Source organism: Peromyscus eremicus, chromosome 6, assembly GCF_949786415.1.
Source record: "Peromyscus eremicus chromosome 6, PerEre_H2_v1, whole genome shotgun sequence".
Taxonomy (NCBI): Eukaryota; Metazoa; Chordata; class Mammalia; order Rodentia; family Cricetidae; genus Peromyscus; species Peromyscus eremicus.
In genome coordinates this window covers 2,733,170-2,877,029 of record NC_081421.1, presented here as the reverse complement: position 1 = coordinate 2,877,029, position 143,860 = coordinate 2,733,170, and the positions used below count along the sequence as shown (strand labels likewise).

Sequence of the window (143,860 nt, the reverse complement as noted above, 5' to 3'; positions counted from 1 at the left end):
CAGAAATAAAAGGTGCCAGGCACTCAAGAGGCTGAGGCGCTATGGTGAGTTGAAGGACAGCCTGTGCACCATGGTGAGAGACCTTATCAAAAGAAAAGGTGCTGTGGGGTGCTGGAGCACTGAAAACAAGTCAAGGCAGGTATAACTTACCTCCCGTCAATCAGCACTCACTTGACTAGTTAGCGGTGCAGGCTCAATGGAATTCAGAACACCCTTGAATTCCCTGCGCTCTCTTGTTCACCAACGTGCAACTGAAGCTATAGATTGCTTTCAATGAGGTCTGGCCCCACAAAACTTACCCGGTCTCCTTCCTGCGGTGGTAAATGACAACCCTATCTAAACCCTTCCTCCGAGGTCTGTGATGGCTTAGCTTCCCCTAGAACATAAAATCCTACCAAATAAAATGTGCTACGGTGGACATACGTCTGCCTTTGGTTGTCTTAAGAAATCATAGCAGCTCTGTGAGCTTCCTCATAAACCGCCCCTCTTGGGTGAAGGAGAGGTTACAGGTCACAGTAACCATGGAAGGGGGGGGCGGGGGCTGCTGTGGCAAAGGATGCAGCTTTCTTTATACAGCCCTGGTGCTCAGGTGTCCAGCTGCCCAAGGACCGACTTGTACCACGACTCTACCAATCCTCCATAAGGTTTTGCTGGAACAACCCCTCTTCACTCGGGACATTTTTTCTTGCCTTTAATTATATTAAAAAATAATTTTGAAAAAAAAAGAGAGAATTTCCTACATAAGTAGTATATGAACATCGTTTGCATCTGCCATGCGACAGAACTTTTCCTGGGACGACGCAAAGCGCATGTCTACTCACCCCAGACAGGGAACCCACAACAGACTAAAGGTCCAGATACCACCAAAGTCCACCCTGGTGAACCAATGAATCTTATTGGGATTATTTATAGGCATATGGGTCAAGGGTTACTTATAGGAGCAGAAATACTCAGGACAGCTGCATCACCGAAGCCCACCCCAGCAGAGGGGACAGCTCACAAAGCTGGGAACCTGGAGCTCACTGCACAGCCCACAGGCAGCTCGGCAGGTCGGACCTCAGTTATCTAAACCTCTTCCAGGCAGCTCAGATGGATTCGGCTTCCTCCAGGCAGCTGGTCTGGTATCAGAGTCTTCCTTGCAGCTCAGCTTCCTTCCATCTGAGGAGGACTCTCGGCTCTTATTGCTTACTCTGGCAAGGAGGGGGCTAGTGAATCTGGTCAGTTTCGGGACCTTCCTGAAGCTAGTTGAGTAGTTTATCTTCCTAGGGACTTCATGCAGAATGGAATGTTTTAAAACTTTTAAACAACAGCATCCACTTTCTCAAGATTGATTGTTTTGAAATTCCAGAGTTTGATAAGTCAGGACGATATATCCTCCAAAAGACAAGTACTTCTTCAGCTTTGCTCTGGAGTAATGTATCCATATCCTCTGGGGTGAGCAAAGTGCTAAGACACTCGCGGTTTTTCCACGGAAAAAAATTATGTCTGTTATCACAGACTAACTGTTGCCCTTTCTCACACCTCTGCAAAAGTTTTACTTCCAGTGAGTTTTTTCCCTAGGAATTCCTTATCTGAGGAAGCCATCTGAGTTCCATTTGTGAGGCCAAACCCAAGAAACCCTGATGTCAGCCAGTTGCTATGAAGGAAGGGATCCAGAAATCACAAGAAACATCCAAATACTTTAAGTTGGGTATCACAAAACAGTTTTCCATGAAACATACATAGTTCAGCACCTGCTCTTTTACATTTAAATATGTACACACATAAATATACATGCATACAGTTATATATATATGTATATGGTGTATATATAAGATAATATTATCTCAGGATTACAGATTCACTGAACAAATAGATGCCTGGAAAAATATAGTTTCCATTTCTGATGTTTGTAGATTTGTAAAGAAAGATTGGTTATCCCTAGCTGACTTTTCAACTTGTATAGCATTTATCTGTCAGATGGTCTGAACATTTATTACTCAAGTTTAGAGAGCTTTCTGCATGGGGTGTGTCTTACACAGTGTTCTATTGCTTTGAAGAGACACCATGACCAAGGCGACTCATAAAAAAGAAAGCATTTAATCAGGGCTTGCGTACAGTTTCAGAGGTTTAGTCCATTATCCTCAAGGAGTTGGGGGGAGCATGGCAGCAGGCAGGCAGACAGAGTAGCTGAGAGTTCTACATCCAGATCCAAAGGCAGCAGGAAGAGAGAGACTCTGGGCTTGGCATGGGCTTTTTGAAACCTCAAAACCCACTCCCAGCGACACACCTAATCCAACAAGGCCATATCTGCTAAACCTTTCAAACAGTGCCACTCCCTGGTGACCAAGTATTCAAATCTAAGAGCCTACGGGAACCATTCTCATTCAAACCACCACAGGGGAGTATAATCAGCGACCTTGTTCCTTGGTGCTCTATATTGCTATCCCCATTACCCCCTATTATGAAACAGAATTTATTGGCACACAGCCATGCCTGTCCATTGACATGTTTCCTATGGCTGATATCAAAGAGTTAAACAGCCACAGCATGGATGCTGTGGTCCACAGAGCCTTAAACACTTGCTTTCTGCCACTTGAACAAAGAGTTTCCCTAACCTTGATCTACCCCTACCTGTCCATCATTCCTCTCCCAATTTACCTCACCTCATTTTTCCTTCTAAAATACAGGTCTCTAGCACCTTGCGTATTACAGATTTGAATCACCATTCAGTGCTCAGTGTCGGTCTTGGAGAGAACCGTTTCGATGTTTATGCGCCACCACAGAAGTACCAGTCATTGTTAGCGCTCATACACAAGCCTTGTTCTTCAGCTTCTGTTGTTTCACATTCCGTCACATTACCCTCACTAAGTGCCAGCACACATGTACCTACACGGGCATTTTGTTGTTGTGGTGGTGGTTGTTCATTTTGTTTTGGTGCACAAAGGACTCTCTGCAAAGAGGTTAAGCTGAGGTTGAATCACATCCACAAGCCCAAAATCTTGGGTGTAATGCCACATCCCCTCAAGCATACAGGACACCTTTAGTCCCCTTTCAGCTAGACTGGACAGCCAGCAACACCCTCTTCTAGACTCTTTGGCCACTGCACTCATGTGCATTATACATAAATAAAATAAAACCTAAACATTATTTTTTTAACTTAAGGGCATATATCTAGTAATATTTGCTTATTCCAAAGCAGTGTAGCAGTGGTATAACTTCTTGGGTGTTGTCTTAATTAGGGTTTCTATTGTTGTGAGGAGACACTGTGACCATGGCAACTCTTACAAAGGAAAACATAAGCTGGGGCTGGCTTACGGTTCAGAGGTTCAGTCCATTATCACCATGGTGGGAAGTATGGTGGCATGCAGGCAGGCATAGTGCTGGAGAAGGAGCTGGGAGTTTTATATCTGGATCAGAAGGCAGACAGAAGAAAGAATGAGCCACTAGGCTTGACTTGAGCTTCTAAAACCTCAAAGCCAACCTGCTGTGACACACTTCTTCCAACAAGGCCACACCTACTCCAACAAGGCCACACTCGAATAATGCCACTTCCTATGAGTCTACGGTGGCCATCGTTCAAACCACCACAGGTAAGAATAAGAAAGTGAAAGAGTGATGGTGTTTATCCAATTAGTTGATATTCTTAACTGGACAAAAGACTGACCTCAGAGCAGAAAGGGCAGTCTGGTAGCAAATGGCTTTCCGGCTTGAACTGCAGCCTCCATTCTTCTGTGTCTAGCCTAAAGACCCATCCTGCAGACTTGCCCCTTGCCAGTATATGTAGGCACATATTCCAGGTTCTTATAACCAACCTGCATGTGTGAGTATAGATGGATGTAGGCTCACAATTACATGTAGCCACATACATGCACATCTGATTGATTCTTTTTCTCTGCAGCTCCCTGGCTCAAAGCACATCCTCACTCTCAGAACAGCAACCTGAAACCTATCAAACCTTCTTGCCCTCCCAATAGCCAGATGTGATTGTCCAGCCAGGTTAGGGCCTGTTTTTTGATTTTTTGTTTTTATTGAGACAGTGTCTCACTGTGTATACCTGATTGGCTTGGAACTCACTATGCAGACTAGCCTGGCCTCAAACTCGTGGAAATCTTCCTGCCTCTGCCTCCTGGATGCTGAGATTAAAGATGTGCCACCACATCTAGTTCGGGGTCACATCTTGCACTAAATCATTCCTTTGTTAATCTAACCTTAATACCATCCTCTTCAAATGCCCCTTCAGACTCACGCAAGAGAACCTATGAGCCACAAATCTGGAATCCATTTTCTCCTGAGTTGCCATTAGTCTGTCAGTGAAAAGCATCTATGTGAGATCTAGAAGGAAAATGAAAGGCTGTTGCTTTCTGGAGACAGGAACATGCTACTGGACATTGGCTGGGAGGAGGATCAAAGTGACCTTTGCTTGGACCTCTGAGGACCCCCTCTAAAGCTCGGTGGCAGGTTGTGGCCCTCAGTGCTGCTCTCCAGACCTATGCTGCTGCTGTCCTAACAGCGGTGCTAACCTGTATTGAAACCTCGAATACTCGGTGCACACAGAGCTGTGTCTTGGTTTCTTTCCTTGTTGCTGTGATAAAATACCCTGACATGACAAAGGCACCCCTCTCAAGGGAGAGTGTATTTCCGTTAATTGTGCAAAATTATAGGCCATCCCCTGGATTGGAAGTTATTGGCTCAGAAACTTGAGGTACCTGATCACGTTGTACCCCCAGTCAGAAAGACAGCAATAAAAGCTTGCTTCTGCTCACTTTCTTTGTTAGATAGGCCAAGATCCAAACCCAGGTGCAGCCACTTTTAGGAATGGTCTTCCAACCTCAATTAATGTAATCAACACCACCCCTCACGGGCATGCCCAAGGGCTAAGTAATCCCAGCAGGCAGAGCTGGAGCGTTGTCAAGTTCAGATAAACACCATCACAGACTGTTTCTTGCTGGTCCAACTCTGAGTGACTATGGCTGTATCTCTGAAAAGGAAGGAAAGGGGACCTTTATTCTTTCCGAGTTCCTGGCCTCAGTGGGGCTAACATACTCTTCAGACATGGCCTATTAATTTTGAACTGCACAAATGAACATAAACTTCTTCCTGCCAAGTTCCAAGTCCTCATCCACTAATCTTCAAGTCTTTAGGGCCTGTGGTTACTATCCAGAGGAGAATGACTCAATCCTTCTCCAAAGTTATCTCCCATTACACTTACTTCCCCCTCAACAGCCAACTCCAACTTTTATCCTGCAGAATGAAATGAAAATGCCTTCACAGAACAAAGGAAAAAAATACTTCTTTGATCTTAGAAACAAAAGTGCTAGCAAGATTAGGGTAGATGTTTATTTCTCATACTCCTCTGTGAATGCTGTTTATGTTCATCTCACAGGCACCCTACAATAGCCAAACTCACCCTGCTGTAATCTGATAAACCTTAAAGGCACACAGAAAATGAGGTCCTGGTCCACCCAGCCTCTGGATGACAGTTCAGACTCACTCTCTGTCTGAGTTCAGGCATCAATTAGCCTTTTTTTGCTTCCCTGACTCAGCCCTAGTTTGCTAGGTCTTAAGGCCTTTCATAGCCATTACGTCTGCTCATAATAGCTCAGGAACTCTGCCCTGACCCTTTGCCCCACTGATCTCCGGTTACTCAAGAGTCTGCCTTAAATGGCCTCTACCATGCACAATTAGCTCTTCCCACCATAACCATGCTATAGTTTTCCTTTGTAGTGCGTTTGTTAATTGAATTAACTTTAGCCCAAAGTTGCCTTTGTACATGTTTGAAATTAAACCTAGAGATTTCTTCATACACATACTCTCTAACTTGATCTATAACCTGACTAGGACCTACTATCGTAAGTAGCTGAGTCTCAGCTAACCACAAGCACTTACTCCTCAAATATGACAGACAGGAGCTGCATCCCATCAGACTGCCCCGGCAACTCACTTCTTTTTCTCTAGTTATCATAATAACCTGCTCACATGGTTGGGAAGAGACACTATGAACCATATTTGGAACACACAGCAGAGAACCCCAGAAAGGCAAATAATAGCCCATCAAGATGTGGAGAACTAAATTTGTTATAATTTTGTCTTTTAATTACATTACAGCTATAAGTCACTAATTAAAAATGTGTGTTTTGTCCCTCGCAAACTGTAGCTTCCTGTTGTTACATTTCCCGTTATATCCTTAGTGTCTGGCATGGTGTTCACCAAACAGACCTTCAGTATGCGCTGAGAAGGAATGGAGAACAGATGGCATGTAATGGAATGATTGAAATTAAAAGCTCTCTATTTCAGTGATAGTCCATTTAAAACTATAGGAAAAGTAATCTGCTGTTGGCTGGAGGGCAGGAAGGGAAGGAAGGGAGAGAGAGGAGGGGAGGAGGAGGAGGGAAGAGTGTGGAAGAGGAGGGAAAGGGAGGAAGCCACCTCTAAAGAAGACAAGAGAACTATTCTGTCTGTCAGGAAATCAACACAGTGGTCAAATTGCTGAAAGAAACTGGTTTTATAGATAGGACTAAAGAGAGAAGAAATTTGAGGTGTTGGAGATGGTGTGGATCCTAAAACTATAGACGTGTTCTATATTACAACTGCCATCTTGAGTTTCTAAGTATGCTTGGCTAACTAACACTGTTAAAAGCCACAGCATCTCCGTTTTACATTTTTGGGAGCATCTGGGCTGCCTTTGTTTCCAACTGAGCTCCTGGGACTCTGTTGGCAAACAAGAGCCCAGCCCCTTGGCTGTTGTTACTCAGGCCCTTAGCAACTGAACAGACTGAATCATACAACTGGAGACAGAGGAAACACACAAATATTTCCACCGTGTTTCCACAAGCCGCCCTTTGTCACATGGAAAGGAAAGAAGTGAGGACATTGAAGGTTCTAGCAGTCCTGAGCATGGCAAACACAGGCCCAAGGGTGGCAAACAGGTCACCAACAGGTTTTGCCTTATACCCTCTGCCTTGCTAACCCGTTAGATTACATTCCTAGAGTTAGCCACCAAGGTCCATTTCCTTATTTGATCACTTCTTCCTCTTGAGGCTGAGCTGACTACCAAGGTCCAGCTATCAAAAGCCCCCTTTTGGCTACCATAATTAAAATGCCTAATCAAAATTAAACACTTCATCCTAACACAAGCTTTCTCGTTTTCCCCTTTATAAACTGCCATTCGCCTACAGGCCACGTCTGTCTCCTCTCTATCCAGAGGCTGTCCTTCATCCCTCTGGGACAAATACCCCTGTCCCCTCTCCCTTGTCCCCTTCCCCTTCTCCCTGGTCCTCTGTCTCCTGTCTTTATCTCTTATCCTTGCCCTCTGCTGTTCTGGGGCAAATAATCTCCTTTGTGTTGAGAACTTGGTCTTTGGGTGTCTTGTGCCGACTTTGAGGTCCTTTCACACATCCTGTCAGCTCCTTTGAAAATAACCAGAGCTCGGGCTGGAGAGATGGCTGAGCAGCTAAGAGCACTGACTGCTCTTCCAGGGGACCCGGGTTCAATTCCCAGCACCCACATGGCAGCTCACCACTGTCTGTAACTCGTTTCAGGGGATCTGACACCCATGGCAAAAACACCAATGCACATTAAATATAAATAAAGTTAATTTTTTTTTAAAAAAGAAAAGAATCAGAGCTCATCCATTGAATGAAGCACTTTGACTTGAAATATCTACCCATTTCCTTACCCCACTCTCCAACTTCCTTATTTGACTTTAGAAGCACCCTTCCAGAAGTCAGTATGGTAACTTCCCCCCAAAGGGGTGTGTGTGTGTGTGTGTGTGTGTGTGTGTGTGTGTGTGTGTGTGTTAGAATGGGAACTGATGTTTAGTGTGGTGCCTTTTCAATAATCCACAAGAAAGGAAGCCTGGTGCTCCTCGGATAAATCATACTAGGTCAAAGGTCATGTGAAGGAGCAAGGCAAGAGACTTCCTAAGGAGATTCCGCCCTGTGGCTGAATACATGGATGGGCCTTTCTAAGCAACAAACACTGATTATTTTATGGAAGACATACAATTATTGACAGCAAGAAACTTGCACAAATAAGAAAGTAAAAGACCTTTGCATGAGGGACTGTTGCTTTCAGAATGGAAAGGAATCGATTTTATGATTTTTAAATTGAAGGAAAGGGGCCTGGGGTACTGCTCAATGGCAGAACACCTGCTTAGCATGTGTGGGTCCCAGGAATCCAACTGACTTCGGAGTCTTGCAAAAGAGGAAACAATGCATCCAGTCTGACACAGAGGAGAAAATGAGCAGGCATCAGCTCGACTGCAAAGTGCATTTATGCTTACCTGCATGCATGATGCCCCAGGTTTGACCTCTGCCCCTCCAATTCCTCTTTCTTTCTTTCTTTCTTTCTTTCTTTCTTTCTTTCTTTCTTTCTTTCTTTCTTTCTTTCTTCTTTCTTTCTTTCTTTCTTTTTAATGTTACCCAGGCATAATGGCAGACCCCCGCAGTGCCCACACTTGGGAGGTAGAAGCAGGAGGATCAGAAGCTAAAGGTCATCCTGGGATATCTAGAATATTTGAGGCCAGCCTGAATTCTATTTTTTCTCAAAAAAAAAGTCTGTCTTAATCACCATTTACTGAAAAAAAAAAAAGAAGCTTCTCTCATGAGTTTATTTTTATTTAGCAGAAGGGTAGTACTAGGTTCTCCTATAATGCCTATGACCTAGCCAGCCACACTTTAGAGTGGCTTAGGCCTAGAATATGGAGAATTTGTGATTTATAAATACTGGAAACTAAATCTGTAGCCAGAAGGTTTCTCCAATCCTGCCTGGCTCCACAGTCCTGGCCGGCCTCATGATCCCAAGGTCCTCAGCCACTTATAAAATATTCACTCAGAGACTTAATATTATTTAATGGCAGGCCTCTTGCTAACTAGCTCTTATAGTTTAACTCAACCCATAACTATTAATCTATATATCTCCACATGCTCTGTGGCTTTACCTGCATCCCATTACATGTTGCTCTTAGGATGGCAATCTGGCATCTCTCCCACTCTGCCTTTCTCTTTCCTGTCTCTCTCCTTGGATTTTCTGCCTGCCTCTAAGATGCCTTGCCATAGGCCAAAGCAGCTTATTTATTAACCAATGGGAGCAACATATATTTACAGCGTACAGAAAGACATCCCCCAGCATAAATCAGTTTTTAAGTAAGTGTAATGGCCAATTTTCTGGCCCAAGCTACTTGAATACACACATCAGAATGGAATTTCAGCATTTGTCCTCTTTCCATAATCACACCCTTACCACAATTACCCTCTAAACACCAGCTTCCAATTGTTCACCTCTATACAGAGTTCTTTGTGACACTCCAGGTGTTGACACACAAACTCATACTCAGCATCTTCAGTTCCGTGGCTTGAATGAGCTTCACACTCAGTGGGTCTAGAACAGAATTCAGTCTCCTCATCCGGTTCTCTCAGAAGAGCAGCCTCCTTTCATTTCCAGTAATGAATGGCATCATTATGGTTACTAAAAGCTACATATTAAATCCAGTTGAGTGTCTGTGTGTGGTGGTTAATCCTGACTGCCCTGAGAATACCCAGGAGACTGCTAAACCATGCCTCTGGGGTGCCTCTGATGGTGTTTCCAGAGAGCTCACGAGGATGTGAACAGACTGGGAAACTGGGGCATGAGTGGAAGAAGTGGACTGGGGAGGAGGTGACATCTAGTAACCCTGGCCCCTTCCAGGGCCTCTGCCACTTCACTTCCTGTCTGCCGTGACTTGGGCTGCTGTATCACAGCAGCCCACCTTAATGGACTGAAACCGCGAAGGGACAAAGTCTTCCCTCTTTTCAGTGGTTTTCTCAGATATTTTGTCACAGTGACTTGAAAAATACCTGCTGCTGTGGACACAGCACCTGAGCGTTGTGTCTGTGATGTGCAGTCATGAGCTGTGGACACACAACCTGAGCATTGTGTTTGTGATATGCAGTCATAGGCTGTGGACACACAACCTGAGCATTGTGTTTGTGATGTACAGTCATAGGCTGTGGACACACAACCTGAGCATTGTGTTTGTGATGTGCAGTCATGAGCTGTGGACACACAACCTGAACATTGTGTCTGTGATGTGCAGTCATAGGCTGTGGACACAGCACCTGAGCATTGTGTTTGTGATGTGCAGTCATAGGCTGTGGACACACAACCTGAGCATTGTGTTTGTGATGTACAGTCATGAGTTGTAGATACAGAACCTGAGCATTGTGTTTGTGGTGTTCAGGAATAAAAATACACATTTTATATGTGACCTACATATGTACACATGTGTAATATTATACCACTCACACTGATACAGTATGGTAAAGAATTATTAGTGGATGTCATGAAGACCTGAATTGGAATTAGGAGAAACAGTGTGTCTCTCCCTTCACTGTGTGGGTCCCAGGGAGCCAACTGAGGTCACTGGGCTTGGTGGCAGCTGTCTCTATTCAATGAGCCATCCCACTGTTCTTATTAGCCCCATTATACAGGAGGAAAACTGAGGTTCAGAACCTTTGGGCTGTGGCCTCCTGCTTCTGCATGAACTCCTCCAGCCCTTTGGACTTCTTCTCACATTCCCTCTACTGCGTTTCCTCTCGATGCATCAACCATGTGAAACCATAATGGTTTCCATAATAATTCTGCATAAGCAAAAATGGTATTAAGGTTTAAAATGAGTTCGCTACTGCCAATATTTTAATATTTTTTAGATCAGTGAGAACGCAGCTGTAGTTCTCCTTGCCAAGTCTGAGGAAATCCATCCAAGAATTTTGATGGGATCTTTGAGACTTACAGGATTCCTTTAGTATTTCATTTAATTCTACTGGAGAGGCTGCCTTTCTGTTCATTTGTACAAAAATGACCTATGATATATATACCTGGCATTACACAGCTCATAGCCTCCAGACTTCTAGGATGAAAGCCAGAGACCCGAGTGAAGTAATGCATGGTAACGAGAACATGACAAAAGCAGATGAGAAATGCTTCACGGAGATTCCTGAAATAAAAAATGATCAGGTAGACTCGATTCTAGCAGACAAAGACCAGCCCATTAGGGTGTCCGAAGCTGAAACTCTGTATAAGGACAAAACCTTAGAATGCCACCTAAGTGCCTCATGAGGGTCACATTCAGTTTTCTGAAAGGTCAGGGCGCTAGACTGTACCCTGAAGACTGAGAAAGACACACACATACAAAAGCATCTGCCCCCATCTCCAGTGTGCCCTTTGACATAGTCATACAATCCAAATTAACTGTGCAGGAACTAAATTGAATCAAGTTTTCCTGGAATCTACCCAGGCTGTATTAGCCTTCCCATCTGCAAAGTCTAAGCCCTCGAACAGTCTGATTTGTTTTAAGATAAAAATTCTCACCCCTAGCTGGGCATGGTAGCGCACGCCTTTGATCCCAGCACTCAGGAGGCAGAGCAGACAGATCTCTGTGAGTTTGAGGCCAGCCTGGGTTTGAGGTCTGCCTAGTGAGTTCCAGGACAGCCAGGACTACATAGAAAGACCTTGTCTCAGAAAGAAAGGAAGGAAGACAGAAAGAAAGAAAGAAAGAAAGAAAGAAAGAAAGAAAGAAAGAAAGAAAGAAAGAAAGAAAGGAAGGAAGGAAGGAAGAAAGGAAGGAAGGGAAAGAGAGAGAAAGAGAGAGAGAGAGAGAGAGAGAGAGAGAGAGAGAGAGAGAGAGAGAGAGAGAGAAGGAAGAGAGGGAGAGGGAGGAAGGGAGGAAGAAAGGAAGAAAACATAATTCTCATTTCTGAATTTAGAGGTGTAGCTTCATACTGAGGTCTGTGGAACTCTTTGGAGACCTCTGAAAAATGGAAAGGGACAAGACTATGTTAAGAGGGTGGTAAAATTGCATTCCCCTTATTTTAACTCCATGCTGTATTCTGTACAACTTTCATTTAAAAACAGCCAAGCACATTTAAAAGAGGAAAGCTTGAAGACACCTCCACCAACAACAAACATGTGATTCTAGCTACAGTGTGAGATAGATATTACTGTCTCCTCCCTGAATGTGTCTCCTGTTTCACAACAAAATACTCGGGGGCTTAAAAAAATCGAAGCTCATCAGGCTCAAGGGCCTGGAGCTGCAAAGGCCAAGAGCAGAGTCAACAGCCGCCGCTTCGTGCTGGGTCCTCACCTGATGGAAAGTGTCACACAGTGAGACCGAACAGGCAGCCAGCTCGGGGCCTTCCTCCTGCTCTCTTTTTTAAAATAATTAAATAAAAGAAGAAAAAAATCACATCTCATAGGAACTGGACCAAATGAGCAAAGAGAAGGAAAAGAGCTCAAGAGAAGGCACAGGAATCGGAGACCCACTCATTTGCACTCAGGATCCCATAAACATACTAAACTGAAAGCTATAATATACACTCAGGACCTGGTGCAGACCTCTGCAGGCCCTGTGCATGCTGCCTCCATCTTTGTGAGTTCATAGGAGCTTTGATCATGTTTATTTAGAGGGCCTTGTTTTCTTGGGGTCTTCTATCCCTTTTGTTGGACATGGGTTTGAGCCAATAGAAAGTTTATATTAGCCAGCCTGTAGCTAGACTGGATGCTCAAGATCCCAGTATAGCCCCACACCTTTCTCAGGGTGGGCTTTTAAACACAAAAATCATGTTCTTTCTGGGTTCACATACTTCAGTTAGCCAGAAACAGAACTATAGAAGCGGAAAAGCAAGGTTAGTGCATTTTGAGACTTTCCCAGAACTAGATGGACTTGGATGGATTAGGTCTTTGTTTTAGCTTTGGCAGGTGGTGCTGTCTACATGCTGAGTTGTACAGCTTGGCATATCCATCACAAAGTCACTTGTGTTAAGGTCTCAAAGCCTACTAAGATCTGGGGCCCTGTTACACTCTTGCTCTTACAATCTTCCTGTCTCTTCCAAAGGGTTCCCTGAGACCCAAGGGAGGGGATTTGATGGAGATATCCCATTCAGAGCTGAGTGTTTCAAGGTTTCCTCTCTCTCTCTCTCTCTCTCTCTCTCTCTCTCTCTCTCTCTCTCTCTCGCTATGAGTCTCTGTATTTGTTCCCATCTGCTGCAGGAGAAAGTTTCTCTGATGCCTGAGCAAGGCACTGATCTATGACTATAACAGAATATCATTAGGAGTCATTTTATTGCTGCTTTTCCCCCCAGAATAGTATTTGGTTTTATCCTAGGTCCCTGGACTACATAGTCTCAGGCTCTTGGTTACCCAAACAGTGCTAGGGATTCCATCTTGTGGAGTGGGCCTTAAGTCAAATAAATTATTGGTTGGTGTGGCGGTTTGAAAGAAAATGGCCCCCAAAGGGAGTGGCACTATTAGGTGTGGCTTTGTTAGAGTAGGCACAGCCTTCTTGGAGGAAGTGTGTCACTGTGGGAATGGACTTTGAGTTCTCCTATGCTTAAGCTACTCCCAGTGGAAGAGACCATTTCCTGTTGCCTGCAAGATGTAGAACTCTCAGCTACTTCTCCAGCAATATGTCTGCCTACACACCTGCACACTTCCCACCAGGATGATAATGGACTGAACCTCTGAAACTATAAGCTAGCCACCACAATGAAATGTTTTCCTTTGTAAGAGTTGATGAGGTCATGATGAAGGCTCTATATAGGTACCAGCTCAGCTTCTCCATGTTCTTCAGCAATGGAACATGGTTGTCAGTTTGTGAAGAACAGCCTGTTGTATATAGTCTTGGCAATAGCCTGGGTTGTTGGGGCTTCCCATGGGACCCCTTTGGCCAAAAACTTAAGTAGATTTATCCCGGTAGTGGAAGCTTCATTTGGTGACAAAAGACAGCCCGAGAACGTGAGCATGAGCATGAGAATGAGAGATTTGGTTCTGCCCTCATCTGCCATATAGCAGCATGGATGGGAAGAGATGCCCTCCCCTTTCCTCCTCTCTCTGCCTGAGATGTGTGGGAGAGCTAGCCCTGAGGTCATGAGAGCCAGAGAGCTGTCCCTGCCCCTTATCAGCTGCAGCACTTAGGAGAGCAGGCCATGCACCTCACCTTAGAAGCACAGTAGAGATGACCCTGTTGACCAAGATGTAGGTGAACCAGCCCTGAGGGTGTGAGAGTGGGATAACTGGCCACATACCCCTTGTCTGCCATGCAGTGAAGAGGGCGAGGGAAAGATGCCCTTCTCCCCCTTACCCCTGCCACCTGTGGTGGCCGAGTCAGCTGACCCTCCCCCTTACCAGCTGCAGCACTCAGGAAAGTGGGCCCTGCACCTCACTTGGGCAGCACAGTAGAGCTGGCCCTGTTGACAAGTACGGATGGAGAACATGAGCATGGGAGATCTGGCCCTGCCCCTCATCTGTCATATGGTGATGTGGGTCGGGGAGAGATTCCACCACCACCCCTTGCTGCCTGTGACAGGTGGAAGAGCTAGCCCTGAGGTCATAAGAACAGGAGAGATGTCTCTGGCCCTCACCAGCTGCAGCGCTCAAGAGAGTGGCCCCTGCACCTCACCTAGGCAATACAGTAGAGCTGGCCCTGATGGTCCAGGTGTGGGAGTGCGGACCCTGAGGATCTGAAAGCAGGAGAACTGGCCCCGCCCCTTGCTCATCGCTGCAAGGGGTGAACTAGAAGGGGGCAATGCAGGAGAGTTCACTCTGGTGGTGAGGATCGGGGAGAGCTGTCAGACTGACCAACCCTGCAACTATCCAGGCCCAGATCCAGGGTTATGAGTTGGCCCACTCCAACATCTACACCATCTATGATCTACAGGAACATGTGAAAGGGCCTGTCCTGCAAACCCAAAGCTGCACAATCTCCAGAACACACGGCAAAAACAGGATATCCAAGAGGAGTCCCAATGAGGACCCAGTACTGATAGTGGAGTAGAAACCAGAGGCCTCCAACCAGACCAATGACTCTTAGCAATGAACACTTGGCAAGTAAAGATACACGGACAAAGGGTTTACTGCATGCATGACTCAATGTGTCACACTACAGTGTCCATGAGATTTTTCCTTTTTTCTCTTAAAATTTATTAGGGGGGTGGGTTGTAAGGGCAGAGAGTGGATATAAAGGGGGACAGGGAAATGAATGGGATCAAGATGCATGATGTGAAAGACACAAAGAACAAATAAAAAGAAAGCTAAAAAAAGATACTTCAACTTCTTCCTTTCCAATTTGTACCCTTTTGATCTCCTTCAGTTGTCTCATTGCTCTAGCTAGAGACCACAAGTACTGTACTGAATAGGTGTGGATGTTTAAGTTGATGTTGCCTATGGGCTTGTTGTAAACTGCCCTTATATTGTTGACGTGTGTCCCTTATATCCCTGCTCTCTCCAGGACTTTTATCATGAAGGGGTGTTGAATTTTTGTTGAAAGCCTTTTCTGCATCTAATGTGATGATCATGTGATTTCTGTCTTTCAGTTTGTTTATATGGTGGATTACACTTATCAATTTATGTATGTTAAACCATCCCTGAATCTCTGGGATGAAGCCTACATGATCATGGTAGATGATCTTTTTGATGTGTTCTGGGATTCAGTTTGCAAGTATTTATTGAGAATTTTGTATTGTTCACAAGGGAAATTGGTCTGTAATTCTCTTTCTTTGTTGGGTCTGTATATGGTTTGGGTATCAGTGTAAATGCAGCCTAATAAAACAAATTGGACCATGTTCTTTATGTTTCTATTTTGTCAGATAATTTGAGGAGTATTAACTCTTCTTTGAAAGTCTGGTAGAATTCTGTGCTAAAACCATCTAGCCCTGGGCTTTTGTTTGTTTGTTTGGTTTTTGTTTTTGTTTTTGTTTTTCTATTTCACTGAGAATTATAGGGTTTTTTTTAATTGCTTATCTGATCTTGATATAACTTTGGAAGGTGGTATATGTCTAGAAAATTATCCTTTTCTTTTTGATCTTCCAATTTGCTGGAGTACAGGCTTTTAAACTCTGTCCTTATGATTCTTTGGATTGCCTCGGTGTCTGTTATTATGTCCCCCATTTTATTTCTAATTTTGATAATTTCAATATTGTCTCATGTTAGTTAATTTGTAGAAGAGTTTGTCAATATTATTAATTTTCTCAAAGAACTAACTCCTTGTTTCATTGATTTTTTTTGTAATTTTTATTTGTTTCTATTTTATTGATTTCAGCCCTGAGTTTAATTATTTCTATGTGATTTCTTCTTTCTGTTCTATAGCTTTTGGGTGTCCTTTTAAGTTACTAGTATGAGATCTCTCCAGGTTTTTTATGCAGGCACTTAATGCTATGAGCTTCCCTCTTAGAACCATTGCTGGTGGCCATGTCAGAGGAGCAGCAGATGGCAGTTGACTTCAGGGGATCAGCCCACCAGGAAACAAAACCTTGATGGGTAAATCTTGGATAGGCAAGGCCCCAAGACCTCAGAGTGTCTTTTGCTTCTGCTGTGCCTTCTTTCTCTAGTATCTGGCATGGTATGAATGGGTGTAGGGAGATCCCCACTGCCTGTAATGTAGTGTGTTTATCTCATGGAAACATCCCATCCTACTGGGCAATTTTACCTGTGGATTATTATGAAGATTATTTCCTCCTAATCTGTACTGTTTAACGGAAACAATTATTTTTATATAATAATACTATTATTTGAAATAGGATTTTGATGATTGAGGGTCTTTAATAAATATAGTAAGGGATTACGATGGAGGTTAGTTTAGTGGAAAAATTAACAAATGTAAAGATAGGATAAAATGTTGCCCCTGCCTCTGATAAAGCAAAGGCTGAAGAGGATAAAAAAATAAAATAAGGAAGTGTCACACAACCAGAACATAAGTTTCTATTGAGGAGCCATATGGAGTGTGGCTTAGGATAATGATTAATAAAAACAGTTGAGTTGCAGTAGCTAAGCTAGCTTAAATTCTTTTAAGCTTAGTGTTGGGAGGTGTGTTCACAGGTTTTAGAGTGCATCATAGCTGAAACAATGATTTGAAAATAACTTAAAGTTAGACTAAGATGTTTTTGTTAAATAGCTTTGAGGTGAAAAAAACCAAGAAGACAATCTAAAGATTTAGAAAGGCACATAGCTGAGTGAGGAACTCTTTAAGGTCAGGGAACAAGAACAAAGCAGCCCAATTATCATTAGCTGACACACCTTTCTTGCTAGGATTGGTTGATGACCACAGGTGATGATTAACTCCTTATACCCATTTCTGCCCTCAGTCTCCTGACATAAAAACTATTGATGAGTGGGTATGTACCCTAAAGGTTTAAAGTAGAGCTGACTGATTGTTTTTCTTGTATAAAAGTTTAGGTCTGTGATTTCTTTAAGATTCCTTATAAGATTACCTTTCAAGATAAGCAATAAAGTGATTGATCCTTTCTTTGTAACCACAAAATGCAGCCTGCCAGTAAAAGAACATCTTGCTTCCTTATACTCTGTTAATCTATAACAAGTTGCTTGGGGATGAATGTATGTGGGTTCTTGGTAATAATTTATTTTTCACCTGTATTACCTAAAATGTTTAATTATGTAAGGGATACAGAGAACATGCTGCTTCTTACTTATATTCATTATAATCACTCACTTGAAAAATAGAATGTAACCACATTGTAATTTTTACATTGCCTGGAAGATTTTGCTGGGGTATACTAGCTGTAAGAAGGAAAATATCAAGAATGAGAGAGTAAGGAAGAATAAAGATAGAATTAAAAGGGAAACCTTGAGAATAAAGATAGTTAAAAGGAAAACATCAAGAATGAGAGAATTGGAAGGAAAACATTAAGGGATTGAGAAGGAAAAAAATCACAAATGAGAGAATTAGGAGGAAAACATCAAGAGAGAAGGGACATTTCTGGAGAAAAGAGAGATTGCAGAATAATAAAGAAGGAAGCCATCGAGAGAGTGTGTCTTTTCCCCTTACCCCCTCAGATAAAAAAAGTCATAGTATGCCAACTCTGGATTCCCTTCAAGCCCTGTGCGGCTGAAGGTTGGTCCCCTAGGCAACAGAAAGCTACTTTCACTGTGCCCCATAAGTCTGGTCATGTTGCATATTCATTTTCATTCAATTCTGGAAAGTCTTCCATTTCTTTCTTTATTTCTGTCTAGACCCATTTTTCATTCAGTTGTTCAGTTTCCCTAAGTTTGTAAGCTTCCTGCTGTTTCTGTTGTTGTTGATATCCAGCTTTAATCCATGGTGACCAGATGGATACAGGTTATTATTTCCATTTTCTTGTATCTGTTAAAACTTGCTTTGTGTTCAAGTGTGTGGTCAGTTTTGGAGAAAGTTCCGGGTTGTGCTTTAAAGAAGGTATATTCTTGTGTGTTTGGGTGAAATGTTTTGTAAATATCTGTTAGATCCATTTGGTTTATAATATATTATCTCCGGCATTTCTTTGTTTAGTTATTGTCTGGATAACTTGTCTATTGGCAAGAGTATGATATTGAAGTCTCCCACTATCAGTGTGTGAGGGTCAATATGTTATTTAAACTGTAGCAGTGTTTCTGATAAGTTTTAGGCCTACTGAAGGCCTCTCCGCAGTTGCAACAAACCAAATCAGACCAAATTGGAAAGCCCAGGTTTAATGGGTAAAGTGCTCCCGGGCAATTCCCCGGCCCTCAGAGAGGAGACAGAGACGTGAGACCAGAAGAACCACCAGTCTATTTTCTGAGATGCCACTTATATATTCCCTGTGGGAGTGGTCTTGAGCCTCTCTGGGGGAGCTATGTTTGGTGGGCTTTGAAGGGGCGGGTTTAGAGAAAGAGATAGGGGAGTTGAGGTGGATCTTCCACCAGACTCCTTCCAAACATTCCAGACTCTTTGGTTATAGGGATGCCAGGGTGCCAAGGGTTGAGGTGGAGCTCTCACCCAAACATTCCAGACTCCTTGGGTATAGGGACACCAGTTCAAGTCAGACTACTTCTTGCGGGCATGGGGCAATGTGGGGAAGAAGAGTCAGGAATTGATGAGATCACATTCAGCAGGAGGTGTGAGTTGAGGAGCATCTGGTTAATTGTCATCCTGGGGACCTCAGGCATCTGTTTCTGAGTTCAATGAAGAGCTTGATGAGCTGTCATTTGATGAGTCCATTGGCTTTCTCAACCTCCTGAGGAGAAAGGTGTCAACCACAGTTGAATGCAGGGAAGTGTCAGGGTCTTAAGTGGGAAGGAAGGGATCCTGTCCACCTTGTGACAGAAACTGGCAAGGGAATTGTAGGACCTGAGTGAGATGTCGAAACAGAATAGGTAGCACCTATGTCCAAAAGAAAGTCAGTGGACTTACCCATTACCTGAAGCATCACCCTAGGCTTGGAGAGGGCAATGGGAGTCAGCAGGTCTAGGCCATGTCAGTTCTCTGTCAGGCTTAGGAGTTCTCAGTTGCCAGAGTTGGTGAGGCTGGACCTCCATGGCATGGCATAGAGGACGAGCCTGCATGGGGGCATTCCGATTTCCAGTGCCCAGGCTGTCAGCAGACAAGGCATGGCCTCCTGGGCGGCTGGGAGTCAGGGCAATACCGTGACCAGTGGCCCTGCTTGCCCCATTTGAAGCAAGGTTTTGGAGGAAGTTGACTTGGGCTGAGCTCTGGCGGGATGGAGCCTCATGGCCAACTTTGCTTGTACCCCTTGTGGGGACCCTGGTGGCCTCAGAGAAGCTGCTAAGGCTTGGGCTTGGAGTGTCAGGGCCCAAGGTGCCTTCTCGATAGTGGGAGAGGGGGCAGAAGCAGCGCCTGGAGAGAGCCCTGAGGGCCAGCATGGAGCAAGACCATACTTTCGCAGCCCACCATGGAGCTGCGCTGTGGGGGATTGCTGTTCAGTTCTCGCTTTGATTCAGGGAACCTAGGCCATGTGGATAGGTGGAGACTGTGCCTAGTGATGGGGAAGGAGCAGGAGGGGTGGCCTCGGCCCCCACTAGTGGCATTGCTTCTTCCCCTGACTAAGAGTTCAACGTGTGGATCCGGCCAGACTGTGCGGAAACAGAATTTGAGAACCGGAACAGATCATTGTTCTAATTCAGTGTCCGGAGAAGAAACCAGGGAAGATTTGGGGGCGTTAGGCCAGTGTGTAGGTTGAGGCATTGGGAGATAGGGGGAAGCAGTGGGGGGGAGTAAGGACAGGAAGGAGGGTAAGGACGAGGAATTTGGTCTTAGATTTGTGGCCCCGAGGAGGGGGTGGGGTAGGTAGAGTTTGGGAGAAGTGGGGGAGGGGTCAGTGTCTCCAGCAGTGAATGACTGGTGCTGTGAGACCTTGACCCCTGTAGGGAGGGCGGGAACGCAGAACCCAAAAACCGTGGATGTAGGGCAGTTCTATAGCCCTAGTTGAATAAATTTTATAAAAGACCCCGCAGGGCGTTTGGGGATCAGGCTTTGAATGGCAAGTGCCATTTCTCAAGTCTATGCCGGGGACCCAAAACCTAGCACAATGTGTCCACTCTGGTAAGTCTTGGGTCAAAAAAACGGGGGTGTGGGAAATTCTCTTCAACAGAACGGTCTTCTGGAGAAGGGGTTCCACAGAACAAAGGCAGTCCTTCACACTGGAACAGGTCGGACAGGGAGAAGGCAGACCTTGGCACCGGAATGGGTTGGGGTGGATGAGAGGCAGTCCTCTGCACCAGCAAGAGTGGAAAGAGTCAGGTGGAGCAGAGGCAGCTCTTCACATCAGTACAGGTCCAGGGCCTGGCGTGGCCGCATCTCCTGCAAGACACCCTGAAAAACGAAGAAGTCCTGGGCCTCCTAGGCAATAACTTGAAAAGGAAACTTACCCAGCGGGGAGTTGATCTCAGTTTGGTGGAGAGCAGGTGTCAGGGAGAGGGGTGTTTTCCCACCAAGCGGCCCTGGGCCAGTGGGGAAAATCAACTCCCTCTCGGTGGAACTTTCAGATGATAAGTTTTAGGCCTCCTGAAGGTCTCTCCACTGTAGCAACAAACCGAATCAGACCAAATTGGAAAGCCCGGGTTTAATGGGTAAAGCACTCCTGGGCAATTCCCCGGCCCTCAGAGAGGAGACAGGACCCAAGACTGGAAGAATCACCAGTCTATTTTCTGGGATGCCATTTATACATCCCTGTGGGAGTGGTCTTGAGCCTCTCTGAGGGAGGAGCTGTGTTTGGCGGGCTTGGAAGGGGCAGGTTTGGGGAAAGGGATAGGGGAGAGAGAAGTTGAGGTGGAACTTTCACCAGACTCCTTCCAAACAGTTTCTTTTATGAACTTGGATGCCTTTGTGTTTGGTGCAAAGATATTAAGAACTGAAATGGCCTCTTGAAGGATATTTCTTTTGACAAGTACATAGTATTCACCTATATCTCTTCAGATTAGTTTTGGCTTGACGTCTATTTTGTCAGATAATAAAATGGCTACACCCCAGATGCTTCTTAGGTCCATTTGCTTGGAATATGTTTTTGCTTCTTTTTATCCTGAGGTAATGTCTATCTTTGGTGTTAAAGTGTTTCTTGAATGCAGCAGACTGTTTTTGTATCCATTCAGTTAGTCTGTCTTCTTATTGTGGTATTGAAACCATTGATGTTGAGAGATATCAATACGCAATTTCTGTTCACTCCTATTTTTTGGGTGTTGTATGGTGTGTGTGTGTGTTTCTCCTTTTTTTGATGTGCTCATCTGGGATTATCTATTCCCTGTGTGTTTTCTTGAGTGTCATTAACCTCTTTAGGTTGGAGTTTTCCTTCTAGTTCATTCTGTGGGGCTGACTTGGAGATATATATTACTTAAATTTGGTTTTATCATGGAATGTCTTATTTTTTCTCCATCTCTTCACTCAGTATAATAGTCTGGGGTGCCATGTGTTTCTCTTAGAGTCTGCAGCACATCTGTCCAGGCTCTTCTGGTTTTTAGAGTCTCCATTGAGAAGTCAGGTGTAATTCTAATATGTCTGCCTTTATATGTTACTTAGTCAAACTTGCAGTTTTTAATATTCTTTGTTCTATACATGTAGTGTTTTGATTATTATGTGTTGAGGGGACTTTCTTTTTGGCCCAGGCTACTTAGTGTTCTGTGTGCTTCTTATACCTTACTTGGCATGTCATTCTTTAGGTTAGAGTCGTTTTCTTCTATGATTTTATTGAAAATATTTACTGTGCCTTTGACTTGGGTGTCTTCTCCTTCCTCTATTCTTATTATTCATCGATTTGGTCTTTTTATGGTGTTCCAGATCTCCTGGATGTTTTGTGACAGGAATTATTTCAGAGTCAGCATTTTCTCTGCCCAAGGAATCCATTTCGTATATTGTGTCTTCAATGCTTGAGATTCCCTTCTTCCATCTCTGCTGGAGAGGCTTGTCTCGTAGGTTCCTATTCGAGTTCCTAAATCTTTCATTTCCAGATTTCCCTCAGTTTGAGTTTTCTCCATTGATTCTATTTCCACTTTCAGGTCTTGAACTGTTTTATTCATTTCCTTCCATTGCTGTTTCTGTTCTCATAAATTTAAGAGATGTATTCATGTCCTCTTCCAGGACCTCTGTCTTCTTCATGAAGGCTGTTTTAAGCTCTCTGTCTTGTGCTTCAGCTAAAAGGTAAGAGAAGGTAAAATTTGTTTCTAGGTATTGGGAGCTGACCCTTAGGAATGGGGATGGGCTAGGACTGGGGGATGAGGGCCCCACAGGAAGGACAGCAGGGTGTTCTACCAGGATCTGCTTGATTCCTGGCAGTTGGGGAAGAGAGTGAGTAGAGGCCACAGCACATTTGCTATAGAGCTGTGTGTGAGACTGGGGCATTGGACTTGGAGCAGGGAGCAGATGGAGAGGTGAAGATCTGAAGTTGGACTTTCCTGCTTCCCTGGCCTGAGTCTTGCCCTGCTCTTAAAATGCCTGAGACCTCGCTTCACCTTCATTACCTCCAAACACTATTAGCATACAAACCTAGGAATTGCGTCTCTGACGTACAGCATGTGGAGGACACACTTGAAGAACAGGTCTTCCTTTATGACAGTAGGCAGTGATGGAGCTGCTCCTGGGGCTCCTAAGCTTGAGGAACAGGAGTATGCTTCAGCTTCTAGGCCAAGTGTCTGCACTCTTGAGAGCTATTCCACACACCTTTCTCAAGCCCTTCAAAATGAAAAGTATTCTACTCGGAAACATCTAAAAGTTCCAGAAAATGTTACAAAGGTATGTGGATTGTGTAAAAATGGAGTAACACCATCATGTTTGACAGCAAGAATTCTAGCTGCACAGAATGTTTGGGAGCCCTGTGTCTCTAGGGCACATGTGACAACCTAGAATGTAGTATAGGAAGAGAACATGAACAAGGCCTCCACCAGCCTCTGGTAGACACAGGAGTCAGATCTTGCTGTTACATGAACAGGCCTCCACCAGACACTGGTAGACACAGGAGTCAGATCTTGCTGTTACGGTCTCCAGTTTTCTTGAAAAGCAACAGAGGATGGGTATTTTAATAAACCAAGTTACTATAACCTAGAAAGTGAGTTATGGGAATAGGCAGGCTGCAGTTTCTAGGATCTAGGCAAACTAGACTCCAGATGCATAGAAGAGAAGCCAGTCAGCCATTAGCCACCAGAACGTCCTAAATTAGCCTAATACAAACAATTTTTTGGTCAAAGTAAACATAATCAGGATGTGCACAGCTTACATCCTCCTGAGGACACCGAGTGGACAAAGCCAGGACGAGGTTCCCAGAAGTGAATCAGAAGTTTGCCTGTGACACTCACAGATGAAACACAGAACAGAAGAATGAGGCAGGCATAAAGACCTAATGGCTCTGCAGGTGCCAGAAGTATTGTAAGGATAGTCAACATAAAGAATATAAGAGCTATTACAGAAACGTGGTGAAATCATCATATCCTAGTTGAGGCACCTATACAAAATAAAGATGTTAAAAGTGCTATGTGGTGCAGACTGCTTCTGTGGGTGACCCTAAAGGACGAAAAGGATCATATGACAATTTCACAAGCCACTGCACATCTGTGGTGCCCTCTCTGACAAGTACAGTCATTGCTGACAAGGTTCAAAGCGAGGGCTCTCAGTTACCCTGGTGAGTCTCCTGGTGGCTAGAAAAACAGGCAAGAAAACATGGACACTTATACCAGAGACTAAGCTGCAAATAGAAGACAATCCCAGATGATTAGGGTAGTAAGACTGCTTGCATGGAACAATATTTCCCAAACCCCAAGATTGGTTTGGTACCTAGCACTTCAGAAAACAAAAGAAAACAAAAACGAGCCCAGGCCCTAATGTGCACAAGCACATTGAGTGATAACAATGTCTCTATATGAACTCATCAACTGTAGCAAAAGTACCACTCTGGCCAGGGATGTTGCTAGCTGGGGAGGCTGTGTATATTTCAGAATGGGGGTGGAGGTGGGGAGTGGGGTGGGGAAGAGTATATGGGAACTCTGTTTTCTGCTCAATATTGATATGGACTGAATCCTTTTCTTAAAAAATAAAGTTTTTTAAAGGGAAGGACTAACTCATGAGTCACTGGATCCAGGCTGACTGATCAAGAGGTCCTGAGACAGCATCTTAAAAGACAGAAAAACCACCCCCCACAGCTCTTCTCTGCCATGTGCTCCCCAGGTGCCCTGCTGGCCACAAGTATTCAAATCCATGGCTCTTGGATACTTGCATTGAGTTTTCTGTTTTAAGAAACACACAATGCTTGTGTCTTTTTTTTGTTTTGTTTTTCAAGACAGAGTTTCTCTGTGTAGCCTTGGGTGTCCTGGAGCTCGCTCTGCAGACTTGGCTGGCCTCCAACTCAGACACTACCTGACTCTGCATCCCCAGAGCTGTCATTGAAGGTGTGGTCCACCACCGTCAGGCTTACATCTTTTAAAGAGAAATATTTACAAGGTAGAGTTGGCACATTAATTATTTAATGTGTTTTTAAGCTGTACATGTCTGTAATCCTAACACTCAAGAGGCTGAGACAAGAATTTGGGTCCAGTTTGGGCCACATAGCAAGACCCTGAAGACCTAGACTCAATTTTCTTAAATTACAAAGTTAACAGCTATTTACTTTATAAAAATTAGTTAATAACTATTCCCCTTTTAATAATTAGCATAACAGGCATTATTTTTGGCCCTTGTAGACAAAGTTCAAAGCTGTTTGACAGAAGTTCAAAACTGTGTGATACACACATGAATGACTTTTATTATTATCACCTTTGTATCTGTTTGAAATCCTCCTTGATAAGGGTTTTTAAAAGTCTCAACTAAAAAGTGAATGAATCTTTGACACCCATAGGCACTTGCAAGATACCTGCTTGCATATACCTAAATTCTAGAGTATTCAAGTCCTGTGTACAAACTGCCGTAGTACTTACATAGAACCTACACAAATCCTCCTGTGTACTTTTAGGTGTGTCTACTCTATGGGTGGCAAGCCATGTGCACCCCAGGATAGCTATGAAGGTGGCCCAACCCCAAACCATAAACTTATTTAATGCGTTATGAGCCTTGGGTTTTTGAGGGTTCTTTTGGGGGGTGGGGTGATTATTTACTGTGTTTTTTTTTTTTTTCTTTTGTAACTTGATTACATGGTTCTCAAGTGTGAAGTCTGCAAAGAACAAGTTTGTTGCAGTATCAACAGTTGGGCATGACTCAATGACTCCTGCAATGCAAATACCATCTGCTATGTCACTTAAGGAATAATGATGATGAATGTTTGCTATGCTGTTGCTGGATCTGCCAGACACATGGAAGGCCGTGTGTGTGTGTGTGTGTGTGTGTGTGTGTGTGTGTGTGTGTGTGTGTGACAGAAAAATAGTCTGTATTCTGTGGTACTGTCTTAATCACTGCCCTATTGCTATGAAGAGACACCATGACCAAGGCAACTCTTATGAAAGAGAGCATTTATTGGGAGCTTGCTTACAGTTTCAGAAGTCAGTCCATTATCATCATGGCAGGGAGCATGGTAGCAGGCAGGCTGACATGGTTCTGGAGCAGTAGCTGAGAGCTACTTCCTGATCTGTAGACTAGGATGTAGCCTAGGCCTGGGATGGGCTTTTTAAACCTCAAAAGCTACCCCCAGTGACATACTTCCTCCAACAAGGCCAAACCTACTCCAATAAGTTGGCATCTCCCAAATCCTTTCAACTAGTGCCACTCCTGGTGACTAAGCATTCAAATCTATGAGCCTATGGGGGCCATTTTCACTCAAAGCACCACAGTGGACCATAACTACAAACTTAGAATAGTACTTAAGAACATGAGTGCAGAGTTCCTTTTGCCTTGTCTTGGTTCTATCAGTTTTCAGCTGTTTTAATTTTGTGAAAGTTTTTTTGTTCTTGTTTTATCCTGGTTAAAAATCAATCTTTCCACTAGAAAGTGGGAATAATACCACAAAAAAGCCATTATGAGAATTAAACAACAGAAATGTGTAAAATCATAGCTCAGAGTTTGGCTCGGTATAAATGCTTAATAAATACTAGCTATTGATAAAACCCCAAAACTCTTTATGATTCCTCTAATATTAAAGAGGCAGGAAAACCAGCAGCGAAGTCTAATCTGCAGACAAGGAAAATTTCTGAAGAGTCACAGTGTGGAAACAAAATCATCTCCCGATTCTACTGTATTTAAATACGAACAGTCTGCGGTAGTTAATATCCACTGTGAACTGGGATTAAGAAGTACCGGGGGATTCGTGAAGAGCCCCTCCATGTTTGCATACAGGCATTTCCAGAGACAACTGTGGGGTGAGGGCTCTGACCTAATGAACAGATCCATTCCTTACTGAATCGTGATAGGACAGCATTGCTGGAGGCTGAGTAAAAGCTGAGGCCTTGGTGAAGGATGGAGGTCCTGGGAGATGCATCACTGGGCTATGTCCTGCCCTGGTTCCTTCCTGTCCCCTCCTGTTTCCCTGATGCCATGGTGTAAAGTTTTCTACCCCACTGTGATGGACTGAACTCACCCAAACAGTGACACAAAACCAAACCTTTCCTCTTGTAAGACACACTGTTGCAGTGGCCATAAGACTAAAGTATAATTTATGAAGAATTTACAAAAATCATGGGAAATTCAAAACTGTAGTATTGTCTTTTAACCCTGATAAAATAATCTAAGGAGGGCCAGCAAGATGGCCCAGCTGGTAAAGGTAGCTGGCACCAAGTCTGAGGATCTGAGTTTAACCCCCAGGACCGCATGGTGGCAGGTGAATACCAACTCTCAAGAGTTAGGCTGGGTTCAATGGCTGGATGCAATATAGAAGTCCCTTTGAGCATAGGCATAAAACAAATAGGTTGACACTCAAAAACACAAAACTCTGCAGGATCCAGAGCAACCCAAATATCAGTGTTCTGTAGAGACACTGTCACTCAGACAGGTATTAAAAGGATCTGCCCCCCCACCTCCAGATGGGGAGCAAGTGCATGTGCAAACTGTGGGTCTGTCAATTGTTTCATTTTCTATGTCATTATGGGCCCTGATCACAATCAAACTTGTCATAGAGTGCCATGAAGATTTAAGATGGAAAGTGGAAACTTAATTTCAGAAAAACAGTTTGTCTGTGAGGGATAGTTCATACCTGGAATCCCAGAGCTGAAAAGCCTGAAGAAAGGAGATTGCCACATCTTCAAGTCCACATACCTGGGTTACATGGTGAATTCCAGGCTAGCCTGGGTTACAGAGTGAGATCATGTCTCCATTTCAAAAAACACAAACTGTTTGCAGATTCAGCAGACAGTTTCCTACAGAACAGATGTGCTCTAAGAACAAGCAAAGACCTTATATGGAGAGGATTCCCAGCAAGGTTCCCACCAGGTTCTGATATGTAAATGAGGTGCTACCAAGTAGGTACCCTCTTTTTGATTGTGGGTTCATTGGTCCGAATGAGAAGACAAAATAGGAATTCCCAGGGGCTCTTTGCCATGTTTGGCTTGAAGCCTGGCTTAGTTACGTTTGTGATTCCTCAAGAAACTAAAGTAACACATGGATTACCCAGTGAAAACTGGCCACACTTTGAATTTAGGCCCGGTTAGCCACTTGAGAGCCTTTTTGGAGATGTGGCTTTTCTTAAATTTCGCAAAATGGGTCCATAGAATAATTAGGGCAGCTTCAATTAGCCAATCAGCTACAGTCAACCCCATTCAGTCTTGAGATACGGACCCTGAAGCTTTTTCTTTGTATATAGTAGATCACTACTTTATAATGTAGACACATTTGCCTGAAGAATGACTGCAGGAGGAAGTAGGTGTGATATTCGTGTTTCCAACTACCTCTCTGTAATCATTCTGATCTCTGAATAAAATAATGTGACTGACAGAAATGTACTGTAATGATCTGCTAGATAATTGCATGGTCTCAATGAGAAACATGACAGTCTGCCAGGAAAAGCAGAACAGGACATACAGTTCCTTTCTGCTGTGGAAGGAAGTAGAAGAAACTGTTAAAATTTCAATTCTTTCACTTAAACTGAGAAAAAAAAAAAAACATTTTAAGGCTGCAATTATACCGTACATTCTCAATATAGTAAAACTGGTGTCTAAAAATGTTTTCTTTTTTCAAACAAACATATGCAAATCTCAGAATGGGTGAACAGATGCCAGGCAATGGAGAGAAAGCATCCTTTCCCGAGGAATTAAAAAAAAAAAAAACTACAGCATTACAAGGATGCCCTCTGCTGTCACCTTTTGGATAATGCATCAAGTAGAATTACAAGGCTAATTTTCAGCAAAGTTTGGAGTTGGAGAAATGACTTAAATCATTCTATACCGTTTAATCATCTCTAAAACGTTTTAGCAGTGAACTGATAGATTCTGGGTAATGTTATTCTAAACACAGTGTTTGAGCCACATAAACTTCAGTAAATCCCTTAGTGACAACATTATTTATTTAAGGTCAGATTTTCACTATTTATACGAAATACTGTTTAAAAATATTTCCAAAAGAAGATTACAGTCATGCCAAATGGTTTCTCCAATGACGACAGTCAACCCAACTATAGCCAAACTCTTTTTACTTTGAAGGAAAGTCTTACACTTTAAAAACAATTCCTAACACAAAGCATCCCCCAAATCATAAGGTACCAAGACATCCAAAAAAGTTAACTAAAAATTCACGACACTGAAGTCGATGTCAGTTAGCCATTGTTTTTAAAGTTCCAAGAGCAGAAGCAGACTTACCAGAAGAGAATAAAGCACAATTTTCAGGGTTCCCCATAAGTGCTGGAGTGGTCAGGGTGGAGGGAGAAAGTATTTCTGTGCAAGCATTTTTTGACCCGTTGCCTCCAGAGAACTTAGGGGGAAGGAATAGGACTTCAGTACTCAAGCAAATCATCTCATTTCTTTCCCCACATTAAACACACGATGGTTGGTTTTTCACATTTTTCTGTTAATGTTATTTTTCTTGAATGGGACCACAAAAAAAATTTTATAAGCTCAGGATTCACAAGATCTGCATCCTTCCCATGTACTGTCATAAACTTAGTCAGAAAATGCTATTTTACTTTTACTGGGGTCATCTTGTGCTAAGAGGAAATAAAACCCTATGATGACAATTTAGAAATAAAGATGGTGACTGGTGAGATCATCCAGTCTGTTTGCTAATAAGCCTGCCAACTTCAGTTAGATCCTGCAGGTTGAAAAGAGAGAAAAATTGGAAAAGAAGAAACAAAGACCGAGTGGGAAGTGGGCCTGATGCCTCATGCCAGCATCCCAGCATCTGGGAGGTGGAAACAGGATTGTCAAGAGTTTGAGGCTGGTCTGGACTTCATAGTGAATTCTATCGGCCAGTCTAGGATTCAGAGTGAGATCCTGCCTCAAACAAACAAGGCTTAAGGTGGTATTAGTAAAATATTTTATGAAGTGCGTTTGTGTGTGTGTGTGTGTGTGTGTGTGTGTGTGTGTGTGTGTGTGGAGAGAGAGAGAGAGAGAGAGAGATCAACCTGCTGAGTAAGAACACTGTCACTGCACTACATCCTTAGCAACATTTAAGGACACGAGAACCAGTATAGGTCCAACAATGGAGCCACCCAAAGTTCAGAGCCTCTTCTTTGTGAGACTTACGAGGGGATTTAGGAGGGGAATCAGCCTCCTGTGGGTGTTAATTCTGTATTCATTGCTCTACCTTGATGACATCTCTTCACATCAACTGTGCCTTGTAATCAGGAAATGTTCAGTGACTACTTGAATGAATGAATGAGTGCAAACACTGTCTTGAAAACTTTAATGAATATAATAGTTTCATTCATTTCAATTAAAAACAACATTGGCTGCCTATCTGCTAGAGGAAAGGTATTAGGCCAAAAGGTTCGGAGGGTGCTGAAGTTTGAGGGAAAGCTTTTCTTGAGTTTAAACCAACAGTTGGTATTTGATTGATGAGATTAGGAAAAGTGCCCTCTGAAACAGAAAACGCTTGATGACAGACCCCTGATGCATTCCTGGGGTTAGAACACGGAGCATGGGGCAGACCCAGTAGTGACAAACTGAGGAGATACGTCCTGAGAGAGTTGGTAGCCCTGACTTGTGGCACAGAGAGCTCACTGGAAGGCTAACTGGAAGCAGTTCAGGTTCCTGTCAGCACATTGCTCACTGATCCCCATCTGGATCAGCAGATGCTCACAGAAGTCCCTGTGAGTGAACATTCGCATGGCCACCATGAGAAATCACATTTGGCTCTCTGCAGGCAACGCCTTTAATTGGCATAGAGAAGAGCAAGGATCCACACAAACTTTTAATGAATTACTACTAAGCTGCTTTGGTGTCAGAGCTGAGAAGTAAATTCACTTTTTGATTCAAGTTTGTCCCCAAGGACACATGATCCGTGACTTTGTTGAATACCGACTTCTTTGATACAAAGGTCATTTGAGTTTCAAGGCCACTTGTTAAAGCTATATGACAAAAGCCACGGGAGGAAGGGTCACAAGGAAAGGGTTGTATGGTCAAGTCATGAGAAGACTGTTCCTGAAGCAGATGCCAACAAAGACAGATGGGAAAATGCACTCATGCTGTGGGTCAAATGGCCTCCTCCACTTAACAGTCACGTGACCTGGGTGGCACCTCTAACTTCCACATGCTCTGGTTTCCTCTTCTATGAAATGAGAAGACTCCCCCCCATGATAATACACCACATTGCTACCTGCCCGTGCAAAGAACTGTCCCCCCAAGTCTTTGGGCCTGACTGCTGTGGAAGTGTTTTGTTAACTGTCTCCTGTTATGAGGACAGCATGCCCTTTGGGAGGCTGATCTGTGAGATTCGACTGCAGGACCAAAAGGACACAAGAAGCAGAGTTAAGGCCGGCCTACAGCTATTGATACTGTGTATTGATACTGTGAGGCTTGGGTGCTTAGGCACCGGTTCCTGCTTCAGTACTAAATACGGCACCATGCAGGCAAGTGGTATCATGATAGGCACATGGTAGCACACTTGGTACATGGTACCACACTAGGCAGGTGGTACCAGCCTGAGTACATGGTACTTTTGTTACATAGGTTGAATAAAACATTTCACATTAGATGTGGTGATACATATCTAGAATCCTATCCCTCCGGAGCCTGTGTCAAGTTCAAGGCTAGCCTAAGCTACCTAATGAGATCATGTCTATGCCGGCCCTTGGTTCAATTTCTAGCACTATCAATACCACCACTACTACTAACTTCAAACTGCTTTACGTTGTTCTGTAGCTATACTTAAACTAGCTCCTTCTCAGTTGGGTGTGGTAACACAAGCCTGTAGTCCCAGCTGCTTGGAAGACTAAAGCAAGAAAACCACAAATTCAAGACTTTGGGTGACAATAGCCCAGAAGCTGCCAACAGTTTTTATAAATTATGCATGTCATATATGTGGAAAAAAAACCTTCTTAATATATACCTACAGCTTCTCATGGCACACATGCAGACATACAGAAATAAAATCAAATAAAAATACAGTTTTCAAATGCACGACATCATCTTCTGTGTTTCTCTGACCTCCAGTTTTAAGTCCCTAGGAACTACCCAAAAGAGAAAGGGTTCTCCACCCATCGAGAAGTCATGCTGAGCGATTCCAAGGAACAGTAGAAACCCAGACTGCATCCAAGTTTTAACTGCCACATTTTAAATCTCAGCTCTCATTCCCAACATGTGACATCATTTAGAAACTTGTTAAGGCAAAGAGAATCATAGGACTTAAAACATCTTGTCCCCAAACATGTAAAATATTAATGGAAAAATCCAGGCATGTCATCAACTATACAGAAATTAAATGAGGAAAAAGAGGAATTTGCAGAGTAGTATCTGTATCCTTTCAACCCTAAAGGGGAAAAGAGGGAATGGGATGTAATGGAGAATGGAGCAGCGAGTTTGGTGCTTTCCCTAGCCAAGATGACAACAGACATTTAGACGTACGATTTCCACAACCTAGCAGTACCAGCAACGGGAGCACATATATGGATTATATGCGTGCGTGCACACCCGCACGCACGCACATGCGTGCATACACACACCCTGAGCTCTCCACTGCATTTTTAAAGTGACAATCTCACTCTATGTAGCCCAGGCTGTCCTCAAATTCACGATCCTTCTGCCTCAGCCTCCTGAGTGCCAGGAGTGCAAGTATACACTTCTTACAAGTAGAGAAGAGTGAGACAACACCCCCCCCCTTTTTTTTAAAGCAAACCATACAAGATGGTTTTCATCTGATTATAGTGACATGGAGACATGTTTTGATAAGCAAAACCCATCTGGGCATGGCTGTCACTCTCCACATGAGAAAAGCAGAGGAAGGGACTCTGCTTCAGGTAGATTTCCTCCACTGATGTTAGTCTACCTGTGGAAACTCCCATCTGAGCAAGCTGCCCGTTCCTCCACTGTGGAGTTACACAACTTACAGCAGTGTAGTTACACCATAGTGCAAGCAGGTTTTACAATTAGTCTCATGTCTAGAAAAGGAAATTTTAGAGTCTGAACTGTCTATTGTAGATTCCCAGAGGAGTGTTATCTTCAGATAGCCTCTCCATTTGTGGTTAATGTATCAAGGTCTTTATTCCCTTCCAAATGAGTGAGAATCACACTTATTGCTTCAGTAGTCCTGGAGCATGAGGTTGTGGCTAAGGGCTCAGTATATCTGTGGTCGCAATTCCATTCCACTCCAGGCCAACTATGCTTCATAGTCCCATGATCCAATTCTGTAAAATTGAGCAGAAATAGGACCAATCAGTGGGCTGCTGTGTGGACCAAATGATATTGGGCATTCTGACTGGTGAATTATAAATGCTGAACATAAACATTTGCAGAGCCTGGAGCAAAAGTACAGATGATAATGTTCACCATTAGTCTTAATATTCGAAAGGGAAAGAGCCAAGTCAATAATCCGGTCATTACAGCATGTTCTGTTTGTATCTATTCTATATTGCCCATTAGATTGTCATTGAGGCCTAGGATCTCCCAGTTCTGAGTCACAACATGGTAGTTAAGAGACAGTCAGTCCTCTTCTCTGGTCCCCCTTGGGTCTGGATGACTCAGGTGACACTGAGGAGAATAGACATGTACAGGAGACCTAACGAGGCCCTGCAGTCAGGCTTAAAGATATTTGGCCCTACATTCCCAGGCTCCTGGTGACTCCCAAGTGTTCTCGTCTCTAAAGAGACCTCACTCATAGGAAAAAGGGGCTTGAGGAGACCTCTAAAGCATGGTCCCCAGAAGAACCTCTTGAGGCAATGTCTAGAAGTTTTAGGTATTATTTTGAGTGAGTAAATTTTGTTTGTTATAGAGTAAGAAAGTCCTTTTAAAGGTTAAAAAAATAATCAGAAAGTAAAAGATTGATTAAAATGTGTCTGATTACCCATTTATATTATGCTGTCCAAAACTGGAAAGCTAATAATCATTATTTTCAAATGATTACATGTGTATGTGGAAGTATATAGACATAAAAATTAAAGTGTGTATTTACATATAGATATATTATGGACTAAAGAATGTCCTCCCTAAATTCATGTGGAATCCCTAAACACCAATGGGGCTTCTATTTAGAGACAAGGTCTCACTTTTAGCCCAAATTGGTCTCAAACTATGTATTTATCTAAACCTGGGCTCAAACTCCTGATCCTCCTGCCATTGCCCTTCCTAAGCTGAGATTGCAGGTAGACACCATAAAGCTGGCTAGAGCCAGGGCTTTTAAGGACTTGATGGAGTTAATCGGTTTAAGTGAGGTCATAAGGGTGGAGGTCTAACACAGTGTCGCTGACATCCTTGCAAGCAGAAGTGGCACCAGGGATATGCACCTTCAGAGAAAACATCACATGAGAACACAGCAGGAAGGTCCATGTATGCCAGCCAAGAAGAGAAACAGAAGCAAAGCCTACATCCCTCTTTATCTGGAGCTTCCAGGATCCAAGACAATGAAAGGTCATCTCAGTTGTTAAGTGACTCACTCAGTGCTGTTTCACTATCACAGTCCTAGCGATCTAGAACGCACACCTACAGAAATCAGAGAAAGAGGGCTGGGTGTGAGAGCATCCCTGTGATCCTAACACTTGGAAAGTGGAGGCGGGAAGATAAGGATCAGCCATCTTTGGCTACACAGGGTGTTTGAGGCCCCTTTGGGCTATGTGAGACCCTGTCAAAGAAGAAGATGAGAAGAAAGAGGAGGAATCAGAGTTCACTAGTTTCGTTTTATAACTAAGGAATCATCATAGTGTTGCTGTCATTACTTCTGTCCTCCCCTAGAGTCTGTCTAACAAAACTATCCTCTTAGATGTGCATCCTTTTGCATAGGGTAATCTAGAATTTACCATCCACACTAGCACAGTTTTGTAAAGGGGGATTATTAACAACCAGACAAGGAGAAAGATAAAAATTGGGGCTGGTCCACAGCCGGAAGAGTTCAGCACTGTTCTTACCTGCTTGCTCACTTTACTTTCAGTTAACATTCATTGAGAGTATACCAATCCCTAAAATGACAACTGAAAATGAAGCCCAACATAGTCCCCATTTGTTAACCCCTGGTCTTCAGGAGGAGTATGTAAGTAGATCCTCCGTTCAAGGTCTGCCTGGAAAATTTAGCAAGATTCTGTCAAAAGAAAGGGAGGGAGGAAGGAAGGGAGGGAGGGAGGGAGGGAGGGAGGGAGAGAGGGAGGGAGGGAGGCACACAGGCCATTTCTTTTAACCAAGGAACTCATTATCTACTAAACAAAAGCAGAACCACTTTTTGCGTGTTTTAACCACATTGCAGTAATTACATAGAGACATGTGTTCTATTATCACTTCCTCTTTCTGCCCAGCTCTATCACTTCCTGTCTATCTGTACAGACCTCCAAACCTCTATGGTTAACTACTGCTGGGAATTAAAGGCGTGTGCCACCATGCCTGGCTCTGTTCCCAGTGTGGCCTTGAACTCACAGAGATCTAAATTAATCTCTGTCTCTCAAATGCTAGGATTAAAGACATATGCTACCATTGCCTGACTTCTATGTTTAATATCATGGCTGGCTTTTTCCTCAGATCCTCAGATAAGCTTTATTGGGGTGCACAAATAAAATATCACCACAAGATGGTGTCTCCATCTATCTTTGCTATACTCCCAACGAAGAGAAAACTCTAGACTAAGAATCCAAGATAATTTCCTATCTAGAGAATTTACAAAGCTTAACTGCAGATAAGGTTGAGTTTAGAGAAAAATCAATGAGGACATGGTCACTGGTTAATTATCACAAAGCTGGTGAGCAAATCCAATTTCCTGTGGCAAATAAAATATATAACTTTAGTGAGCTAAGACAATTTCCTACAACAAACATTTGAATAAGCCTTGAGGTTACAAAGTCTTGCTATAGGTTATAACACTAGAGGATTATAGATAAAGTTACATTTCTTTAATTTCTCTCATCTGGAATGAGATGGTAAATACCATTCTTAACACTTGGAATTCTTAAAGCACTGTGTCGATGTTCATTCTAACTTTGTATTGATTTAATGTTAAACAAGGTTGAAGTTATTATTCTAGTCAAACAAAACGGGTGGCTAATCAATACAGAAGAGGCAGAAAGAGGGTGGTTAGGGAGAGGAGAAAGAAGAGGGACAAGGGAGAGAATATCAAACATCAAAGGCTGAACTATGCACTCAACCTCCCCAAAGGTTAGTGCCAGTTATAGCCGACGAGTTAAGACATGCCGTTCTGGGGGAAGCTGGGTCAGAACTGTGTGTGTTGGTTGTCATTGTCAACTGGAAAGACTCTAGAATTGTCTGGGAGACAGGCCTCTTGGCATGAGTGAGGGATTATTAAAATTATCTTGACTTTGTTAACTGATGGGGAAGGACTAACCCACTGTTGGTGGCGCCATTCCCTACAAGGACTGCAGACTATAAATGAAGACAGAGCTGAGCAGCAGCGTGCGTTCACTGCTGTTTCTTGATTCTGATTGTGATATAACAAACTGTTTCAAGTTCCTATTGCCTTAGCTTCCCCACAACACACTGTAATCTTGAACTGTGACCCATAATAAACCCTTTCTCTCAAACAAAGAAAAAAGTCGTTTTGTCATGGTATTTTTATCACAGCAACATATCTTGGAAAAGAAACCAAGACTGATAAAGAGAGTAAAAGGTTGCTCCCATGTGGATACTTCTGATACTCTGCTAGGGTAGAAGTGTTGGTTTCCAATTGTGAGCAGTGAGTACCTGAGAAACAGGAAGACATGGTTCTCTTGTAGATTGTGTTGTTCATTAAGGTAGAGCTCATAATACATATATTTTTTCTTCTTTCCTGAAATAGAGTCTCATTATGTAGCCCAGGCTGGTCTTGAACTCCTGACCTTTCTATCTTCACCTCTTGAATACTGGGATTATAAGCTATGGCTACCAAGCCCAGCTCAACACACAGTCTTCATTAAGGGATTGCAGAGTCTGTGGTATTGATGATCCAGAGTCCTCCCATTTAATGTCTTTCCAATGGAAATGTACTTGACTCGAAGTTTCTAAGGAGCAACCTGTCTCTTCTACTGTTTTTCTGGCCATCTTTCCTCCTTCTGCTGGCTTTTCTTTCTCCTCTGGTTCCTTTAATTTTTTTGTTTCCCTCTGGATCCCATCATCAGGCTCTTCTCATTCTTTATATTTCATCAAAATATCCACAAGATGGGGTCTCCATCTATCTTTGCTTGTCATGTGTCTTGCTACTCTTTGCTCACACCATCTTGAGTCTGTTCATAGAGTCACACCGTGTGCTCAGCTGCTCTTCACTGTGTGCTCCCTCATAATATGCTAAAATGTGCTGGACTCCACTGTCCTCGGTCCTCTATCTAGAACTGTCCACTTGCTCACCTCATGCTATCATCTGACTGTTGGTGAGCCCTGGTTAGTCCCCTCCACCTAGCCCTCAATTTGGCACTAGTAAGAAGCAAGACTTAGCTGTTATGGTAGTGCCTTTCCTGTAACCCCAGCTCTCAGGAGGATCTGGAGTTCCAGAACAGCTTGGCTGACATAGTGAGACCATGCCTCACAAATAAATGAATTAAATAAAGAAACCACATCATTAGACTGTAATTCCTGTGAGAGATTTTTTATGATAAAGGAGAAGAGAAAGCTATGTGACTCGATATTTTTTCATAAAAATGCTTTCTAGGATTCATTGTTCCAATTTATTAGTTAACACACTAAATGTTTCCATCTGACAGTGACTTCATTTCTGCGAACAAATAAAGTGACCTAAACACATGCCAAGAGAGATTACTCAGCTGAATCTGTGACCGTTGGATAAAAAAGTAATTGAAGTGTATGCAGCGAGAGTAGAAGCCACCAACAGAAAGGTCAGATAGAATGCAGTGAATTTCTAAATCCCCTTTAAAGACTTAAAAATCAGAAAAGCAGCAATAAGTGATGAGCTGATTAACTAAAAGATCCATTCTACAATGGCAAGTGCATCATCCTTCAAGTTCACTGAATAAGTGATTTATGTTGGACAGGGAACCTAGAAAACATTTTCCAGATTCTTGCTCAAAATATCCCTGAAATTATGCATCCTACTATGTTTGATTCAGCCACATGCTAAGAACTAGGATTCTGTCTTTTTGTGATAATTCTATCAACACAGCATCTCTCTATGAAAACTAACTAAACTATGGAGAAGGTTAAATTTTGATGGCAATTTATAAGTCATCACCAATCATTTAGTGTTTCTTGTCTTTATGTGGTTATGTAAGAATAGCATAAAGTGCTAACCTTAGGTATCATGGAAACTAAGAAGTGAGTCAAACTTATCTGAGGGCCAAGTATGGTGGTGAGTGCCTTTTAACTTTAGCACTTTGGAAGCAAAGACAAGCAGATCTCTGTGAGGTTGAGGCCAGCCTGGCCTACATAGTGAGTTCTAGGCTAGCCAGGGCTACACAGAGAGAGCCAGTCAATATCTAGCCCCAAGAACTCTAGATGAAGGATACTCCTTGTGTCAGAGTTTCAGTTGTCTGTAAAACAGGCAGAGAAGGAAGGTCAGTCTTGGGCTCTACCTTTAGATGTTTATTAATTAGTCCAATAGGCATGGAGAATCATGCTTTTAAAATGTACCAAACTTGGTAAATATATGTCTAAGTAAAAGAGTGTCCCACAAGCCTTTAATCTACTTGGGCACTCTGTGAAGGAAAACTGGACCTGTAACCATGGTGAAGTTATACAGAGAACAGGAGAGTGACTTCCAACCTAAGAGGAATGTGTGAACCCAAGATATAGGAATATTAATAGCAATTTCCTAGCATGATGTAGGGAACAATTTAACTAGAACTGAAGAGCCATAAGGTTGATCTGATACTGATTGTCCACTTCTTAAGAAATCCAGAGGCTATCTTAAACAGGCCTGTGTTACAAGTTTCAAAGTTTTACAAGAGCCTTCTGAGAGCCAATTTTAGCATTCAATATAGCCTTATTCACCTCATAAAGATCCTTTTACTTACAGAGCTCACCATGGTATATTTTGTAACTTCCAGTCCATTTCCCATGTTCATATTAATTCTTTCTGTGTGGGGAAATTTAAAGAGGAAATGTACGCTGTTTAAATCCCAACACAGTTGTTTAATCTGAAGCTCTGACATAGAAAACATCTGACTCAGCCTCCATCATTGGCAGCCCATCTCTGTTTGGCTTCCTTGGGTAGCTATGCTAATATGGAGAACATTACTGCTTTGGGAAACAGGATTAACTAAAGTCCAGGTGCTTAAAATATTCCCCAGCCCAAATACAAACATGCCAAAGTGTTTCTTCATCCATCACTCCAAGTGCTCCTGACAGGCTCCTCTGCCCCCCCACTGTAGTTTACTCTTAGCAGTCACACTCTAATACCCTATTAAACGAGAGCAAAGATTTTCTTTTGGATGTTCCCTCACCGCTGGCAAAATATAAACCCTCTTGATCTCCTTCTTTCTTTTTCATTTTTATTTTTATTTTGAGACAGGGTCTTACCGTGTAGATCTGGCTGGTCTGGAATTCACTATGCAGACCAGACTGTCCTCAAACTCACAGAGATCTCACTGCCTCTGCCTCCTGAGTGCTGAAACCTGCCACTCGTCCTCAGCTCTGCAATACGATTTCCAGTGCTGTATGGATGCTTACTGAATAAATTATAGAAGCAAAATTAACAGATTCCTGTCAGAGTGCTTAACACTATGTAAGCACCTAGTGTAGTGCTGTGTGCTTGTTACAGCAGCTCTAAGAGACTGAGGATAGACGATCCTGAGTCTGAGACCATCCTATAATATATAGTAAGGCTGTCTCAAAAGGCAAAATAAACAAAACTCCTAATGTTCTGTAAATTTCATATGTATATATAACACCTCATTGTAGAATTTTGAGCTTTTTCTGAAAGATGATCAAAGTAGAAAATATTAATTTTTATTTTGGAAGACAAGAGAACCTAGCAAAAGAGGGAGGAAATATTTGCTAATTCAACTAACTATTCCGGTAGCTGTTTTCATGTTTAAACAAAATGATTTGCTTAACAAATTGTGATGTTGGATCATTTGTCAGTGATCAAATATGCCAAAGGAGGTAGATGAGTGGGTGTGCATGTCTAATCCTAGCACTTAGGAGGCTGGGACTGAAGGCTTATGAATTCTGGGTTAGCCTGACCACAAAGAGACTCTGTCACAAAAATTAATTACTTAAAAAAAAAGACTATGAATATAGCTCAGTGGTAGATCTGCTTATAGATAGTAGGCCCTAGGTTCAATCTCCAATAGTAGAAAAAATATGTCATATAAGTTTTTTTTTTTAAGTTGGGCAGGATCTCTCGTGCTGTGCAGGCTAGCCTGTAACTTGCTATATAGCCAAGTCTCCCTTGAGCTCCTGATCCTCCTAACTCCAACTCCTAAGTGCTAGGTTTACAAGTGCATGCCACTATACCCTGGCCAAAACTGATAATCTATAAGAGTGCCCCTGGGGCCAGGAAAGATGGCACACACATTGGCAGCCCCAAATGTGGTGATATATTGTGTGTACCCTAATAAAATTTACCTGAAGATCAGAGAACAGAACAGAACAGAAGTCACTAGATTAAGCACAAAGGCCAGACAGTGATGGCACACACCTTTAATCCTAGCACTCGGGAAGCAGAGATCTATCTGGATCTCTGTGAGTTCAAAGCCACCCTGGACTACATGAGATTGACTCAGTCTAGGAGAAAAAAACAGAGCCAGGCAGTGGTGGCACACACCTTTAATCCCAGCACTTGAGATCTCATGCCTTTGCTTGGGAAGTTACACACCTTTAATTCCAGCACTAAGAAGGAAGTGATATGGCGGGCAGAGAACGGTATATAAAGTGTGAGGAGACAGGAACTAAAGCCTTTTCACCTGAGGAAGCTTATTCGGCTAGAAGTCTTTCAGCTGAGGAGAGCTTCTCAGGCTAAGGAGTCCTAGAGGTAAGAGGTGGCTTGTTCCTTTGCCTCTCTGGTCTTTCAGCATTCACCCCAATATCAGGTTCCAGGTTTTTTTTTTTTTTTTTTATAAAAAGACCATTTAGCAGTTCGTGTTACACCAAATATTCTGGAGGTTGAGGAAGCATAACCAGAAGTTCAAGGCCAGTGTGGTGCAGACCTGCAGTCATAGTTATTGGGAGGCTGAAGCAGGAGGAGCAAACTTTGACGGTCTGCCTGCATTACAAAGTAAGTTCAGGGTCATCCTGGTTAACTGGGCAAGACCCCACCTCAAAACAACCTAAACAGGGCTGGGCAAACAATCCATGGCAGGGCACTTGCCCAGCATGTGTGAGGCCTCGCAATCCTCAGAATACAATAGCTATTCTTGGTTGTCAATTTGACTACATCCTGTAGTTGGATTTTTTTTTCCCTCTTTGGGGTCCTGCCACCCAACTCCTAAATAAATACACAGAGATTTATTCTTACTTATGAATGCCCAGCCTTCGGTTGGCTTGTTTCTAGCCAGCTATTCTAACTTAAATTATCCTGTTTCTCTCTAACTATATTTTACCTCTGGGCTTTTTACCTTTCTCCATGCTATATATCTTTCCTTCTTACTCCATGGCTGGCTGTGTGGCTGTATGGCTGTGTGGCTGTGTGGCTGGCACCTAGTGTCCTCTTCTCCTCTTTTTTCTCACTCCTCCCCCTCCCCTAGATTTCTCCTATTTATTCTCCCTGCCTGCTAGCCCCGCCTATTTCTCTCTCCTGCCAAGCTTTTGGCCATTCAGCTCTTTACTACTGAGACCAATCAGGTGTTCTGGGCAGGCAAAGTAACACAGCTTCACGGAGTTAAACAAGTGCAACATAAAAGAATGCAACACATCTTTGCATCATTAAACAAATATTCCACAGCATAAATGAATGTAACTTTTTTTTTTTCTGGTTTTTCGAGACAAGGTTTCTCTGTGTAGCTTTGCGCCTTTCCTGGGACTCACTTGGTAGCCCAGGCTGGCCTCGAACTCACAGAGATCCGCCTGGCTCTGCCTCCTGAGTGCTGGGATTAAAGGTGTGCGCCACCACCACCCAGCAAATGTAACACATCTTAAACTAATATTCCACAACAACATCTGGAATTAACTAAAACCCCCAAATGGAGGACACGCTTGTGAAAGATTTTTGCTTAATCTGAAGGAGTAAGATCCACTTCAAATCTGGATCTTTGAGGTAGGAAGACACACCTTTAATTCGGATCTTTTGACCTGGGAAAGCCCACCTCTAACCTGGGCCACACCTGCTGGAGGCTTTTGCTTTGCCTGATTGCATTTGCCTTGCTAGCCAGTCCATCCCTTAACTGGCATTAGAGCCTACTTCTTCAAGATTCCATTGGATACTGAAGACCAACTGAGACATCTAGCTTCGTGAAAAACTTCTGGATTCTTAGACATTCCATTCATAAGCAGCCATTGTTGGATTAGCTGGACTACAGCCTATAAGTCATTCTAATAAATTTTATATATATATATATAATATATATATAATATCATATATATAGAGAGATTCATTCATTAAGTTATGTTCTAGAGAACTCTGACAAATACATGGAACTATCAAAAAACAATTTTTGTGCCAACTCTTCGTAAGCCAAAAGTTAAATCTGTTATGAAAACTAGTGTAATACTTATTTTTAAGTGAAATTCTGACCTCTAGTGGCTAAACAGAATTAATACCCGAATCTAGTAAATAATTTTAGTGTCACTGTCTTAGGGTTTCTATTGCTGTGAAGAGACACCATGACCATGTCAACTCTTACAAAGGAAACCATTTAATTCAGCTGGCTTACAGTTTCAGAGTTTTAGTCCATTATTTTCATGGCAAGAAGCATAGTGGGCATGCAGGCCGACATAGTGCTGCAGAAAAAGCTGAGAGTTCTTGATCTACAGGCAACAAGAAATAAACTGTTCACCACACTGAGAGCATAGCTTGAGCAAAGGAGACACAGTGACACACTTCCTCCAACAAGGCCATACCTCCTAATAGTGCCACCTTCTTTGGGGGCCATTTTCTTTCAAACCACCACATTGAAAATGACATTGTAACTTTCCTAATGCAAAGCAATCAGTAAACTTTAGTTTTATTTATGAAATACCATGAACTTGTTGATTTAAACAAATATATCAACTCTGAGGCCAGGGGTGATGGCAAATATCTGAAATGACAGCAGCTTGGGAGCTGGAGGCAGGACGATCGGGAATTCAAGGGCATGTTCAGCTACATAGCAAGTTGGAGGACACCCTGGGAGATCCTGTCTAGAAAGTCACAATGAAAAAGTAAGTTTATGACAAGGTAAGGTGACAGCAAACGAAGGGCTGGTGTATGAAAGAAGCAACTGTGGAAGACTGTCAGGAACCACGGGTGGAACAAAGTAGACGAGGCCTCCACGTCCTATTGCAACAGGGCCCCAGACCTCAGCAGGCACCCACCACTTTAGCACAACTGACACAATGGTAGAAGTACCCTTCAGGCCATAAAACTCAGCATGTAGACACCGCCACCTGCAAAAGCCGAGGACAGAGACCTAATCCACTAAAGTCCGTAGCTCTGAGAAAGTCTCTAACTGTACTAACCTTGCTTTTGACTTCTGCGGTTTCACTTCTGGCCAACTGTTCTTGTTAACTGAAGTATATCAACCCAGGATATGGTTTCTGAGCTTAAAAGTTCACCTTGAGAAAAGCTGGGGCTACCCTGGGATCCTGAACACCCAGTGTAGTCCCTGGCCAGCTAATAAAGGCTTTCTATCAGCTTAACCCTGTGTCTGAGAAGTTTTCACTGGTAGATACTCTACGACAATATCAACGACAAAGAGTTTATTTTGCGGACATCAGGGGCTCAGCAAAAGTACTTAACAGAGAGGATCCAAGATGGTCTAGGTCCAGGAAGTGTGGAGGGAAATCTCACAAGGGGGAAACAGGCGGGAAAGAAGGTCTTGTCCCTCTACCCTTTCTGTTACCACATGGTAGCCACACATGATCTAGACCAGCCTTATCAGGAATCCAGACAGGGTCCCAAGAAAAAGATCAAGTATGAAAGAGAAATGAAGAGATAACAAATGGAAAGAATCAAAAGCTGGCATTAGGAGGGCTGCAAGGGGTGATGACCCAGGGCACCAAGTTTATTAACTGCACAGCTCTTTTTACACCTCTCAAATGGAGAAGCGGAAAATCAACCAGTAAAGAGCGACAGATGGTAGAATTGCAGGGTGCTCAGAATATCTCAAGTTCTCCCTCGGCAAGGTACGTTCTGGGACAGCAAACAAAGCACCTCACATCTCAGTGTCTGGAACATTTGAGCACATACATATGGGAGGATGCCAAGTGCCAGTTTCTGGACTACAGCCCCTCAAGCCCTGGTGCCAGTGCATAGGCTTTTCCTGGCATGACCCTGGCTAGGTGAAGGGCAACATGTCCACATCCCATCATCGAGGCATCCAGACAATCTTCAGTTCAGTCTGGGTCCCAACACATCAACGTAATACTGTAACTACCTCTTCCAGCCTTTCTTTCCCATGTGCACTGAGAAGAATGGCTTGAACTCAGTAATAAGGAGGGCAATAGAGAGATAAGACTTAAGGAAGAAAATGAAACTCAAGAAAGCAGCATTTACCCAGGCTAGAGCTGGGAAACCAAGCCTTCAACTCCAAAACTAAGAACCCACTAACATGTGGGCACTCAAGGCAGCAAGGCCCCTGAAGAGGAACTTCCATCACAAGCACCCTCAGGACCAGAGACGTGGGTCTCTGTTAGAACTACTTTCTGATATTGTTAGATACTGCTCTTTAAAAACTCAATGTGTAGTCCACACCTTTAATCCAGCACTCAGGAGGCAGAAGCAGATAGATTTCTGTGGGTTCGAGGCCAGTCTAGTCTCTACAGCAAGTTCCAGGTCAACCAAAGCTACATGTATAATAGTAATGATAATGCTGGAGCCTTGGTGTCTCTCTACTGTCACACTAGCTCAGTCCAGGGGGAGCATAGGTACACTGTGAAACGTGAGCAAAGTGGTACAAGGACACTAAGGGTCGGTCCCCTCACTTTCCAGAAAAAGCGTGACTGAAATCCTCACTCACAGAATAAAATAGGCATGTTTGTTGTGATTACCAGTACAATAGGCTGCCAACGTCTCCATTTCCAGCTACTCTGTCTGTGATGTAGTCGTCTTTTGTGCTGTTCTGCTCCTGCTTCTGCTTCAGAACTAGGCTGTTTGATCTCTGACACAAGGACAATGCTCATCTAGAGTCAGGGACAAAATCCCCTGGAGACACATACCTGTCTTTGGGTGTGGCTTTTTGTTGGTGGTTTGTTTTGGAGGCAGTGTCTTGCTCTGTAATTCAGCCCAGTCAAGACATTACATAACACACAGGCCTTAGGTTTATAGCTGTTCTCCTGCCTCAGCCTCCAGAATGCTGGGATTACAGCCTGAGTCACCATGCCAGCCAAGGGCTAGCTTTGAATAAAAGTCTTCTACCAAGTCTGTCTCCGGAGTTCTAGCTGAGCCAAACGTTTGACTCCAGTAGTGCAGAGACTCAAATATTTGTACATAAGTGTTTCCAGCAGCATTAACACAGTAGCATGAAGGCAGAAGACAACCCAAATGCCCACCAATAGATAGCGGATAAAATCATGCTATCTGTATATACAATGGAATCTTAGCCACAAATCTAAATTAAGTATGGGCACATGTTACTGGTAGTAGAGTCTTAGGGCAGAGGCCCAATACTGGCGGGAGGAGGAGGGGGGAAATCCCCACAAATATAATGGTGAAAAGGTAGGAGATTGAGGCAGCTGCCAAACTTTATCACGACCCACTTAACATATGCAGGTCCAAGTAACTATCACTGCTTTTGGTAAACACCACTTCTGCTGTTTTGAAATTACATTTATTTGTGTTTGTGTGTGAGTAGGTCAGAGGACAACTTGAGAGGGTGGGTTCTCTATTAACACTGTATGCATTCCAGGATCAAATCAGATCACCAAACCACACAGCAAGCACCATTACCCACTGAGCCATCTCGCTAGTCCCCCCAAAGAACTTCTGATTCCTTGTTACACTGCAAGGTGAAGTCAACAAAAATGTTTTGAAATTTGATGTGGTGGCATATTGAAATATTTAAAGTGCCTGTGAATTGAACATCTTAAAACAATTCATTTACTGCCCTGTGTTGTGCCCAGATCGTGACCCTCAGAGAGACCACCAAAGGCGAGCATGCCGGAATGCAAAAGCAAGGTTAAATTCTGGATATCCAATACAAGCCTAGGCAGGGACTTCGTCCAATACATCCAACACAGTGGAGGCTGGAGGAAGTGCCCGCCTGTCCGCAAACTCAGTTTTTAAAGGGAAAAATCACAAGGTTACATCATTTAGGGGTGCTAGTACAGGTACAATTCTGATTGGCTCACTTCTAGGGGCTTTCTAGAAATCATGGCTTAATCTTACTTCTAAGGGAGTGGTTGCCTGCCACCATTTCTCACTGGCTGCCCTCAGTTGGGGACATTTCTGTGGTAAGTTACCCTAGGAACCAGGGAGAGGACATTCCATAGTCCCGCAGGCATTACCTCGTGACTATCTTGTGACTCTGTACTTTTACACTTCAGGGTTTATGGAATCTGAACTGACTGGCTTCAGTAACTAATGGCCTACTCCCAAAAGGAGAAATCTTAGGTCTTAATTTTAGGGTGAAAGCATTTTGGTCTCACACCCTGGGTATGTTACCTCAGTTTAAAAAAAAAAAAAAAAAAAAGAATCCTCAATGAACCAACGTGCTTCAAGGTGTAGAATTACCACTGAGTATTTCAATGTGCCCCAACTGTGCCCTTTCTAGATTTTCAGATCTCAACTCTGGGGTGGTTAAAATAAAACTGGTGTTAGGAGATGATTAGCTGATAAAGGCTGTTGCCACCAACTGGTGGTGAAGAAAACCGACTCCTGCAAGTTGTTCGGTGACCTTCACATGCGCTGCATGCATACACACACACACACACCAAATAGGCGTAAAAAAGAGTAAGGAATTCGCCGGCACCCCGCAAAGGTAACACCCATGCTCTCCCGAGCCTCACAAACATGCCCGAGAACTTGCTCCAGGGTCCCGCCCACACCTGAAGCTCTAAAGCCAGTGAAAGCCCCCGGCTCTCCGCTCTGCTACCAGCCCCTTCCAAAACTTCCGGCCACCGCCCCGCCTCCAACTCCGCCCACCCCGCTCAGTCCACCAATCAGAAGAGCGGCCGCCGGAACTCGCTGTTGGAGGTGTAGGTGAGTGTTGTGCCGAGCCTTGCACCGCCTCAAGCCCCGCCCCATCCACTCTCAACTCGCCAATCGGAAGCGCTGCCGCCGGAAGTGGCGGTTGGAAGTTTGGGTGGGCGTTACAACAGGCCTGAGGCAAAGTCTGAGGCTGGAGGCCGCGGCGGGCGGCTTCGGTGGGCGGGTCGCCCGGGCGGGGGGTGTAGGTCAGGTGTCCGGGAGCGGCCTGGATCAGAGGTGACGGAGCGGAGGTGGATCTGCATCTCCGAGAGTCCCCGGCTTGGGCGGGCACCGCGGCGGCCGTCCTGCGTGAACGCCCCTCAGCACTCCTCGGCCCGGCCCGCCTGCGCTTTAGTAATAGCTTGTCCTTTGGGCTTCCGCCACAGGTATTTCTGGGGACTTCTGCGGGGTTGGCAGAGCGCTTCTTCGGGGCCGGGGTCCTGGGTGGCTATTGAATGAAGGCCGGTTGCTTCTCTGTGGAGTTGGCGTTCTGAGGGCAAAGCCTGGGTTCGGAAAAAAAAAAAAAAATCTGCAGTTGAGACCCAAGTACACCAGGGAAATCAGGGTAGCTGATGGCTACCCTGGAAGCCATCTTTTATCGCCATCAGAGTCCCTAGTTAGGACGCCAAGTGCAAAAACGGTGATGAGTACAGACTTCAGTTAGATTGAGTACGGGGACTGTGATTGGTGTAAACTTAACATAAAATTAGGAAAAGAAATACGTGAGTGTTCTCATCAACTCAATTCGTACGCTTTGCATAAAAACCATGGGTTCTTCTGGGCAGTGGTGGTGCACGCACTTAATCCCAGCAATTGGGAGGCAGAAGCAAGCGGAGATCTGTTAGTTCGAGGCCAGCCTGGCATACTGCGTGAGTTCCAGGATAGCCAGGACTGTTTCACAGAGAAACCCTGTCTAGAAGAAAACAAAAAACAAAAAAACAAAAAAAAAAAAAACCCATAGGTGCAGGTGTGAGTGGCCTGAAGGTTGGAATAGTAGAACCCAAGGTTACACATTGAGAAGGGACAGAATGTCTTCTTCGTAGGTCTGTAATACTTAGTAGAGTCGCTTGCATTGAGTTCTCTGTAAAATAGAGATGTCGATAATGTTTAGAAGAGTTTTCACACGGGTTCTTGTAGATTATATTTACAATCAGAATGTAACGGATAACCCGAAGTATATGTTCGTTCTTCTGTGCAATTAAAGTTTTAAAATACACTTCCCTTCTAATTTAGTAAAAAAGAAACTGTAATTAGAGTTACCAAATTGTACTTGTAAGTACATATTATAGCTGAATATTTAGATTTAGTGATCAGAAAGATTTCATGTAAGTTCAGCTTATACTTCCTCTAGCAATTCAAAGACAGGATTAATGCCATTCTTAAAAAGATTATTCCTGGAATCTATACATTTAGGCTTTTGAAAATTAATATTGCCAGATAATATTTCTTTAGCCTGTACTAGCTTAAGCTTTGGGGTTCTTCTCTCCAAAAAAGAGTTTGGCATAGGAAATCTTGTTTTTTGTCACTGGAATTTGCACTTTATCAGAGTCATGTAGATCTGTGGCAGCAAGTGCAAACTGACAGGTGAAGAACAGTAGTAAAACAGCCTTTGTTATTTTCAGAGCACAGTGTGTCACTTCTGGTATACAGAGTTAGAGTAGTAGGCTTCCCCTGTGGCTTCTTCTCATTTCTGGGCCCTCACCCCATTCCAAACTTTGACCAAAGTCCAGAGACTGGGGCATGGACATCCATCTTAAAGCTGGATGAGAACTCCTGCACTAGAGGAAAGGTTCTTCAGGAATGTGTCTCCTTTTCTTAAGGAAAAGGGTCAGAGCAGCTGGGAAATGCAGCCTGGGCATTTGGGGGAATAAGAGGTGTTTTGGTTTTGGTTTTGCCATCAGGTGTGATTAAAAACTGATTTGTAAAGTGACCTATATAGCAGTCAAAGCCAGTGGGCAGGTCATAGAATCTGCAGGAAAAGAGTTATGCTGGAAAACACATTTTCAAAGACAGTGTTTTCTCAGTGTGCTACATTTGGGTGGTGGGATTAGTGATTTGAACTTCGAGACTGTTTGCCCTACTTAGAGCTGCTTTGCATCAGCGTGTGGGTGGGTTTCATGCATTTTCTTGTTTGTTTTCAAAGCACGTTAGAAATGTGTGTACCTTGAGTAATTTTCCTGAAAATGGTAGTCTTTCTTTTTATGCTAACAGTCTTACATTTTTGTTTTCTGCAGTATGTAAGAAAGATATGACTTCCACCCCACTTCTACAACACATCTGAGTTTTATCTTCTTTTTGGATCTATATCTTATGCAGCTTACACAATGGTAAGCTGTAACATAGCATGTTAAAATTTGTATTTTACAGTATTCTCTTCCTTTAGCTCCGTAAAAATAATAGTGTATAGAAACACTCAAATGACTTGGCAGTCATGTTAAAATTTTCTCTATAAAATATCTGGCTGATGTCTTGTCAATTCAGTGGTAGGATTATCACATCTGAATCACACAGATAATCATGTGTTAAAAGTTAATTCTGCTTTTCCATTTTTCTGAATCTTTGGTAAGGAGGTTGATATAAATGCAAATTATTTGGGAAGGGTTGGGTTTCTTGTGTTTTATATTTCCTCTTACATCTTTTTTGTGTGTGCATGTTCTGCACATGTGGGTATGTATGTTTGGTAAGGAAATGAGAATAACGTCAGTGTTCCTCCTCAAGCTCTGTCCACCTTTTATTTTCAGACAGTCCCTTAGATCTAGAACTGGCTGAGTAGGCCAGGCTGGCCCTTGAGGTCTACTTCCCATCACTGGGATCCCTGCTGGGTGCCAGCCAGTCTAGCTTGCTTCTGCAGATTCTGGACATTGAACTCTGTTCTTCATGAGTGTTGGCAAGCACTTAACTATTTTCCCAAACTCCTTTACTTGCATGCTTTAAAATGAATAAATGTAGGCAGGTTTAGTTTGTCACGCCTGTAATCCCAGTACTTGGAATACTCAGGTCAAAAGATCCCTGTAGCCTGGGCTACAAAGTGAGCTAAGGGTGTAGCCCCATCTCTAACCTACCTCAGTGAATAAAGATGGTGATGTGCATCATCTTCCTGCTCTGGAGGGCTTTCCTGTTTATATCTACCCTGTTAGAAAAAAGTGGAAATTGTCACGTGGGATTCTTACTTTTTATTCATACATATTAATGATATACCTTAGGATTTGCAGGGAGTAATGAATGCATGGTATAAGCATGTCAAGCTCCCGGATACTGCTGATGCCATTTTAGCATTTTTTAGATACTTAATGATCAAGTGCCCAAAACGGTCATAAAAAACAAAACAAAAAAAAAAAGGAATGCATTAGAGGATAGAGAAGAGAAATAAAGAAGAGTAATAAAGCATTGTCCTTGTTTCAGAAAATGAAACAAGCACTTAGTGAAGAGTGTTAAATATTTATTATTTTTTTCTGAAAATAACTAATATTGCCAAATATACTATTTGATTTTTACAGCAGCAAGCTCTAGAACAAGCTTTGGATCGTGCAGAGGTGAGATATGACTAATTTTAAGTGACCATAGAATTTCTAAAGTTGTTTTTCTATCCTGATAAGTTTCTCTAAACTATCTTAAAATATGGGTCATTGCAGTCTGATGTCCAATTTAAAAATAAATTTAGCTATAAAACGTTTAGAATATATTTATCCTGTGGAATTGCAATTTCCTGTACTGAAATACTAGGTTGAGTCCTACTGGGATTTAAATTTTGTTTCTGACCTGTACACAAGGTATAAGTTCATGCATGACAGAGCCTAGGAGACTAAATGGGCTTTTCAGCCTAACCTGTTGCAGATGTACAGTATACTTATAGTTGCTCATATAAAAGCTGAATACACAGTGTTTGACTGATTTCTCTATTTCAGTATATTGTTGAAAGTGCTCGGCAGAGACCTCCTAAAAGGAAATACCTATCTAGTGGAAGGTATGACTGTTTAATTGGTAACGTCTTTGAGTCAGTGAAATGAGATAACTGCCACTTATATGTTCTTACTAGGCATTTCAAGCGCTGTCAGTACTTTGGACAGGTTGGGCATCCCTGACCTGGAAATAAGATACTCTAAAATCTAGAACTTAGGAATCATGATGGAATGTCACAAATGGACGTTTTCACATCTAACTTAGGTGACAGATTATAGTGTGTTGTCATAGTAAAAAGTAGTATATAAAATTGTCTTCCATGTCTTTCTATAAATGTGTATGAGCCTACACTATAGCCTCATATTTTAGAAACTGAAGAAGTCCAAAACAGTGCAGATCTCGAGCATTTTAGATAGTGCTGAGATGCTCAGATTGCATTAGAAATTCTTAAATTGAGCCAAGCAATGTAACATACATGCCTTTACCATATTGAATTGGTGTTGTACAGGAGTTAACAGCCATATTGATGTGGAAACATTGAAATCAATGACTTGTCATATGTATGGGGGGGGTAATGTACTAAATTAAAGTCTTATCTACAAGGTTTTGTTACAGAACTGAAATATTTACATTAATGAAAAGTAAACAAAATCACTTCATGATGATTATTTACCTTGTATATTTTTTTTTCCCTAGAAAGTCTATATTCCAAAAACTTTATGACTTGTATGTTGAAGAATGTGAAAAAGAACCTGAGGTTAAGGTAAATATAAATTCTTTATATTACTGGGCTTTGGAGTTGTGGTAGAAGGGGGAAATTTAGAACATTATGTTTGAAGCAGCTAGTGATTTATATCTAGACTCCACTCAGTTTTTTGGCTGACCCAATTCTATTCTCTGGTTAATCTGCTTGAGTTAGTGGTGGTCTGGGTAGTGGGCAACATAATCAAAGTCACAGTGTGTCTTCTGTTATCTTCCTCTGAGAACTGGTTTTGCAGACTTGAGCTAGTACCTCAATAACCCACTTCTTGAGATTTTGACTGCACATATGGGAAGGATTCAAACGTGTTAGTAAAAAATGAATTTGGTCAAAGATTAAACTCGTGACTGGTTTAATTCAGCATAAAGGTGTCTATAATTATAACCAATAGAAGTTGACATTTTTTAAGCAAAGTTGGAATTTTTTAAGAAGTTTTGTTGTATGTGGTTTGTTTGAGATGCAGGTTTTACTATGCTGGCATGGAACTCACTGAGATCCCCCTTCCTATAGAGTGATGGGATTAATGTGTGTACTACCACACTCAGCTTTACAAAAACATTTTAATGTGGATTTAAAAATAAGCATTGAACAGTTCACAATTTACCCAGAAATGAAGTATAAAATTTGTATATACCTATGAACTCATCATAACACTTTGCATAATTTCTATATCCATCATCTTAGAAGCTAGACCCAAGATAAGAGAGACACATATAAAGACAATAATGAGAATCAGCAAGCCCAGCTTGACGTATATATTGTCTGCCTGTTTTTAATATAACAGAGGCAGAACTGAGTAGTTGCTGTGCCCTGTAGCCTAAGATGCTATCTGTGCATTTAAGAATCCTAGGCGGTGTTTTTTGTTTGTTTGTTTCTGCTGTTTGTTTGTTTTCTGGGTTTTTTGTTTTGTTTTTAAATACATTAGCCTTCTCCCCCTTTATTTTCAGATTGCACAGTGTTTTCATTCTATGTTGATGATAGATCAAAAATTTATGGTTCCTGGGGCCAGTGAGATAGTTCAGCAGGTAAAGGTACTTGTCATGAAACCTGAGGGAGGATTCCCAAGATCTGTATAGTGGAAGGAGAGAACTGACTTTCACAAATTGTTCTCTGACCTCTTCATGAAGCTTGTGACATGTGTATGCCCCACCTTATACACAATTGTAATTATAAAGCTAGACATTTAATATAAGGTACTTAAAACATTTGGTTTTTTTAATTACTAAAAAAAAATATATTAACTCATCTTTTCTAAGATAGAATGAAATGTGTTAATCTTTAAGTTGGTTTCATGTAAAGGCATACATCTATAAAATTGTGGATTTTGTTTCCAGATACATGTTTAAAAAAACAACTCAGATAGTTCTTAAGGAACTGTTGCATTGAATTTATAGAAAACTGTCTAAGTGACTTCTTTTCACCAGTTAGCTCTCTTTTAGGCTCAACAGTTCAGCTAATTAGACTTGCTGAACTTCTTTACGTCTAAGTGGATAAGTTGTTGGAGAATTTTGGCCTTATCACTGTGCAGTTAAAGAGGTTCCCAACTCTTCATTCATATTTGTATTAAGTGTTTTTATTATAGAGGTTTCATTTTTTTTCTCTTATTTTTTCTTTCTTTCTTCTATTTGTTTCTGTCTTTGAAATAGAGTATCACTGTGTAGCCCCAGCTGGCCTTCAAGTGTGATGATGATTCTTTTGCCTCAGCTTGCCATGTGCTGAGCTTATAGACAATAGCTACCATGCCTATTTTGTTGTTTGTTTAAAAGTGTTTCTCAACCTTCTTGATGGTTGATACCCCCTTACGTTGTGATCCCCAACTGTAAAATTATTTCCATTGCTACTTCATACTGTAATTTTGCTGCTCTTAGGAAATGTAAATATCCGTGTTTTCCGATGCTCTTAGGCGACCCCAGTGAAAGGGTCGCTCTGCACCCCCTCTCCCCTAGGGTTGCGACTCACAGGTTGAGAACCACTAGTTTAAAAGATAGTATTGCTATGTATTATATGGTTCAGGCTGGCCTGGGACTCAAATCTTTCTGCCTTGGCCTCTTCTAAATGCTGATAGTACAGGTACAGAGCCATGCATAGCCAGTTTATGTTGTGAGTTAATTTGCATAAAGCATACTAGTGGATAAAAATTTAGTTGACCTTACTGACCTGTGGATTGTGACAGTTCCCAAGTATTTGGGATTGTAGTATGGAAGGAACACCAATAGTGAGTGAAATGTTTATCAAGGCTATAGTATACTGTTTTCACAAAGTTTGCCTCTTTTTAAAGCAGAAATTAAGAAGAAATGTGAACTTGTTAGAGAAGCTTGTTATGCAAGAGACTTTGTCATGTTTGGTGGTCAATCTGTATCCAGGAAACGAAGGATATTCTCTGATGCTCAGGGGGAAGAATGGATCAGGTAAGACCTTCTCAAGTATGCCTGATACAAAATACCTCTGCTTTTAAAGTTAGCTGTTTAACTTTTAGTCACAGATTGTCCTGATTAAAAGACAAATTCTTACTCTGTTTTTTCTCCTCTTGACTTTTGCTAGAATGGTTGACATTGTAGGGTCTAAATTATCCTTCCTGAACTTGGATTTAAAAAGTATTATAATTGATTATATCTTTACATTTTTTAGATTAATTTATTTTTGTTTTAGTGTATGGATGTTTTGCTTTTATGTATGTCTGCACCACATGTGTGCCCGGTACCTTCAGAGGCCAAAAGAAGAGGTTGGATCCCATGAATGAGTTAAAGATGTTTTTGAGTCACCATGTGGGTGCTGGGAATTGAACCCAGATCCCCTAAAAGATCAGCCTGAGCTCTTAACTGCTGAGCCATCTCTCCAGTCCCTGTCGCTTCTTTTATATTTTATTTTAGTTAGGGGGGCGGGGGAGGTGGAGGGAGGATCATGGCACTTTTGTAGTTCCAGGACAACTTAAGGAAGTCAGTTGTCTTCTTCTAGCATGTGGGTCTCAGGGATAGAATTCAGGTTTTCAGGCTTGGCCCCAAGTGCCTTTATCCACTGAGCTATCTTGCCAGCCTGATTATTTCTTTGTAGTTAATAGAACAGGTGATTTTTAACAATTGCTTTTTTTTTATTGCTATCTGTATTTTAAGATAACATAAGGAACTTTGACTGCATTTTATATAGTGAGTATAAAAGCTTGAAAATTAAGCATTCATTGCCTTCTGAATAATTTATTGAGATGTCAAAAAAGAGTAAACATTGAGCCGGGCGGTGGTGGCGCACGCCTTTAATCCCAGCACTCGGGAGGCAGAGCCAGGCGGATCTCTGTGAGTTCGAGGCCAGCCTGGGCTACCAAGTGAGTTCCAGGAAAGGCGCAAAGCTACACAGAGAAACCCTGTCTCGAAAAACAAAACAAAACAAAACAAAAAAAAAAAAAAAAAAGAGTAAACATTGAAAATATTTCTAAAAAGATTTCTAATACTGTGGATGTGAAGAGCATTAAAACATAAATATTCTTAGATTTCATTTAAAGAGGCATCTCAGAATTTAAAAATATGAGCACTACAAGGAACTTAGCTTGTGAAGAATTTTATTTATGGGATAAGAATATAGTTTAGTTGGTGGAATACTTGCCTAGCCATGCACAGAGCTCAGAGTTCAGTCCATAGCACCACATAGATGTGATGTCAAAGGCCTGTAATCTTGGCACTCAGCATGTCGAGGCAGGAGGATTTTCCTCTTGTTTAAAATCTTATATAGTAAACAAGGTTTTCAGTGCTACAGTGGAATTGACTTATAAGACTTAGCCATTGAGCTGCATTTTTAAGATTTATTTTATTATTCTTAATTATGTGTATGTGTATATATGTGTGTGTGATGGGGTATGTACATATGAATGCAGGTGCCCACAGCTGACAGTTCCATTCAGCTGTTAGCTGCCATGTGGGTTCTAGGTACAGAACCCAAGTCCTCTGCAAGAATGGCAAGTGCTCTTAACCACTGAGCCATCTCTCAAGCCCTATGTATTCTATTTTTAAAGTCATTTAAATTACAATCCTAACTTTTTTGTGAGCCTGTTTTCATAAACTTTGTTTTAAAATTAAGATTCTGAGACCATCAGATTGCCTTATGAAGAAGGGGAATTGCTTGAATACTTAGATGCAGAAGAATTACCTCCTATTTTGGTTGATCTCCTTGAAAAATCACAGGTAAAGAGACAAGACAAAATATCTGTTTGAAAAAATAACATGTATATAATAGTGTGCCATCCCAGATACTTAGAAGGCTTAAACATAAACATCTCAAGGAAGTTTGAGGCCTGCCTGGGAACATAGCAAAACTCTATTTCTAAAACATATGTGCGTGTGTGTGTGTGTGTGTGTGTGTGTGTGTGTGTGTGTTTCACATGTACACACACACAAATGAAATGTCTTTTCCCCCTGCTTTTTTGTGGCACTGGGTAGTGAACTCAAAGCCTCATATATGTTTGGCTACCAGCCTACAACTAAACTACTACACCCAATCCCCAGAAAACACGTTGTGTGTCGTGTGTGTGTGTGTCGTGTGTCGTGTGTGTGTGTGTGTGTGTGTGTGTGTGTGTGTGTCTGTGTGTGTGTGTCTGTGTGTGTTACATTTTAGTGTGTACATATCCTTTGTGTTGTGGTTTGGTTTTGTTTCTTTGAGACGTGAGCTTATTTATAGCCCGGCAGGCTTAGTTAGAACTGGTGCTGTCCTTGCCTCAGCTCTTGAGTGCCGCAGTTGTAGACATGAGCTGCTGTTACATAACAAGTGTTAGCAGAGTGTTTACAGCATAGAGTGAGACATTGCAGCAGTGCTGGTTAAAAATGGTTTATTGTGGCTTACTTGGTTGCTGCACTGCCATGTGCTGATTGAGTGCTTCTAAAATTACTGTAATAAATTGTCCTGGAAATGTCCCAAGGTTAAAATTAGGGAATTATGAAAGAATCTATTTTCACTGTTTATTAAGCTTACTTCCAGATCAGAAACAAGGTACTTTAATGAGTACCTGTAAGTGACTCCCTTGCCTTGCTCTTCTTACTGCCTTGCCCTGACTCCCATTCCTTGAGTAGTTTTGGTTGAACCAGTTGACCAGCATTCCTGCATCTTTCTCCACACTTTTTCTTTGCTTTCCTCTTTAAGTGGATGAATCCCATTCCTAAGGCCTGATCCGCATTTCCCTTCTAGATGTTGCCCCTCTGGTAGCTTACAACCATATGCCCCCACTAGATACAGAACACAAACATTCTGTGTTCTCAACTTGAAAACCTCTTCTGACAGCACTGTTTTTTCAGCTGTTGATTTAGAGTTCTCCTTATCACTATAAAACCACTCGAAAACTTGTCTGTAATCTTCTTTATCACACTCTTTCTCCACTCACCTGTCGAGCATTGTAACAAGCATTTCTTAGATGATCTTGTCAAGTCACTGATCTCATGCATGGCATTATTGGTCACTTTCCTATCTGAATCTATTCTATGAAAAGGTCAGTGTAGCCAGGCATAGTGGTACATGCCTTTCATTCCAGCACTGGAGAGAGTCAGAGTTTAAGGTCATCTTCAGCTTCATGTTGATTTGACAGCTAAGTAAATCCAAAAATGATTAGAGAGAGCAGTTACATAGGTTTCATTGTTGGGATATTTATTGGATGGATGAAGATACTACCAATAGCCAAATGTTTTACTGAATTGATTAAATGAGGGTTGCTTTCATTAATCTCAACTAGAAACAGCTAGTTGTTGTCCTTAGGTAGCAAATTGTGTGGTGTATACAAGGGTGGTAGCAGTTAGTATAATAGGAAGGTATAGGTATTGGTATACTGAGCTCCCAATTGTTAACGACAAAGTGATAAAAAGTACAGCTTTGGCCAAATGTAATATTTTAAATATTTATTGTTAAGACTGAGTAATAGCTCCTGAAACATAAAGAAAGCATGCACATAAGGAAGGAAGCTAAGTAGAATTCATAATTCCCAGGCCAGCTGTTAGTATTAGCCTGGTTGACTTAAGATAAAGACTACTATGGTTTTTGTTTATAGATATAGTGATTGTATTTATTAATTTGTATTTGAGCACAAATAACTGTAATGGTATAAAGCACCTGAACATACTGTGAGGGAGTAGGCAAGTCGTAGCAAACTGAGTGCTAAGGTTTCTTAAACTTGCAATACAACATAGTTGTGAATTGAATTCATGGTTAGCTCCTTCTCATTAATACAGTCTAGAAAGTCTAGATATTTTAGGAAAGCAAATATGGAAGTTATATCTAGAAGCTGAAATTCTGGCATAGTTGATTGACGTGTATTGCAGTGACAAACTGTATAACGATTATGATGCTAGCAAAGTGAAATAAGCCAGTGAGCCTCGGAAGAACCTCAGTCTCAAGGAACTGCTGTAACTTCCCTCATATGTGAATGCCAAAGTCATCCTGGATGCCAGTAGATGCAATGTCAAGTCTACTATTAACAGTTTGAAATTGCTTTTTATAATGATAACATATCAGTAAATAATCCTCTTTAGTAGTTTATGTAGTGGTGTCTCCACTGAAGATATCTATTAAAGGTATAGAGATTAAAGATTGAAACATCCAGTATAAGCTTGCTTATTTTGGCATTTGAAAAATGACATTTACCTAAATTTTTTTTTTTTACCTAATACAGGTTAATATTTTTCATTGTGGATGTGTGATAGCAGAAATACGTGACTATCGGCAGTCCAGTAATATGAAATCTCCTGGTTACCAGAGTAGGCACATTCTCTTACGTCCAACAATGCAGGTATGGAATGTTTAGTTAGGAACTACTGTTTTTTGATTTAGTTGGATTTGTATTAAATGTCCATATATTTGTATGAACATACATGTTTTAAATTGTTTTCTTTCTTCTAGACTTTAGTCTGTGATGTTCATTCTATAACAAGTGACAACCATAAATGGACCCAGGTTAGTTTTCTCTCTAATCCCAGGTAGGCCACACACATTGTGAAGCATCAGTGAGAGGCTCCCTTTTACTCATGTTTGATTGGTTTGTTGGGTTGGATATTTGGGCAAAACCAAGATTCCTTTATGACTCTAGGATTTTAAAATCTCTACCTTTAGAAATCCCTCAAGGAACTAGTTATAATCCAGTCCCAAATTGCTTCCAACCTTGTTGATAAACTACAGAGTTAAGTTATGAAGCCTAATGTGAAAATTGGTTTTTTTGTTTTTGTTCTTGTTTTGTTTTGTTTTTGTTTTTGTTTTGATTTTTTGAGACCGAGGGTCTCTATGTAACAATCTTAGCTGTCCTGGAACTCCCTCTGTAGTCCAGGCTGGCCTCAAACTCACAGAGCTCCTCCTGCCTCTGCCTCTCAAGTACTGGGATTAAAGGTGTGCACCACCATCGTCCTGCTCTTCCTATCAAAAAAGATAGATTGTGATTTTTCTTTCATCTAGGATTCTAAAATTTTATAGGAAGCCTATCTTTTCTCTTCCTTCCCTTCCTTTCTTCCTTTTCTTTTTCTTTTTGAGGTAAGATCTCTAACCCAGGCTGGCTTGGAACTAGAGATCCTGTGACCTCAGCCTCCTGAGTTCTGAAAGTAAAGACCTGTATCACCACACCTGATGTAACAGGATTTCTTAGCAATGACAACAGCTAATTGATCCTCTAGTTGTTATGACTCTTGTTTATCTGTTACTGTGGAGAGAAAATGTTATTAATGAAATAACCCTCTATGAAATGTGCTTGTGAACTAAGATTCAGTTTATCTATAATTAGTAAGTGATGAGCTTTAGTCTGGGCTGTTATTTTCCCATCTATAAGAAGGTTGAGAGTTCTTCATGTCAGAGACAAAATTGCAGTCAGTGCTGAAGAGCTGGAGAGCATCAGTTTCTTAAGCTGAGGACTGGTAAACCAAGGAGAGAATATAATTATTTTACCATTCCTGAACAAACTGTATTTTAGGCAGCCAAATAAATATTTACTCTTTGAATTTGACTATTTTATATAAAGTGCAAATAACTGAATTTCCATTGGAAGTATATCTTGTCAGGTTTACACACTAATGTTCAAACTTGAATTACTAGAGTTAACTTTAGTCTTTAGCAAACTTCCCGAGAATATTTCTGGGTTAAATGATGTATGTTTACATTTTCAAAAATGTATCTGAAGCTGACATATACTCCTGTGTATTTCAGGAAGACAAACTTTTGCTTGAGAGCCAACTGATTCTAGCTACAGCAGAACCACTGTGTCTTGACCCGTCTGTGGCTGTAGCTTGTACTGCAAATAGACTGCTCTATAACCGGCAAAAGATGAACACTCGCCCAATGAAACGGTAATGGCCAGCACTTGTGTGACACAGCCTCTGAAGTGTTGTTAGCCACGGTGCCCTTTCCCTCAGCATGGCAGGGCTGGATTTTTAAATTTGGAAATGGGATTTTTAATGGCCTTGTATTGTGATTTTGTGTGGTCGGAATTTTTTTTTTTTTTAAATATTCCCTGCATTATTGTAAAGTAGTATTCTCTGCAGTCTTTTAAAGAAGGAACTTCTGTAAGTTTATGGTCCGCTCACCACAAAGCTTGTGAGGCTGAGAAAAGACCAGATAGTTAACAGGATAGTGGCTTCATTACTTCACAACACTAATTGGAAACAGTTAACAAGGAACCAGTATGTAACTTACAAGTTTTGAGAAAATACAATCCCAGTTTTAGAGATTAATTTATAATGACTGTCTCTCCATTTCAGGATTTGAATCAGCTTGACTACATGGTCAGGAGCATTTTGTCTTGTTCTTTTCGTTTCACCTGTGCTTAAAGCTTACTGGTCTGAGTGTTGGCTAGGTGTTTGTGATTTAGTCCGTAGTTAATACGTGCTGCTTCTTTCCCATATAGATCATGAGTTGTTGCTTTGTTGTATTCCAATATCTGTCAGGTGTTTGAAGAGGTACTCCAGGTCCTCCCTGAACCGGCAGCAGGACCTGTCTCACTGTCCTCCTCCCCCTCAGCTGAGATTACTTGATTTCTTACAAAAACGCAAGGAAAGGAAAGCAGGTCAGCACTATGACCTCAAAATTTCTAAAGCAGGAAATGTAAGTAGGTTTTCAGGAGTTCACTGTTCTGACAGGCTAGCTTTGTTTAAAGGTTTTGGTGTAATTGTACTGCTTTTAACTTTGCAGTGTGTGGACATGTGGAAACGGAGCCCCTGTAACCTGGCTGTGCCTTCTGAAATAGATGTAAGTTCATGAAATGCTGCTCTCTAGCACAAGGCCAGAGTTCATCATTAGGAAGTTAATGCTATGAGAAAACAAAGGGGAAAAAAAAACCAAAAAACTTACTTTTTAAGTTCTCATTTTAAGAAGCTATGTATCCTCCTCTCTCTATCAGTTTCCCAAGTCAAGAGATTCTGAGAGGGGGCCACCAGTCCAGCCTCAGTTACTACATAAGATCATAACATTTGATAGAGTTCTATGTTAGGAGCAGGAGTAATGATAAGGTTTTAAAATGTGGAAAGAGTGTGGCATATTTTACGTAATGCAGTGGAAATGGCCTTGTGTCTTTCTGTAGTGTTTCTTCATAATTAATTCATAATGCTTATATACTCAAACTGGTAAAATTTAAAGATTAGTAATATTAGAACCATGGCTAAAATAGGAACTCCCAGCACTATTCTTTACTAATAATCCCTAAGACATGAATTCCAAGTGATCATAGGGGATGTTAATAAAGGACAGCTTTATATTTCATTTCCTGTGTCTTTTAGAGTCTATTTTTATTATTTACTCAGTTGTCTTTTACATATGTATTTGTGTGTGTGTGTGTGTGTGTGTGTGTGTGTGTGTGTGTGTGTGTTTGCATGTCATGACATGTGTAAGATCACAGTTGGTTCTTTGCTTCTATCACATTGCTCCTAAGCATCAAACTCGGGTCTTCATTTTCAGTGGCAAGCACTTTTATCTGCTAATCCATCTCACCAGCTCTTACTCAATTCATTATGATTCTTATTTCAAAATTATTTCATTATTTCAGCAATGCTTTTTGTATTATTGTTATAACAATTAAAACACAAAACCAAAGACATTAATAGACTATGTATACAAACGAACAAAGAAAGCCATATTATATATTGTCTTGTTTAATATGTGGCCCTCAGGCAGCTACTGCTCATAACTACTTAGTCATCTGCAGCTCCACATACTAGACTTTTTTTGTTTTGTTTGTTTGTTTGTTTTGAGACAGGGTTTCTCTGTGTAGCTTTGCACCTTTCCTGGAACTCACTCTGTAGCCCAGGCTGGCCTCGAACTCACAGAGATCCACTTGCCTGTGCCTCCTGAGTGCTGGGATTAAAGGCGTGCTCCACCACCACCCGGCCCCCACATACGAGACTTTTAATTAAACATCAGAAGGGTTTTAAACTTACTAAATATAAGTGCTTGGTAATTCTGGTAGTTAAAACATTTACGCTCACACCATTCTTGTTGAATTTTGCAGGTTCTTCTCTTTGTTCTGATACTGATTGCATTTTATTCCATGTATTATCATATAGGTGGAGAAATATGCTAAAGTAGAAAAATCCATCAAATCTGATGACTCTCAACCAACAGTCTGGCCAGCCCATGTAAGTAATCAGTGCTCGGCTCTTTCATTAGTAATGCAGTTTGCTTGTGTGTTTTGGGACAGTGTCTCTTGTAGCACAGACTGGCCTCAAATTTGCATTGTAGCCAAGGCTGACCTCAAACATACTGATCTTTACTGCCCAATTGTCAGGTGTGTCCCCACCATATTTGGCGAACAATGTTGTTTATAAACTGGGTTCTGAATTTATTAAACAGAAAATTACTTTCATAACTTTTTTTTTTTTTTCCTTTTTTTTTTTTTTTTTTGGTTTTTCGAGACAGGGTTTCTCTGTGTAGCTTTGCGCCTTTCCTGGAACTCACTTGGTAGTCGAGGCTGGCCTCGAACTCACAGAGATCCGCCTGGCTCTGCCTCCCGAGTGCTGGGATTAAAGGCGTGCGCCACCACCGCCCGGCATAACTTTTTTTAAAAAGTACATTTGGAGCTCTTGTGGGCTTCAAGAAAAATATATATATTTTTTTTAAATGTGATTTTCATTTTACAGAACAGTTTTAATGTAGCACTACATTTTTATGTTGGTATGGTAGCCCATGCCTATATTCTCAGCTCTTGGAGGCAGAGGCAGGACGCTTACAAGTTGGAGGCCAGCCTGGGCTACATAGGGAACTACTCAAAAACCAAAATAAGTATCAAGCCTAATGGTATAGAAGTATAAGTCGAGAACTAGGGAAGCTGCTGTTGGAAAAGGACGTGCCTGAGATCATCCTGGGTTACAGAGTAAGAAAGACTGTCTTAGAGAAGGCAAAATCGCATTGTTTTTGTTTTGATTGCATATTAGTGGTTTTCACGTGTATGTTTCAAGTTAGCATATTCTTTTTTTCCCTTTTTTAATTTATTTTTTAATTACACATAATATTCATTACACTCATGATATTAATTACATTTGTGGTATTCATTGATTATATTTGCAGTATTCATTCAATAATTATATTTATGATATTCATTAATTACATTAATTGTATTGATTTATACATTCATGATATTATGTCCTGATACTTCTGTCCGTTTGTGGGGCTTTTCCATCACACAAAACAGAGATTCTGTACTTAGGAAATCAGTGCTCTGTATTTCTTTCTTCTCCATCTTGAGATAATGTCTAATCTTTCTGTCTCTATGAATTTGTATATTCTATATATTTCATGTAATACAATTCTATAGTATTTGTCCCTTTTTTTAAATGTAAAAACATTTTATGGACAACTGCAGGAGAAATGATACACAGATAATTTGAACATAAAAACAGGTTATAATTCAAAAGTCCAGGGATATTTGAAACTGGAAAATAATTTCTCTGTAGAAAATAGTAAAAATGATAACATTTCCCAGTAAGCCCTTTTAAGCCAAATAATAGATGAATTATACATATAATATTGATTAGATTCTAGGATACAGAAGAACCCTATCTTCATCTGTTCAGAGAGCTGTTTTACTTAAGTTGTATAAGTGAGATTCCTATTCATCTTCCCCTTCACTGTTTGATTTACGGCAGACATTTTTCTATAGGCTAATTCATATTCTAAAAAGATGTTAGCCTCCCCTCCTGAAAGTACAGCCAGCATTTTCTTTCATCAGCTTGATATGGTACAAATTCTTATCCTAACAGTGAAAAGTTTCACTAAAGCTTGCCCAGTGATTGGGCAAAACCAAAACTTGTTATAAGCCACAGTCATCCTACAGTTCCCCCTGCTAGGTAGCCTCCCTGGATCTGTGGGTTGCAGTCTGATTGTCCTTTGCTTTATATCTAGTATCCACTTATGTGTGAGTACGTACCATGTTTGTCTTCTGAGTCTGGGATACCTCACTCAGGATGATTTTTTCTAGTTCCATCCATTTGCCTGCAAATTTCATGCTGTCATTGTTTTTCTCTGCTGAGTAGTACTCCATTGTGTATATGCACCACATTTTATTTATCCATTCTTCAGTTGATGGGCATCTAGGTTGTTTCCAGGTTCTAGCTATTACGAATAGTGCTGCTATGAACATAGTTGAGCATGTATCTTTGTGGTATGATTGACCATTCCTTGGGTATATGCCCAAGAGTGATATGGCTGGGTCTTGAGGTAAGCATATTCTTTTAAAGATGTCTTTGTTTGAGGAATGGTTCTTTGTGTGACCAGGCTTACCTGGAATTTTGCTGTATTTACCAGCTGGTCTCACACTTGTTGCCATTCTGCTGCCTCTGCCCTGAGTGCTAGGATTAAAGGTGTGCCCCATTGCCTGGCTTCATTAGTAATTTCTTAGAGGGAGTAATTGGAATAATATATTGGATGGACTCTAGGAGCAAAATAATAAGATTTTATGGTCATAGGATGTTTTGTATGAATAGCCAATGATAAAAACATTTCCACCTTCAAACCTTATTTTCAGATTGTTAAATATTGCAGTTGTATGTGCAGTGTATGAAGCTCTGTGCATGTCTCTCGGGCTTGATGATATGCAGCATTGGAACACAGCATAAAGAACTGTGTGAAGAAAGGGTCCTATGCAGTAGTCTCTGTGAGGGTTTGGGTATGAAATTCCTTTTCATTCAGTCATTTGTTTGTTGATTATTTATGAGACAGCATCAAACTGTATAGTCCTAGCTGGCCTGGAACACACGGTGTAGACCAGGCTTATTTCGAACTCAGAGAGACCAGGCTGCCTCTGCCTCCCCAAGTGCTGGAGTTAAAAGACATGTGCCATCACACCTGACCAGTTCCTTTACCAATATGGGTTGGTTGTGTTTGACAGTTGGATGAGATACTACTTGTTAAGTACTGTGGCAATATCCAGTAAATGTTGGTTATAATTTTCATTATGCTTGTAGAAATGCTAGCAATTTCTTAATGAATGACTCAATATCATGCATAATTATCCTAAACTTGATTTCTTTAGTGCCATGTATATACCAGACCATAAGTCATTTTTTATTTTTATTTTTTGTTATTTTTGCTGCTTGAGAAGATATTGTTTGAGATTCTCTGTCCTTTTCAGGATGTAAAAGACGATTATGTATTTGAATGTGAAGGTGGTACTCAGTATCAGAAAACAAAGCTGACCATCCTGCAGTCTCTTGGTGATCCACTTTACTATGGTAAAATACAGCCGTGGAAAGCAGATGAAGAAAATGACAGTCAAATGTCTCCATCCCAGTGAGTTCTGTTGAGTTATGTAATACACAGAGACATCCAGAACTTATTTAGAACTACCAAGGAGCTACCAACTAGTAAATACAGTTTTCCTTCAGGGATTTGGTATTTAATATATACCAATACATTTTGACAGTGGATGTGAATAAAGTTAAAGTGCACTTGCCATGTTATTTATATTCATTTTTTTTTAAGGGTAGCTAATTATTTTTGTGGTAGCTCTGAAGGGCATTCTTAGGATTTTGATGTTGGTGATTGATGTATTTGATTTTCTAGATGGTATATCATTAGTACAGGGTTAATATTTAGTTTTGATTTGGGGGTTGGGGACTGTGGGCATGGTCTATGTATCCCAGCTGGCCTGGAATGTGCTATGGAGACTAGGCTGGCCTCAAACTCAGTAAGATCAGCCTGCCTTTGCCTCTGCTTCCTGAGTGCTGGGGTAATTTTGATTCTATAGTTACTTTTATTATTAGTTAGTTGTTTTTTTGTTTTTTTATTTATTTTTTTTAAATCACATACTGTTTTGAAAGATGGAAAAGATCTCAGGAAAATGAAAAACGGGCGAGGTCAGTTGTATGTCAGATTATTGTTAAAACCTTTACCAAAATTGATTTGAACTTTGTGAAGAATTATAGGTTTTAACTTCACCTATACCTAGATAAAAGTCAACAAGAAGAAATAGCAGCAATTCCTCAGTTAACAGCTATCAGCTGTTTTGATTATGCATATTTCTGAAATTCTTCTCCCAAAGACACATTCACCATTGTAAATGTGCCAGCATCTCAATAGTGTGAGGACACAGTAGCTACTCCTTTGTGAAAATTCAGTTCCCATTGCTATGGGAACTGCTTCCAGGAGACACCTGCTGTCTCTGCCGTTATTCTGCAGGGTCTGTGCTCTTCCACATCCTTCCATGTTCAGAACCTAAGAGCTGTGAAGCTTAAGTTTGGCTTGCCTTAACTGAGTGCTTTTCTTTTATGTTTTATATTTCAGCTTCTCTGCAGATGATCATTCAAATTGGTAATTAAAAAATAAGACTTTTTTAAATATGTTGTTATAATGTCAAACTTTAAAAAAAAAACCTTAGAAAAGACTTTTAAGTTGGTAATCAACTTTCTCATCCTTGTCTAAAATAATTGTAAAAATGACTTACAGAGTCAAATTAAATGAATGGGAAGCCACAGGCCTTTCCATAGTTCAATGATTTTACTAAAGGAACAACGTTTGTCAATGTGTATAGTGATACTTGGTAATTTATTCCAGATTGTATAATAATAAATGAGCATTAAAATAAATTTCTCCTAAGGTAAATCAGTCAAATTGATTATTTCATGATGAATGTAAAAGCTTGAGCATTATTTCTCAAGTTTAATTAATTTTTTAATGTAATGATACATTGCTAGATTTAAAATGAATTTATAATATATATTACTGTGACTAATATATGAAAGACTTTAAAGGTTAACCTAAGATGTTTTAAGATACTCTTACCTAATACTTCTCTTTCTTGGTAACCTTTTAGGTTTATTATTGGGTCAAAGACTGATGCAGAGAGGTAAAGTGCATTTGCTCCTTTATTTTTGGTTATATTGGATATGAATCTGCATCCTTGTAGGGTAGTGTTCTGTATTTGAGTCACAGATGTTGATTTTGTTACACATTTAACTGAACATTATATCATTTACTCATAGGTCTTGTGTTAAATAACTTAATATTAAAATCTCTGAGGTCCATTTTCTTGATATTTTAATACTCAGGATGGTTTTTCATAGAATTAAGAAAATAATTAAAGACCATGTTAAAATACAGTTTGTTTTAGGTAAGAAAGTGTAGCCATCTGAGAAAGACAATTTTAAGGGGAACGTTTATAATCCAAGTCTAAGGAAAGGGAATGAACAATTTTGTTGTCTGTTCATTGGTTTAGTTATATTGTAATCAAGGATGACTTTAAACTTCTAATTACCTCTATAATGTCTACATTTGGATTAAGATCTTAAAATGTGCCTTGATAGGCATTTGTCCTGATTAGGAGAAAAGATTTAAATACTCCTTTGTCACTGGAAAGATTAGGGTACACTTCTCTTTATTACAGTTATTTAGTGTGTGAACCTGTGTTCTCACTCTGAAGTTGGGCAGTGTGTGTATAGGAGTTGGTTCTCCTTCCACTGTGTGGCTTCAGGGGAAGAAACACAGGTTGTCGGGCTTGGTGGCAAGCACCATTATCCAGCTGCATAGCCCAGAATACACTCTTTAGGACAGGATTTCCTCATATAGCTCAGTCTGATCTTGAACTCTTGACTAGTCTCTGCCTTTCTCTGGTACTTACTGATGAGAATTCACTTTTAGGCCCCAGGTTTATCTCACACTTGTGATTGGGCAGTTAGGGAGCACTTGTAACACAGTGGTGGAGTGCCTCAATTTGATTTTTCTATTAAATCTGGTGAAGCAGGAATCTTAAAGAGTCTTTATTAATAAAACAAACCTGATCCACAGCTAACCTCACCTGGCCAGTCTTGTTTCCTCAGACTGGAAGCTTCTGTGCCCTCATCCCAATGGCTGTCAGCTGAACTGCTGCTCGAAAGCCTAAAAGCTTAACCAGCCAAATGCTTCTAGTTTCTGGTCCTCACGCCTTATATATCTTTTTGCTTTCTACCACCACTCCCTGGGATTAAAGGCTCGCTTTCTGGGATTAAAGGTGTGTGTCACCATGCCTGGCCATTTCCAATGTGGCCTTGAACTCACAGAGATCCAGAGGGATTTCTACCTCTGGAGTGCTAGGATTAAAGGTGTGAGTGCCACATTTTCTAGCCTTTGTATCTAGTGGCTGTTCTGTCTCTGACCCCAGATAAGTTTATTAGGGTGCACAATATTTTGGGGAACACAATACCACCACAATCTGGTGGGACTTATTTTGCAGTAATAGCATTACTTATTTCCTGTATGATTTGTTTTTTAAGACAAATTTGACTAATCCTTACCTATTTTTTCCTAATATTTCAGGGTAGTTAATCAGTACCAGGAGTTGGTCCAGAATGAAGCCAAATGCCCAGTGAAGATGTCACATAGCTCTAGTGGTTCAGCCACTCTCAATCCAGGGGAGGAGACAGAAGTACGTTCACACTGTTGGTGCCTTGTACCTTGTTGTTTTCAAGGAGTCTGAGAAATGGGAAGGGAAGGGAGTTACAGTTTAGCTTTTACTTTTAACTTTTTTACTATTCAGCTTTATGTTTGAAAGTTTCAAAAGTATTCAATGATAGGTCCAAGCTGGTACTCCTGTTAAAGGTAGGTAGACGAGGGTGGCAGGTCTTCTTTCACTTTCTGTTCTTCCCTGGGTCTCACATCACCTCATCATGTCATAGTCTGTGGGTGTCATGTGGAACTTTGTAGTAGCTCTCCTATTGAATACTCTGCAGTTATAACTTGTTTGCATGTAGAAATTATAATGATAGTAATTTTAATTTTAACAGTTGTGTTTAATGTCTGTCCTCAGCAGCCTGAGACTGTGTCTGTTCAGTCTTCAGTTTTGGGAAAGGGAGTAAAACATCGGCCCCCACCCATCAAACTTCCCTCAAGCTCAGGAAATAATTCCTCAGGTATTATCCCTTGACTCTTTCTTAAAATGTTACTCATTTTTACTGTGATAATTCACAGAATTTTGAATTATGAATATAGGAAAAAACTTAAATGTATTTGTGTGTGTATGTGCTCATATGAGTGTGTGCCCATGTATATACCTTTGCTCCTGGAGGTAGCTGGCTTGGGTAGGTGGTGGGATCTGAACTTTGGTCTTTATGATTGCTCAGCAAGTGTTCTGAGCCATCTTTCCAGCCCTAGGAAATACCTTGTGTTCTTCCAGGTAACTATTTTACAGCACAACAGGCCAGCAGCTTCCTTAAATCTCCAACTCCTCCTCCATCATCTAAGCCAAGTCTCTCTCGGAAATCATCTGTGGAGCTCAGTCAAGTTAGCATGCTTTCTCCTGCTGCCCTATCACCTGCCAGCTCTTCACAGAGTGAGTCATGATTTAAACTCTTGCACAGAGTTTCGCATTAGTGTTTCTTGAAGGCAGCTTTTATTCAATCTATGAATGGTGAAATCTGAATGTACTATGTACCCACAATGTATAAGTTGCATGAAACTCCAGGTAGAGTTCTTGTTGGCTGTATATATTGTGTGTTTAATGTAGTTGTATTTGCTTTTCTGTATCTATGTATACACTGGGTGTATACCTTTCTTTTAGACTTGTTGCCTATACATCTTTAAAAATTACTTGGCAGTAAGGTTGCAGAGTATTATTTTCAGTGCACCGTAGGATCTTTTTTCTTAGTATATAAACTGTGGCTGATACTAAAAAGAAAATGTGAGAGTGAGTTATTGGAGGTACTGCCTTTGTATGTGTAAGACACCAGCTGATTCCAAGGTTACATGCAGTAAAAAGTAGCATTTGAAAGCATGCACTTCTACACTTCTGTAAACTGTCACTAAAACGTGATCATCTGAACAAAGGAAAATAGAATTCTCACTTTGGGATACTCTTTTTAACAACAAGTAGAGGCAGTATAGGAATGCTAGGTTTAATTTGGGGAGAATTTCTTCAAATGACTATCTGAATATATTAGGTACTAATTTGGGGATTCCAGTTTTTTAGCTTTTTTTTTTTTTTTTTTTTTTTCTGCTTGGTTGCTAATGTGTGCTGTCAGTGTACTGCACAGTGCTAGGATGGTCCTAGATATTAACATCTACATCCCGATAGCTCAAAAGGTGTAATTTTTCTGCCTTCTTGTTTTGCACAAAGAAAAATAAATAAATTTTCTGAAAGTCTTATTCATACTTCTCATGTTGTGGGTATGGATTGTGGTGATCTGCTGCACACAGTTGTGTTAAGTCAGGGTGGAGTGACAGCTTCTGGACATTCACATCTCTCTCCTTTCTTTCTGCAGGACATGAAAGCTAAAAAGGAAACACCTCAAGAGCTTTTGCTTTATTTTTTTTGGTTTCATTTTTTGTTTTTATTTTTTTAAAGTTGATAAACTGTGCATACTTCATTCACAACAGATTTTCTATACATTCTACATTTAAACAGAAGTACACAGTTACTGTTAAAGATGCAGTATTATCTATAAAGTACTTGCTTTACTCTTTGTAAATTTGTTTGTCAGGGTAAACTTGATATGTTGGGAATTAAATAGGTATATCTTGGTGCTAAATATAATTGATAACTTTGTGTAGCTTACTAAAAATGTTCATTTTATCTCAGACAGTTGAACTAAATAAGCAGTATTTCTTAAAAGAAGTCTTGAATTATTGAAATCATAAATAACAAAAATTAACTTAAATTCAGTTTCAACTTTGTAGGCAAAAGACAGCATGTAGGAGACTAACTTTTCAGTGGGTGTTGTGGTAGAGTGTAAATGTATTTCCACTGTTACTGTGATAGCATCTGAAGTGGGGTTTTTAGGTGATATACTGCATCCTTAATTGTAATTGAGTGTAGCAACACTCATGGATCTTGTAGAGAGTTAACACTTGCAGTTCACTGCTTTTAAAAAATTGGAACAAATTTGTCAGTGCTAAGTAAGATTCCATTAACCTTATTTTAAAAGGACCGGCCATTTATAACAAACTAGCAATTTTTATTTTTCTCAATAAGCAGGATCTGGAACTCCTAAGCCATCTACTCCTACACCAACCCCTTCATCGGCCCCACACCCTCCTGATGCTCAGAACTCAACTCCTAGTACCCCTTCAGCCACCCCATCTCCCCAAGATTCAGGCTTCACCCCTCAGCCCACTTTGTTCACTCAGTTTGCTCAGCAGCAAAGGGCTCTGAGCCAGGCAATGCCTGTGACAACCATTCCTCTTTCTACCATGGTAACATCTATAACAACAGGAAGCACGGTCTCCCCGGTCATGGCAGACTCTGCTGGGCTTAACTCCATCAGTGTAGTGAGCTCTGCTGGGTAAGTTGACAATGTTAAAGATGTTTTTATTTGTGAGATTAAGAACAAGTTGCACATTATGCTGAAAGATGGTATTTTGATATAGTTTGGAGCTGCTTAATTGAATGGTTAGTAACAAACCTATTACCTATACAAAGATGTATTTCACAGTTGCCTAGATTTTGTCATTTCCTGTTGCTGCTGTCTTTGAATCACTTGGGCAGGGCTTTGCTTCTCCTCACTCTGAAATATCTAAGGATATGCTCATTACCTAAGCCAGCCTTGTCACACTTAAGCACTAAAATGAAACTGGGCCTAGAAATGAAAATTAAAAATTTGTATTACATTTATTGGGCGGGGGACGTGGGGGGGGGGGCACAGTGCCCATGTAGAGCTCAGAAGAGGACTTGCAGGTTTTGGTTGTTTTTCCACCACCATCTGCACCTTCAGGCTCAGTGTCAAGTGCCTGCTGAGCCATCTCACTTGCCCCAGGAATTAGCTTTTAAGACAACTTGTTTTATAGTTTTTAATCTAAAGAATTGTGATGCTGTCTTTGCTTTCATAGTGTGTAATGCTCTGTCCCTTACTCTGCAGTGGAGCCCAGGCTCTGAAGAGTGGCTCAAACTCCATGCTGAGCTGTGACACTGGTACCGTAACTCCTGCAGGAAAAAACCTGTGTGGCAGCCTTCTTCCATCAGGAAGTCTCTTAACAAATGCACTGCCCGGTGCAATGCAGGCAACTTCTCAGTCAGGTTAGAATAAAGTACATGTGAAAGTCTTTCATTTATCTTGGGGGTTTTTGTGTTTTGTTTTTTTAATATTTTTTTTAAAGACAGAGTATTTGTTGCTTTTTTTACTCTTTGGTCTTTGGGGGGCCCGCTACCCAGCTCCCAAATAAACACACAGAATCTTATTCTTACTTACAAATGCCTGGCCTTAGCTTGGCTTGTTTCTAGCCAGCTTTTCTTAACATAAATTATCCTGTCTACCTTTTGCCTCTCATCTTTTATCTTTTTCTGTTTCTGTGTATCTTTCTTTACTTCTTACTCTGTGGTTTGCTGTGTAACTGGGTGGCTGGCCCCTGATATCTTCCTCTTTTTTTGTTCATCGATCTTCTCCTCAAAGATTTCTCCTCCTATTTGTTCTCTCTGCCTGCCAGCCCCACCTATTCTTTCACCTGGCTTGCTATTGGCTGTTCAGCTCTTTAGTAGACTAATCAGGTGTTTTAGATATGTAGAATAGCACAGCTTCACAGAGGTAAACAAATTCAACATAAAAGAATGCAACACATCTTTGCATTATTAAACAAATATTTCACAGCCTAAACAAATGTAACACATCTTAAACACAAGGTCTCAAAACTGGCCTCCCCTTTGGTATGTGCTAAGAGTAGCCTTCAACTGATTTTCCTGCTTCCACCTCCCAGAGCTAGGATAACTGGTGTGTGCTCCCATACCCAGCCTTAAAAACTGTTATTTTAAGGTTATTACTAAAAGCATTGAATGTTTTTTCATAGTTTTATTTCTCAGATAGTTGAAAAGCCTTTTTTAGTTCTGGTATCTGAATTGTCTCCACTTAGCAAACAGCTTCTGGGAAGAAACCTGTTAAATCTATAAGTCTTTGCATATTATACTTTCTGTTCGCATAATAAATAATGAAATTGGTTTTAGTAACCTTATTCTTGTCAGTAGTAATGGTCCAGAGAAAACAATAAAAGTATGTGTTCTAGCCTGGACATGAGTGGGGGTAGTGAAGGGCGAGGGTCGAGGGAAAGAGAGCTTGGGTGAGTGGGAGATCCCAGCTGGATCAACAACAGAGAGGGAGAACAAGGAATAGGAGACCATGGTAAATGAAGACCACATGAGAATAGGAAGAAACAAAGTGCTAGAGAGGCCCACAGAAATCCACAAAGATACCCCCACAACAGACTGCTGGCAATGGTCGAGAGACAGTCCAAACTGACTTACTCTGGTGATGGGATGGCCAAACACCCTAATTGTCGTGCTAGAAACCTCATCCAACTACTGAGGGATCTGGATGCAGAGATCCATGACTAGGCCCCAGGTGGATCTCTGGGAGTCCAATTAGCGAGAATGAGGAGGGTTTATATGAGCGAGAATTGTTGAGACCAAGGTCGGATAAAGCACAGAGACAAATAGCCAAACAAACGGAAACACATGAAATATGAACCAATAGCTGAGGGGTCACCAACTGGATCAGGCCCTCTGAGTGGGTGAGACAGTTGATTGGCCTGATCTGTTTGGGAGGCATCCAGGCAGTGGCACCGGGTGCTGTGCTCATTGCATGAGTCGGCTGTTTGAAACCTGGGGCTTATGCAGGGTCCCTTGGCTCAGCCTGGGAGGAGGGGACTGGACCTACCTGGACTGAGTCCACCAGGTTGATCTCAGTCTGTGGGGAAGGCTTTGCCCTGGAGGAGATTGGAATGGGGGGCGGGCTGGGGGGAAGGTGAGGGGGGCGGGAGGGGGGAGAACAAGGGAATCTGTGGCTGATATGTAGAACTGAATTGTATTGCAAAATAAAAATTAAAAAAAAAAAAGTATGTGTTCTACCATTTTTAGCGTGACAGCTGAAAGCCTAGATTCTTATTTGGGTAATCTTGGGAAGTTGCTTTTTTATATCATTTTACCCAGAAATAAAGTGGTGATAGAAATAATAATAATTTGTCTCATAAGAGAATAAATACATGTCAAAAAGTATTTACATTGTACCAGTGCCATTAGGAACATTCACGTTGCTATCTGTTGTAGTAGTAGCAGGTCTTAAATAGTTATGTTACCATGTGGCCCAAAGCAGTGGGAACAATGTGCTGGTTGTAATGCCCTTTAATGGCTGTGTTGTAATGCCTGGGGCCAATTCCTTTTCTTACCAGTGGTGGGAGTGTGTGGGCAGCTCAAAAATAAACTGACCAAAAGATTTTTCAGTTATGGAAAAAGCCTAGAAAGTAGAATATATGTTGTTGTTTTCTAATTCTAGTTGTGCTTACTTTGATGAGAAGTAACCATGTGTATGGAACTCCTAAGGTACTAGGTTTACATTGCTCCAGTGCTGTCCTTAGAGAGAAGCTGCTTCATTCTTTCCCCAGTCTTAGTGTCCTCTGCACTCTGACTTGACTTGACTTTCTAGAAAGAGGAAGTCTACCAGTGCTTTTGATAAGCTGGAGAGCTGCATACAGGGGTGTTCCTTTGTATGCTCTGCCACAGTGAGGCACTAGGTGGGATGCCAGGCACTGATAGCTCAAGCCATTTCTCCTCAGGGACTATTTCCTGAATGGGACACATCTGAGACTTTCTCAATTTCTTGTACAAGCCTTCAATGACATCACATACTAATTTTCTACATCTCTTTCTGCAAATAATATCTGATAGAGGACAACATATGTCTTTTGTTAATTTTTTTTTGGGGGGAGGGGTGTTGAGACAGGGTTTCTCTGTAGCTTTGGAGCCTATCCTGGAACTCACTCTATAGACATTTTTAAGATCTTCCCACTTCTTCCTCCCAAATGTTGGGATTAGAGGCACAAACCGCTGTACCTAGACTAAATAATTTTTAATCTATATTCAGATTGATGTGAACAAAATTTGCACATACTTTTATTGTGGGGGGAAGTTTTTTGAGATAGGGTCTTACTAGCTCTGGCTGGTTTAGAACTCACTATGTAGATCAGGCTGGCTTTGAACTCAGAGAGATTCTCTACATCTTCTTCCTGAGTGCTAAATTGAAAGGTGTGCACCACCATGCTGGCTAATTTGCACATACTTTGAGGCCAAGGTCAAAAAACTGTAGCTATACAGTCTGCCAAGAATGTTTTCTTCTGTCTGCATGTGTAAGCACACTGTGGCTCAAGTTCTGAGTCCGAGGACAACCTGCAGGCACATGTTCTGGTCTTCACCATGTGGATCCTGGGGTTGAACTCAGGTCACCAGGGCTTCACAGCAAGTGTTATTACCCACTGAGCTATCTTGCTAGTAGTTCATTTTGTTCTGTTTTTCTTTAAATGTGGAATTAATAGGCCATTATATCCTAACTTTGGTTTTTATCTTTACAAAAGTCAGTGTTCATTTAACATTTTGGTGATTGGTATTTGGAATGCAAAATTTAGTATTTATTATATGTACCTGAGGAATGTAAACAGGTGGCAGTTAAAAATGTGCTTGCACAATGGTAGTAGTTTTGTTACCTTCATGATGTATAGGTAATTCTAGATGACTTTCTTCAACAGTAAGAGAAGTGAAGAAGTCTTTGAAATGTAGAATATAGTTTATATCTAGTACTACACATCTTTGAATAAGATGTCAATATTGGTAAATAATGAAATGGATCTTTTGTTGTTAAAAGGGTTTTTAAATTATGTGTAAATCATTTGGAGAAAGGACAATGATGTATTTTCACATGTTGAAGTATAAATTTTTTATTTGTAATACTTTCAGTTCCATTATAACCATTACTTTTATTTAACAGGTATTCCGTTTGGTTTAAAAAATACTTCAAGTCTCAGGCCTTTAAATCTACTCCAGGTAAACATGAAACAGTACTTTTGACTTAAATTTTTATATTTTGTTTTTTAAAAAACAATGTATATTTATACATGTCAGCATATGAAAACTTAAGGTCTATCTGGAATCTTCTAAGGGTATGTGTGTTGCTACTTGTATGTAGTTAAGTGTAAAAAAAAAAAATAATGAGTGTTCTATAGATGCAACTTTCATTGGCTTTACTCCCTGTCTAATCAAGAGCTAGCTGCCCCAATGAGGAGGTCCTGGAAAAGCACCAGCCTACAATAGTGGCAGTAGGAACACTTGCAGACATACATGTGCTGTTAGCTCACCATGGGTTTTTGTGCTTGGAGGTTTCAAAACTTAGGTATGCATTATTTCCCCCAAGGAAGATTATGCTTTCTTAATATAATGGTAGATAACTACTAGACATTCTGTAAATGTTAGGTGTGTCTAAAATAAGCCTAATGACAAGGCCTTCCCTTTTTTCCATTATAATGTCACTGTCCTCTAAAGAGATAGAAAATAGAGCCTGAGTGTTAGAACAGCTGCTTCAGATGGTCAAGGAAGGCCGATGAAGACTAGCAGTGCATGAAGGAGGAGGAGAGGACTAAAGACTAGAGCACTCTGGGTCCCATGCTCGCTCCTTTACTTCCTTGTCCCTCTCTCTGTCTGCTCCTGAGTACTTATGCCATTTCCCTCTGGTTTCACTTCCTCTTCTTGATGTGCAGTTCTCTTAGCACATGAAGAGTGGATGGGCTTCATTCTAACGTGTTCTTTTCCTTACTTGTATTCACCCATCTTCCTTCCCTACTCTGTCCACACTGGTCCCTTTCTTCCTCCACATAGTGTCCCCTCTACTTTCAGTGGGAGCAGGACTTTAAAATGTAGACTCTATATACTACTGGATGTTTGATACTTTTGTGCTTTTCTGCTGTTACCCTCAAATTGGCTTACTATTTTCCCCAAGGTCCTTTAACAGTCATATGTTAAGCTAGTAATTTGGGAAATAGTTGTCTACAGAGAACTTAAAGGTAAACTTGAAGATAAAGATCTGATGATAATGCAGAGCTGTGGTTTATTGGGAAATAGCAATACCTGACAGATCAGCCAACCTCATATGTAGTCATAACTAAAGTCTGCATCGAACTAAAACTGTTTCTGTATATGGTATAAATATGCTGTCAGTATATGCAGACCAGTTGCAGAGCTGTGCACTGGTAAATGTGGGCACAGCTAGAGATCATACTGCTTTAATTAGAATCACTTTCCTTCATGTTAACATATGCCTTGAGAAGTCTTATGACAGATAAAAAGGAATGAGGACAAAGCCACCTTGTCTACTAGGGAAGAAGAAATACTGAGCCTGGACTATGTCAGATTTAGTGGGTTTAGTTTTCTTAACCAAAGGATTGCCTTTTTAATTTAATTTGGATTCAGAATAAGACCAATTTATGGTCTTCCCAGTAAAGCACTTTATCAGCCCTAGAATTCCTCACCCTGTTATATTAAAGTGGTAACTTTTAGGATTGTTGCCAAAAGACTAGAACACATTTGGGGGATGGGTTGTCTTACACACATTTCTGAATCATACCCTTTTGATTTTTGAGAAGGACAGCTTGTGAAGCTCAGGTTGGCTTTGAACTCTCCCTTCTCTTGTCTCTGCCTGCCAAGTGTTAGGTATATAGGCACTACAGTGTGTCATGATGCCCGGTTAGTTTGTTCAGTTTCTTAGCATATGTAATGATCTTTTGTACTGATGGCATAAGAATGACAAATGTTTAAAAACTGTAAATTTAGATAGCTAACTATTAACTTGAAGCGGGAAATTTATATTTGAAAATAATATTGGGGGGGACCAAAAAGCAGTAGGACTTAAAAATAATTTCTGGGTATAGCCTGATTAAGGGCAGGCAGCTTGTTTAGTTTTGCTTCTGTGTGGTTGTGTGTGGAGGTGCTAGAAGCTGGCCCAGCAGCCACTGAGTTCCCTCTCCAGTCCTTCTCTTGCTCTGTCTTCATCTGTTTCCTCAGAGCCTAGAAGAGTGCTTGACTCCTAGCGAATTCTCCATGAATGTTTGTAAGGAAGTGTAAATATTTCACATGAAAACAATGGGAAGGTAGCTAATTCTTGTTTGAATTCTGAATAGCTTCCTGGTGGTTCACTCATGTTTAACACTCAGCAGCAGCAACAGCAGTCACAGCCCCCTCAGTTTGTACAACCTCAGCAGCCTACAGCTTCCAGTCCCCAGCAGCCAGAGGAGCAGGTATTGGATTTTTAGCCTTTTTGTGTATGTGCATTTTCACTGTAGAACTTAGGACGTGTTTATCATACGTTTCCACTTTTAATTTGTTGGAAGAAATAGTTCCTGTGTTGTTCCTCTTTATCAACACCAGTAGCTGCCAGTTATTCTAATCATAACTGCTCTGAATGGAGGTCTCCATCTTGCCAAGTATCAAATAGCCAGACAGTAAATGGCAGTGGCAGGTAACCCCTCCTCACTATGTCTTTTCTGACCAGCCTATCATCTTGTTTGTAGAAATTGATTGCTGTTGCAGTGGATCTGTCTGTGTTGTCTGGTAGTATTGGGCAGTGGGAACACAGACAGAAGCAGATACTACACATTGCCAGTCAGGGTATAATCAGATAAACTGAAGTCTTAGAGAAAGGGACAAGTGTTTCTGAACTTCGGCTGTTCTGTAGAATCATTTGGGAAACAGCATACTTATTCCTGCGTCCCACTTTTGAGTGTCTCAGCTGATGCTAAAACTACCCATCAGCCCTCTTGGACATTACTCCTTCAGGCCTTCAGTGGATGAAACTTATCTTCTAGTAGGTTTCTCAGAGAGGACACATTGAAAACTTTTTCTATATTAGCACATTACGGTTTTGCTTCACTGATAAGATTTCTCATTTTGTTTCTTTCACTTTTTAAAAACAAATTTTATTTTCCTTATGTCTGTGCGTGGGTGATGGTGCACATGAGGCCAGAGGACTGGTAGAGTAGGTTCTCTCCTTCCACTGTTGGGTTCTGTGGTCAACCTTGGGGAAAAGTGCCTTCACCGGAAGTTTACTGTTGGAGCTTTTTGTTGTTGCTGTTTCTGAGGCAGACTCTCACTCCAGCCTAGCTGGGAACTCAGCATTCCTTTTGCTCCAGCACCCAAGTGCTGGGATGACAGGGGGAACTGTGCCAGCTGTTTGCTAAATAAGTGTACATTTTTAGTAGTACTGAGTACATCCACACTATTGCACAAAGCATTTTTCATCTTGCAAAATTGAAACTTTATTAACAGCTGATAACTTCCTCAGTGCAAATACTGGCAGCTACCATTGTGCTGTGTTTTTGATGGAAAAACACAGTGCCTCATGCAGGGAGATGGAATCATGGTCCATGTGTCCTTTTGTGTCTCTTACTGTCTCATCAGACAGATCATTCACTTGGATGTGTCAAGAACTTATTGGGTCTTACAGGAATACTTACTTTCCTGAGACTACACACTGTTTTCTACTGCAGTGCTGCATTGTTTTACATTCCAGTCAGCACTGTGGACAAGGTTCAGTCTGTCCAAATCCTTGCTGATGGCTTGTTAACTTCTACTCTTGGGTTTTCTGTTTATTTTCCTGTTTCTTGTGGTAGGGATCAAACTCAGTGCCTCTTGCAGGCTGAGCATGCACTCTATCACTGCACTTCTAAGCCAGTTTTGTTTTGAGTAGCAGCTATCCAAAGTGAGAATGAGTTGAGAGTCTCCCTGGCTGATTGGACCAGCACAGCCAGCTTTGAAGGTTAGGTTTGAAGCTGTATCTTTAGGTGGAGACATGGACCAGCACAGCCAGCTTTGAAGGTTAGGTTTGAAGCTGTATCTTTAGGTGGAGACATTTAGGATCATTATAATTCAATTGACCTCTATAATTAGTAAATGACCCTGTATATCTTTTTTTGCTTCCTTTGATTACTACTAAGATTGTATACCTTTTCCTATTTCATTTTTTCCTGGATGCTTTATTAGTTGATATTGTTTTTTTATTTTTGGTTTTTAGTCACTATTCTAGCTTGTTGGTAAATATCTCATTCTATTTGTGATATTTAGTCTTTGTGGGTCATTTTAGGAAACAAATTGTATCTGATGAATTGATTTTTTTTACATTTTTGAGTTTTTCTTTGGTTTTACAATAGCATTGTTCTGGAGGTTTTTATTTTAGGGTTTGCTTTTTTTGTTCATTCCAAGGATTGGGTTCCATTCTTCCTACTTCTATATGTGTTCATAGTTTATAAGAAACCTAAGCTACTGTTTATTCTTCCTCAGACATCAAATAAAAGCTGTCTTTTCACTGGCTGAAATTATTTTGCTCTTTTTGCACAAGTCACTTGCTAATTTTTTTTCTTTTTTAAATTCAGGGTTCTGAACAAGGTTTAACTGCTCAAGAACAGGCCTTAACTGCTCAACAAGCTGCTATTGTTAATCTTACTGGATTAGGCGGCTTTACACAGTCACCGGCAGCTGGTAGGTATCATCCTGACTCCTATTGAGACCTCGCTGTGTAAATTATTTCCCTTTTCTTCCTTGCAAGCAGTAATCAGAGAAATCTGAAGCATTTTATCTGTGAACTATTAGATTAACAAACAGCTGGCCAAGAGTTTTTCCTTTCAAAATTACTTTGACAGTTGATTGTGAAAGCTTTGACTCATACACATAATGTGTTCTCTTTACAGTGGTTAACTGGCAAAACTTTTACACATTCTACCAAAGCAGTTTTCCGTGTTTGCACTGCAAGTGGTTGTTTTCTTAATTATCTGGGACCACGTTTTCCTAGATAATATAATTTTTCTCAGTTTGTAGTTGTATGAATTAAATCTTCATAATTAGCAAAACTTCTGTGAGCTACTTGTTTATAAAAATGAAACTAACTTGAATGTTCCAACTTTCAGTAGGAAATAGTAAACAAAAGGTAATATTTATTGAATTCTGACTTCACATTTGAATAAGCCACATGCTAGATTTTTCTTAAAAATAAATTAACAAAATTATAATGGAATTTGAGGATTCTGTCAATTGTCCCTGTGCACTGACCATGCCTTTAGGTTTCTGTAACTGTCAGTTTTCAAATTTAGATGTCCCTTAGTAGGAGGAAAATAATTCTTCCATAGAGCTATAATTCAGAATTAGTGAATTTCCAAATGCAGATTTGTAACTAATGTACCTTTACTACACAAGTTACAATTTTTCTAAAATAGCCATAGTAAATTTGTGAAAAGAATTGTAGACAGATCATGAGAATTTGTCTAGTTTCAAACAAACTGCAGTCACTTAGGCCAGATCAGCCTTTTCACCAGTACTTGAGAATGTTGAATGATTGGCACGGCCCCATCAGCTGCAAGTCTTAGTTCACCTCTGCGTGCTCACTGGATGTTGTATTTTAAAAGATTGTACTATTTTACATCATGGTGGCTTCCAGACCAAGGTCCAGTATCAAGTTCCATGGGGATGCAAAGAAGATGACATGGAGGCAGGATATAGCTGAGGTGCTAGAGTGCTTCAGTACTGCAGAACACTGGATACAATGGCACAAACCTATAACCAAAGCGTTCTGCAGGTGGAGAAAAGAGAATCGGGAGTTCCGGGTTAACCCCTTCTATCTACATAGTGAGTTCTGAAGCCAGTCTGGGATAAGACTCTTGTCTCAAAAAAAGAAAAACGAGGAGGAGGGAATGCACTACCTTAGTCTGTATACTCCTTCCCTCTGTATGGCCAGAATGTTCTGGAATCAGTGATACCCTCAATTAGCAGGAGACTAAATTTATTCTGAAATATGTATGATTTGATACTTAAGGTTCTCATTTGCTTTCCCCTCTCCTGTAGTGTTGTCTCAGCTCGGCTCTGCTGAGAACAGACCTGAGCAAAGCCTTCCTCAGCAGAGACTCCAGCTCTCCTCTGCCTTGCAGCAGCAGCAGCAGCAGCAACAGCAGCAGCAGCAGATTCAAGTAATCCAGCAGCTTCACTTGATTAATTAGACCTGAGTTCCAAAAGTACTGTACACTGCCTTGCAGGAGGGGTACTTTCCTGTCTGTTAAGGCTAAAGCAGTTGGTCACTAACTTAGTTTATTTAGAAGTCTGACATGCCAGGCAGCTTGGAGCACTGAGTGTATTTTATAACAATGCATGCTTTAGCCGAGCGGTGGTGGTGCACGCCTTTAATCCCAGCACTCCAAAAGCAGAGGCAGGCAGATCTCTGTGAGTTCGAGGCCAGCCTGGGCTACAGTGAGTTCCAGGAAAGGCGCAAAGCTACACAGATAAACTCTGTCTCAAAAAACTAAATAAATAAATAAATAAATAAATAAATAAATAAATAAATAAATAAATAAATAAATAAATAATGCATGCTTTAAATCCTTTTTAAGGTCTTGGTGATACATTCCCCGACACCTCTTTAATGTGCATTGTATTTTGAAATAGTTTTACGTGCCAAGTATTAACTTTATGATTCTGTACTGTGGGGATGTTCCTGTTAGTAAATGTCATACATGTTTAGAAGTGTTACATATTATTTTAGGAAAAGGTGTCAGCATACTGTGATCGACTCTTGATAGTTGGTTTATTTTGCTATGAATTACCATTATACAACAAAAGTAACAGATAGATGTGATGCTTTCAACAATCGTATTTAAAGCCCTCAGCAAGCTCCTGCACTGTCTGTCTGGGGAAGTACCCTTTGTTACCCCATGCTTTCTCCTCTCCGGCTTGTTTTCATCACTGTCCTGTTTGGGGAAGCACCTTGGCACACCTGTGCATTTAGCATAACGTGATTTTTTTTCCCCCTCCCTTTTGCAGCAGTTGCGATTCTTGCAACATCAGATGGCTATGGCAGCAGCAGCCGCACAAACAGCCCAGCTACATCGTCACCGGAATACAGGTGGTCAGTCAAAGAGTAAAGTGAAGAGAGGCATGCCAACCACTCCAAAATTCTGAGCAAAATTTCTTCTTTTCTCTCTCTCTCTCTTTTTTTTTTTTTTTTTCAAACACAAGGCCATTGAACAAAAAGAATTGTATTTCTACTTCATTTTTTTCCCTAAGATGTCAGTATTTTACATTGATAGATATGCATACTTTATACAAAAGCACAACCTTGTGATTCTTACATGGGTTAAATGTTTTCCTGTATATACCATCTACAGAAATAACCTAAGAACTACTAGAAATATCTTTCAAAGGAATGTAGTTGGTATTTATTTAGTATAAAAAACCTGCACAGTGTAACAAATACAGTTTTTACAGCTGTTTTGCAATCGTGGTGGCTGTTCATTTGTGTTTCATACTCTGAATTACTTCATCTAGTAGCTTGTTCACTTCTTTGTGTCTCGTAACTGCTCGACTCATGCAGTCCTGAAGTTTAGCTCCAGTAAGTCCACTCCCACCTGAAAAATTATGCCAATTTTCAGTGTTCCCATTATTTTATGAATATTGAACATCATATCAAATGTTTGCCTTTAAGTCAAACATCTAAATCAAGTGGTAAGGTCTCAAGATCGCAGGGTAGTTTAGGAAGACTCCACAAGACAAATACGTCCAAAGTTTAAGAATGATATACAACACTGAGACAGCAAAGATGCCCAATAAACTTAAATTAGCAAAACAGTCAAACATCCCGCACTCCACTCGACACCCCAACTACTCCCCACCTGCTCCCCACGACAGTTTAAAGCTGCTATGGAAACAACATACCTGGCTTGTGAAGACAACACAGCTTGCCTTCCTCATCCATTACTATCGTTAAGGTTCCTGTTGATAGGTGTTCCTCCTCTCCAGTAGGATCAACTATCAGCAAAGTGCTACATTTAAAAAACAAAAAAAGTGTTTAAAAAAATGTGCATTGTGGGAGGTAGTACCAATTTTAGGAAGAGACTGATTTCAGACAGGTACTGAAAGACCTGCTTTGATTTCAGCCTATGGAAGAGCTAATCCAGAACTGGAGGAAGCCAGAGTGGCAGCACCCTGCAGCCCAGTATTTGTGGACTCCTTGCCCTTCAGCTTGGGAACATCTTAGGTTCTGCAGCAAATACTGAAGAGTTTCAGAGGATTCTAGAGTAGTAGCTTGGAGCATAGCTCAGCAATGAAGCACTTGCTTGTGTGAAGAGGCCCCATACAGTCCCTGTCACCAAAAGGGGTAAAGAAATGCAGGGGCAAGTGAGAGAGCACAGAATGGTCCTGTACATCAGGATGCCCTGCAGATGGCAGCTCTGACGGAAGGAAACGCAGGGCAGGACTAAGATGTCCATGGCAGAGTAGGGCTGGTGGTCAACTGGGGACATTCCTTGTAAAGACAGCTAAGTAACAAGCCATTATCTTAACTTACTCATCAAACACAGCAAAGGAAGTTGCAACTGGGTTTGTTCGAACATTCAAATAACTTTTCTTCTTTAAATTAACTTCTGCTAAAGCAGTTTCTTCGTTTATAGTAACTTCAGGCAACTGTACTAGAAAAAGGCAAGTAAACATATAAAGTGAGTGTTTCAATGCTTTCTTAACTTTTCCCTGTTTAGCTTATCCAGAAGAGTTACTGATTTGACAAGATCTCACTATGTAGCCCATCTAGCTTGGAACTCACTCTGGGACTAAGAGTTGTATGCTCCTCACCTGAATCAGTATAGTTTTGTTTAAATATCTCGTAACAGTTGAGGTAAATATGGTAGAGGAAAACTGCTTTCCAGAACATCTTATGTTCCAGCCAAGCTGTTTTGGTTTTTTATTTTCCCCAAGACAGGGTTTCTCTGTATAGCTCTGTCTGTCTTAGGACTGGCTCTGTAAATCAGGCTGGCCTCAAACTCAGAAATGCCCCTGCCTTTCCTCTCAAGTGCTGAGATTAAGGCATGTGCCTCTGCCAATGTCGCTACCTCCTCTGGACTGGAAATACCTATTTTATAACACTCATTTGGTCAGCTACCCTCCTAAAGAAGCAAGTGCCATTTTATTACAGTACCATTTTATTACAGAGGAAGCAAGCAGGCTGGATGCAGGTTAACTAGGACTACACTAACACCACTATTAACTATCTTCCACTCTAAGTTGAATGTTTTTTATAGACAGGACCCTGTTTTGTAGTCTGATCTGGCCTCCAACTGCCATCCTCACCCACTGTGTTCTGAGATTACAGGCATGGACAACCATGCCTGGTTTAGTTTTATTATCAATTCAGCAATGTAGAATGACCTGGAATATGCACAAGTGAAAGAAAGGCATGGAGCTACCCAGGCCCTTACTAGGGAACATCACTATCAGGTGATATTTAATGGTCAGTCTGCATGAACCATCTGGACTACAGTGAGAATCCTGTATCCAAGCCAGTGGATTCTAGGAAGGACTGCTGCCCTAATGACCACAAGTGGAGACAGTCACAGCAATTCTAAAGGCTACAGACATTTTTACAAAACCCTGTAAAGTGAACTAACTTAGGAGCACAAGCTGGGCTAGGTAGTTCATACTTAAAATGTTGCCAGCATCTGGGAGGCTGAGGTAGAAGGATTAGGAGTTCAAAGCCAGCCAGGGCTAAGAGATACTCTGTCTCACAAAACAAAAATCATGTGAATGATACTCAGTCTCAAAAACACCCTGTAAGAGGTTTTGGCCAGCTGGACTCTGAGCATATTAGCAGGAAAATGGTTTTATTAAGGTTACTTACCATTTTTTAAAGCGGCTAACAAAGCAAATGTGCAGGCATCCAAAATATTTCCATCGTAGTCTAGGCAGATAAGGTCACAGTACAGAACCCAAGCCAGCTAAAACAGTTCACACAAAAGAAATCAGACCTGATAACAGAATCTGTGTGTCCTTAGGCCTAAGAATTCTAGAACATGAACCCAAGCCAGCTAAAACAGTTCACACAAAAGAAATCAGACCTGATAACAGAATTTGTGTGTCCTTAGGCCTAAGAATTCTAGAACATGAATCCAAGCTAGCTAAAACAGTTCACACAAAAGAAATCAGACCTGATAACAGAATCTGTGTGTCCTTAGGCCTAAGAATTCTAGAACGTTGATTAGACAAACAAGATAGACTTGAAGGCCTAATTTTTTTCACTAACATAAAGTAGGAAGTCAAAGTGGTCAGGTTACACAAGCTGGGCTTGGACTAGCAAACCAACAAGTGAAAAATTGCCCTTTTTCCTAAACAGAGCTACAGGTGCAAAGAGGCAGTTTTAGTCTCACTGCTAGGTTAGCAAATGAAAGGCCAGGTGTAATCTGTGCTCTCCTAATGTGCAATGGAGGTTTTACGTGCTAGTTAGCGCTATGATTAGCAAAGGAAGCTGCTGTAGGACGATACATATGGGTTCACCATAAACATCAGCACAAGTAAAACCTGATCTCAGGGATAAAAGACCTGTTTTTGTTTTTGTTTTTTTAAGAGGAAAGGTGGTGTGTGTGTAACCTTAGTGTGAAAGTTAGCTCCCAGACAGGTAATGTATTACTTGTTAGCTGGACACAATGGCACAAACCTGTAATCCCAGCTTTTGAAAGACTGGGTACGAGGACTAGCAGGTAAAGAGTAGCCTGGGTACACAATGTGAGCCGAGCTCATCAAAATTAAAAAAAAAAAAACCCACATGGAAGGAATTTATGAAGTGATGGTTTATTTAGAGAATTATGGAAAAAAATGAACTTTTACAGAATTCCTTCTAAACTCTAGAATCTCAGGGTTTAAGGTTGTTGATTCATTCCCACTACCACATTAGACCACACAGCCACTTCAGAGTTCATAAAAGCTCAGTCTGTTCTTACCTTGCCTGGAGAAATGCATAAGTCCTCTTTCTTAATTATCTGTGAGCTTGATTTAATGATAAAGAACACAATAAATGTGAAGGCAAAACACTTAAGAATGCATGATGGCAAAGTTTTATCATAATAGTCTTACTTTTCAATGACATCTGCAATGAACTGGCTGGTCACTTGGGCCTCTTCTCCAGGAGGTCCAGTCCGAAACCTCGATGAACACAGCGGCGGCAGATCCACGTTAGGGACTGAAAGAAACACTTGCAGGTGTGAACTAAACTTCACCCCTGACAGCTGAGGTCACTAATACAGGGACTGCTGCACAGCATAGGGGACTAGCCAGGGACAGACGCTTCGGGTGGAAAGGTGGCAGTGCTAGAATTACATTTTTCTCAGATTGCCAAGCTCAGAGAAAGGGAAATTTATACTTGGCTTAAAAAGTTTATTACATTTCAATCATAGTTCTTTACAGTTTTTCTGTCTTTTCCCCCCCAAAAGACTGTAGCAGGACAGTCCTTTGCTCACACCCAACTATTAAAGTTTTAAATGTTGGTTCCTACATCAAAGAAAAGATAATTCAAGACCAAAAATATTGCCCACTCTAAATTGAGTGCAGACCAATTTCAGTCTGCAGTGATGGCCTTCACCTACAACTACCCTTGGATAAGGAATGTGTACAACTGAATGTGTAAACAAAGATTACCTACCCATATGGGGTTAGCAAAGTTAAGTTCATGGGATGTACCTTGTCTTGGTTATCTTCTAATAAGCAGAAGGTTTCGGGATAAGGGGGGCATTGTTCTATTTCTGAATATAGGGAATCACTATCTACCTCAATTATCAGCACTTCACTATAACAGTTAACTCTAAACTCCCTCAAGTATTTGTTAAAATTACAAGAGCATTTAATGTTGGGGAATATTATGTTAAGGTGTATTATTTTTGTTTATGTTGCATTTGTTTAACTCTGAAGCTATGTTACTGTGCTTGTCTAAAACACTGGATGGTCTAATATAGAACTGAAAGGCCAATAGTGAGGCAAGAGAGAGATAAGCAGGGCTGGCAGGCAGAGAGGAGAAATAGGAGAAATTTGGGAGGCAAAAGCAGGAGCCAGAGAAGGAGGAGGACTCCAGGGGCCGTGCACCCAGCTGCACAGCAAGCCACAGAGTAAGATTTACAGAAGTAAGAGAACTGGAAAAGCCTAGAGGCAAAACGTAAATGAGATAATTAAAAGTTAAGAAAAGCTGACAAGAAACAAGACAAGCTAAGGCCGAGCATTTACAATTAACTATAAGCCTCCCTGTATGATTTATTTAGGAGCTGGGTGACTGGCCCTTCAAAAAAGCCAAAAGAGTAGAAAAACAACCAACAACGATTTAACTCACCAATATATCCTTTATCAGGGGCATCTAGTGGTGGCGCTGCAAATTCCTACAAAAGCAAATCAAATAAATGTGTTCTACTGAAGCCACTCAAAAACTACAAAGACCAAAAAAAAAACAAACAAACAAACAAAAAGCCAGGCAGGGGTGGCACACACCTTTAATCCCAGCACTCAGGAGGCAGAGGCAGGTGGATCTCTGTGAGTTCGAGGCCAGCCTGGGCTACCAAGTGAGTTCCAGGAAAAGCACAAAGCTACACAGAGAAACCCTGTCTCGAAAAAACAAAAAAAAACAAAACAAAACAAAAAAGCAAAAAACTATGAACACATTCTAGCAATTAGATACAGAGGCAGTACCAAAGACCACTTCAGCCAATAATCCCATGTTTAGCATCTATACTGCTTGGGGAGTTATGGCAGGGTCCCAAGGATACAGTCACTGCACTTCCCAATGGTTAACAGGATAGTTACAAGGACAGTGTAATCAGACTGCCGTTCATCAACATGACGAGCCAAGAATCTGAATTTAATCACGTGACACTTAACGTGGCTAGACTTAGTAACTAGTACTGGTCAGATGTATAGTAACTAACAATAACAGGCCAAGGTCAGCTGTAGACCCACAATTCCTAGGGGCAAGTTATTTGACCTTATAAGTTTCTCTGTCACAGGGACAGATGAACTGTACCTGCCTACTCCTAGGGGCTATTCCCAAGTTCCAAAGGGGCATTAAGTTTCCAGTATAAACCTGGCAAGGGGTCTGTGTTCCAATAGTTACCACTTCAGCTTGCCCATAGACCTAAAGGAGGAAAGTTGTTCAGTGTAGCATCACAAAGCACAGGCTTTGTCATCAGACTCTGTTATGAGCCCTACACACCTGGGAAAGCTACTGAATTTCAATGGGCTGAGCAGGGGGGTGGAGACTGGTAATTCTGAAAGTGCCTAATAAGATGCTCCAACAGCAAGCAGCCAGCAGATAGCTACTGTTCCTTTGTGAGTAGCAAAAACTATCAATGACTAAAAGATATCCCAAGAACAATCTTAATCCCCAAAACGATATTGCCAACATCTTAATTAAAGTATGAGGTGCTGAGATTCAGTTATTCGCACTGGAAAGGGTTACACTCACGGGTTAAAAAAAAAATTGGGGGGTGGATTACAACTCTAAATCCTGACCCGTAATTAATTACAACCCTGTAAGCATGAAGCTAATTTGGAATTCAGCCGTCAACAGACATACAGTGGACCTACTGCTTTAACTCCACAAATGACTGTGGTGTTCCCCAGCTTCACGAGAGCAGAACCGTCCGCCGTACTGATGGAACCTGGAAAGGGAAACACGGTTTTTATACAAAAGCCTTAAAAAAGCAAGGAAAATAAATAACCACAAAGTTATTTTATAAATGCTTTAGTTTGTATGGTTATCTGGCTAGACTTTTAAGTTGCCTCTGTAACTTGACAGGTTCAAGTCAGTGATTTGAAAATGGAATGACTGATGTCTTAATTTTTCTTTTCTTCTGTCTCACAGTTTGAGCTGATTAATCATATTTAGATCAACTACATAGGTGGTGTAATGATAAAAAACCTTAACATCATCAAATGCCTTAGACATAGTAGAACTGGCTAAAACAAAAAGTGGCACACAGGGTGGGGGTAGGGTCCCACCAGCTGAAATAAAGTTATCTTCACCTATGTTGACAGTTGTGGTTCTGAATTCACCAAGTTCTCTTCCATCAGGACGGCAGTTTTCTTTCTAAATGTTTATAAGGAAATAGATTACACATGTATTTCATGTATGAAAGGGAAAACACATTAAGCTCCATTAATTAAATGAATTCAAAAACTATGCCTTAATGCATGACATTTTTATCAAAAGCCCTAACGTACAAAATCACCTTTACTCACCAGAAATCTCCTGTAATACTCCAGTGGTTCCACAGTTCTGAAACATGTGAAAAGTATGTTAAAGTAAGTCAGTGCATCCTAGAGCATGAACCTAAGAGTGTGGTGCTGAGACGTCAATCTCCACACTCTGTTTTAACCATATTTATAAAAAGGCCTTACAGCAGCAACCAGTCTTCATCGGGCACCTCAACTGTGCCCTAATCAAGAGGACTGGAGTCCAAGGCCCCTTGACACGCTCAGAAGAGGATGAGCTTGGGTGTCAGTCATGTGACTCTAGTTCTGAAGTAGGGAACATAGTATCTGAAGTCCTGCAGTGAGAGGCATTGGCAGTCCCTCTAACTTAGGACCACGGAGGAGTGTGTGCTCACAGTTACGGCACGTACGTTTGGCCTCTTCAACTACACGCAGGCAAAAGTCACAGCAGGCATGGATGCATGCACTCGCAGACACACGAGTTTGCGGTTTACACGCGCGGGCAGCCCGGGGCGTTCTCAGAGCGCCCCCAAAGGTCTCAGGGTCCCCTCCGAAGGCGGCACTCTGCTTTCCGGCGTGGCGCTCGGTTAAGAGATCGGCGCCGTCCTGGCCGCGCTGTCCCTCAGCGCCTCCCGTGGGCAGAGCCCTCCCGCGGCCCCACGAGGACTCGGGGTCCCCCGCCCGCCGCCACGCGCCACACCCGCGCCTCTGTGCGCGCCGCCACTCACTTGAACCCGGCCGCCATCTTCCCGCCCTCGCCGCGCCTGCGCAGCCCGCCGCGCCTGCGCCCTTCCCTCTGCAGGCGTGTCTCCAGCCCGGGGGACTTGGAGCAGTCCCGGGTGAGAGAAGCACCTCCTTCCGTGGAGGCTGCCGTGTTCCCGGGTACGCGGCGTGAACTCCAGCTCCAGCGACCCACGAGCACCTGCTTAGGACCAGGCCTGTTGGGGACGGCCGGGTCGGTACGGCTCAGAACCCCCACGGGCCTGTGCGCACGTGCACACACACACATACACGCGCGAAATAAACGGGGAGACTGTAGCAGTCCAAGGCTCCCGGCATCCTTAGATGGCATGGGCGTGAGGCTGGTGGCGCCCTCAGTTTGCAGATGTCCAGCGCGTTGCACTCAGGGACCGGCCGTGCACTCCTCTGTGGAGCCGCGCGAGGGCGCTGTGGGTGGCGTCGGGTACCTGCCGTGGCGAGGCGCGGCCGCGAGGTGGCGCTGTGGGCGGCGGCCTTGGGCCAGCAAGGCCTCTCCTGTAGGGCGGGGCGGAACGGGGCGCGGCGTCGCGCGCCGCTTCCGCGAATGTGGAGCTGCGGGATGGCTTCGCTGCTGCTGCTGCAGCTGGCGGGGCTCGGCGTGGCGCTGGCGGCCGCCGGGCTCATTTTGGTGAGACCGTGGAGGATTCCCGTGCTCCGGGCTTCCCCTCCGCGCTTCCCACGCGTTTTCGGGCCTCTGGCACCCAGATCCCCTGCAATACTTGACCCTGTTTCCCCTTGGGAACCTTGTCTAAGTGACCAGTCTTCACCTAGCCTCTACGGCCCCCTGCTCGTGGACCCTCGCCCGCCTAGCCTTCATTCCCCAGCCTTCCTACTGGGCCTCCAGACTGCAGTTCTGACCCTCCTGGTGTGCCATGTGCTGCAGCCAGGAAGAGAGCTGGGGACCCAATGGACTAGGGACAGTGGGTGAGCAAGAGACAGGCCCAGACCTTGTTCTTGTCCTTTCGGCCAGGGGTCGTTTTGTCCCAGAATCAAGCACCTTAGCATTGCCTTTGCCATTCTTATAGAAACGTTGCAGACCCTTGCTGGTATGTAGAAGAGGGCTGATTTGCCAACCACTCTGCAGCCACACAGTACTGAAATAACCTGCCCCTCATTCAGTAAACGGAGATTCTGAAAAGCTTCCTTGGTGTTAGACAGTTGGCCAGGAAGGCTTTTGCTGCCTTGCCATGCATGTATACTCACAGTCTAGGAATGGTATAGCCTGATGACTTTGTTGCTGTGTGTCTGGGTGAGCCAGGAGCCCTCTTCCTAAAATGCCTGCCTTAAAGGCTTGGAACACATCTGGATTTTGTCGGCACAGTTCTGAGTTGAGGCTGCCTTACTTTGAATGTGCTGCACAGATTTAGGTGGGTGGGTGCACGGTGGGGTTGTGTGGACTGTATTAGATGCCACTGGCTGGGAGTGGAAGCAGTCCCCTTTATTTCACTGCATGCATGCTGCACTTGGCATGCAGTGAGCTGCATCTTGAAACACATTGTCCGTCCACTTGCTGTCATCCTTTCTCTCTACGGTGTCCCACTTCTTAAAATCATTTAAAAACAAATCCAAATAACATTTCAGCTCTAACTTATCTGCATTCATTTCTATCAGGACCCTCTTTTAAAACTGTGACTGCAATAAGGTAATCCAACCGTCTTTAAAAACCTAACGTATTTCTGAGGTTCTAAAAACCCTGTCAATTTAAATACTCTGGGTTTGCCAGTGTGGATTTCACAGATTGCCTCCCCAAGCATCTTTAACTTGGTCTGCCCTCCAAATTTCTTGTAGGATCTGGAGATTTCATTATATGCGCATGTGAGTCCTTTTGACGGCTGTGGGGGTGTCCCCAGGTTCCCAGTGAATCACCTTTTATATCCGGACGGTCAAGTCTTTAAGATGCTGAGATGTTTCCCTGGTGTCTTAAAACGGTGGCCAGCTTTTATTCTTGTATTATTAGAGACTTCAGGTTTCCTACATGTTTCCAGCCACTGCAGTGATTATTCACGTGATGCTGCCATCCCTACCTCACAGGCCCGAGAAGCACCTCAAGTGACCCACCTGTCCCTTTCCCTGAAGCCCTCGTGATGACAGATAGATTTTGCTTTCTGTATGACATGCTGTGTTAACATACACCTTCCCACCCCGGATCTGAGTTAATTGTCTCTTAGGAGCATTGATTGCTCTCTGGGAAAACTAAATTCAGAAGTCACAACCTGGACAATAGTGTGCGCAGCCAGACTCTTCATTTTTTTAAGATCTTATTTTTTTTAAGTGTGTGTGTGTGTGTGTGTGTGTGTGTGTGTGTACCTGCACATGAGTGCAGAAGTCAGAGACAGTGGGTCCCTGGAGCTGTACTTCCAAGCAGTTAGTTGTGAGTCTCCACATGGGTGCTGGGAACTGAACCGGGTCCCCTGCAAGAGCAGCCAGTGTCCTCAACCGCTGGCTCAGAGGAGGACTCCTAGTTATCAGCGTGGCTGCTGCACCTGTGCTCATACTGGTCAGTACACAGGGGGATACTAGAGACAGTCGTCCAAGGAGAATTACGAACGTGTAGCTTCTCTTCAAACAAACTTCTCCAATGAAAACGGTGATACAAACTATGGCTCATCTCCAAAGCCAGCTGCCTGAGTGCATGTAAAAGGCACTCATGAGTTTGTATGTAATATTTATTTTTATTTTGTGTGTATGAGTGCTTTGCCTGAAGGTATGGATGTATGTATGTGCAGTGGGTGCATGCCTGGTGTCCTCAGATGCTAGAAAAGGCTGCCAGATCCCTTGGAACTGGGGTTACGGATGGTTGTGAGCAGCCTGTGCGGGCGCTGGGAACCAAACCTGGGTCCCTTGCAAGAGCAGCCAGTGCGCTTAACTGCTTCAGCCCCAGGAGCCTACAAGTCTTATACTTTACTCCAGAAGATGCTGTGTTCTCAATTCAAATTACGGATAAGTATCAGAATACATTCTTAAGTGTTACGGTCTCTGCTGTGGGGCTCCAAGGAACCTTCCTTCACAGGCTGAATTAGTTGGGTCCTTCGTGTTACAGCTGCCATATGGATTTGTCCTCTCACATACATGCTCCAGGCAGGAAATGGTACTTTACTGTCCATTAGTTTGTCTTGTTTTTAAGATTTATTTATTATGTATACAGTGTTGTGCCTGCATGCCAGAGAGGGTGCCAGGTCTCATTACAGATGGTTGGGAGCCACCATGTGGTTGCTGGGAATTGAACTCAGGTCCTCTGCAAGAACAGCCAGTGCTCTTAACCGCTGAACCATCTCTCCAGCCCCCTTTCTGTCCGTTTGTAAGAGTGGGCTGGACGTCCTGTGTTGACTCTTGGATCTGGCATAGAAGAGGCCCTGAGGAATGAGAGATAGAAACAAGACCTCCTAAAGCATTTAACACATTACTATTGGGGTCAAGGACAGTCGTCAGTTCATAAGGGCTGATTAGGGGCTTGCTGCCATGTAACAGCATAACCACCTCCAGAACACTGTTAAAAGAGTCAAACCTGAGAATACATATTCTCCCAAACAACAAAATCAAAAATAAAAAAAAATGTGCAAATGATGTTTTAACACAACAAATATTCAAAGAGATCAAAGTAACCTGCTTTTCATGTCTACCTTTAGGTTTCTGTCATTGCATTTATAACTGCTACAAAAATGCCACCATGTCACCAACATGAAGAAGAGAAATTCTTTCTCAATGCCAAAGGCCAGAAGGAAACTTTACCCAGCATCTGGGACTCACCCACCAAACAGCTGTCTGTTGTGGTGCCTTCCTACAATGAAGAGAAACGGTGTAAGTTCTGCTTGAGTCCCTTCCCTGATGGGTCCTTGGGGAAGAAAAGGAATCATGCAGTGTTCACACTCACTGAGAGGAGTGCGTGGTTGGCAGCTGGGTTTGGGAAGAGGGAAAGTGAGATGGCAGGATTGAGGTTTTCTAGAGAAGTCCTAGGATGAGAGCAAGGGACGTTCTGGGTGAGAATGGCCTGAGTGACATCCCAGAGGGTCTTGGTAGGTGACAGGCACACCTTCCCTATGTGAATGGATTATGCTGGGCTAGCTAAATCATATTCAAAAGCAATCTCTAAAATATTTTTCCCTTTAGTGCCTGTGATGATGGATGAAGCCCTGAACTACCTAGAAAAGAGACAGGTATCACACTTCACTTTTAATGTCACACCTCCAGTTAAAACTAAAGCAGGTCACCAAATGTAGACCCTGAGCTAGGAGCACTGTGGGAGGCAGGCCCAGCATACAGCATGCTCCCTCCAGAGGCAGACAAACCAGGAAGCTGCCATTTCTCTGATGTACCCTCCCCCACCTCCTAATTCTCTCTTGCCTGGTGATATATTATAGATTGTGTACCCATGAAAGTGTGCAGGCTCACTACTGTGGTGTCTTTAAAAGAGGTGTATATGTGTGTGTGTGTGTGTGTGTGTGTGTGTGTGTGTGTGTGTGTATGTGTGTACATATATTCATGTACAGAGATCCATTGGAGTCTTTATAACATAGTCTGTAGAACTTTGTTTCTCAAATGAATTCACATTGATTACATGATACAAAGGTACAGTCTTAAATTTTTTAATTATAAACTAATCACACAAAAATAAAATATTTTAATACAACCTTCCCTCAGAAACAATCCCAATATTGGGCTTATTTGCATCTAAACATGCATGCAGGCACTCAAACATCCTAGGCAGGCATGCTACAGGGGCTGTATATCCAACCCTAAAAGCTATCTATTTTTTAATGCTTGCACTTTTTATATTCAGAAGCACAGTAATTCACATCTTTCTTTAGAGTCATCTTGGGACAGTTAAAGATGGAGTGAACTTTATACCTCATCTGTTTCTATCTCTGTCTAGAACATTCCTTATATTGCTTTGCTTTGCTTTGGGTTTTAAGACAGATTTCTTGACTGTAAAGGACTATTACAGACTTGAACTTGTGTGATGTAAAGCAGAGGTGAACTGGGCTCCTCCTGTAAGGCTGAGGAGTGGGGCACATGTTGAATCTCCCTCTGCCCTAGACCTCAAGGACTTCTTTCTCATACATGGTTCTCCTCCCCAGTCTGCCTTAGCATCACAGATACATGCTGCCTCCACTCGTGTGTTATGGGGCAGATGTCTACCCGTCGTCTGTCCTGTTCCTTCTGAGCCTTTTGTATTTCATGTGGTTTGTTACTACTGTTTGTATTTGTCCCTAGCAAAACTAGAATACCTGTTGCTTAAATTAGAACCTTGTTAGGGCTGGGATGATGTCTTAGCAGGTGAAGTGCTTGCTGAAAAGATGATCTGTGTTTAGTTCCTGAGACCCCACAGTAGAAGGAGAGAACTGACTCCTGCAAGTTGTGCTCTGACCTCCATGCATGTGCAAGCCCACATGTGTGAGTGTGCACACACACATGCACACATACAATATTAAAATTAATTTGAAAGAAAAATGTTTTTTAAATTACAGTTTTACAGGCTGGCAAGGTGGCTTACTGGGTAAAGACCCCTGCTGCCAAGCCTGACCATCTGAGTCTGATCCCTGTGAGTCACATGGTAGGAGAGAGCCGACCCCCACAAGTTGTCCTCTGATCTGCATATATGCACCACAGTCATCCCCACACACACATACATACACAAATGTTAAAGACAATTTAAGAATACTGTTATATCTTTACTAATCTCTATCATAATTTCTCCAAATTTTGATTTGTTACTTTTGCTTCTTGCAGGAACAGGACCCTAGGTTCACTTATGAGGTGATAGTAGTTGATGATGGCAGTGGAGACCAGACTTCAAAGGTAAATATGTGTGCTTTTAGAACGGCTGGTCGATAGGAAACTTGGAGTCATTTAGGACATGTGGCTATTTCCACTTGCTGGAGGAATCCAAAGCTGTGCTCATTACTTCCTGTCCCATTTTCACATCTGTTGTTAATAAAATGCCCTGACCAAAGAAGCAACTTCAGGGAGAAGGGGTTCATCACTGCAGGGAAGTGACAGAGGCAGGAGCGTGAGTCAGCTGGTCACATCACATCCACAGTCAGAGGCAGAGAGATACAAGTCCACCCACACTGCCTGCCTGCTTGCTAACTTCCTTCAGTCATACAGTGTTCAGGCCTAGAGAATGGTGCCACCCACAGTGGGCGGTGTCTTCCAATGTCAGTTAACACTCAACACAATCCCCCATTGAAATGCCAAAACCAAGCTATCACAAGAAGGGTGAGCTGTAGAGGTGGTGTCTGTGCCCAAATGAAAAACCCTGAGTCTGATTGTGAAATCTGTGTTATTGCTCACCTTTCTGTTTATATTGATGATGTGCATCCTGACTGACAGATGGTAATTGTACATGTCTATGGGGCACAATGTGGCATTTCAGTACATGCATGTAACATGTTCTGATCACATCGGGATAGCTCATATCCATGACATCAGTTCCCCAAGCTAACTGTATTCTGACTTTATGTCACCAACAGGTTGCTTTAAAATACTGCCAGAAGTACGGAAGTGACAAAGTGCGAGTGATAACACTGGTGCAGAATCGCGGGAAAGGTGGCGCTGTGAGGATGGTAATCATTCTCATTTTTGTTTAAAATATAAGTGTTCTGATCACCTCCTTTTCAGCCTACAATGCCTCGAATCAATAGCAGTGTTGGAAGTTATAAACAACTTTAATAAGTACATATTTGATTTGATAAAGTGTAAGCTTCATCCTCTGTCTGTAATACACTAGATGACACAGAAAACGTTGTGTTTGTGTAGAGTGTCATTGTCAGCTTTGCTGAGGCCAGAGTGACAGCTCACAGAGGACAGCACGCTCTCTTGTGTTGCGCTTTCCGTGCGGAGTCACCGCAGAGCCTGGTAAAGTCAGATGACTCCTGGGTCTGCTGATGTGGAGCCCTGTGCAGCAGGGAAGACAGGCCTCCGCACAGTGGAGTGGAGATGGGTAGACAGACGGAGGAGAGGCTCCTGGGAGGAGCCTACAAGGCCCGAGCCCAGGGCCAAGGCCTGTGAGGTAGAAAACGAGGTAAACGGAAAAATGGACAAAGATCCAGTGCGTGAGGAAGGAAATCCAGACAACACCCTGAGATGACTTAGTGGTCTATAGTTTCCCCCAAAAGAATCCCCGAGCCAGCAGCACGGACTCTACTCAGCTCTCCTGGTTGTCAGCAGAGGCCCTGGCTCTCACCTTTCACTTCCTTTTCCTCAGGAACACAAAGTAATTCTGTGAGCATTTCTGTCACCTCCACATCCCATACAGAAGGGAAAGGTGCTGCTGGTGCTTTGCCCCCTATAAAGTACTTTCCAAAACCCTCTTCCTGATAACTTGTTACATCTGAGGGGCCAGGAAAGTGCCACAGACCATCCCAATTCCTAGAGAGAGTGAGGACTGTTTTCTTTATTTTCAGTTTTTCTTTTTCTTTCCTGATTTACTGTTGTTAGCTGGCCATGAACTCAGAGCAATCCTTCTGTCTCAGCCTCCCTAGTGCTGAGATTACAAGTTTGTGTCACCATGCCTGATGGGAATTTTTGTTGTTCTTTTATCGTTTTCGTTCTTGAGAAAATTTTTGTTTTCTTTCTTTTTTTTTTTTTAAGATTTATTTCTTTATTATGTATACAGTGTTCTGCCTGCACATATCCCTGCCCAGCAGAAGAAGACACCAGATCTCATTACAAATGGTTTTCAGCCACCATGTGGGTGCTGGAAATTGAACTCAGAACCTCTGGAAGAGCAGTCAGTGCTCTTAACCTCTGAGCCATCTCTCCTGCCCTAAAATTGGGGGTTTTTTTGAAAAGAGCAGGCCTTGAGGTGTGATGTGAAGTTCTTGTAGGTGACGACCAGGGTCGGTCACAGAGGACTAAGAGGGCCTGGGAGTTCAGATCATGAACTTTGAGCCAGAGAGCATGCCTGCTTGCTGTATTTATTTATTTGTTTGTTTGTTTATTTGTTTATTTTTTCTATTTAAATAAAATATTACACCTGGAGAAATGGCCAGGGAGCGAGCTTGCTTGCTTGCTTGCTTGCTTGATTTTTGCTGTTTAAATAAAGCATTATTTAAACCTGGAGAAATGACCCAGCAGGTAAGAGCACTGACTGTTCTTGCAGAGGACCTAGCTCTGGTCCTAAACACTCACTTGATGACTTACAACCATCTGTACCTCCAGCACCAGGGGATGTAGTGTCCTCTCTGGCCTCTGCAAGTACTGTGTATGCATGGTACATGTACGTACATGCAGGCAAAGCACTCAAACAGGTAAAATAAAATTAAATCTTTTTGACGATCAATAGCATATGTTGTAGAATATAATGTGTTTCATTTTCTTACATGGAGATGATGCATAGCAATCTCCTTCACACCCCACTGTCCCCTCTTGTCCTCCTCACTTCCCTGGGTGTCTTTAGACTTAACGCAGAGTAAGACTTGAGAAAAGGCATCAGTCCTCCTCCAGGGTAATGTTGTGTGGGGTTTAGTTTGTTTGCACAGTGGGGGTGAGAAGACAGAGAAGGGAGGATGCAGGGCAGATGCCACAGGCAGTCGGGTGGGTCTGAGGGAGATGGAGGCATCCTGAGGTTGCCCTAGCCGAGGGTCGATGATGAGAGTTGTGCAGACGTGGGTGAGTCATTTCCGCAGTCAGTGTTGAGTGCTGACAAAGCCACTGGATCACTCCGGCACACACAGAAATTAACGTCCTTGTAAATATATGCATGTGTAGTTATGGTTTGTACTAAGGACCAAACTGATTTTACCAAATGTCATTTGCCCCAAAGGACAGTAACGGACAGTGTTGGACCTGAAGTTAGTGACACCACCTTTGCCCTGTTCAGCAACTCATTTAAAATACTTAAGGCACCATTATAAAGGAAACTCATGTTTCACTGTGCACTTCTCAAGAATATGAGTCCTCACACTGGAAATCCTCCTGCTTCCACCTCCTAAGTGGGGATTACAGATGCAGAGCCACACCCAGAGCATATGTTATTTCTGTTTGGGGACAGGTTCTTTCCTGTACTGCTCAAGTTGCCTTGAGTCACGTGAGCACTGTGACTCACTAACATGGGGCACATAACATGTTGTGATGTGTGTCCTGCTTTCTGTGTTAGTGCTGAGGACTTCCTTTCTTCCTCTTAGTTCACTATTCAGACTTGATACTTTCCAGGGCATTAGGAGGAGGAGTCTGAAACATTTGCAACAATGAAATGGACAGTAGATACATGTGGGGACTTCCTATCTGCTTAGCTGTGAACTTTGGCCTCCTCTGCCGAATTATTCCTAATACTTCACTCTTGGGTGTCTTAGAACAGAATGAACTGAAGTGCCATCGAGTTTGAACTTAGTTCTAAGCAACTCTCTTTCTCCTGGAATTTGTGAATACAGGGTGTATTCAGTTCCCGAGGAGAGAAGATCCTCATGGCTGATGCTGATGGAGCCACAAAGTTTCCAGATGTTGAGAAACTAGAAAAGGGGCTGAGTGATCTCCGGCCATGGCCTGTGAGTATAAGAACTCACTGCACGGGATAGTCAGGAGCACAGGGCTCAAAAGTGAAGTCAGAATTTACCTAAAGTTGAACTTTCTATTTGTTTAGAAACAGGTTCTCACTATGTAGGGCAGGCTGGCCTTGAACCCACAGAGATCCACCTGCCTCTGCTTCCCAAGTGCTGGGATTAAAGGTGTGTCCTCTTAATAAGCATGACTAGCTGTCTGCAAGCTATGCGTATTCTGAACCCCTCAATAGACTTTACAAATACTATAGTAACATATTTGTAAATATTATTTTCAAAGTGTTTCTAAAGGTGAGACATTCACATTGAAAATGGATGTATTGATGTGTGATGCTTAAATATTAGAATAATGGTGTTGCTTTTTCCTCAGGATCAAATGGCCATCGCTTGTGGGTCTCGAGCTCATCTGGAGAAAGAATCAATTGCTCAGGTGAGGCTTTCCCAAGCTGTCATGAACGGTAGCTTGTTAACCTTTAACCCCCTTTTACGTACACATGCACATCTGACAAGATATGGGTTCTTGTGTTTTCTCTCAAAAATGAGCTTCCCTTCAACTTCATTGAATTTATGGAAGATTAGCATAAGTGTACACAGGACGAGTGAGGCCTTACCTTATGATGTAAGCTTTCTCAGAATTGTTTCTAAGATACAGAGATGATCATTTGATCAAGACAGACTTTTCTAAAGAAAAATTGATTTTTTTTTAAGATTCTTTCTCTCTCTGTCTCAGTCTCTCTGTCTCTGTCTCTGTCTCTGTCTCTCTCTCTCTCTCTCTCTGTGTGTGTGTGTGTGTGTGTGTGTGTGTGTGTGTGTGTGTGTGTGTAGGTACCCACAAAGGCTAGAGGAGAATGTCAGATGCCCTGGAGCTGAAATTACAGGCAGTTGTGAGCTGCCCAAGTTGGTGCTGGGATCTGAACTCAGGTCCTACAGAAGAGCAACACATGTTTTAGGCACTGAATCATCCCTCTAGCTCTGTGTCTGTTTTTAACCTGCCCGATTGCCCTCAGGGTTTCCTGTACTGGCACATATCAGTTACCACTGTGTTGAGCACTCCTGATCCAAAATCCAAAATTTTGAAGGCCAACATGATGCCATGAAGGGAAATGTGTTCCATATGTAGATTACTTTAAAAATAACCTTCTGTATATTTGCCTAAGGTTGAAATGAAACATGAATCTCACAGTTAGTCTTTCCCTTTCCCCTGTCTCGTGTGTGTGTGTGTGTGTGTGTGTGTGTGTGTGTGTGTGTGTATAAAATATTCTAAATTATGAAAAAAGTACAAACTCTGAAATATTCCTAGTCCCAAAAGTTTATGATAAGCTCTATTTAGAGTGTATTTTGAGTTTTGTTCAGAGTTTAAATATTTCTCATTTCATGTCTCTAATGAAACCATTTAACTGCAGATTGTCAGGCTCATGACAATTCCTTTTAGAAAGATACATGTCACCAAAGACTGCAGCTGGAGGCTGCTCTTTTGTAGATCATGCTAAAAAAGCCAGAGCAACTCACAGGATAAAACATTTCAATGAGGAACTCTGTGTGTGTGTGTGTGTGTGTGTGTGTGTGTGTGTGTGTGTGTGTGTGTGTGTGTGTTAGAAGTCACAGTCAGGGTTTTCTCTTTCAAATGGAGATCTTGAGTGTGAAGTCCAGTAACTGTCGTGTTCACAGTGGTTCTTCGCCGACAGCAGAGAAGAGCCAGGGTCAGTGTGTGGCTGAATTACCTGGAGAGGGATTTATAGTGTGTAACTGCAGCCAGTCCATCACTGAGTCAGACTCTAGGATGAGACCAGGGCCTGCCTTTACAGCAGGCCACAGGCCACTTTTGGGCGCTTTTCTTCTATAACTATTAAAATAAAATTGAACGTCTCCCTCCATGATTCTGAAATGAGGTAGGAGGAGAGTTTAAACTCTATCAAGACAGGGACAGCAAAGTTGCAAACCCTCATGAGAGTGGAAACCAGACTCCTTTGTTGAAGGGCGAGGCAGCAGACTTCCCTGGGAAGCAGAGAGACAGCTCTTGCAGCTGGAAGGGACTCCAGCATGAGTTTCCCTAGACACTCGTTTTTCAGAAATAAGCCTTTTTACAAGATTTTTTAATCTTTATTTTATGTATATGAACGTTCTGCCTGTGTGCATGTCTGTGTCCTGCATGCATGACTGACTCTTACAAAAGAAAAGAGGCACTAGATCTCTGGAGCTGGAGTTACAGATATTTGTGTATCACAGTGTGGTTCTGGGAACCAAACCAGTGACCTCTGCTAAAACAGCCAGTGCTCTTAACCACTGAGCCATCTCTCCAGCTCCAAAGTAAACAATTTTAATATCTACTTAGTAGTCTGTGTCCAATGCAGTTCTCAGTAGTGTTTGAAAAGATTAATCGGTTAAGCATGGAGAATGTCACTATCCTAGATATTTAACATAGAAAGCTGAGAGATTGGTAAGTCCAACTTGACCGACATGTTTATACGTGGAAGAAAGAAAGGAAAAAGTATGTGTCCGGGAGGGATAGCACATTGCTGAGGTGCTTAATTCAGCAGTGGGAAATGTAACTATATCCCATCAGGAAACTGATCCCAGCCTGTAGACTGATAATGCAGACTGCCATGAGGGTGTGTGTGAAGTATTGCATTGTATGACATGAGCATGATGCTCTGAACACAGCATAATTATCAAATTTGCTTTGCAAATGAACAGGCTGACATTAATGTAAAGAATTTGTGAGTCAATTGTTTCCCTTTTCAAACTATGAAGCATGGGGCTAGAGAGATGGCTCAGTGGTTATGAGCACTGGCTGCTCTTGCAGAGGACCTGGAATCAGTTTCCAATCCCACATGGTGGCTCACAACATCTACAACTCCTGTTCCAGGGGATCCAGCAGATTTTTCTGGAACTGTATGTGTGTGGTACAACAGGCATACATGCAGACAAAGCACTCATGCACTTACAATTAAATCTGGTTTTTTTGTTTTGTTTTGTTTTGTTTTTTTAAATATGAAGCACTATGGGGCAGGGCTAGTCTGCTTGGTGAAGGAAAACAGAGAATGAGACAGGAGAAATCAGGAGCTACTGGAGTCATCCATGAAGGGGAGAGGAGGCCTCTGCATGCTGCTGGGCTGTGTGTTTGGGCTGACCCTTGTCTTCCTGCAGTACTGAGGCTCAAAGCCAGGGCCTTGTGTGCTCTAGGCCCGTGCTTCACCACTGAGCTGCGTCCTCAGCCCTTGAGTTTTGTTTTGAAGGATGTAAACTCTCTTTCCTTAGAACTTCCATCAGTTGAAGCTGGGGAGTGGGGCTCCCAGCACTCTGGAGGCTGAGATACAATGAGCACCCTCCCAGGTCTACATATTTATAATGTGTCTGGTTCTGTATCCATGTCTTCACCTCTCACCTCGTGGTTGATTTGGGGCTTCTGGTCCATCATGCAGAGGATGGCCTGATCCTTTCGTGTAGGAGTCGCCTGCTGCCTTGCTGCTTACAACTGGCACCCAGTGGGAGTGCTGTCTGGATCACTAGAGAGCTACACCTGCCTTACGGAAAGCTGTCTCCAGGAGACCGGAGGCATCTAGTGACAGCACAACCTCTGTTTCCCTCCTTCACTACACATAGCATACGCCACGGGGACAGTCCCAGGACAGTGGACACCTCCTTCACTGCACATAGCATACGCCACGGGGACAGTCCCAGGACAGTGGACAGATCATCAAAGAGTTAAGATGCCGAATAGCAGGTTGAGTGCCTTACAGAATGGTGTCTGGACGCAGCTTTTCTGTGTTTACTGTGTCCTCAGCATCATTCCGTGTGTTGCTGCTCTCCCTGAAGGCAGGCAAGGCACAGGCAGAACACTTTGGTTTCTTTGTTGATGTCTGTGGAGTTTATCATTTAGTAGCGTTCAGGAGTGGAATCCTTTGCCATTTATTTGATGCCTGTATTTTTTTTTAACAAAATGAAATTACCAGTAAGCTTTATATTTCTCCTGACTTCCTGCACTTTATAGACCATGGAGATACTGTAACTAATTCTGAAACAGTGTCTCTCCTAATATTTTAAACACCCATTTCTGAAGCTTACAGACTCTATTTCTTTGTTAGCTTCACCCACTGAAGTCTGTCTCAAAATGTATTTTAGGTATCTTCTAATTTTTAAGTTAAGTTTCAAAAATTAAAGCAAGATTTTCTTTGTAGTTTATCTAGAGTATTATACTTTTTTCTCCTTTATTTTTATTTAATGTATATGTGTGTTTTTCCTGTGTGTATATGCACTACACGTGTGAAGTACTTTTTAGGCCAGAAGAGTGTATCAGGATGCCCTGGAACTGGAGTTAGAGATGGTTGTGAGCCACCATGCGGTGCTGGGAACTGAACCCGGGTCTTCTGCAAGAGCAACCAGTGCTCTTAGTTGCTGAGTCGTCTCTGTATCCCCTATTATGCTTTCATATGTGTTAGAAATCAGATAAATGAGGCTGGGTGGTGCTGGCTGATGCCTTTAATCCCAGCACTCGGGAGGCAGAGCCAGGCAGATCTCTACGAGTTCGAAGCCAGCCTGGTCTACAGAGTGAGTTCCAGGACAGCCAAGGCTGTACAGAGAAACCTTGTCTCAAAAAACAAAATGAAACGCATTAAGCTCTTCTTGTGAATACCTCACCTTCTGCTTTTTAGTAAACAGTTGTATTCTAAAATAAGACAAAGCTCTGTTCCCGCCAAGCTAAGCAGCCGTGAATATTTTCCCATGCTCATGCAAATCACATTGAAAACTGTTCAAACAGAAGTTTTCATGTGCCTTTTCCACTTTTAATTTTCATTTTTGTATCTTTCAGTTTCTGGTTGCCCCTTTCCTTAGCATAATTGTTCTTGGGGGAGTTTAGTCAGTCTTCCCATGTTTATGGGAAGTTTTTTAGTGGAAGACACTGAGCAGGCAGATGTGAGCTTCCCAAAGTGTCTTGAGATGAGATTTCCCCACCCGCACCTGCTTAGAGAGGTAAGAACCCTCTGCATCAGACCTTGACTGGTGGTGACAGGTGACAGAGGAGGAGGACTTTACATCCTTTAAGGACCAGCCTCTGATGTCCCTTCCCGCCCAATCACAGTGGAGCTGTGGTGAGAGTAAAACCCTCAGCCTTCTTCATAAAACTGTTCCCGAGTTCCTGTCACCCTCTGGCCAAGCACAGGGCTTACAGCCTTGACACAATCTATTTTACTCTCCCGCTAACTCTGTAAGGTAGATGCCTTTCCCTTCCGTAGCCGAGGAAACAGAGCTGCTGCCGTTTTCTCCAGGCCAGCTTGCTATCGGCGGGAGCCAGGACTCCAGTCTGTTCAGAACACACCTTTCCTTTGTATTTGTCGTCACACTGTGTGATGATGATTTACAATAAAAAACAAACAGGTCAGTGCAGTGCTGGCCCCCTCCGGTCCTGAACTTGTGCTGTCAGACTCGGGCCCCAGGACTCTCTGGCTTCTCCCATGATGCTCTGCTCTTGAAGCAGCGTGCTGCTCACTATACCTCCAAGCCCTGCTGTCGGAACTGGAGGTGCACCCCGTCAGCAGCGTGTTTAAGTGCCCGTCTTCAGGTCGCTGCTTTCAGTGTCTCCCGGAGTGGAAACATCATCTCTCCTTTGCCTTTGTTTCAGCGTTCCTACTTCCGTACTCTTCTTATGTACGGCTTCCACTTCCTGGTGTGGTTCCTTTGTGTCAAAGGAATCAGGGACACGCAGTGCGGGTTCAAATTACTAACCCGAGAAGCAGCGGCCCGGACCTTCTCGTCTCTGCACATTGAACGATGGTAGGTTTCTGACCGGGATGTCTCATGCCTGCCTTCCTTCCGGGCATCCAGATAATAGGACACGGCTCTGCTGTCCCATGACACACATCCAGAGGGAGCCAGATTGACACGTGTGCTCTGTGTTCACCTAAGCATAGGTAATGTCAGCTGTGTGGCGAGAGTGCACCCTGTCTCCTCAGGCCTCCCTCCTCCCCTCTCACACTCCTTTCCAGTTGGTGGGTCTCTCTGCTCAGCCTGGCTCTTGGATTGCCGAGCTCTCTCTCTACTGCCAACTTGAAAGCTGGCCTTTTCCATTTCTTTTCTCATGTGTGGTCACCCTTTCCTCCTTAGCTCATCTTCCTTCCAACCCTGTCCGTTGACCCTGCCTGTGTCCTGCAGCTCCAGCCCTGTTTGCTCCAGCCACAGCCTTTTATGGAAAGGGAGCCCTGTGGTGGCTGCCTTCATCTTTCTCCATCCTGTCCCTCCTACCGCTCATGCTTGTCATTGCAGCCTCCTGAACCAGCCCTGACACTGGCTCGGCCCCTGCATGTGTCCAGCCATGGCCGCAGCCTGTTGGTTTCTCTGCGTCTCCACCACCATGCAGCCTCAGGGATCTTTGTAATCACACTCACACTCCTGCTTCCAATCTGCAGTGGTTTCCCATGACCTTTAGAGGTCATTGCAAAGCTGCCCCTGCCTGTGTCCCCTCTTCCCACCATGCACTGTGACAGTCATCACCCCTGTCTGCCTGTGTCCCCTCTTCCCACCATGCACTGTGACAGTCATCACTCCTGTCTGCCTGTGTCCCCTCTTCCCACCATGCACTGTGACAGTCACACCTGTCTGCCTGTGTCCCCTCTTCCCCACCATGCTCTGTGACAGTCATCACCCCTGTCTGCCTGTGTCCCCTCTTCCCACCATGCACTATGACAGTCATCACACCTGTCTACCCTGCCTGTGTCCCCTCTTCCCACCATGCACTGTGACAGTCATCACCCCTGTCTACCCTGCCTGTGTCTCCTCTTCCCCACCATGCTCTGTGACAGTCATCACACCTGTCTGCCTGTGTCCCCTCTTCCCACCATGCACTGTGACAGTCATCACACCTGTCTACCCTGCCTGTGTCTCCTCTTCCCCACCATGCTCTGTGACAGTCATCACCCCTGTCTGCCTGTGTCCCCTCTTCCCACCATGCACTGTGACAGTCATCACACCTGTCTACCCTGCCTGTGTCTCCTCTTCCCCACCATGCACTGTTGACAGTCATCACCCCTGTCTGCCTGTGTCCCCTCTTCCCACCATGCACTGTGACAGTCACACCTGTCTGCCTGTGTCCCCTCTTCCCACCATGCACTGTGACAGTCATCACCCCTGTCTGCCTGTGTCCCCTCTTCCCACCATGCACTGTGACAGTCATCACCCCTGTCTGCCTGTGTCCCCTCTTCCCACCATGCACTGTGACAGTCATCACCCCTGTCTGCCTGTGTCCCCTCTTCCCCACCATGCACTGTTGACAGTCATCACTCTTGTCTGCCTGTGTCCCCTCTTCCCCACCATGCACTGTGACAGTTGTCACCCCTGTCATTCTCTCTCCCCTGGGGCCATTGCTTTAGTCTGATTTCTGTCCTCCAAGCATAGGCTCTTGAGGAGCTGGGAATGTCCCTTAGTTGGAAGAGTGCTTGCATGCATGAGGCTCTGGGCTTGATCTCCAGCTCCAGGGGAGGAAGAAAGCTCTGGAAGAGAAGGAATCCGTCCTGACTTGACTTACTAATCTACTCTGCTACAAAGAGTGCTTGGCACATTGTCAGTGCCCGGGAAAATACCACTGCAAGGATCCTTGCTGAGTGTTAGTCACAGTTCTGTGTGACTTGTTCCTGATGGGTATCTGCATAATTATCTAATATATGCCCAGGTCTGATGTCTCTACCACTTTTGTATATCTGTTTCTGAAGATCGGTCATCTTCCCTAGAAATAGGTTTCAGGTAAACTCCCCAAAGTTCTCTTAAACTGTAGCATCAAAATTTAAATTATCATATATATGTTTTTAAATTTATTTATATATATATATATATATATATATATATATATATACATACATGTATATGTATATATTTAGTTTTTAAAGTGTTTAACTTCCTCGATTAAAACAGGTGAAGTATAAAGTAGGTGGTCTTCCGGTACAGGTGTCTGTTTTTGTTCTGTGGTCAGTGTCCTATGCTAATTATTCTTGGTTCCCAAAGGTTTACCCAGCATTCCCAACCCCTGCCCCTGGTTGGGGCTCTTGCTACCTGGTTTCATTTTCGTGATGAAAACAGTGTATCTGCAGATCTAGTTTGTGTGAAGGAAGGATCCAAGCTAGCATGGCTGTAAACATGTGTTTAGACAGAGTAACCCCTGTGGATGTCCCTGTCACCACCAGAGCCTTCCAGACTAGGTAGGCTTCAATGGCTGCCAGGACCCACCCTATCCAAGACAGCACAGGGAAGGGCAGGGCCCCTGGCTGAGAGGACAGAGTAGAGAAGCGGCTGCGGGTGACCGCAGTGGCCCTTTCAGGAGCCTGGCACTTCTGTGTGGTGAGCTGGGTAAGGCTGAGACTGAAAGCGTCTGTCTTGCACACTCCTGGGGTTAGAGTCTCTCTGAGCACACAAGGCTAGTTTCCTCTGAGGGTTTCTGAGCTGTGACTGAGATTCAGCACTTCTCATTTAAATGTTACGTATCTTCTTCTCCTTGAAGCTTCCGATCCACTCAGTGTTCACTTGTTTGACCCTCTGTGGGTCTGGCCTTCAGTTTTACATAGAAGCTTCACATCTGCCCTGTGAGCTTTAAAACCTGCCCTGGTTGACATCTGATTGATGACCCCACTTGTCCTCTTTATTTTTTTTTTTTTTTTTTTTTTTTTTTTTAAAGATTTATTTATTTATGTATACAGTGTTCTGCCTACATGCCTGCAGGCCAGAAGAGGGCACCAGATCTCCTTACAGATGATCGTGAGCCACCATGTGGTTGCTGGGAATTGAACTCGGGACCTTTGGAAGAGCAGTCAGTGCTCTTAACCTCTGAGCCATCTCTCCAGCCCCCCCACTTGTCCTCTTTAAAATAAACAATATATTTTCTGTTTCAGGGCATTTGACGTAGAACTGCTGTACATAGCACAATTTCTTAAAATTCCAATAGCAGAAGTTGCTGTCAACTGGACTGAAATTGAGGGTGAGTGTATTGTTTTGTTTTGTTTTTTACAGCTGGTACTTAGCCGGGCGATGCAGTTGTCTGAGAGAATCTGCTGGCTCCTATTCCCCTCTCTCCTTCACCAGGGCCTCCCCAGCTCTCCACAAAGCCCCCTGTGATCCATCATATTTCCTCCTGCTGTTTTTCCAGACTCTTCTTTGAGTCTTTGGTGGGCTTCCTCCTGGCCTAGGTTTCCAGTAGACAAAGTCCTGGGGCTCAAGTGTTACTAGCTGTGCAGAGCTAAGGAGGCACCATGAGTGTCATAGCCATCCAGAACCTCACGCCCTTGCTTTTGACGTGTGGTCTCGTTGCATTGCCTGGACCTGTCTTGAACTCACAGACTCAAGCAGTCCCTATCTCAGCCTCCAGAGGATTAGCTGTATCTGCACATAGATCCCCAAATGTAAAGGCCTTTGAAATCTTCAGCTCTGTGAAATCTATATAAACCTGGGGACCAGACATCCAGTTAGACTGCTGTTCCCTTGTAGCCCGAGGCAGAGCTATGGACAGCTGCTGTCTGGACACAGCCATCATTGTCACGGTTGAGGCTGGTCATTGCTGGGTGTGGTGGTGCACACCTGTGACCCCAGGCCTCAGGAGGTTGAGGCAAGGATGGGTCACAAGTTCAGAGCCAGGTTGGACTACTAGGGAGTCCAAGGCTCACTTTGGCTGAGCTTTTGTTGGGAAAAAGAGAGAAAAAGGCTCATTTGTAAACTTCTGTGTGCATGTTTATAGCACTCTGCAGAATTATTACTTTTTGTGAGTTGCCACCCAATTCCCAGTACTCTCCCTGCATGGACCCTTCTCTCCTTAGTTAGCATCTGAAACTTTCACAGTTGAGAGTCACTCAAGTTTCCTCGCACTCACAGACTTAGCTTTGAGAGGAGAGTCACTTCAGCTTTATAATTAAAAAAAAAAAAAAGATTTAAATAAAATTAAGATGTTAGATGCTCACAAAGGTCATTGACTTCTGGGGTGTGTGTGTGTGTGTGTGTGTGTGTGTGTGTGTGTGTGTGTGTGTGTGTACACACATTCCCAGGGATCCACACATGTAGAAAACTACTCTCTACCTCCCAGCCCCAGCCACTTTTAGGATACAATTTTAAATTGCTGTATGTTTCTCCCAATTTAATTTAATTTATTTTTAATTGCAGGTTCTAAGTTAGTTCCATTTTGGAGCTGGCTACAAATGGGCAGAGACCTGCTTTTTATCCGACTGCGGTATCTGACGGGTGCCTGGAGGCTTGAACGAACAAGGAAAATGAGTTAGTTTGCTGTCCAGGCTGGACTACATTTTTACCGACCAGTGTCATGCAATTTCACTTGAAATCAGGATTTTTCAATAAAGCTGCAATGGGCCCATTCTCACTATCCGCCTTTGTATGTCCTTAAGAATTACCTGCCACGAGGAAACCATGAGATGTCTTTTGGGACAAATAAATTTTTATGTATTTGTGTCATAAATTAGATTTTCTTGTATTTAGCAGTCTTTGTTTTGGCTCCTGTCACTAAGGTTCTGAGATGGACACTTTGAGACTGAAGAGCAAAGCAGTTTCTTAGAGGGGCTTGCACAGCTTTTACAATCATGATTCAGTCACAACCCTGCGACCGTCATTGAAAGATGAGGTTGGCTGTAAGTTTAAAATACGAGTTTACCTGTGTCACGGTAACTTTATTTAACACTAAGAATGGCAGGAATTTGTAACAGGTATGACTGTGTCTCCGTACTGAAGCTATCCACTTCCTTTCTGTTCTGTTCATTACCTTAACTTCGCCTGTATTGCGCTGTGACATCTCACCCCAACAGCCCTCCCCTCTGGGATTTGTGTAATGTGGACATTCTGTTGGCTTTCTGTCCTTTGCTTTCCATTGCTGGCTTCAGACATTCTTGGGCAATTCAGACAATCCTAAGCTGTATCTCAACCCCCGGAAATCCTTTATCAAAAAAGTTTTTAAATAATGATAAATATATTTAATGCCAGAATTTGAGATACTGAAGAGGCTAGTACAGTTATTTTTTTTTTAAAAAAGGAATCTCCAACAACAACACTAAAAAAAAAGCAAAATTAAATCATTTCTGACATCAGAGAAACTAAGAATAATAAAAGCTGTGATAGTTTTCATTTGAAATGCATGCTGAATGCATGTGTGTTGGTGGCTTGGTCCCCAGCATCTGACTGTTTGGAAGAATGGAACGTTTAGGAGGTGGCACTTAGAACAAGTTAGGGCACTGAGGCTGTACCCTTAAAGGGGAGAGTGAGAGCAGTGTGTGTGTGTGTGTGTGTGTGTGTGTGTGTGTCTCCATATTTACCTTTATAAATGCGAATCACCCAAGCTAAGAGTGTAGAATATCACCTGAGGTACTGTGAGAAAAGAGCAATTTGATACACAGAACCTGCTAACATAATGGGCTGTGACAACCCTGCCTCAAACAAGGTGGAAAGGTGAGGGCATGCCTGAGACTGCCCGTGTGAGCCCACCCCACCCTCCAAAGATGGGAAACAGGAAGTCTTGTTCTGTAAGTAGTTTGCTCTGGCCTTGCCCTGGAAGAGGTGTCTGGCTGATCACAGCAGCATCGCGGTCACACGTGGCACCTCCAGCCTTCTCTCTGGCCATTAGGGCTGGGGCTCTGTATATGTGACGTGGAGGGTTTGAGAACTCACATCCAGAGGTCAGAGGACGGCGCTCCGGTGTGATGAAACTAGGGATGAAACTCGAGCATCCATTCTGTGCAGCAAGGCCTTTTCCCAGCTGAGCCATCTTTCCAGAAAATTCTAGATGTTATCTCGGTTGTCCCAGGACAGCAGCAGGCTGAGGCTGTCACCTCCTGCTCCCTGTAGAAGGGATGTGAGTATACATCTCCCCCATGTGGAAAGATGGGCAGGCTACAGTTACAGCTGTGAGCAGAACCACTCCAAAGCTGATACAAGGTGTGAGAGATGTACGCAGAGGCTGGGCATCTGCAGATGACCGTGCTGACTGTAATTTCCATTACCATGACAGAATACCCCTGACAACTGAAGCAGTGGAAAGCCTTGTTTTGGCTCCTGGTTTCTGAGAGTTTGGCCCCGTTTGTTTGGGCCTGTGATCGGAGCATGTGACAAAGAAGAGCTGTTCACTTCATGACCATCTGGAAAAACAGCCAGGGTACCTATATCCTCTTTGGTTTTATGCTGCCAATAAATTCTTCTAACTAAGCCGCTCTGCTTCCCAGCAGTGCTACATACTGGGGGCCAGGCTTTTCATACATAGACTTGGGGGATGCTTCAGAGCCCAACTCTGGCACTGTGCATGTGACAGATGTGGGCAGAGGGCCTGACGGCTGAGGGAGCTCACAGTCTGCCCGATATCTGTACTCTCCCACAGAAGGGATAGTTTAGCTGTGGTTTTCAGGTCCCTAACCAAAATTGTAAGGGGATTGCCACACAATTGCTGACATTCTGGTCTCCTGTGCATTTCCATGGCATAATGCTTTGGTGGAAGAGAATTATGTTTCTATTAAATGATCCAAAAAAAGGCAGAAGAAAGACGGATCAGAGATGAGAATTCTCATAACTAGGGCAGTTAAAAGAATCAGGCAGCATGAGTGTTCTCCAGGGTCGGTGTTCGCTCTTTCTTTGAACCCCATCAAATTTTACTGTTTTATCTCCCTAACCTTTTAGAGAGTAAAGTCCAGAAAAGGCAGAGTACACACACTCAGAGGGCTGCCCCATTCCTACCCCCGACCCCCAGAGAATTCTGTGAATTCACAACCTCCATGGCAGAAACAAGAGCCAGCCCTTCAATACTTTGTGCTCCCATGGAAGGAGGAACCTGATTGGATCATTTCTTTCTTTAATATCATTCCTGGGGAAGGGGGAAGGGTGGTGCTGAGCCACAAGTTATCAATTCAGAGAACCTAATTAGTTTACTTGCCTCAAAGTGCACACAAAACACAGCCCTCATTCAGTCCATGACTTTCAGTGGTCCCCACCACGGGACAGTATTTCTTCTGGGGTTTCTTTCTCTCCTAGGGCAATCTCAAACCCAACACCTGGCCTGCAGCAGGGTGTATGTGCCAGCTTTCAGTCTGGTTAAAGTAGCATTTAAACTTCTGAGATATATTTTAAGCAAAGCCCCCTTGGCTACCCTTGGATGATGATACAAAAGTAGCATGTTCCAGAAAGTGGTGGTTTTTAGGATTAAGAAAAGAAGTTCAACCAAAGGCTTTCGTTTACATTTCCAAGGTGCCTTGGCCTCTTGGAGGATGTGTGCAGTGGGCCTAACTGAGGTGGCCCTGTGCCACCCTCTGTCATTTGAAAACCTGTAGGGTTTGGTGGGGGAATCAAAGGCCTGCAGCACACCAGTGCGGCTTCCCAAGTGGCATTTTAGAGGCAGGCAACCTAGGGAACAGCCAGGCCGCTGGGCGGGAAGGTTCTTTGTGCCCATGATATGTATCTTAAATAGATTAGATAGTATGTATTATACACTGGGTAAGAAATCACAGCCCACACCATTACAGGACTACTTTGAAACTCCACTCTCTGCTCAGCTCAGTCAGATTTTCTTGGGCCAGTGCCAGGCAAGTCATGCCTCGGATACAGAGATAAGGAACCGCCAGCCAGTAAGTGTAGCCTCCAGGGACCAGGACTCAGCCGCTCGGGAGACACACACGGTTGGTGGTCCAGTCTGCCTCTCCGGGGGACGGCCCCCTCCCTCTGCTGCCTGGGGTCCAGGTGGGGAGGACACTTCTGGGGGTGACCTGGAGACCCCGCTGGCCCTGAAAGCCATCTGCAGGCGCGATGCGCAGGGCGGGCGGGAGGGCGCGCAGCTCGGCGGGGCGGGGAGCGCGGCTCGGCGCGGCGCGGCCAGGGCGCACGGCCCCTCCTGGCTGGGGCTGCGCGCACGGCCGCCTGGCGCCCTTCCAGCGCGGCGCACTCACGCGGGCGGCCGAGGAGGAGGCTCCAGCCTGACTGACGCCTCTGGAGCCGCTGTCTCGGTCCCGCCGCCGCCCGCCCGGGCCCTGCAGCTACCGCGCAGCCCGAGTGCGCGGGGGCACGCGTGGCACCGCACGGACAGGTAAGCGCTGTCATGCCGCGAGCGTGGGCACTCGGGGAGGCCCCTGAGGTCCTCGGGCGCGGGGACTCGGCTCTTGGTGGAGCCTGGGTGCCGTGTGTACTGGGCAGAGGGCTCCGCAGGCAGCCTGGCACCTGGGACCCATCCCGGGGGGGACTCGTAGCCCGGGGTGTGGGCAAGGATGCGGGATGCGCGTGGGTCGAGTGCAGAGGGATGCACACTGTCCTGCACCCAGGGACAGGCGCCCTGGAACCCAGCTCCGGGAAGTAGCCCTTTGCTGGGGAGTGGGGACAGTAGAGGAGCGAGTGTGAGTGTGTGCAAGGTAGTCTTGGGGGAGATTTTAAAACTCGAGGACGCATTTGGCCACGAAGGCTTATTTCATACTCCTTTTCTTCTCTGCTTACCTTTGAGGCACACGCAGTAAGAGAGAGAGAAAAAAAAAGTTAGGAATGTTAAGTGTCTGTAGCGAACGCTTGGGTTGTGTTTGTCTTCTCCTAGGCCTACCATTGGGTGCCAGCGCAGCGCAGACGGGAGGGGGCGAGGTGGGGACAGATGCAGGCGACTGACTGACGCCGGCCTTGGGATGGGGAGGAGGAGCGTGGGGAGCCTTCGTATGGGTGGTTAATCGCCACACGTCTTCTTACTCCTTTTCCTCCCTCTCTCCCTCGACCATGGCAATTGAAAATGATAGTTTTGAGGTTCCCCGTTGGGGTATTTCTTGGCTAGAACCGGTAATCTTGAGAAATAACCTACAAATGATGTGGATCTCGTTTTGGAAGCAAATTGTATGTAATTCGGTTGAACGCACGCCACGGAACACTAGGAATTACTTTTAGTGGATCCAGTTTACAGTGACCGCGCGGTGGCTTGCTGGGTTCCTGTAAAAATGTGGCTAGCAGGGAGAGCAGAGAATAACGGTAAGGTCTTTGGCCCTCTAGTGACGGCCCTTCCTAGGCAGTTCCTTGGGAATATTTGTGGTTGTGAAATGTGCTAGCATGCCTGTCAATGAGAGGGAATGCCCTCGGATGTTTACATTTAGAAACTACTCATCTATCTTTAAAAGGGAAGTAAAAATACAGCCCAAACACGCTCTCCAGCAGCAAATGACCAGGATTCAATGCTCTGCTTATAGGAAGTCGGGAACACGATTTTGGATCACTTTCAAGTCTGTGGTTGGTAATCCAAGGACATCACAGATAAGAAACCGGTGTGGTAGTTTATAAACAAGGAACATTTAAAGTACGATAAGATGAACAAAGCGTCAAGTAATATTTCTGAAAATAGTTTCTAGTGGTAGGTAAGGCTCCTTGATGGCAAGTCAGCTTCCTGCAAGCCCTGGGTCTGTCCGGACACTGCCAGAGTGCGCTGCTCCTCCCGCCCCCCCTCCCCCCAGCCCCTTTCACGGTTGAGTGGCTGGCTTTGTCAGGGTGCTTCCCTGCCCCCGCCAGGTTTGAGCTTAGGAGAATGCCCACAGAGTCTGGACCCAGCCAGCTCACTTACCAGCAGTGTTTTCTAAAAACCAAAGACAAATTAAGGTTAACCCCTTAAGCACTTGCCAAGTCTTTTAAGCATGAGACACTTGATGTTTTCTTTATCAAATGTTTTTTCCTCTTATTTTACATATTCCCCAGTTAATGAGCAAATCAGAAGATATTCACCAGTATCAGCTACTGCGTCTCGATAACCTAAGATGTAGAAAGGAAAAGAGGCATCTCCATTCCATTTTGTAGGAAACTTCACCAGAGATATACAAGCACTGAATGAATGTTAAATTTGGGTATCCTTTCTGAGCATGTGGTCCAATTGGAGGAGAAAAAAAAATTCCAAGAAATTATTCTTTCACCTAAATTTCACCTAAATAAAACAACTCAGTATCAGTTTTTTACCAGTAATTGAATTCTGGCGAATGAGAGCGCAATGCACTTTGCCAAGTTGGAGAGAGATGGTCACTGTATCATTAAGACAGCTGATGATATCTGACCTTCCCTCTCAACTACAAGAAAACAGTTTTATCATAGTCTGCTTTAATATGCCCTAAATCATACTTCTCCAGGGGTATGCTCCAGTAGTGGGAAGGTCAGGGTTATGATCAATGAATGCTCTGGGTTTTTTATTTTTTGAAGCATATGACATTGAAGCCTAACATTTTAACAATGCTTAGCGCAGACTCCTGTTTATTTTTGTGAGCGCTTAGGAATTCAGAAACAGGGGCGTATCCGGAATAAACCAGTAAACTGGCTGTATGTTGAAAGCATGAGTCTCCTCAAGTTGTTGTAAACTCTGGACTGTTGGGTTTTTACCCCCTTTATCACCGTTGCTAGTGAATTAGGAAACTGTCCTAAATCAAGGGTGGCACACGCGTACATCCTTATATTGATGGCGAGAGCAGGCAGTGGTGTGCTGTTCACCTGATGCATGTTTGTGTAAGAATAGGGATATAGTTAAAAATAAGCAAATATTCCCTGGCCGTGAACTAGCCCTTAAAGCAAACATTCCTCTAAATTATGTCTGTGCCAACTAAAATCATTAGGATTTACAGGTAATTGCTGGCATCCGATGTCATCAGGGCTGTGAAAACTGGGTGCTCATCTTGGTGCTTCTTCACCCTGGCAGCAGTTGGACCTCAGGCCCCCTTGTCTGCCTCACACGGGCTGTCCTCGGCCAGGCTTGTTTTCCCATGTGTCTCACTGCAGATACAAGGGTGGGTTTCAGCTTTCCATGCATCCCCAGGCTTTCTTGAACTTAGGCTCAGGCCCAGGATGCGCCCCCCTCCTCACCTCCCACCACAACTTCTCATTTTGTAGACTCTGCCCGTGTGCCACCTTCAGGAATTTTCTCAGATCCCCTTGGTGGCAGATATGTCCTATTCTCAGCCCTTAGCATCTCTTGTGTGGCTTAGCATTAAGTCGGCCGAGCGCTCAGTTATTTCTTCCCCTGAGGTGATCCTTACAGGAGGGGCCTGGGTTTCATCTACCCTCCTTATTCCTTCACTGCTGACTGCAGCGCTCAGCTCAACATTCAGTCAATAAATAATAATTAAATGAAAAACTCTCTTTATTGAACCCGTGGTCCCCTCTGAAATAAAATCTATAAAAGCATTTCACCCATAAACTGGGTCTTTAAGGTCCATCTTCAGGAAGCAGGTGTTGAAGGGAGCTGAGGACTTGTGGAGAAATGGTGAGGGTCAGCCCAGAGCGGGAAGCATTCTGAGCTCAACCCATCCCAGGTGGACCCCCACATGCTCCCCCCCCCACACACACCAGACTACAGTAGCTGAGTGTTATAGTCAGGAAAGCTCTGTGATAACACTTTTTGCATTATCAGTTTTCCATATCAGATCCCCTAAAAATACAATGGAAGATTTTTAGAAAAGTCCAGGTTTTAATATAATACAGCCACCACACTAAAACTCTGATATGATTTTAACAAAAAATTGCTAACACCAGCTACTGATGGCCCCTCCCTCCGAAGCCGTATCAAAATGGATGATGTTTTAGTGTGTATGTTCAAACTCCTTATTTGAGCTTTTACCTTGTATTCTCGTCAGATGCTTTAATATGCACCAAGTTCTGCTCACCGAACTCAAATAGAGTTAATGCATGGCAGTGTGTCATAAATGTCAGGCCCAGAAGGTACATCTGATTGTACCGTTTTGATTGGAATTAACTCTAATTAACTCCCCATTGACTTCACAAGAATCCAAGAGACTGCATTTTAAAATTTAAAACAAAGTTCATGAATATTAAGAGATGGATTGTAAATGTGCACGGGGTAAGAACTGCAGCCCTTCAGAGGCTGGGTGCTTCTTTGCTCTTCTTCTGAAGCCCATATTTAATTTAAAGGGAACAAGTACAGCCCATAAAATTAATGCCCAGGAGGTTTCCATAGCTCTGTTGTTTTTTCTAATCAACATTTGAGTTGCCCATACAAAAGTGCTGAATGTGAAATCCTCTCTCTCTGCCCCACTGCTGGCCTCCGCTCCCCTCTCTATCCAGTTCACTGTCTTTCTTTCTTTTTGCCTGTTTCTCTGCCTCACTCTTTCTGCCTTTCTTTTCTCTCTTTTCTGGGTCTCTCTGTCTTTGTTTATGTCTCTCTGCCCCCTGTGGCCCCACATCCCTTCTTCCCTCCCCTGCTCTCCCTTAGCTATTTGAGAATTTCATAAACGTGATTTAATCATATTCATCCCTCCTCCAGCTCCCCTCAGGTCCACCCTGACCTCTCTAGCCACCCAACTTTGTCCTCTTTGTTTTTTGAACCCATCATGTCAGCTTGTGCTGCCCATATTCTCTCGGATGTGTGGCCTTCTACTTGAGTGCAATGACCTATGGAGGGCCACACCTTCAAGGAAAACTGACTGGCCCTCTCCTGAAGCTGTGTATCAATGGTCAATCAATATCTCCTCAGCTGGGGTGGGATTTCTTGTTCATCTCTCCTTTCCATGCTGAATTGTTTTTTCTTCAGGTAGGGTCTTGCTATGTATCTCAGGCTGACCTCACATTTACAGTGATCTGTAACACGAATCTTGAATGGTCTTATTAATAATAAAAAAAACTCGAGAGCTAGGTATTGGGGTGAATTCTGAAATATCAGAGAAGCAGAACAAGCCACAGCTAACCTCACCTCGATAACTCCTCATTGGATCCTGTTTACATGAGTCTTCAGACTGAAAGTTCTGAGTCCTCACCCAAATGGATCTCAGCTGAACTGCTACTAAAAGCCTCAAAGCTTAAAAGCCTCTAGTTCCTGGTCCTCACACCTTATATACCTTTCTGCTTCCTGCCATCACTTTCTGGGATTAAAGGTGTGTGTCACCATGCCTGGCTGTTTCCAGTGTGGCCTTGAATTCACAGAGATCCAGGTGGATCTCTGCCTCCTACGTGATAGGATTAAAGGTGTGTGTGCCACCATTTTCTGGCCTCTATGTCTATCTAGTGGCTGTTCTGTTCTCTGACCCCCAGATAAGTTTATTAGGGTGAACAATATATTGGGGGACACAATATCACCACAGTGATCCTCTTGCCTCAACCTCTCAGGTGTGGGATTACAGTCATGTACCACCAAGTACAGCTGAAATGTGATTAACATCTGACCACTTACAAGATTGTAAATCCGAGTGACTGCTTACAGAGGGTTTGGAGATGGTGGACATAGGTACTCTTGAGGAACCAGAGGTTAAACTCCCTGATTCAGAAAGGGCTTTCTAGATAGAGGGGATCTTTTGCCTTCAAACCCAGCTTTAATCTGTAGACAATCTCCCTCTATGTGGCTTAGTGCTTTTCACTTCAGTCCCTCCGAAGCCTGTTGGGGCTGAGTGTGCGTATGTGTTTCATGAGCTATGGAAAGTGCAGGGCAAATGTGCAGGACTTTCTTAAGGCATGCTTGGTGTGTGATGAATGTTCAACTGAAGTATTAGGTTGTTTTTTTTGTTGTTGTTTGTTTGGTTTTTTTTTTGGTTTTTGAGACAGGGTTTCTCTGTGTAGCTTTGCGCCTTTCCTGGAACTCTCTCTGTAGCCCAGGCTGGCCTCGAACTCACAGAGATCCGCCTGGCTCTGCCTCCCGAGTGCTGGGATTAAAGGCATGCGCCACCACGAAGTATTAGTTTTTAAACTGCTGGAGCTAATATTGTCTGCCTTGGCAATACTGTCTTTCAGAATACAATGACAACCCAGGAAAGGATTCAGAGTCTACCTATTTTCTGCTTTGTGGTAGGGTGTTTGACCTCTCCCATCCACACTGCATTATATATTAATGAGCTCATCCTTTTGTTTTCTGAGACTCAGAGAGAGTTGGCATTTGGGAGGAGCAGGGAAAGGGCAGGTAATTTTAAAGCTAGGACATTAGTACGGCTGGGACAGTGTGAGGCTTAAAATGATAGGGAGGTAAGCCTCGCAGAAAGTGGATTGGCAGATATCCCCAGGAGGCAGCATCTTTTTGGCCTGGCATTAGCAGAGTACAAGGTCCCCAAATCACGAGAGGGTCTTAGCAGACTGGCCGAGGACATACCTCAGCAACCATCCTGCCTGTGGGGAAATGAGTCACAGAACACACTTGTAAAGCGAGACTCCCAGTGACTGGTGACCTCCAGGAGTGATGGTTGACAGTGGCAGGACCCTGTGCAAAGCCAAAGACGGTGGCCGTAAACAAGACAGTGAGAAAATACGCCGCGTGCAGAAGATTGTAGGTCCCACGAGCCTTTCTCCTGGCGTGTTTGCTGGTTTGGCTTTTTTTTTTTTTTTTTTTTAAAAGATTTATTTATTTATTATGTATACAGCATGTGTGCCTGCAGGCCAGAAGAGGGCACCAGATCTCGTTACAGATGGTTGTGAGCCACCATGTGGTTGCTGGGAATTGAACTCAGGACCTCTGGAAGAGCAATCAGTGCTCTTAACCTCTGAGCCATCTCTCCAGCCCCTGGTTTGGCTTTTTGTTTGTTTGTTTGTTTGTTTGTTTGCCTTTTAATCGTCCTTCTCTGTTTTCTGCCAACAGTTGAGTTTCATTCTCAGGAGTGTGAGTGGGATCAGAAGCTTTGTGCACATGCGTGCTTATTGACTAATTGACTTACTGACTAATTCTGTGTTTACACAGGTTGGCCATTCGGGGCTGGCTGTTTGTAAACAGTGACAGCTGGTGAACTGATGTTATTTCAGAGACACGTCCTTCTCTTTGCTTTCTATTGTGATTGTATCTAAACCATGGGTAAAATATACGGTATAAACAGTTTCTGGTTTTCCATGTGTTGATTTTTAAATGTGAAGATGTTGTAGATGCAGCTTCAGAATATAAGTATGTGGGGTGGGAGATGATATTTATTCTTTTCACCTTTATTTACCCTATAACTATTGACTATTGCTTATCCGAATTGCTTATGAGACCCGCCCCCCCCCCCCCCCCCGCATCCAGGCTGGAGATGGGGACACGCCACAAAATAAGAAACAACATAAAGCCGGGCGGTGGTGGCGCATGCCTTTAATCCCAGCACTCGGGAGGCAGAGCCAGGCGGATCTCTGTGAGTTCGAGGCCAGCCTGGGCTACCAAGTGAGTTCCAGGAAAGGTGCAAAGCTACACAGAGAAACCCTGTCTCGAAAAACCAAAAAAAAAAAAAAAAAAAAAACAAACCCATAAAAAATAAAATAAAATCCTGGACTCTACAAACAAGTTGACATAGAGTGAAGGAGAACAGAAAGCCAGATGTCAAGATGGTATTCCAGGGAAGCTGTGGACCCAGAGTGGAGACCAGTCTTGAGCTAGGACCTGATCAGAGAGGCTTTATTATCTATCTATCTATCTATCTATCTATCTATCTATCTATCTATATTTGTATCTATCTATCTATCATCTATCATTTATCTATATTTATTTTTGTATCTCTCTCTCTCTCTCTCTCTCTCTCGTGTGTGTGTGTGTGTGTGTGTGTGTGTGTGTGTGTGAGTGTGTGTGTAGTGGGCAGCCGTCAATGTAGAGATGCATGAATTATCAAAGTACTGAGAATAAGAGACTGAGCTCAGCTCTGAGCAGTACATCTGTAGTTAACCCCCATCCTACTCCACCAAGGCTCAGAGAACATCATGGAAAGAATGTAAGATAGCAGGATGGGGCAGAGTGCTGTGAAAAGCCTGTTTTCTGGACATAACATGGCTACTGGACTCATGAGTTCAGTTTCTGGGGTGCACAAGGTCAAGACCGCTGAAATCCCAACATAGATGGAGTGGAGGAGCTGAGAGTCCCATCCTTCACTAAAGAGCTATGGGCAGTGAATAGTTCCTGGAGGAAGGAGAATCATTCATTTTTGAGAATGTGGCCACTCCTAGGATTCCCAAGCTCAGCAGATGGCCCCACACCCATGAACATGTGGGCAGCACTGGTAGGACTTAGTGGGTTATTAAGAAAAAAAAAAGAGACATGAAGTTGAAAGGGGATATGTGAGGAGGTTATGGGCATGTTGGAGGGGGAAATGGTGTATATAATCATATTCCTTTGTCTACATGTGTGAAAATTTCAAGAATAAAGAAAAAAATCTTAAAAGATGGTATCAGGGCTGGAGAAATGACTCAGTGGGTAAGAGCTCTGGCTGCTCTTGCGGGGGACCTGGGTTCAATTCCCAGCAACCCCAGGGCAGCTCACAACTGTAACTCCAGTTCCAGGGTATATAGTGCCCTCTTGTGGCCTCTGTGGGCACTGCATACATGTGGTGCACAGATATACAAGCAGACCAACATTCATACACATAAAGTAAAAATAAATATTTTTCTTATGATCCCAGGCAGTGAGGTTATTCACTGCCCTCTTCAGTCACAGTCTGCTTGCGTTTCTGACTATTGTTCTTGGGTAGAACGTCATTGCTCTATATATGAGTTCTCAGCCACTCAAGGTTCAAGAATACAAATATGAGTGAACTAGAAGTCTGAGAAGAAGAGAGATCTTTTTGTAGAAATCCCTGTGAGAATGTCAGGACACTGAGGCAGGGGGATGGTGTGGTTTACTGCACCTGTCTGGAGGTCACTATTGTTTGTTCCAGTGACCTCCACTGTCTCCAGAGTGAGTTTGACTCTTCTACAAGGAAAGTCAAAGAATACCATCCCAGTCATCAGGCCAGGCATCCCTACAGACAGCTGAATAAAGTCCTCTGGTCTCTGCCCAGTGATGCCTCCTGGTTGGCCTCCTTGGGAGGACTGACCGATGTAGAGATTAGGAACTGCAGCTCATCTTGAGCCACTCAGCCCTAGCACAGGCCCAGGCCATCCTCGATTGCCCAGGTTCAGGTTCTGCCTCCGTCTCCCATTGTCCTCTTCCCCAGTAGCTTGGGGGGTTGTGGACCATAGTGAAGAGAAGGGTACAGGGAGTCAGGGCTAATCCTTAGACAAGGAAGAACTATTTAGTTTGAAACTGTGGCCAAACGAGAACTTTCAAAGGGTTGGAATAGGAGGGCTGCATAAAGGGGGGACAAGGAAGACAGTTTGAAGGGGTGTCATGTGTCTAATGGCCATATTGACACCAGCAGATTGGGTCTTGTGGTACTGATGCACCATCACTTCTGAGCTTCCCCCGATAGCCACCGTAACATGGCTTCCTAGTGAATTCTTTGATTCAACATGTCACCATGGTGCCAGGCTGGCCTTGCAATCACTGTCTTCTTGTCTCAGCCTCCCAAGTGCTAGGGTTATAGGCACATGCTATCCCACATGAGTTATTAGTGATTCCTCCACCCCTCGGGCAGCCAGGAAACTCAGGCACCCTCAATACACACACATACACATCTGTTTAAAAACATTAAAATCTTATCGATAGCCATTTAAGCCTTTACAAGGATTCACATTCAAGTTCATATTCCGTATAACACCACTTGAAGCAGATAAACTATTAAATGCCCAGAAGGAGTTGTATGTATTGTGTGGTCCGCCTTTTAAAGAAATTCATTGTATGACACTAGCAAAGCCATGAGTTTTAGGGTGGAGGCTAGACTGATCACATGAGATTTAGTAAAGCAATGGTGTCTGTCATTGATAAAGCTGGACTTGGACCTTTGCTCACTCTACATTTGTTGATGGCGCCCTGCATCTGGAGGCATGGTGCCGGCTTTGAGGAGACTCTCAGCCTTTTTTTTTTAACAAACACAGGGATGAAGATACCTGTTTGATGCTGAGGGAGCCCAGTGGGCAGGAGAGAAGCTCCCTGCTGCTGCCTGGAGGCCACTAGGGAGGGTTTCCAGGAAGTCGGCTTCCTGAAGGAGGAGCGGAGGGAGTCTTGAGGCTGGAAATCCAGGTTAGGAGGCCAGAAGAGCTTTTGAAGCTAAAAACATCAGTGAACGCTCCACTTCACTGTGTTTGTTAAAAAAAAAAAAATGTAAACTAGATAGTTCAGAGTAAAAATTGGGGGGGGGGGGGTAGCGATCCGTGCCAATGTAGCACTTTTAATCCCAACCTACAGAAACAATGGTGATCCCATTGTGTTACAAGTCACAGCAAAGTGTCCCATGGGCTGTAGCTGGATCTGCTGTGGACTAGTGGAACCTGCTGAGGGATCCAAATAGGAGGATGCAGGAGCAGTTGCACGGGACATCGGGATTTGGCGCCCTCCTGAATGTGAGGTTGAGGAAAAGAAGACAATGTGGTTTGCACACGAGTTACCAGGAGTCAAGCTGGCTCCACATTCCAGCTGAGCAGCTGGCAAAGGGTGGCCAAGCTCCACCAGCAGCACACTTCATGCCCTGGCACCTGCAAGGGAATCACCGCTTTCTCTCCCAGTCTGCTGGTCAGAAAGCTTAGAGGTCATTGAAGAACTGAGCGTTAAAATAATCACAACCTCTGTATAAGTAAAAACAAATAAAATTTTAAGTGTGTTTTAATATTATTTATTTATTTATGTATGTATTTATTTATTTTGGTTTTTTTGAGACAGGGTTTCTCTGTGGTATTTTGGTGCCGGTCCTGGATCTTGCTTTGTAGACCAGGCTGGCCTTGAACTCACAGAGATCCACCTGGCTCTGTCTCCCGAGTGCTGGGATTAAAAGCGTGCGCCACCACCGCCCGGCTCTTAAGTGTGTTTTTAAATGAACTTCAAATATTCTCGTGCTTAATTGTGTAGTATGACGTAAAATGGTTGAACCCATAATATTTTCCGGCGGTCAGCCCTGTTGTACTCCTGTTTCAGGAGGGATCATAGTCAGTTTTATAGTTCAGACTGAGTGGGTCTTCCCACGGTGTCTTGGAGGTTCTGAAATATTGGCAGCTGTAAACATCAGACTGTTACTCCCTGAGAAGAAATGTGTATTTCTGCTCCCCACTACCCACCAAATACTTATAGTTTGTTGTTGTCTTGGGAATCTTCGTAACATGTTATTTCAACTGGAGAACGTTTTTAAAAGATTTATTTTGTGTGTGTGCATGACTATTTGCCTGCATGTGTGTCTGTGCACCACATGCATGCAGTACCTATGGAGGCCAGAAGAGGGCATTGGCTCCCCTGGAACTGGAGTTATGGATGGTTTGAGCTGTCATGTGGGTGCTGGGAATTGAACCTAAGTCCTCTGGGAAACTGAACCTAAGTCCTCTGTCAGAGCCATCTCTCCAACCCTGGTTGAAGAACTTTTAGAGTTTACATCATAAGGCAAACTGATCCAGAGAAAATAAAGCTGAGCAGTATTGATTGAAGTTGTATAAAGTTGCTGTCGGTTGGTTCTGAGGTAGAAAGCAGATCTCATTAAAAAATTAATCTCTCTGGGGTTTAGCCTGTAATTCCTCCTTCCCTCGGTGTTGAAGCAAATGTTATTTTTAAAATGGTACTTTGCTCTAAACCCCAAACCACCGCCATCAGAGGAAATTGATATGTTTACATGATTCTGCATTTAGTGGGAGGGAGGGATCTGAAGGGCAGGCAGAGAGCCAGGGCTCACAGAGCTGGGGTGTCCTTCACAGAGCAGCTTTGAAAGGGATTAGCCTTCTGGTTATCTAGAAGATTCCTCAGCATTTTACTTCATCAGCTATTCAGATTTCTACGAAACCATGACACGTTATTTTACAAGAATTAATATTGATCAAAAGCATTTCTAATTCTGGCAGAGAAAGGGAGAAAAAAGCCCTTGAAGGATAACAGAGCACATCACTTGACACTTGGGATGGACTCTTGCTCTTATATGATAAAAAATATACGTTAACCATTTAACCATTTTTGAATTTAAACTTGATGGCATTGTGCATGCTCATACAGTGAGCCCATAGCCACTGCCCATCTTCAGGATGTTTCTTCTCAAACTAAACTTAGATGCCCTCTGACCAGTGGTCCCCATCCTCCTTCCGTCCCCTCAGGTCACCTCCATTCCCTGCACTGTCTTTATTACCCCGTAGAGATTGCGCACAGGACGAGTCCTCATGTGTCTGTTTTACATAACTCAGCAGTGTTTCTAAGGTTCATCCACTGTGCACAAGATGCCTTTTCTCTGCTTGTGGCTGGAAAACAGATACGTCCAGTGTGTGTCTCATCCTCCCAAATACCAGAGTTATAGGAGGGAGGTAACACAACTGATGTTTTTCCCCTTTGTAATCGTTTTGCTGTTGTTGAATTATAGGACTTTATTCTTGATGCTGATTCTATGACAGATATACGAATTGTGTAGAATCTGGTACATTCTAAACACATTTCATATCTCCCCCACTCATGTATTACATATATTATATGTCTAATATATATCCTTACTCAAGCGCGTTACTTCTATAGAATTTAATAGCAAATGATGTGTAACTGAAAAAATCAATTATTAATTTTTTTTCCTGCTTCTAACTGTGATCAGTCTTTAGGCAGATTGTGGCTAGGTTAAAAGGCATGTACCCCACATAATAGGTGGTGGTCACTGTGGCTCAACACTGGTAATGTAGTGTCTGCTCTTTAGGTGGCAATGGGGATGGCCATTTGGCTTTCATAGTTATGGGAACTTTTGTTAGTAAGGACAGACAACTGTCTTCTCCAGAGTCCTTGCTTTTCCCCCCAAATCTTTTCCCTTCTTGTTTAAAATTACCTTAAAGTATTTTAAAGCAGGCCAATTAGTAGCAAGAAATTTTAAAACCTGGATTCGTTTCTGCTTTTGAAGTATTGATATATTGGATAATTTTTCTGAAAGTCCAACTGAAAACACCCCAAACCCAAAGACAGTCAAAAATAAATATCAGACATATTAGATAGGACCATTAGCAGAGATAAAGATTTTTAAAGTATAGGTTAAAATGGGGGGAGTAATACGAGTAAGGTTGGGCCACCTGCTGTTGAAGAATAAGTCTCCATGAGGACTTCCTCAACTCGACTCTGTTGCCTGTTAGATCCAGACCACTCCTGTTGAAGGGCTGTTCTCTGCGTCGTAGGACATTTAATGCTATCCCTGGCTTCTAGCCAGTAGGTCCCAGTGACATCTTCCATCCCTAGTTGTGACAACTAAGATGTCTTCAGATGTTGCCTACTGTCCCCTCAGAGGCAAAACAAAACAAAAACAAAAAACAAAATTGTTGTCTTCCCTCCTTAGGAACCCAGGTACTTGTGGTCAGAGGAGCTGGCTTCTCATAGCAGGTGGCAGCAAAGGTGTTAAAACAGGGGGCTTCTGGGTAAGGGGTCTGCTGGAACCAGTAGTTGATATTTGTAAGCGTCTGTTGTGTCCTGATACCCACAGTTGGTACTATCATCACATCCCTGATGATACACATTGGTTGAATGCTCCAGAGATGAGTAAGAGACTCACCACCCATAAAAGCTTTGCCTTTCATAAAGAAGTGACATCAGAATGTCAAGATACACAACATTTGGGGATGCTACAAAGGCTTATAATATCTGAGCCAGCTTTGAAGAATGTCGCTTGCAGTGGGTTTTGCAGACACTCACTGACACTTAGTTGTTGAAAGGAAGATCAAACTTGAAGGGAAGCTCTGTGCACAGGGGACTCAGAGTCTCCGGCTGAACTTAAAGCCGAGGTAGTTGCATAGGGCAATTATACATCTCCCTGAGGCTGGAGTGATTAGGGCCTGGTAATCCCAGAACAATGCAATTTTAGAGACTGTTGGTATACAGTACTTCACGTATTGTTTGAAATCATCACCACGGTCGTGAGGTGCAGAGCAAACTCCCATCACCATCCGATTGCTGTCTGTTTATATTGACAGCACATTATTGATTTGGAAAGTTGTGCAGTAAGAGGCACATTTGCATCCTCTGGTTAGCAGCTCCTTTATTGACCCAAAGTAGCTGTGTTGTAACGGAACCTAGAAACAGATGGGACCATATGGCTCAGTTTGTGGGGTGGCAATAGATTGCTTAATGTCGTAGCAGCAATATTTGCTGTTATAAAAAAACTGCAATTATTCAGTGGCAGTTTACATAAAATATATGAACAATAATGATGCATGTCATACTGCCAAAATTATTTACATTTGAAATCCTCTGCCCTGAAAAATACATGCATAACAATTGCAAATGAATGTATTACAGTGCACCACAGGCAACCACAGCCCTTTCCTAGCTGGAGTCTGTTCTTTTGAGCAGCAAGTTCAGCCTGGCTGATGTCACTGGTTATTTAATTCCACTAAAACTGATGAAAGCGTTTACTGAAGATTTTGTTCAGAATTTTTCCCCAAAGGTCACGATAGTACTTGTGTGTTTTCTGATACGACTGTGCAAGCATATTCACTTGTCAAATGGATTTTTTCCTTTTTATTTATTTATTCTTGCATCTCCATCCCAATCATTTTCCCCATCCTTTCGTAGCCATCCTCTGCCCTTGCAATGCCCCCAAATAAAATAAAATTTAAGAGGAAAAAAAAAGAGAGAAGGAAAAAATCAATCTCATCATGGAAGCTGCAGTGTGACACAGTGAGTCATGCAGTGAACCCTTTTGTCCATATGTCTTTACTTGCAAGTGTTCATTGCAGAGAGTCATTGGTCTGGTTCGAGGCCTCTGGTTTCTGCTACACTATCGATGCTGGGCCCTCACTGGGACTCTTCTTGGAAATCCTGCAGCTTTGGTCTGCAGGACCGGTCCCTTCATGTGTTCCAGCAGATCGCAGATGGGGTGGACGTTTCTATAAACTAAAAGTTGTGACCACTCTCAAAGATTAGAAGCAAGCTGGAGTTTCTCAGCTTAGAGAAAACAATGAACTGTTCTTTATTCTGCTTCACCGTATTATTTTATTATTTTTGTGTAGATATGTGTGGGGAGGGATGGGCATGTGACTGCAGGTGCCCAAAGAGGCCAGATGTGTCAGACCCCTTGGAGCTGGAGTTACAGGCAGTTGTGACCCAGCTGTTGTGGGTGATGGGAGCCAAACTTTGGAAGCTGATTGCTGAGCATCTTTCCAGCCCTGTTGCACCATACTTGATTGCCATGGTAACTGTAAGGTTGGGGTACTGAGGACTTAGCTGCCTACAGGAACAGCAGCTGTAGCTTTCTCCCTCCATCATGTGATTTTGAAAGCGTTCCTTGGCACTAGAGCCCAAAGCTTGACTCCCGGGCCCTCCTGCCACTAGAGCACCCTCCCACCCAGGACTTGCTCCATCAGGGTGTTTTCTTCTATGTCTCTTACCGTTTCACCCTCACCCTTATCTCAGCTGTTAGATGAATTATGTTCCCAGAGCCCATTCATTCAACAAAGGGTAAACAGCCAATGTTGGACATCTAGATGCCAAGGTGCAAAATTGTCAAAGATCCATGTCCTAATTGAGCTTGTATCACGGTGGGAATAAACAGTAAACAATTATTTTTAAGAAGAAAAAAGAACATAACATAATCTTGAAAACTAACATAGAAGATTCATAATATTCCAATTCTAAAACTTCATGGGAATTTACAGTCATCAAAATAATGCATTGTTGGCCTAAGCACTGACAGAGATCAAAGACATGCAATTGAAAGTTCAAATGCTAAGCTCAATGTTTATTTTCAACTGTTGTTTTATAAGAATTTCAAGACCATGCAGGGAGGAAAGGAGAGTGTCCTCAGTGAATAGTGGTGGGATAAATAGATAGCCATATACAAAAGGATGAAGTTGGACCCTATCTCACAAATGTCTACTTAGCTATATATGATATATATCTATACATACACACACACATATATATATCACATATACACACACATCCACACAAACATATACCACATATATACACACACACATATACCACATACACAGATATACCACATATACACACACACATATATACCACTTACACACGCACACCACAAAACACCCCCCCACACCACACACACACACCCCAATACTGCCATCATCATCATCATCATCATCATCAACAAAACCATTCTCAGCCTGCCTTGAACCCTGTCCTCCTTGGTGTGCTCGTCTGGCTTGAGGATGTGCAGAACACACTTATTGCAGCACAGACTCTCTGCTTCATTTTGTTTTGTTTTGCTTTTCAATTTCTGGAATTCTTTAGCACAGGAGAGTGTGTCAAGAAGAGGTTGTTTGTGTGGCAGGAATGTGGTGGGAAAAGGGAAGAGCAGGCAAGGATGAACTTAGCAGGCGAAGGGAAGAGCAGGCAAGGATGAATTTAGCAGGCGAAGGGAAGAGCAGGCAAGGATGAACTTAGCAGGCGGAAGTGTTAGGATGACAGTTGGTTCCATCCTAGCCACATTGTTACCCCGTGTCCAGAGAGATCTGCTTGGAGAAACCTGCAGCCTAGAGGTACTCATCTTCATACCGCAGGATCCCAGCTCGGGTCTGGGGAGTCAGGAAAGCTGTCCTTTGGGTGCCAATGATAGACTGTGGGTCTCCACCGGCTGAGAACAGTGAGGAAAAGCCATTGCTACTGAGCTGGCCCAGAGGTCTAGACCTGGAGTTAGTCAGATTCTCCTCAGTGTGATATAACACCTGACAGAACTATAGAGAAGGAGTGGTTAGTAGGCTGGTGATGGCTGGGGCTCCGGTCCATGGAGGCAGAAAGAGAGTAGTGCATCACAACTGCTCACATTGTGGCTCTCAGGAACCAGGGAGACAGGGCCTCAGCTAGAGAGCACCTCTTTTCTCTTCTTTAATTCCATCTGTGCCACAACATGGAATGGTGCCACCCACTCAGTGTGGGCATCTCTTGCTTTGCCAATCTGCTCTGGAAACACCCTCCCAGACATGCCCAGACATGTGCTTTACTAATATTCCAAGCACTTCTCAGTCCATTCAAGTTGAGAATCAAGATTAGTCATCTCAGACTCTCTTCATTGTTACCTGTATGTCAAATAAAAAATAAAGGTTAAGCCAAATAACATAACCCTTCTACCCCAGTAAACCACTTAAGAAGGCCAGAAGTGGACCCCTGATGTCTGGGATTACATTCTAATGTAATGTTAATGGCTTTGGAGTTCTACTGTATAGGAGATGAAGATAGGACACCTGGTGCTCAGTGGGGTTTCTGTGACTGAATCAAAGAATGAATGAAGTGCTAGGAATTACTTTAAAAGGCTTCAGAGACTATTTTAAGGGATTTTAATAAATAATAGTATATGTATGCATATGTATATTGCTTTTTTAAAAAAAATATTTATTTATTATGTATACAGTGTTCTGTCTGCATATATGTCTGCAGGCCAGAACAGGGCACCAGATCCCATTATAGATGGTGTGAACCACCATGTGGTTGCTGGGAGTTGAACTCCAGACCTTTGGAAGAGCAGCCAGTGCTCTTAACCACTGAGCCATCTCTCCAGCCCCGTATATTGCTTTTAAAGAACATGTGTATGAGTGTTTACCTACATGCATGTATGTGTAACATATGCCTGCAGTGCCCACAGAGGCCAGAAGAGGGCATCAGATCCTATGGAACTGGAATTACAGATGGTTGTGAGCTGACATGTGGGTGCTGGGAATTAAAACTGTGTCCTCTGCAAGAGCAGCAAGTGCTCTGAACTGCTGAGCCATCTCTCCAGCCTCAGTAACATATTTGATGGTACCATACCAGGCAAAAGAGACACTCATTCTTTGAGGTACTTACATTTTCTCAGAAGACCAAAGTGGGGGGAAAAATGAAGAAAGTAAAATTTTAACATGTTTACATAACTTCTGTTTTGAGAAAAAAGAGATTCTGAATTTAAAAAAACAAGTTTATTTTATTTTTTAAAATCTCTGTTCTTTGTATCCTTTTCTCTATTTTTTGTGGGACCACTATCCATGTTTGGAACTGAACCACAGTGAGAAGGGGAGTCGGGTGGTGGGGAGAAAACACATAAACGGACATGTTTGCATTAGAGGGGAGCTCAGCTGTTCCTAAACACTCATCAAGGTTGCAAAACAGAATCCAAGCTGTCTGGACAGACCCGCAGTGAGGAGAAAGGTGAGTTGCCTGTAAAACCAGCCTTAATATCTACTAAAAGAGAGTGATAAATATCCATTTTCACATCTGAGATAAGATAATCTACGTGAGTATCATCTGATATTTAGACTAATAGAGCTTGTCTTGTTTCTGAAGGCTATGCTAGCAACATGCTTTACAAGGGGCTCCTTGACTTCAGCAGTAAAACAATACTCCCTGCTCACACAAACGCTGGAACAGCTGTACAGTTCACAAAGTCGAAGGCCGGTGGTGTTTTGATGGGCAAAGAGTTTATAATCTAGAGTGTCCTCCACACTAATTTGATTTGTTCTACAGCTTGCTGACAATGGTCCTTCAGGGCCCAAGAACAATATCCAGGCGATAAGGTAGACACTGTGTATTTTTAAGGTTAAAATTATACTTTGGAAGTAAAATGAGGTCTCTTAATTCTGCTAACGGGCCTGCATTGGTACCAAACAAAGAATTTAATACACCTTTGGTAGTTAATTGTATCAAGTCTATTGCTAACTCAGATGGCAGTCTGGAAAGGCCTTGGTAAACATTTGTTGAATAGAAGGCTATTTATCTCTCAAAAAGCTGAATGTGAAGCAGGTTTTGGGAGATGGAATCATACTTTTACACTCCTTATGACTCACTTGGTAAGATAATCTTTCCTGAGTTTATATTTGTGGTAAGCCCAGATTTTCATGGGTTAGATTTGCTTGGAGTCAAGACACCTTCTGTTGCATAAGATCTAGTTTATTCTTTTTGGGGTTGCTAAGGTCCAGAATTTTTTCTAGGGCAATAGTTATTCACAAGTTTATAAACAATGCAGTAAAAATAGATTTCTAAGGACCTCAAATTTGCAATTCATCGATCATTCATGTAGAAATACTTGGCCTGACTGCTTACTGCCCTTGAGAATGTGGGATGTTTTCTAAACACGCTAAGAGTTATGGATATGCCAGGGGAGACAAAGACCTGCATTGTCAAGAATGTGAAGCTATAAATCCATGTGCATGTGAAAGTTCCATCAACATACTCTATTATAAATCAAGAAGCACTTTTGAGTCGGGTCTGAGTTAAGAGGCCCTGTCTGGATTCTGCTATGAGTTAAAGGCATTATATTATTCTTCTGTTGAGTTTGGGCTATTTCAGTAAAAATTTAGTGTGTGTGTGTGTGTGTGTGTGTGTGTGTGTGTGTGTGTGTGTAAGCTACATGTGGACATCAGATATCTTCCTTGATTGTTTTTTTGAGATAGGATTTTTCGCTGGGCAGTGGTGATGAACGCCTATAATCCTAGTACTTGGAAGGCAGAGGCAGGCTGATTTCTGTGAGTTTGAAGCTAGCCTGGTGTACAAAGCAAGTTCCAGGACAGCTAGAACTGTTACACAGAGAAACCTTGTCTGGGAAAACAAAAACAAACAAACAAAAACAAAACAAAAAGAGACAGGGTTTCTCAGTGAACCTGGACACCACAGACTGGCTAGACTGGGCAGTGGGCCCCAAGTACCCTCCTGTTTCTGCTCCCCTAGCGTGGGGATCACAGGGTCACACCACCCTTCTAGCTTTTATATAGGTGGTGGGGATTGGTCTGAGGTAGGCTGTCATGCTTGCTAGGCAAGCACTTTCTGACTGAACTCTGTCTCCACTCCCTACTCCTCTTGACCCATGCTGGGGATCAAATCTAGGGCCATCCCCAAGCTCAGCCAGTGTCCCCCTACCTGTTCTGCCGAGTTGTGCCCTCCCTCTCCTCTGTAGTCTTAACAAGAGCTGGATTAAGATCCGTGGGCACCCCAGAGCGTCTAATCAGATGCCACCACTTCAGGAAGTGCATGGGAGGGGCGGGACAGGAATCAACATTGATTAATAAAAAGCCTGCTCAGGAAGAGGTTCAGGGATGGATTTTCTTCGGAAGCTCAATTGGCACTTTGAGAGCCAAGGGCAAAGCACTCCCCACCTTTCCCCAGTTTCTGTCGGGCCTTTTTCCAAGCTGGGAGATACATTCCAGCCGATAGAAAATGCAGGCCGTAAAGTCTTCCACCTGTGAAGCCTTCCACCGTTCTTCCCCAGCCTTCTTTCCCCTGCCCAAGGCTAAGGACGCAGTTGGGTTTCTGTATGTCCTCAGCCCCGCTCTCCAGCTGTTCGATTAACATGGTGCCCTATTGCCCTTCCTGACTTCTTCCGGGGCTTAATATACACATGCTGAGTGGTGGGCTCATCACAAAAAATATTCAAGTGTTGTGTTTTTCTTTCCCCATTGAAAGCCTTGCCTGCTTTAGGAGGAAAGGTGGCTGGTTTATATTTTGATAGTCAACTGCAGGGATGTGAGCCTCCCCAAGCCCCCACCCCCCAACCCCCCTAACTCCCAACTCCCCAGCCTCCCCAGCTTTCTGAGCCCCCAGTTCCCCCAAACTCCCCAGCCACCCCCAAGCCCCTAACCTCTCCAGCCTCCCCCTACCTCATTCCATAAAGAGGAGGAGCCACTCACGCAGGGCCCGGATGTGAGACCAGGCATTCTAAACTAAGAGAACTTGTTTTTCTCAGACAGTAAAGCTTTTTGGTGGGGGGAGTAGATACCTCACAGTGGTTTTTTGTGTCCTCATCTATATGGATGAGGGGCCCATGCAGGAGTCTCCCTTCAGAATATGCTCTGCTCTTCTGACTATTCCCATTTTCCCCGACCTTTTCCATTCCTCTCAAATTTCTCACCCGTCCCCTCCCAGTTTCACTCACCTCATTGAGACCTCAGAGTCTTCCAGTGACCAGCTGGGTAAGCCTGCCATCTTAGCCAGGGTCACTGCTGCTGGGATGAAACACCATGACCGAAGCAGCTTGGGGAGGGAAGGGTTTATTTCACTCACAGTTCCATATAAACAGTTCATCACCAAAAGCAGTGAGGGTAGGAACTCACACAGGGCAGGAACCCGGAGACAGGAGCTGATACCACTTGCCGGCTTGCTTCTCATAGCTTGCTCAGCCTGCTTTCTTAGAGAACCCAGGACCACCTGCCCAGGGAAGGCACCACCTACAATAAGCTGGGCCCTCTCCCATCAATCACTAATTAAGAAAATACCTTGCAGCTGGATCTTTCGGAGGCATTTTCTCAATTGAGGCTCCCTGCTCTGATGACTCTGGTTTGTCTCAAGTCTACATAAAACTCCCCTCTGCTCCCTCTCCTCCTCTCTTCATTTTGCAAAATGAATCACTCCATTTGTTTTTTGAGAACATGGTCTCATATAGCTAAGGCTGGCCTCAAACTTGCTATGGACCCAAGAATGACCTTGAATACCCGAGTCTCCTGCCTCCATCTACTAGAGGCTGATAGTACATAAAACCACAGCTAGTTTTATGAAGCACTCCCTTCTACTGTTATTCCTCCATGTCCGGATGATGTCCTATTAAAGTCCCTTTCTTGAAGAAAAACAAGGCACAGTGCATGGATCCTGCTGGCTGCTGCTGCCTTGCTGAGCCCTCCAAGTCTTCCTCTGCAGCTCTGCTGGTCACTCTCTGCTTCTGTCACATCCTATCCATCTTCACATCAGCATCCAGTGGGACCACTCAAACTGAAGTCCGGTCATTTATCTTCTTTGCTTTTTAGACCCATTCAACAGTTCTTCACGCTTAGAGTAAGCCGATTTTCTACAAGTTGCCTTCACGCTCCAGCCTGGGATGTCTCCAGCCACTCCTTGCCCACTCTTCAGGCTTTCCTTCATCTACGAAGTGGCCCAAGTCCCCACACCCCTGTGCCACATCCTTGGTCCTCCAGCCTCCAGGGCTTATCCCTTTGGCTTGGTTGCGGTCAGTGTGTATCAGCGGGGCCACACAGGTTCCTGGCTCCTTTCTCAACACCACTGTGCTTTCCTGCACAGTCCTTCATGGTCTGACAACATCATTCAATAGTCAAGCAAATGTCTAAGCTCCAGAAGGCCAAGGGCCGTGTCTTCTGGGCATTCAGTAGACTTTCAGAGTAAAGGGTATGTTGAGACAAATGAGGGACTGAGTGGGGGTTGACAAACAGCATCTCTGGCTTGTTACTGCTTCATTTGTTTATTCGTTCATTCACACTCTATTTATTTATTTATTCTTCTCTCATGCATTACATCCTGCCCACAGTTTCCCCTCCACTCCTCCCAGTCCCCTCTTGTGCCCCATGTGCCCTTTAGAATCACAGCTTATGGGGACTGAGGGAGTCATCGAGCCTTTGGAGGGCTTCTGCTTTTCCTTCCTTCAGCCAGATCCTTTCTCCTTCATCTTCTGTTTCAGTCTAGCTCTGGCTCAGACCTGGGTGCCCGTCTCCTGCCCTCTGTCTCAGCTTCCCATCGGATACGCCCTTTGTTCTTTCCACCCCATCACCTTAGGGAGCGCAAATCTGTTGCTTAGCAAAAGCCTGGGTCCCACAACAGTGCTCCGCACATGCTGTCTTATGCCTTTCTTACACCTGCTTTGTTCTTGTCCTGTCTACTCACACGCACCACCACGGCCAGCCTCAAAGTACTTCTTATTGCTGTATTAACTTGTGTTGTATTAACTTGTGTTGTGTAAGATACGCTGTGGAAACAGTTCTTTCAGCAAATGTGTTTAAGCTCTAAATGTGGTGAGCAAACTGTTTCTGAGAGCGGTTCTTAGCACATCCTCAGCCTGGGCCATGAGTAGAGAATCAAAACTGGTGTGTTTAAACTTCCTTTGAAATGAAACTGATGCCCTGGAGTGACAGTCTGTGTGGACTGTGTCCTTGAGGAAGATTTTCTCAAGGGTTCCACTTACATTGGAATGTACTTTGGAATGATCTGGAGCAGTAGTCTGGCAGATCTGTCTCAGGATTTTGAGATCTTATCTCTTCAGAGTTAAAAGACAGACTCTTCCAAGGTGGCCAGATTAGGGGAAATAAAAGTCAGTAATTGGCCAGGTGTGGTGGCGCACACCTTTAATCCCAGCACTTAGGAAGCAGAGGCAGGCGGATCTCTGTGAGTTTAATGCCAGCCTGGTCTACAGAGCAAGTTCCAGGACAGCCAGAACCACATAGTGAGACCAGGGACTGAGGCCTTTGAGGAGCTGTCTTGGCTCCGGTCCAGCAGTGACATCTCCTCTTTTCCATCCTCATCAGTGTCGGAGTGCTTACTCTAGAAAGATTTCAGCAACAAATCTAAAAGGTGCTTCATTTGTTTGCTGTGTTCTTTGCACTTTGTAAAGATGGTGTAACTACAAGAATACTACTTCCCCTTCTACTTACTGTTATAATTTGTATAAATGACCTTTGCAGTTTCTTCACCACCCCAGGGTATGCTCTACTCAGGTGTATGGCAGGGCATTGGTGCCATCAGAAGGTCATGTGGGTTGGAGGCCGTGGTCAGTGGACATTTAGATTCTCCATTAGTGGAAAGCTATAGGGAGTCAGGCGGGCGCTGTTGAACTCACAGGGGCGCCTGTGTGATGCACTGTGGATGCTCCTGATAAACAAGGGTCCCTTCGTTCCTCCTGTGTCTGAAATGCCTTAGGAAAGGGGATAGAGTCACTTAACAGACTCCTCCTGGGCAAATACAAATTATTGATAGATAAGAACATCTGCGTTCAAGAAATTCTAAGCTTGATTAATTTTTAACACATTTCTTAGTAACAAGACATCAGGCATATAGACAAGCAGAGAAGATAATGTTTGAACATCTGTGTACCATCCAGTCAGTCTGACTTAAATTTCAACTTCAGACAATTTCCATTTTTCCTCTTTTTTTCTCAGAACGTCACAGTCGTGAATCTGGTATTTATCCCTGTGAGATTCTATATTTAACACTTCAGGCTCTCCCTTCTCACAAGAGTCTCTGCTTATTGGGATAGAAGCTGCCTTACAGCCTTAAAATCTTCCTTGGGGGCCCTGTGCCGCTTCTGGGATTTTAGAAATGTACAGCGAGGCCAGACTTGAAGAGTCAAGGCGTTTCGGCCCTGTAGTTCATCAATGAAGGATGACAGTCTCCAAGTGTCATTCAAGGTCCACTTCAGACAGTCTGGGGAAACATATGGTTTAGAAGCAATACTTTACAAGCTCTTCGATTGTAAAGCATAATAAAAAAATACAAAGTTTATATTGCCGATGTGTCCATCTCCCAGACACATAACCTAAGAATAAAAGGTTTTGTTTTTGTTTTTGTTTTTGTTTTTTTCGAGACAGGGTTTCGCTGTGTAGCTTTGCGCCTTTCCTGGAACTTACTCTGTAGCCCAGGCTGGCCTCGAACTCACAGAGATCCACCCGCCTCTGCCTCCCAAGTGCTGGGATTAAAGGCGTGCGCCACCACCGCCCGGCTGAATAAAAGGTTTTGATCATCATTCACACTATGGAGATTAATTTATCTATGTTAGCTGCCTTACAATAGTCTGTTTTCTTTTCTTTTCTTTTTTGGTTTCCTACAAGTTACTTTGCTCCAACAAATTGATTTCATTAGGTAGGAACCCACAATTTAAAAACAAAAAGGCAAACAAACCCCATTGAAGAGAACTGCTGTTTGTTCCTTGAAGCAGAGAGTCTCTCTCTCTCTCCCTTTTTTAAGTGTATTTAGCTGAATTCTGCTGAACATATTTATGAAAGGCTTTTCTTTACCACTGAACTTAGAGATTTATGCCATAACTTACTAATAACAAATCCCACATAAACTAACAGCTCTTGGGCTCATGTTCTTCTTCGTCATGCTCCATCTCCTCCTGAAAACCCCTGACCACACCGACCCTTGCTGCAAGGCAGCCTGTCTAGACCGAGTAAACATAACTCCTGCATGATGACTTAACTATACTTTATAAATTCACAATTGTTAAGCCACAAAATCAACCTTTCAAAGAAAACGAATAGTAAGTCAAACTACCGAGTGAAAAAGAACAGCTTTGGAGACTCCCATTGGCTTCTTCAGCACAGTTTGCCCGGGACCATCCTAAATAAGGTCCTCATGAGGAATGGAGCGTGTAAGCACTGCGTTCCATGCATCGGGTGTCATCAGTTCTGCCTAACCAGGCTGCCTTTGTGCTTTTTGGAGGTGCTAATCCTGGCCACGGGAGCAGGGGGATCAAAGAGCACCTTTGTTCCAAAGAAATTTAAGGTTTAGAGTGCAACTCAGTAGTGGCATACTAGCCTAGCATGCACCGGCCTTGCACTTGCAAAATAAAAACATTTATATAAGGAGACCTAGAAAGCTGTACCTTCCCCCAGGGACGCCAAGGAGAAAATGGCACTTAAAGTGAGTGCTGTTGGCACTTAAACAAGCAACTGTAGGAGATTTTTGAGCTATGCTGATTGTAAGAGTCTCAGATGAGTCAGTTTGTTCCACAGAGATGTGACCAGTAGCTTCACTACACATGGATGAGGAAGCGGCTTTCTAAAATATGGGGGAAGGTTTTGCTTAGTCCCCCATGGTTTCTAAGAAGAGCAAATGCAGCTGTAGCTCAGGAATTGTTTTTTTCTTTTATTTTTTTTTCTTTTTCTTCTTTTTTTTTTTTTTTTTTTTTTTTGGTTTTTCGAGACAGAGTTTCTCTGTGTAGCTTTGGAGCCTGTCCTGGAACTCACTCTGTAGTCCAGGCTGTCCTTGAACTCACAGAGATCCGTCTGCCTCCTGAGTGCTGAGATTAAAGGCGTGCACCACCACCACCTGGGTAGGAAATTTGAATATGTCTTTTTAGGATCACAGAAGGAACGTATCCTGTGGGTGAGAGCATCAGGGAGATGTCGTTGATTTGGGGACAGAATAACAAATGTGACACTGGTGTCATTTGATGTTCACAGTTACCTGTGTGACACTGTGATTGTTAGAAAAGCCGCTCTCAAACTTTTTGGTCCATGGTGCCTTTCCACTTAAAAATCATGGAGAAACTTTAGCGTTTTTTGTGTGGGTTACATCTGTCAATTTTCTCCCATTTTGGAAAGTAAACACAATTTTGACAAAGTTATTGATTTGCAGGCCAGCAACGTGGTGCAGTGGGAAAAGACGCTTACCACAAAGTCTGAAGACCTGAGTTCAACCCAGGTCCCACATGGTGGAAGAGATGTGACTCAAAAATTGTTCTCTGACCTCTGTAGGTCACACACACACACACACACACACACACACACACACACACACCGCACAAACAAGTAAATGTAATTTTAAAGTTATTGATTTATTAATATAAGCACATCTGTTATGGAGACAGTCTTTTTTCACTTTCTATTTGTGTGTATGTGGGCGTTTTGCCTTGTGTGTATGCCTGTGTACCACATGTGTGTAGTGCCAAGGAGGCCAGAAGAGGGCAGCAGATTGCAGGTCCCAGTTAAAAGATTGTGAGCTCATGTCTTCTGCAAGAGCAGCAAGTACTTTTAACTGCTGAGCCATCTCTCCAGCCTCAAGGCAAACATTTTAAAATTAAAGACTATGTTTAAAAGATTGGCAAAAAGGGCATTGTATATCTATACAAATCTCTTGAATGCTGGTTTAAAGGATGGTATCCATGTTCTCATTTTCACCTCCCCATACAACCTGTTACAATCTGATGTTTTGGCTGATGTATGCAAAGAGAATGTAGTTCACAGAGATGTGGATTTGGAAGAGAGAGGACCTCACAGCCTGGAAGGGGTCTCAGGGAGCTGCAGTGGTTCCTGGGAACACACTCTGAGTATAGCTGTTCTGGAATGCTGTATAGTGAAGTCTGACCAGGGATTGTTGGAGATCTCAGTGTCTTCCTTTTTGATTACATTGGTTTGCACGCATTTCCTGCACAGAGGGTGGATTATTTGTGCAACTGGGAAATAAAGAAAGGGCACATATGCAGATGAAGGGCCTGGGAACCCTGGAAACCCAGGCAGAGCCTACATTTGATAGCTGAAGGAGCCACTCCATTTCTTACACAGGAGAGTGACTTGATGGGACTTGTGTTTGGGAGGAAAAGAAATTAGTGAGGGAGAGAGTAGGAGGGAGAGAAGCCATATTGGGGCTGCAGCCACTGGGGCTGGGGCAGGCTGTCCTCCGTGCTGGGGAAAATGGAGAGGAAGCGAGAAACTGCAGTAGAGATTTGGAAGGCTGTGGCCAAGATCTGGCTGGGAGGGGAAGAGGGGGGTCAACAAGGACTTGGAGGAATTTTCAAATTAAAATGTTGGGAGGGTGATTTGTCCCTTCTGCCCTTCCTCACGAAGGCTTGTCCTGTCTTTCAGAGTCGGACTGCTCACCCACCCAAGGGCTTTGGAAGAAGTCAGCCCGTCTCCCAACTTAAATCAGTCCCCACTGCTTCCAGAAGAAAAGGCAAGCTCGTTCCTATGACACCCGTGGACAAGTGCTCGGTGCTGACCTACCCAGGGCCCTGCAAGCCTTGAAAGGCCTCATCCTCTTCCCGTGTGCAGGAGCCGGAGGTCTGCCTCCTATGCACCCCAGCACCCCCATCAGCTCCCTCTTCTCCTTCACCAGCCCTGCAGTGAAGCGGCTGCTGGGCTGGAAGCAGGGAGATGAAGAGGAGAAGTGGGCAGAGAAGGCCGTGGACTCTTTGGTGAAGAAGCTAAAGAAGAAGAAAGGCGCCATGGACGAACTGGAGAGGGCGCTGAGCTGCCCAGGCCAGCCTAGCAAGTGCGTCACCATCCCCAGGTCCCTGGACGGACGCCTACAGGTGTCCCACCGCAAGGGGCTGCCCCATGTCATCTACTGCCGTGTGTGGCGCTGGCCAGACCTGCAGTCCCATCATGAGCTGAAGCCCCTGGAGTGCTGTGAGTTCCCCTTCGGCTCCAAGCAGAAGGAGGTCTGCATCAACCCATACCATTACCGCCGAGTGGAGACACCAGGTGGGTGCTTCCGTGAGTCCCAGCATGCATCGGAGGTCAAGATCATCACAGATAGGTTCTCTGGGTTATGGAGCATCCACACGAAATGACCTCTGTATCTGGCGGGCAGTGGCGGGGGGAGTGGGGCACTGAAGAAATGGTTCCAATCCTGTAATTGGAAAATTATGATAGTCTTATACTAAAAGGCTTGTAAGCTTGGTCAGATTTTGGAAAATGGAGTTTTATTTGGGTGGACTTAGGAGATCCAAGCCTTTCTTAGTTCGTTCTTTCTTTCTTTCTTTCTTTCTTTCTTTCTTTCTTTCTTTCTTTCTTTCTTTCTTTCTTTCTTTTCATTCTTCCTTCTTCCCTCCTTCCTTCTTCCTTCCTTCCTTCCTTTCTTTCTCTTCTTCTTCTTCTTCTCCTCCTCCTCCTTCTCTTCCTCTTCCTCCTTCTTCTCTTCTTCCTCCTCCTCCTTCTCCTCCTCCTCGTTTTAGTTTTTCAAGATAGGGTCTCTCTGTGTAGCCCTGGCTGTCCTGGAACTTGCTCTGTAGACCAGGCTGGCCATGAACTCAAACTCACAGAGATTGGCCTGCCTCTGCCTCCCACATGCTTGGATTAAAGGTGTGTGTCATCATGCCCAGCTATCCTTCTTAGTTCTTAAGACATTGAATGCCTTAATGATGGTTAATTGTTAAAAAAAAAAAAAGATATATTAAACATCCTCCCTTCTCCCACCCCAGGCAGACTGAAAGCAGAGACTATTAGAGTGAACTGAAGAGTGGGTATGGGCTCCATTTTGCTAATCTGGTACATGGAAGGCATCCCATCTGGGTCTGAGAGAGCCGGGGGGAATGGCTGAAGGAGTCCAGGACTGAAATAAGGGGTTGAGGAAGGTGGGCCATTGTTCTTAAATATGGTTTTGTTGGGATGTCATCCATGGCTTCATACATGCTAGGTAGTGCTCTTTCACTCACCACCACCTCAGTGGCCCCCTTCCTCCTCTGTGTGAACCCAGGGCTTTGCATATCACACAGGAGCACTCTGCCACTGGCCTGCCCTCCACTCCCAGCCTAAAAAATGCTGGAGATTTCATGTTTTAAATACAGAACACTACTTTTCCCAAACTCTTCACACACGCATGTGCGTGTGCGTGTGCGTGTGCGTGTGCGTGTGCGTGTGCGTGTGTGTGTGTGTGTGTGTGTGTGTGTGTGTGTGTGTGTCCCTCCATATATCTCCCTACTTTGGAAGAAGTCAATCTACATCTTCACTGGCTGTAGCAGTTTTACTAATGTTCTCTTTGGGATGAGTGTTCCTGTGGCCCTCCAGTGTGAAATAGTTTTTAATGGGCACCTTCTCTCTTTGGTTCGCTATCTGCCCAATTCCAGGAACTTGGAGAGGTCACCCCATTCCACTGTGCTGTCTGGATAGAAGCCCAAGTATTCTCTTGGTGTCTTGTATTCACACCCAGCCCACATCAGAGGTCGCTTGGCAGACCACCCATTAAGTTCCCCAAACTTGTCATCTTGCCATCAAGAATATCACCACTCTGTGTGTGGGGCTTGCTCACAAGAATTGGGGTCCTGTCTGGGAAGGTGACTGGAAGGTTCCATACTCTTAGCTCTGAATGCTACCTTGCCTTCTTCCCTCCGCAGTGGACTCTTTTTGCATATCGGGAATCTGAAAGGTCACATGGCTTGAATTCCAGCACTCGAGGACAGCCGAGGCCACATAACGTGATTCTGAACAAAACAAAACCCCATTAATAATATCTGAGATTATTTTAAAAGTAGCTTGAAAATCTGGGTTATGCTAGACCTCCAAAACATATATCTAAATGGAAAAATGTTCATTAAGAAATTCTTTTTGGTCGCGTGGTGGTGGCGCATGCCTTTAATCCGAGCACTTGGAAGGCAGAGGCAGGAGGATCTCTGTGAGTTCGAGGCCAGCCTGGTCTACAGACAGAGTTCCAAGACAACCAGGGCTACACAGAGAAACTTTGTCTCCAAACCACCCCCTCCCCAAAAAAGAAAGAAATTCTTTCTGGGACTGGAGAGATGCTCAGCTGTTAAGAGCACACATTGTTCTTGCAGAGAAGCCCTTGGTACCCAGCTCCAGTGTGGGGTGTAACTCCAGATCTAGGGGATGGTTTTCCTTTTAGATACTCAAAAGGCCAATTTTTAAGAATTTTTTTGAGTTCCCATTTTTCATTTCAGTTTAGGTTTCTCTTAAGATGACAATCTAAATATTTTGTG

General features: G+C 43.1%; 4 protein-coding genes across 4 annotated transcripts in view; 3 read left to right on the top strand and 1 right to left on the bottom strand.

Annotated features, from left to right (window-relative positions):
• Nucleotides 1–50,415: 50,415 nt before the first annotated feature.
• On the top strand, nt 50,416–83,036 carry Supt20h (SPT20 homolog, SAGA complex component; the record flags this gene model as incomplete). The annotated part of the gene is made up of 24 exons (XM_059265071.1): nt 50,416–50,457; nt 50,830–50,888; nt 51,521–51,587; nt 53,866–53,992; nt 55,650–55,753; nt 58,222–58,338; nt 58,449–58,502; nt 59,736–59,875; nt 60,473–60,629; nt 60,717–60,773; nt 62,084–62,155; nt 65,146–65,303; nt 66,297–66,323; nt 66,826–66,858; nt 68,304–68,412; nt 68,794–68,896; nt 69,160–69,315; nt 70,957–71,263; nt 71,837–71,994; nt 75,722–75,777; nt 77,904–78,020; nt 80,151–80,256; nt 81,613–81,734; nt 82,582–83,036. Coding segments are annotated over 24 exons (2,586 nt in total), but the record flags the coding sequence as incomplete, so codon positions are not given.
• Nucleotides 82,952–90,858, bottom strand: Exosc8 (exosome component 8). The gene is made up of 11 exons (XM_059265135.1): nt 90,501–90,858; nt 89,800–89,836; nt 89,584–89,647; nt 89,146–89,219; nt 87,899–87,944; nt 86,656–86,761; nt 86,523–86,568; nt 85,427–85,523; nt 84,104–84,224; nt 83,473–83,579; nt 82,952–83,165 (listed from the first exon to the last, which is right to left on the bottom strand). The coding sequence occupies exons 1-11, from the start codon at nt 90,842–90,844 to the stop codon at nt 83,050–83,052; spliced, it is 1,158 nt and encodes a 385-aa protein (XP_059121118.1). The 5' UTR covers nt 90,845–90,858; the 3' UTR covers nt 82,952–83,049.
• Nucleotides 90,859–91,050: 192 nt separating this feature from the next.
• On the top strand, nt 91,051–110,472 carry Alg5 (ALG5 dolichyl-phosphate beta-glucosyltransferase). Its single transcript, XM_059265136.1, has 10 exons — nt 91,051–91,159; nt 94,158–94,329; nt 94,639–94,685; nt 96,259–96,327; nt 97,002–97,094; nt 99,903–100,016; nt 100,399–100,458; nt 105,649–105,800; nt 108,902–108,987; nt 110,160–110,472. Exons 1-10 carry the CDS (start codon nt 91,076–91,078, stop codon nt 110,273–110,275), a joined length of 993 nt encoding a protein of 330 aa, XP_059121119.1. The 5' UTR covers nt 91,051–91,075; the 3' UTR covers nt 110,276–110,472.
• A 30,542-nt stretch (nt 110,473–141,014) lies between these two features.
• The window catches only part of Smad9 (SMAD family member 9), an 18,055-nt gene continuing 15,209 nt past the window's right edge, over nt 141,015–143,860 (top strand). The window contains exon 1 of the mRNA XM_059265131.1: nt 141,015–141,629. Coding sequence (XP_059121114.1) covers nt 141,218–141,629 — 412 coding nt within the window. The 5' untranslated portion in view covers nt 141,015–141,217. The remainder of the gene's footprint in view (nt 141,630–143,860) is intronic.

Excerpts from the sequence above, each read along its gene's own strand:
- Exosc8 (XM_059265135.1), bottom strand. The coding sequence starts at position 90,844 with ATGCCATCTAAGGATGCCGGGAGCCTTGGACTGCTACAGTCTCCCCGT. Across the intron at positions 89,837-90,500 it reads AAGATGGCGGCCGGGTTCAA|AACTGTGGAACCACTGGAGT; the intron begins GTGAGTGGCGGC and ends CACATGTTTCAG. Across the intron at positions 86,762-87,898 it reads CCCTGATAAAGGATATATTG|TCCCTAACGTGGATCTGCCG; the intron begins GTGAGTTAAATC and ends TGTTTCTTTCAG.
- Alg5 (XM_059265136.1), top strand. The coding sequence starts at position 91,076 with ATGTGGAGCTGCGGGATGGCTTCGCTGCTGCTGCTGCAGCTGGCGGGG. Across the intron at positions 91,160-94,157 it reads CGGCCGCCGGGCTCATTTTG|GTTTCTGTCATTGCATTTAT; the intron begins GTGAGACCGTGG and ends GTCTACCTTTAG. Across the intron at positions 100,459-105,648 it reads AGAAAGAATCAATTGCTCAG|CGTTCCTACTTCCGTACTCT; the intron begins GTGAGGCTTTCC and ends CCTTTGTTTCAG.